The sequence below is a fragment of the Carcharodon carcharias genome, chromosome 15, assembly GCF_017639515.1.
Source record: "Carcharodon carcharias isolate sCarCar2 chromosome 15, sCarCar2.pri, whole genome shotgun sequence".
Classification (NCBI taxonomy): Eukaryota; Metazoa; Chordata; class Chondrichthyes; order Lamniformes; family Lamnidae; genus Carcharodon; species Carcharodon carcharias.
In genome coordinates this window covers 6,034,297-6,156,192 of record NC_054481.1, presented here as the reverse complement: position 1 = coordinate 6,156,192, position 121,896 = coordinate 6,034,297, and the positions used below count along the sequence as shown (strand labels likewise).

General features: G+C 41.6%; 1 protein-coding gene and 1 long non-coding RNA gene across 3 annotated transcripts; one reads left to right on the top strand and one right to left on the bottom strand.

Moving 5' to 3' along the window:
- Positions 1–991: 991 nt before the first annotated feature.
- Positions 992–68,468, top strand: nomo (nodal modulator). The gene is made up of 31 exons (XM_041206392.1): positions 992–1,190; positions 4,579–4,668; positions 6,497–6,542; positions 7,507–7,607; positions 7,943–8,046; positions 8,138–8,210; positions 8,839–8,991; positions 9,299–9,436; positions 17,194–17,283; positions 18,909–19,014; positions 22,083–22,233; positions 22,365–22,542; positions 23,521–23,662; positions 28,213–28,344; positions 28,442–28,578; positions 31,386–31,473; positions 35,944–36,007; positions 36,104–36,199; positions 40,565–40,774; positions 49,205–49,287; positions 51,394–51,550; positions 53,984–54,110; positions 55,211–55,324; positions 55,957–56,084; positions 57,819–57,960; positions 61,400–61,483; positions 63,420–63,530; positions 64,138–64,239; positions 64,381–64,500; positions 65,947–66,039; positions 67,942–68,468. Exons 1-31 carry the CDS (start codon positions 1,026–1,028, stop codon positions 68,071–68,073), a joined length of 3,657 nt encoding a protein of 1,218 aa, XP_041062326.1. The 5' UTR covers positions 992–1,025; the 3' UTR covers positions 68,074–68,468.
- Positions 29,046–37,227, bottom strand: LOC121288085. Of its 2 annotated transcripts, none has more exons than XR_005945302.1 (3): positions 37,147–37,227; positions 36,986–37,037; positions 29,046–29,191 (listed from the first exon to the last, which is right to left on the bottom strand). It is a non-coding gene; the product is annotated as an uncharacterized LOC121288085 (long non-coding RNA). The 2 variants fall into 2 exon arrangements; XR_005945303.1 differs by lacking the exon at positions 29,046–29,191 and adding an exon at positions 34,318–34,433 and having other exon boundaries at positions 37,147–37,193.
- Positions 68,469–121,896: the final 53,428 nt, after the last annotated feature.

Genomic DNA, 121,896 nt, shown 5'->3' with positions numbered 1-121,896 from the left:
CAGCCCTGAGGCTGCTGCTGCCAGCTGGGACCCCACCCCTGCCCAGAGACCCAGTGGATACCTCCAACCAAAAGCACCCACCTGCCGAAGTCGAACAGTGCTCCGAGGAGACTGCTGGCCAGTGCTCTCTCATGGCTGCGTGGGTTCAGGTCCGCGCATGCACAGCAGCGCAGTGCGCTTGGGCAGGTAAAAAAGATGCAGGCACAAGAGAAATCCAGGGCAAATGGCATCCTGGGACATGGGACAGAAAGCCAAATTTTCTTGGACAGTCCTGGAAAATCCTGGACGGTTGGTCACCCTGTCAAAACCGTGAGGGGGTCTGGATAGAGTCGATAGGGAAGAGCTGTTCCCGCTGGTGGAAGGATTGAGAACGAGAGGACACAGATTTGAGGTAAATGGCAAAAGAAACAATAGAGACAGGAGGAGAGACATTTCCACCAGCAAGTGGTTACATGATGGGGCTGAATTGCCTCCTGTTCTGTAACTATTCTGAGGTGAGAATTTCTTTTAATGTCATATGATTTTTCTGCTGGATTGCTTGCTGCCTTGTCTAGGTGATTAACCTTTAATTAGCTAGAATCATAGAATGGTTACAGCAACAGAAGGAGACCATTCATCCCATTGTATCTGTGCTGGCTCTCCAAAGGAGCAATTCCCCAGGTGCCACACTCCTGCCTTTTCCCCTGTAGCCCTGCAATTTTCTTTCTCTTCAGCTAATGATCCAATTTTCTAATGATCTGCGGTAACTCTTAGAGGCTCCAGGGGCAATCCTGGAGGGTTGTTGGCAGCCCTATGCCAGGGCGCAGTCTGTTGTGAATACACGCTGCCGGGCGCTAGGTGGCGAGTGGGTGCGGGCGGCGGGGCAGGGAGCAGTTGACGAGGGCCCCTCCCCCCACCCCCCCCCCCGACTCCCGTCATCCCATCTTGGGCCGGACGGAGACTCGTTGGCGGCGCGTGCGCGGTGGTGGTGGTGGCGGTGGCGGCGGGGGGCAGTGCCGGCGGCCGGCAGTCTGGGCGCCGCTGCGATGGAAGGCCGGAGGAGGCCGCGGGCTGTGCTCGCGCTGCTGGCGCTGCTGAGCTGCCGGGTGGCGGCGGCGGCGGCGGTGGCGGCGGCGGCGGCCGAGGATATCGTGGTGGGATGCGGGGGCTTCGTGAAGTCCGATGTGGAGATTAATTACTCGTTGATCGAGGTGAGAACAGGCCCGTCTGTGTTCAGTGAGGAGGGTGGAGGGGAGGGGAGGAGGAGGGGGGAGGGGAGGGGAGGAGGAGGGGGGGAGGGGAGGGGAGGGGGGGGAGGGGAGGGGGGGAGGGGAGGAGGAGGGGGGGAGGGGAGGAGGGGAGGAGGAGGGGGGGAGGGGAGGGGAGGAGGAGGGGGGAGGGGAGGAGGGGAGGGGAGGGGAGGGGAGGGGAGGGGGGAGGGGAGGAGGGGGAGGGGAGGGGAGGGGAGGAGGGGAGGGGAGGGGAGGAGGAGGGGGGAGGGGAGGAGGAGGAGGGGGGAGGGGAGGGGGGGAGGGGAGGAGGAGGGGAGGGGGGAGGGGAGGGGAGGGGGGGAGGGGAGGAGGAGGGAGGGGGGGAGGGGAGGAGGGGGGGAGGGGAGGGGGGGAGGGGGGAGGGGAGGAGGAGGGAGGGGGGAGGGGAGGAGGGGAGGGGGAGGAGGAGGGGGGAGGGGAGGGGAGGGAGGAGGGGGGAGGGGGAGGGGATTAGTGAGAGAGAGAGAGAGAGAGCGAGCTGCATTTACATAGCGCCCAGAGCTGTGAAAGTGATTCATTTTGGTCGGAAGGACGCAGGGGGACGATGTAAAATGATGGGGGCAATTCCAAAGCAGCAGAGGGGCCTGTGGCTCGAGGAGAAACTAAGTCAGGCTGCAAGGCCGAGCAAATATAGACCTGTTAAGGCACAAGGGAATAATGCAAGGCTTGGACTGCTGCATCTATTTTAACTCAAGGAGGGTCTTAGACCATAAGACATATGAGCAGAAATTTAGGCTATTCGGCCCATCGAGTCAGCTCCGCCGTTCAAAATTGGCCGAGAAGTTTCTCAACCCCATTCTCCCCGTAACCTTTGACCCCCCCCCCCCCCCCGCCGACCAATCAAGAGCCTATCTTATCTATCTCATTCTTAAATACACTCAATGACCTGGCCTCGGCGGCCTTCTGTGGCACTGAATTCCATCGATTCTTCCAAGGGAGGCAGGCGAATTGAGGCCGTTGATTAACGCGTGAGGATGCGATGTCGTTGCTATCACGGAGAGACCTGGTTGAGGGACGGGTGGGACTGGCAGCTCGGTATTCCGGGGTAAGGGGGAGGGGTGTAAAAGAGGAGGTGGCTTTGCACTCTTGCTCAAGGAGTCACTTACTGCAGTGAGGAGGGTTGGTACCTGAGAAGGTTCCTCAAATGAGGCCATATGGGTAGAACTTAAAAACAAAAAAGAGGGCAATCACTTTGTTGGGAGTATACTACGGTCCCAAACAGTCAGGGGAAGATAGAGGAGCAAATATGTAGGCCAGTCTCCGAGAAGTATAAAAATAGTAGAGTAATGATAGTAGGGGATTTCAGCTCCCTCAATTGAGTCCTAGAGGAGCATAGAAAGTGTAGGGGTTGGGTACTTAAAATAATTAGGAGGGTGAAGAGGGGGGCATGAAAAAACACTTGCGGACAAGATAAAGGAAAATCTCTAAGCATTTTATAAATATATTAAGGGCAAGGGGATAATCAGAGAAAGAGTAGGGCCCATTAGGGACCAAAGTGGCAATCTGTGTGTGGAGCCAGAGGACGTAGGTGAGGTTTTGAATGATTACTTTTCATCTGTGTTCACTATGGAGAAGGACAATGTAGGTGTAGAAACCAGGAAGGTTTCTGTGATATACTTGAACAAATTAGCATTGAAAGGGAGGAGGTATTAGCGGATTTAGTGGGCTTTGATTCCATAACCCTAATACACTTGCTTAGCAAAAAAATATAAATTTCAGTTTTGGAATTTTTAATTGACTTGGCCTCAGTTTTTTGGAGGAAGGGGGTTCCAGGTTTCTACTACCTTTTATGAAGAAGTACCTCCTGATGTCACCCTTGCACAGACTAACTCTAGTTATGTCCCCTTTTCTGGTTTCCTGCACCAGTGAAACTAGTTTCTCTATATCCTATCAACTGCTTCAATCATCTTAAACACCTCTGTTTAGATCATCTTTTAATCTTCTACGCTCAAGGGAATACAAGCCTAGCTAATGGAACCTGTCCTCATAATTCAACCCTTTTAGCCTCAGTATCATTGTGGTGAATCTGCACTGCAACCCGCCAATGCCATTCTATCCTCCCTAAAAGTTATTGTGCAGGTGCAGCAAGCATTTAGGAAGGCAAATGGTATGTTGGCCTTCATTGCAAGAGTACTTGAGGCCTTGCTGCAATTGTATAGGGCCATGGTGAGACCATACCTGGAGTATTGTCTCCTTACAGAAGAAAGGATATACTTGCCATTAGAGGAAGCACAGCGAAGGTTCACCAGACTGATTTCTGGTGGGGTGGGATTGCCCTATGAGGAGAGAGAGAGAGGAAATTAGGCCTGTATTCTTTAGAGTTTAGAGAATGAAATGTGATCTCACTCAAACATACAAAATCCTTATAGGGCTTGACAGGGTGGATGCAGGAAGGATGCTTCCCCTGGCTGTGGAGTTTAGGATCAGGGGACACAGTCTCAGAATAAGGAACAAGCCATTAAGGATGAGGAGGAATTTCTTCACTCAGAGGGTGGTCAATCTTTGGAATTCTCTACCCCAGAGGGCTGTGGAGGTTCAGTCATTGAGCATGTTCAAGACTGATATCGACAGATTTTTAGATATTAAAGGCATCAAAGGTTAAGGGGATATTGCGGGGGAAATGACATTGTGGTAGAGGATTGGCCATGATCTAGCTCAAGGGGCTGAATGGCTTACTCCTATTTATGTTTTTGAGGTGCTGTGCCTAGAACTGAACATGGTACTCAAAATGGGTTTGACCAGATCTTTACATAACTGTAACACCCGCTCTTTGTATTCCAGCCCTCTTGTGGTAAAGGCCAACAGACCATTAATCTTTTTAAAAAGTTTTTTTGTACCTGTTCACAAGCTTTTAGTGCTTCATGTATTTGGATCTCTAAATCTTTCTGCTTCTCCACTGTTCCTAGCTTGTCCCCATTTAGAAAATTTTACCTTGGATTCAAATTGGGTGCCCTCGCATTGGCCCACATTGAAATCCATCTTCCCCAGGTTTGTCCACTCACTCAATCTGTCAATGTTCCTTTGCAACCTTCTGCTCCCATCTGCTGTTTTGAGTTTTGCAGTGGTATCTTGAGGTATTAATTTTGGACTCTTCCAGCACATGCCCATGTACTGCTGCAAATACAGTAAAGAAGTTGGGTCTGGAGATAATTTCATTACATTGCAGTTTTATATTAGGGTTCAAAATGCCAGGGAGATTTACATTTTTGGCAAAAATGAGGAAGTAAAAGATCAAGCAAATACTGTCTTCTGAACTGAGATTTCTGATCAACAATTTAAATTTTCTGTTACACTGAAGGCAAAGCTTTGTTTGTGATTGCTTCCACAGGTTAAATTGTACACAAAGCAGGGCACACTGAAATACCAGACTGATTGTGCACCCAACAATGGTTATTTCATGATTCCTCTCTATGATAAGGTAACTAAAATACTGAAAACTGCTTCATAGATTTTTATGGTAGTAAAATTTGTGCTGAAGAGGTAACCTGTTAGTTTAGGGCAAAACCTTTCCTTAGATTAAAGGCTATTAACATAATGTTCCAAGCTTCTTTAATAATTATCTTACTTTAGAGAGAAGTGCTGATAGCAGTCATTTGGACAATGGCAGCATGATCTGTTTGTGAAACTGGGGTGGCTTAATGCATTAATAAAAAGAATAGTCGTTTGGCAGTACAGAACTTGAGTATTGCTTAATGACGTTTTGTCAAAGCTTTTTGTCTTGCACTCATCAGGACAATCACAAGAATACCAATGTCAGGTGAAGCAACAACTTTATACTGTATAAGAAGAAAGTGCTGATTGGTTGGCAAGTGAACTTTGATTGTTAGAAGCATTGCTATGGAGGATGAACCAGTTAATGGTGACTGGCAGTTAACTGCCAAGCATTGGTTGAAATTTAAACCAAGCAGCTTGACTCTGATTAGTTAAGGCACTGCCCTAAGGAATGAACCAGCAAATGGCTTTCACTTATTTTGTTCAGCTGAAACAGGCGCAATGTCTGTACATGTTCTTTCTGTCTACAAAGAACAGGGCCTGTGTATTAATATGTGTAGCTTCCAGTACACACAAATGTGCCACACTGTGAGCCCGACTGACAGTCTTAACTTGGTTGTCAGTGTAACCTTTAGCACACTGAGGATTATTTAGCAAATGTTGTCCAATTGCGGAATTATATCTAATGCTGGAAACTGTGTTTTGAGCTTTGCCAACGCGGGCTGCTTAGGTACGGTCTGCACCTTGGCTGTTGCGAACATTGGAAGGGACATGCTGTTTGATGTGAGCCGCCAGCCTTTGGGATGTTTGACCTACATACATAGCATCACACTGGCACTGAAATTCATATACCACATTACTCATTTGTGTGATAGGCAGAATGTCCTTTTGGCATGACGGCAGCATCCTGTTAATGGCGAATATCACTCATGTTGCTACTGCATAGTAGCAGCGTGAAACAGCTAACTTCACCTGTTGCTCAAATTTTTGAGATACCTTACCCTTCCAGGGTAATCTGAGGTAGACTGGGCACTTTTCAGCACTGAAAGTGACAGCCTTGGGCCCGTTCATGAGATTGCGTGATATGTAATGTGAAATAATTTGACCAGGGTAGCCATTATCCCGCAGGTTAATGTCCTTGATGCGTCCAGTTTCAGCATCAAGCTTGCATGGTGAGCAAATGGCTTGGACTGTATTTTGAAGGTTGCTGATAAAGCCAAGCTTATAGCGCGTGGAACCGTAAGAATCCCAGCACGTGTATTGACCAACGAAGGTAGGTTTCTGGTAGACCGTGGTAGAGAACCCCCTGGCAGATTTCTCAACTAGTACATCAAGGAAAGGGAGTTAATTTGACTGCTCCATTTCAACGGTGAATTTGAGTACAGGATAGAGACCATTAAGACATGCAAGGAAATTATTACATTTACTGGTGCATTCTCCATGGCAGTGCCACTGCCAATCAGAGTCCACTGGCCAACCAATTAGCACTGTCATACAGTATAAAGTTGTTGCTTCCCATGACATTGGTATCTTTACGATTGTCCTGTTGAGCGCAAGACAAAAAGCTTTGACAAAATGTCTCTTTTCAGCAATACTCATTGTGCTAGCAGTGTTAAAGAAATCTGTAGATTAATGATTCCGTTGGTGAGCAGTCCATGTTGTTTGTGGGCGTGTATGCATATAAACTAAATTCTGACATGTCTGTTGTGATTTATAATTTGATTGTATTCAGACATTGTTTCTTTCCTCTGTAGGGGGATTTCATTTTAAAGATTGAGCCTCCTCTAGGGTGGAGCTTTGGTGAGTACTCTTAATTTAGCTTGACAAAAATGAGCACACATTTTTGAAATACCTACACAGTTTACTGTGATTTTAAATGGATTAAGAACATAAGAAATAGGAACAGGAATAGACCATTCGGCCCCTCGAGCCTGCTCCGCCTTTCAATAAGATCATGGCTGATCTTGACCTTTGATTCCTTTGTCTAACAGGAATCTATCTACCTCTGCCTTAAAAATATTCAATGACCCCACCTCCACCGCCTTTTGAGGCAGAGATTTCCAAAGTCACACAACCCTCTGGAAGAAAAAAATTTTCCTCATCTCTGTCCTAAAAGGGTGACCCATAATTTTAAAACAGTGCCCCCTCGTTCTGGACTCACCCACAAGAGGAAACATCCTTTCTACGTCCACCTTGTCAAGGATCTTGTATACTTCAATCAAATCACCCCTCAGCCTTCTAAACTCTAATGGAAACAAGCCCAGTCTGGCCAACCTTTCCTCATAAGACAACCCGCCCATTCCAGGTATCAATCTAGTAAACCTCCTTTGAACCGTCTCCAATGCATTTACATCCTTCCCTAAATAAGGAGACCAAAACTGCACACAGGTATTCGAGGTGCGGACATCCAAGCGACATCAAGCACTGGACATCCAAACTTTGGAACAGGTGCAAAACAACTTTTTTTTTTAAAAAAAAGTTATTGAACATTTTGTGGATCTGGCCTGGAGAATAAAACTTTAGAAAACACAGTTCCCTCACTGGACGTTACACTCTGATCTGAAAGTGTATTTACTTAATAATAGTTCGCCTTTGTCACCATAAAGGGACACTGCTCCATTTAATCGGCAGAACATTTCATTGCATATACCATAGTGTAACAATCCTGTCCTTACAAAATAATCTATCACCTGACTTTGAGCAATGCCACAAGAGATCTGCTAGTCTTTTATAAATATTCGTAACAGTTTCTCTTCATAACCAGAGCCTACAAGTGTGGACCTTCATGTTGACGGTATTAATGACATTTGCACCAAAGGCGAGGACATCAATTTTGTGTTCACCGGGTTTTCTGTCTCTGGAAGGGTAAGAGTGAATCCTCAAAAATGACTTCAGAAATGTACAACCATTGAATCTTTTCCAGGCAGCATAGCCATTGCAGAATAATTTTGAGAGCATGTTGGAAATGATGTGACTTAATATGTTTGGTGGAGTAGGCCAATGACGTTTCAGATCTATTAGAGGAAAGCAAAGTGATTGTTTATGAAGCAACCTACTTGGCTAATTCTATCCTCAAGTTGCCATATTGCTATTGAAACTAAGCATCTCTTATTGATTATTTTTATTTCATATAGTTAAGTTGCCAGTGCAAGAAGTAAACTTTACATAATTTTGTAATATTGTGACTTTTGTTTTATCAGGTGCTAAGCAAAGGTCAGACTTCAGGACCGGCTGGCGTTCATGTTATCTTAAGAAGGATTGGAAAGGATGTTGATCAGACTTCGTTGACTCAAACTGGAGGAAAGTATGTACTTGTTTAACTGTGATTTCAATATGGTGGGGAAGAGGATCATGTTTTTTTCTGAAAAGAATTTCATTTTTCTTTCTTTTGACAGATATGTATTTACGAAAGTGCTGCCTGGTGACTATGAAATCTTTGCATCTCACCCCACCTGGACTTTACAAAAAGTAGGTTTGTTTTTACTCATTGGTTAATAGCTTGTAGCTGCTATAGTCGGAAATTTTCAACGTGAATACATTTTTGGGTTTTGGTGACTATCCATGTAGGAGGGCTCAGATGGTGTAGCTGTCATGTAAAGGCCTGGAGGTTTCTGAGGACCTTTGGTTTGTCTCAATTAAATATAACCATGCCATATAATTCACCAACAGATGCCATCGCACATCAGTGACACTGGACACACTGCCTATTAGTTTCAGCACTTATGCATACTTTCAGTACAAACACTTCATCAAGCCATTAAGGCTCGTGGTATGCATTTGGAAAAGAGTGGTTACCAAGGAGTGATAATAAGCCAGCAATCTAATCTTGTAGCTGAAATGATAGGTATAAGACACTTGAGTTTTACACATGTTGTTTATTTCCTATCTGAGCCCCTCAACTAGATTTTGGCTTCTATTAATTACCTTGTATTTGTCATTCTCTGTATTGTATCATGAAGAGTACCTTATCCTCTTTTAAGGGGGCTACCATATTAGTAAGTTGAATTTAATTTGTTGGAATTTTCAGGTGAAATCTGAAGATATTTAACTGCAGTGAAATTCTTACATTGTAGAACTTTTTTTTGTTTTTTTTTAGGCATCTACCTCAGTGCAGGTGATAAATTCTAATGCAAACACAATTGATTCTCTTGTGGTTGCTGGATATGAGGTTTTGGGCTCTGTGCGAAGTGATGGAGAACCAATGAAAGGTGTAGTGTTCCTGCTATTCTCCTCATCAGTCGCAAAACAGGTGAGAGTGAATTACCTGATCTTTGTAGGTTCAATTAGCAGCTATGCAGAGGATTTTGTAACGTATTAAGCTCCTGAATTATTTATGATTTGAATTTGGTCATTTAAAGGCACTCATAATTTACCTTTTTAAAAATTATGCATTTCATTCTTTTGCAACACCTTTGGGAAGGGTAAATGAGAAGCAGTGGCCTTGTGTGTAAGGTGGTAATTATGGCTGATCCCCTTGAAAGCCTCTAAATTGCTGTTACTTTTCATCCAATGGAGTAATTGCTCCTGACAATTGATGTGCCCTTTCTTACTGGTAGGATATCTCTGGCTGCAATTTATCTCCAGTTGAAGGATTTCAAGCAGCAGATGAAGCCTCATCTTTCCTGTGCAGTGTTTTGTCAGGAGAAGATGGATCATTCATTTTTCCATCCCTCCCCAGTGGAGAATATACAGTGGTGAGTAAGAGATGGATAATTCTGGTTGCATTAAAGAGGTTGGAGTTGTCATTTCTCGGTTGGTTATGTACGCAAGCGGCATTGTTGCAAGTACACAAATGCAATGGGAGATTGAAAAAGCAAAGCCAGCCCGAATACTTTTTTTTTGCACAGATGTGGGAAGGAGAGGAAAGTGCAGATGCTTGGGTAGCAGAAGTTGAAGCCTGACCTAAACATCCTGCAATAAGCAAGTTTGTGTTCCCAACCAGCCTGGGGAATGGCTTAAACCTTGAGCCCTTTCTACAACATTAAAATCACTCTGATGAGGCCGACACAGGTACAGTGGACCGAATGGCTTCCTGTGCTATGTGGTTCCATGATTTTAAAATTGTTTGAAGAATATGACATTAAGTATTGCTGGAACGAGAGACATGTTGCTGAAACTTTTTACCTTTCACTGATCGGGACAAATGCAGAAATGCCAAATTTCAAGCGATCACAACAGTTTACACTGTAGAAGAAAAGGGTGCTCGTTGGTTGGCAAGTCAGCTCTAGCGGAGGCATTGCCATGGAGAAAGCAACTGGGAACTATAGGCTGCTCCCAGGTAATTCAAAAGGGGACAACGCTTGAACATATTCCTTTTGCAGAGGATGGGTCCCTACATCTGAATGTATGTTGCTTCTAGCAAGCATAAATGAGCCATGTTATGAGCTCGACTGATCATCTTAAATTATTTGTTAATGTGACTATTAGCGCACTCGGGATTGTTCAGCATGTGCTACCCAATCTTGGAATCACGTGTAACAGATGTTTTATTTTGGGTTTTGCAAGCGTGATCTGTACTCTGCCTATTACGAACAACTGAAGGAACATACTGTTTGATTCGATCAGCCAGTTGCAGGGACATATCCTACGTTCCTGGCATCACACCAGCAGTGAAATTTATGCACAATGTTGCTCAGTTGTGTGGTAGGCAGAATGTATTTTTGGACTGATGGCAGCACCTTGTTAGTGGAAAATACCACTTGCATAACCACTGCATGGCAGCGTGAAATGGCTTGCTTAATCTGTTGTTGAATTTTGACAATTTTGTTTTAAATATGACATTGGTTGGAATGTACTGATATGGTTTGAAAGGGTTGTAGGAAATGGAAGGTTGGCTCTGTTTGAAGAGGTAGGTTGAGTAGAATGGAGTTCCACAGGGCTTGATGCAGGACCTGGTACTCATCAACATTTTCATAGCTGTGCTGTATGAGAGTGGCAGCATCTATGTCTTGAAATTTGCGGATGACACAAAAATAGCAGTATATTTAGTTTGGAGGATGGAGAAAAACTATAACAACACTGAGACTGTTTGGGGAAATGGGCAGTACTTAATGCAGGTAAAGTAATGCATTTAAGGATAAGAAGCAAGCACAGAAATTACACGATTAGTGCAAAGTATTGACAGATGGACCAGGGAATGGATCCATTTAAATGTCCAGACAACATCTGAGAACTGATTCCCGACAGACCTCGCAGTTTCTGCGCATGCGCAGACCGGGAGCGGGCCGTGTGTTTGTAATTCAGCATTTTAAGCTGTTTGGGCTGAGGAGGGGCCCAGCTTGCCTGTGCAGAAAGGGAAAATGGCATGAAAACCCATGTCATGTGACCGGGAGCAGAGCACCATTTGAAGACAAGGGTCCCAGGTAGTGACTCCGTGGACTCTGCCTTGGTCGCATGTGCCATTTTTTTGTGCAGTGTGGTGTGTTCAGCCATTGTTTGCCTGTTAATTCAATGAACCTCTTATTTACCCTGAATGTTAAAAGATAAGATAGATATAGTAAATGGTTTTATCTTTCTGACCTTGTATAACAAAGTTTATTTTTGTTCAAAATCCGTGGAACCCTGTGGCTTCATTCTCTTAGCAAGTGTCGGATCTTGAAACTTTATGTGCTTTAAACAAAATATTATTGATCCCTAACCAAATCTTACCAAAAACTTGGGGGGCTGGTCTAGGATCATAACCTAAATTGGGAGATTGGCCCAGGATTATCACAACTGTTGAAGGTTTGCCTGCTTAGAAGACTCAGAGTGAATGGTAGAGGTCCACAAGCTGGCTAAGAACACTGGAGAGTTGGGTTGGGGATGGTAGAGGCCACAGGCTTGGATTGGGAGGGGAGAGGAATGGATCCAGTGTGGGGGCATGTTTGTGAAATTAGCTGCATTGAGATTTTGAGATGCCAAAGAGTAATCTTGACGCTGATGGCAGCTTTAGCGGGAGTGGCAATTAAACAGGAGCCAGAAGCCATGGAAAACTGAGGCGGGGCGGGGGGGATGATGTCAAGGAGAGATCAAGGAGCTGAGGGCTGGAATGGGAGATCAGAGGGGTAAGATTTGGAGAGGTTGCAGCTCACAGGACCAGATGGGGGTAACTACTTGAGAGGAGAAGATTGCAGAAAAGAAAAGCAAAATATATCAATTTAATAATGAAGGAAATTAAATCAATAAAATGTTAACATCCCTTCAGATTGGATTAGAAAATAAAATGGTTGTTGGTCGACAGTTGAGGCTCACAGATGCAGCACTGCTCAGTGGTTGAAGTCACTGCCAAACAGTGACTCGCAAGTCTGAAAAGCAGAAAATGCTGGCTAAACTCAGCAAGTCTAACAGCATCTGTGGAGAGAGAGAGAGAACAGAGTTAACGTTTCGAGTCCTTATGAGTCTTCTTCAGAGCTAAAGAAAAGTAAAAATGTAATGAAATTTATACTGTTTAAGGTGGGTGGAGCAGGTGAAGCTGGATAGAAGGCCAGTGATAGGTAGAGGCAAAGGAGAGATTGCCAGACTTGACATGGACAAAAAGGACCAAGGGGTGTTAATGGTAGTGGTACTGGCTAAAGGAGGTGCTGATGGTGGCATTCAGGTCAGAAGCAGAATGTGATAACAGCAACTAGCTATTAACACCTTCTGCTTTCTCACCCCTGTTACGATCACCTTCTGCTTTCTCACCTGAATGCCACCACCAGCAAATTCCTTTATCCAGTACCACTATCATTAACACCCCTTTGTCCTTTTGTCCTTGACATCTCTGGCAATCTCTCCTTTGCCTGCACCTATCACTGGCCTTCTACCCAGCTTCAACTGCTCCACCCACCTTAAACAATATACATTTCATTACATTTTACTTCTTAGCTCTGAAGAGTCATACAGACTCAAATTTAACTCTGTTTTTTCTCCACAGATGCTGTTAGTCCTGCTGAGTTTTTCCAGCATTTTCTGTTTTTGTTTCAGATTTCCCAGCATCTGTAGTATTTTGCTTTTATCTTAGTGACTCACAGGTGTTTACTTAATAGATTGCCAATATAAATGTTTATGTGGATAGTTTCAATGTTAAATGCTGCCTTAAAATCATCACAAAAAATTGTGGCTATTACTACATTCTTTTATGGGATGTGGGTGTCACTGCCAAGGCCAGTATTTGTTGCCCATCCCTAATTGCCCTTGAACTGAGTCTTGCTGGGCCATGTCAGAGGGCAGTTCATCAACCATGGATCTGGAGTCACAAGAATGCCAGACCAGATAAGGATGGCAGATTTTCTTCCCTCAAGGGCATCGGTGAGCTGGATGAGCTTTTACAATTGCTGACAGTTTCACGGTCACAGAGACTAGCTTTATATTCCAGATTTTAATTAATTGAATTTGAATCCCACCAGCTGCCATGGTGGGATTTGAACCCATCTCCCCAGAGCAATAGCCTGGGCCTCTGGTGGTGATAATATCACCTACGTCAGCACCCCTTTGTCCTTTTGTCTGTGACATCTTTGGCAATCTCTTCTTGGCCTCCACCTCTCACTGGCCCCCTATCCAGCTCTACCTGTCCCACCCCCCTCTACCAGCTTATATTTCACCTCATTTCTATCTTTCTTAGTTCTGATGAAGGGTCATACGGACTCGAAACGTCAACTGTATCCCTCTCCGCAGATGCTGTCAGACCTGCTGAGTTTTTCCAGCTATTTTTGCTTTTGCTCTGGATTACTAGCCCAGTGACATTACCACTACTGTACTGCCTCCCCCCAGTGATCGGCCAGGGTGTTACACATGGAACATCAAGATTAAGTGCATTCTTCAGGTGAAATGTTATTAGATGGCCGAGGATAATAGAACCAGAAGCACGGTGCGCAGATATAATTTTGTCCCTTGAGGCTGCTTTGCCATTCGATAACAACATGACTGATATGATTGTGACCTCAACTTCACTTTTCTGTCTGCCTTCCGCAGCCCTTGACTCCCTTGTCAATCAAAAACGTATCCAACTCAGCCTTGAATACATTCAATGACGCAGCCTCCACTGCTCTCTGGGGGAAAGAATACCACAGACTCATGACCGTCTGAGAGAAAAATTTAATTCTCATCTCAATCTTAGGGAATTAGGGAAGGCCCCTAATTTTTAAATTATGTCCCTTAGTTCCAGATTCCCCCATAAGGGGAAGCATATCCCCATTGTCAAGTGCCCTCAGGATCTTAAATGTTTCAATTTTCACCTCATTCTTCTAAACTCTAATGGGTATAGGCCCAAACTGCTCATAAGATAACCCCTTCATCCCAGGAATCAGTCGAATGAATCTTCTTCTAACTGCTTTTAATGTAATTATATCCTTTCTTAAGCAAGGAAACCAAAACTATACATAGTGCTCCAGATGTGGTCTCATTAAGGCCCTGTACAGATGTAGCAACAGTTTCCTACTTTTCTACTCCATGCACCCTGCAATAAACGCCAACGTTCCCTTTGCTTTCCTAAACATATGCTGCACCCACATGTTAACTTTTTGTGATTCATGTACTGGGACACCCAGATCCCTCTGTACCATAGAGTTTTGCAGTGTCTCTCCATTTGAGTAAGGTACTGCTTTTTTTATTCTTCTTACCAAAGTGGACAAGTTCACATTTCCCACATTATGCTGTATCTGCTAATTTTTTGCCTAATCATTTAACCTAGCTAAATCCCTTTGTAGACTCTTTATGTTCTCTATCCTACTTACTTTTGTATCATCAAATTTAGCTACCCCACATTTGGTCCCTTCATCCAAGTTATTGATGTAGATTGTAAATAGTTGAGGCCCCAGCACCGACCCCTGTGGTACTCCACTAGTTACAGCTTACCAACCTGAAAAAGACCACTTTATCCCCATTCTCTGCTTCCTGTTAGCTAACCAATCCTCTATCCATGCTAGTATGTTACCCCTTATACCATGAGCTCTTATTTTGTGTAGTAACCTTTTATGTGGCACTTATCAAATGCCTTTTGGAAATCCAAGTACACCACATCTGCAGGTTCCCCTTTTTCCACCTTGCTTGTTCCTTTCTCAAAGAACTTTAATAAATTAGTCAAACATGATTTTCCTTTCACAAAACCATATTGACTCTGCCTGATTGTATAATGTTTTTCTGAATGTCATATTACTACATCCTTAATAATGGATTCCAGCATTTTCCCTATGAAAGATGTTGGGCTAGCTGGCCTATAGTTTGCTGCTTTCTGTCTCCTTCCTTTCTTGAATAAAGGTGCTCCATTTTTTCCAATCCACTGGGACCATTCCAGAATCTAGGGAATTTTGGGAGATCACAACCAATGTATCTACTATCTGAGCAGCCACTTATTTTAAGACTGTAGCATGCAGACCAACTGGTCCTGGGGAACTTGTCAACCTTTAGTTCTAATAGTTTCCCATTGCCTTTTCCCTAGTGATTATGATCACTTAAAATTCCTCCCTTCCTTTCACCTCTTGATCTTCAAGTATTCTTCGGATGCCTTTAGTGTCTTCTACCGTGAAGGCAGACACGCGATGGCTATTCAATACTTCTGTCATTTCCTTGTTTCCCATTATTAATTCCCCAGTCTCCCCCTCTAACACTCACTTTAGTTACTCGTTTCCTTTTTAAATACTTGTAGAAACTCTGACCATCTGTTTTTATATTCCGAGCTAGTTTTCCCTCGCACACTAATTTGTCTTTGTAAATTTTTTAGTCAACCTTTGCTGGTTTTAAAATTCTGTTCAATTTTCTGACCTGCCACTAATCTTTGCAGAATCGTATGACTTTTCTTTCAATTTGATACTAACTTGAGCTTTCTTAGGTATAGCCATGGATAGTGCATCCTTCTCATGGGGTCTTTCTTTCTCAATGGAACGTATAAAATATTAAGAAATGTTACATAAAATATAAAAAAACATTATATAGGTATCAATTTGGACCTGCAATACCTGTTATGCCTACAGCTGGCGCGTTGCTAAGGATTTGCAATGTCATTGTGTCTTGCTTTGAATTAAAGCTTTTATGATAGGCTGCCAACTCACAAATGCTATTTTACATTGAAAGTTTGTAGAAGAACTTTTAGCCCGCCTGCAGTCACAGGCCCTGGCCACCGGGTGTCTCTACAGACCTGCCTCTTCCTTTTGAAACCTCATTCAAAGGGCAATTTTGGTTTTTGTTAGTGCAGTTAAATTATTGAACATTTTTTTAATATCCTATACGAATACATTTACTTTCTAGGTGCTGTCCGTACCCCCCCCCCCCCAAAGCTTGCCACTACTCTTCCCCTGCTGAGTGGTCACACTGGTTTTGTGTTTCACTGCTTGAGTAATCTGTGCCTGACTATTGTTCCAAATCACTTGCCTTCTCTTGTCTGCTTTAGTTTTGTTTATTTGTAAATAGAGCTAGATCACCTATGTTGTTGCATAAGGAGAATAAGACCAAAGGCACTTTTCAGGCCAGGCAGGGTTAGATGGCAGGCAGATTAAACCAAGGTGGGGAAGGAGGTGGGAGAGGGATGAAAGGAGAGTGAAGTGAAGAAAGAAAGGGAGAGATGGGAGGATAGAACAGAATGAAGGAGGTGGGGGGGAGGAAGAGAAAGGAGATAAGATGAGGGAGGGTTGGAGTTGTCAGTGTGAATTTTGTCTCCATTTTTTGAGGTGAGGGAGGTTACATGGGCGGCAGGTGGTTAGGTAACTGAGTTTGCTTTGGCTGGGATGCCAGGACTTGAATGCTAGTTTGGGATGTTCAGCAAGGCATGCACGGGAGATTTCAGCCTCACTGGGCTGGTGAGGCTGTCTTTACATGACAAAAACAGAATTACCTGGAAAAACTCAGCAGGTCTGGCAGCATCGGCGGAGAAGAAAAGAGTTGACGTTTCGAGTCCTCATGACCCTTCGACAGAACTCTAGTTCTGTCGAAGGGTCATGAGGACTAGAAACGTCAACTCTTTTCTTCTCCGCCGATGCTGCCAGACCTGCTGAGTTTTTCCAGGTAATTCTGTTTTTGTTTTGGATTTCCAGCATCAGCAGTTTTTTTGTTTTTATCTCTGTCTTTACATGACTTCTGTTTAAGCAGGGAATGGGGTGGATGTCCCTTTCATCAATGAGTTGGCACTGGCAATTGTCTTTTACCTTATTGCTGGGGGGAGGAACTTGTGCTGCATGCTTGAGGCGTTCATTTTAGATCCCTGCTTACTTCAGGACATGAGCAGAATGATGTTCTGGTACTTTTTACCTTACCAGCAGCATTCTTTAGACCACTTGGGAATTTGATCAAGGGACATCAAAATGCCAATTTCGTGGCAGTTGCTGATGGATCCTGAATTATCCTGTCGCAGTCAGATTCTATTAAAGTTAGCCTGTAAAATTTGGTGAAAAGATTGCATTTTTCTAAAGTTTTTTGCAAATATTTGTTGTAATATGCCTTTAGTTTTTGCTTTGCCAAATTTGGAAGCCTAATGAGTCTCTTTGGACCCTTTAAATTATAGGTGCCATTCTACAGAGGAGAAAGAATTACATTTGATGTTGCTCCATCAAGACTAGATTTTTCTGTGGCACACAACAGTTTAAGGATTGAGGTACAGTGCTGTCAAATTTTCATGTATCCAGTTTGTTTGAATGACTAAGAAGTTTATAAATTAGCTGATCGTGCTGTGTTCCTCTACCTTAGTAACCTTTAATTAATATTTTGCATGATCATGTGCAGGTGTGTCATGCTGATTCTAATGTGTTACCATACAATATTGAAAGCTATTTTCCGATGAGCTCTAATGAGCAGTTAGCTAGAAAGTTAATTGAATTCTGCACTTCAGAATGTACAATTTTACAGCAAACGCTGGGTAAAGACCAGTACTTTACTGTTTAATGTCAACTGTGTGGTTAGTGTTGTAGTGTTAATGTATACATGTATCTATCAAAGTAGCTATCACATGAGAACCAGGAAAACCATGTCAATCCGCTAACAGTACCTCTGTAGTCTGGAAGAGGTAGCAACTGAAAATTAAGCACTTCCATGGAAGGGGACATGAAATCAGAGGGACATTTATAATGGGCTATGTTCCTAGCGGTCAGTTCTTGGCAGATTTCTGAGCAATTGGTTTGCATGCCTGTTATCTCTCTTGAGTGGTGTACTGGGGGGGAGGGGGGGCTATAATTGTAAAAATGAAGGAAGCAATTAGTCAAAACAACATGTTTTTAAAGCTCTGCTTAAGGAAAATAGGCAAATTTAATGTTGGGGGAGAGTATGTATTTGAAACCAGCCATTTTCATAGATTTTTAGCATCTTAACCTTGTGTATTTCTGTATAATTCCAAAACTTTACAGACAACTCACACAATCAGGAGGCTCTACTGGGAACAGGATTAACCTGTTCCACCGTTTAGTTAGATTCTGATTGACCTGTACCTCTCCTCCATTGGACCTGCCTTTGCTTTAGATCACCTGATATCCTTGCCTGACAATAATCCAGACAGTTTGGTCTTGAAAATATCGATTAATCCAGCATCCACAGTCCTTTGGGGTAGAGCATTCCAGATTTCCACTCCTCTTTGTGTGGGGAAATTACTTCCTGACTCCAGAGAGCTTTGGTAAATTACGATTAATGTAGCTACAATTTCTCCTTCCCTTCCTTCAGTTTTTCTCTGTCCTTTTTAAAGATTGTATAGGCTGGAGTATTCCAGTCAGGCCCAGGTTTTAGCCACATTTCCATAATGACTACTCCATTATATCTTTTAAGTTGAGTTTGTACCTCATTTGTTTTATTTCTCATATTACATGGATTTCTGTACAGAGCCCTTATTTGGGTAACTGCCTCCAATCTGCCTATATGTCCCGCTGGACTTTTTCTCCCATTTTTTGACATTATATGGATTTTCTCCTCCCATAACCTTCCTAGTTTTTCACTCCTCCACTACCATATTTGCCTTTGCCACAGTGTGCTTCCACCCACCATGTCATGTGGTTTAGTTTGCTCTTTGAAGTTTCCACAAGTCCATATGAAGTAATATTGCTGAAGTTCTGCCTTATTTATTTAACAATGGCAAGATTTTTGAAAATGACAGTATAAAAACTTTATTGGTCCAAATAAATATTTTTTATTGTTAAGTATTCCAAAGGCCAGTAGTTTGTGTATCATAATTTATATTTAGAACTTTACATCGTTATTTGTTTGTGCCCTTTTCCTTATCAAAGTTATGTGTTGCAGCCTGTCTTTCGAGTGATGGGTTTTTCTGTTACGGGCCGGGTTTTGGATGGTCCCAATGGACGAGGAGTTCGTCATGCCACTGTTATCCTAAGCACCCAGATCAAAGGTATGTAAAAGGTGGTGCCGCATTGTACTTTTGGTGCTTACGGTGCTGTTTTTTATAACAAGAGGACATGTTGTGATGTCCAAACAAACTGCTGTTGGAAGTATAACATGTACCAGAAAAGAGTATCTTCTGCCCCCTTTGAAATTTCTAATTTGTTGATCCTTAAAGTCTATGGAAAAATAAAGACCAGACACAGCGTGCATTACTGAAGCTCAATAATTATAGCAACATATGCCTTTTCTGTTTATCAGTTTCATTAAGATTTTGTGCAAATACAACTTCAACATGTTTTTTTCTGGTTCCGAATTTCACTTGTGTGAATATGCTATGGTTGTTTCTAATGAACAGGTATTAAAAGGGAAGTATAAAACAGCAGACATAGGCACATATCAGCACATGGAGATCTTTAGCAAGGGATTTTGTTTTACTTTGTACTGGCTGCATTAAACTGTAAATATGCAAAGTTTGCTTTCTAATTTTAAAAAAAATTCTTAACCCATTGTACGGCCATTTAATTTGTAAGGAAACAGCTGGATGATGAGTTAATGGACAATTGCTAAAATTCTCCCTGGACATGCAAGCTTTCAAGGTTGCGTGCAGTAGGTTCTGTTTTTCCTACTCCACAGTAATACAAACAATATAATTATGTTTCCCTGTTTGTATTGTGGTTAAAATACTATTGGCAATGCACTCATTGGTGCAGTATCGCTGTAGTATTCAACTGTTGGAGTACAGTCTTTTGTAAATTGCTGACTTCCTAGAAAATGTAAATTCTAATATTTGTACAGTTCAGCAGAAATGTGTCCAGTGGTTCCTGGTGAGGGCTAATGGTTTTCTGTGACGTTTTGTTTGCTGACATACACAATAATAAAGTTTGATGTTAAACAGCGGCGTATTGATGAAAGTAACTCACGTTTGCTACTTACCCATTGTGATGCTCTCACTTGTGAAACTGTTGAATATAGTCGGAGCTCACAGCAGGACATTTCTGATCCCTGATAATCATGTGTATATCATTCTTAATTTAACCTTGTGCAGAGATGATGGGGAGCATATTGCAATGGAACAGGATCAAAATTACACAAATCAGTTGTATGTCCGAACAAAGAAAACAGTTATCTCTGTCCAGCTCCAGATGCAACAAGGGCTGGAAAATTTAATTTGCGAGTGTGTTCTTGGAGGTTGTTTGCGCAATTTTTCTAGTTTTTCTTGTACGCAGCAGCAAACAATACCAGTACAACTAATATAACCAATATAATATAACCAGTATAACCAATCTAACCAGTATAACCAATGTACCCTCTTAAGATGTATGGGCACATGATGACTCAGAGCAGCAAATAGGTTGTGTGTGGCCTATGTTCCTTTTAAGATGTGCGTGTTCGTGGTTGCACAACAATATTAAATGGATGGCATAGTGGAGCAAACAGACTCTGCACAGTGAAGAATAATTAGAGGGAACATTGATGGTATCATGGGTTAGATGAAAATTCAGATGCTTCTGTTTTACATAAATAATGCCTAATGTGTGAACATTAGAAAAGCACTGCTAACTCCAACAGTGTGCCATTTCTATTTATCACGTTATTTGCCCTTTCAGTGAATAAGCATGCTGGCTTATACTGAAATCAAGCCTGTACCAACCAGGCACCATGTTAAAACTATTCGAATCCATTATTACACTTACAGCTGAGACTTTGGGCTTGATTTTAACACTGTGCAAGTGGCTGTGTTTTGAATGGATTAAATTCTCACCCTTTTCTTCTATAGGCTGGGTAGACTTCAATTTTCAGTTTCTAAAAAGACCAGAGTTTTATTCTATTGTGCTACCCAATACTACTTATAGCTTCAGTAAAATTATTTTTGCAATCTCCATTCACACACCTACACAATTGTATTCCTCCATGAGGATGTTGTGTCTGAAATTCAGCAATTTGGCTTTTATGTTTGAATGCCAGTGCCTTTGAAAATACAAGAGATTATTGGCCCCATTTGTGCCTTTTTTGGACAAGATTTATTCAAGGTTTTTGTATAAGATATGAAGAATATAAAATACTGCTGTTACTCTGGACTAGAGCAAATATGCGGAAGAATTTTCTATCTCTTAATCTTAAAATTGTGCTCCTTTTAGGATATGGAATGATGGCATAAAGCTACTGATTTTTCCCTCGAACTCATGAGGTTTTAATGGGATTAACCACCTGATCAAAAATTAAAATCATACATTCTGAAGCATTCATACATGGAATAATATCATTTTTAAAATTCATTTACGGGATGTGGGCCTCGCTGGCTGGGCCAGCATTTATTGCCCATCCCTAGTTGCCCTTGAGAAGGTGGTGGTGAGCTGCCTTCTTGATCTGCTTCAGTCCATGTGGCGTAGGTACACCCACAGTGCTGTTAGGGAAGGGAGTTTCAGGATTTTGATTCAGCGACAGTGAAGGAACGGCGATATATTTCCATGTCAGGATGGTGAGTGACTTGGAGGGGAACTTCCAGGTGGTGGTGTTCCCATCTATCAGCTACCCTGTCATATGAATTGTCTGAATGCTGCTTGTTGACTAGGTGGAGGATAGCACTGTATTAAGTTTCAGGAAGTTGTCACTCTTTTTCTAAATCTTTTTGTGGCTCTGTAAATAGTCAAAGGATAGTCAGAGATTGATGTCAAATATATAGTGTATATAGGGTTTTTGTAAACAGAGCTCTTCAGCTGCATTGAATAATCTGTGCCTGACTCGGAGAGTGAGCTGGACTCCAGGTTGCACTTAGAGTCTGAATAAAACTAGCCCAAGTGTTTTGTTAAAACTTCAGCGGTGAAGCCCTCTGTAATGCCAAGCCTGTTAGCCCTGTTGAAACTGGCAGGTGGGGATTTGGATTTCTGCTGCAGATTTCAGAATGAGTGTGACTGATTTTGTAGTGTGATGTGATAAGTAATGAAATAAAGCTAGCAGACTGACATCTCAGGAAGAAACTTTCATGCAGTATGCTAATCAATTTACAAAGACTGTTGGTTCCAGCCCCTGCATTACTTTCATGTTTTTCTGTTTCCTTCTGTCATTTTTGTGTAGTAACCACAAAGACTGATGGCTCATTCAGACTTGAAAACATGACAGCAGGCACGTATACTATTAATACACAGAAGGAGCACATTTTCTTTGAACCAGTTACTGTGAAGATTGCCCCGAACACACCTCAGCTGGCAGATATCGTGGCCGCAAGGTAGGAGGCTGCACCAGCATATGGAAGTCATATTATCGACATTAGTATTCAACTGGCTTTCCCTTCTCTGTAGCACATCTTTCAAAACTAGGTTTAACAGAACATTGTATTGTTTCTCCATTGCTCCACAGCTTTAGTGTCTGTGGGCAAGTAGCTGTCAAACGTTTCCCTGAAGGATTAAAACAGATCATCAAGTATAAGTTAGCCATGGTCGCCCAAAGTAAGGATAAGGCTTCACCGATTATAACAGAGACAGATTCTCGCGGACTATTCTGTTTCCAAGCCAAAGCAGGAACCTATATCATTCAGGTAAAGTTAATGTAGTATTTGGTATGTCCATGTTTAACTGAAGAGAGAGAGAAGAGTTAGCTCAGTTTTAGGGGCTTTATTTTTGCTTTCTAAACTTAGGAACTCTATTGTCATAAATTCAGCTCTTCATTTCATTTGTAATTCTAATCTTATTTAGACTCTTGAACAACCAACCCAGCCTCATTTGTAAAGAAAAGTGCGTCAACTTTAATATATGAAAATTCACTTTGGATGTTAAAAGCAGTTATGATTAGATCTAAAGCTGTCTGTGTCATTGTTAAATATAATAATATATGCGACCATCATAAGCCGATAGATTTGTCTCCTTTATAAGAGTGATTATCCATGCACATGTGGTAAATGTATAGTGGTGAAAAAATTTCTAGTATCACAATGTCGAAACCCTTCAAGTTTAAACATAGGCAGTGAATGCTGGCAAGCCATTCGATTGTGGGGGCATCATAATGGAGTTTTATCCTTTCCTCCCCTACTATCCACACACATGTACTTTCTAGCAGAGATGGATAGACAGAGGTTGGGAGTAGGCACAATCACTGATTTTACTCTCCCTAGTTCAGGGGCTCTGGGCAATTTTAACACCCTGACCACCAGTCAACTGCCATGAGCTAACTCAGCACATTGTGATTTGAAACTGGGACCTCTGAGCCTTAGATATTGGGCAATGTCTTTACACGGCAGACCATGAGACAAGCTGGGATTCCTGATAAAAATGACCAAAATTTAGTTATTGAATAGGAATTTTGTTTTTATTGATGACTCATTCTACTTTTTCCCTTGTTAGATTAGACATTATACTTTAATCTCTGCATGCTGCAAGTCACAGGTATCTGAGGAATTCAATAAACATCAAAGATTTAGAGGTTATAGTAATCGTGTTACTGGCGGTTGAAGAATTGCACATACACAGTGTTTAACATAGTGCATTTGCATTGGTCTAATTGATTATGAATTTCCTAGGTTATGGTCAGTGAAAATGAAGCAAAAGCAGGACTTGCACTGAAACCAAAGTTCCAAACTGTCACGGTTATAAATGCGCCCATTATGGATCTATCCTTCACCCAGTTTATGGCATCTGTGACTGGGAAAGTGCTCTGTTTGGGTAAGTGGGAGTTTGGTGAGTAAGCCTGTTTATTGAATAAGTCCCCCTATGATTAAATTATTTGTTTTTGATTAGCAAGATCTTCATCTGTATTTAAAAACACTTCTTCCCTTTATATTCCGATCTATTGTTGTTCCTTTCAATGCCATAACGATTCTAATCTTCCATGTCCCTTTCCTCCTCACAGACCTGTACTGGTGTAACTACTTAAAGTTTACTTCAAAGTAATAAAAAGTTTGAAATGATGATCAACTATACTGTTAGCATCCAGGAAAGGCTCCAGAAACAAAAAAAAAATCATTGTTGCTCTATGTATTCAAGTGCAAGTGGCAGTGAGTTTTCCCCGTAGTTGTTTTTTTCATTCCTATAAAACTCAAAAATTGTAGATTATTTGAGACTGCTGATTGCTGTTCTCTTAAATTCATCCTGATAAAATTACCTTTTACTTTAAACATAGATGCTGTCCTCACAGCAAACTGTTCAGTCACAGTTGTTTTTTGTGAGGAGAATCTGATTCATTTACCTTGGTGCAAATTGAGTGCTGGGTGTGTTTACTTTCTGAGATTGACTTGAGAAGAACTTTTGTCGTGGGTTCTCTTATGATTTTGGTTGACATTATCTTCATTACCTGAAAAACAGAAGCACAGTGGGAAGTCTGTTTAGATTTAGTAACTTTGGTCAAACAGTGCTACTAAGCTAAACTGCTACAACCTTATATTTATATTGTTACGAAGGTATAATAATTTTCATAATATTTTTTGGTTTGCTGTAAAGTAGGTTTATGGGTGAGCATAGATGGTTTGTCCGTGATTTTAATTACGTTTGGAGTCAAGTAGACTGCAAGTTTGAAATTTTCAAAAGAAGCTAGTTGTAGAAATGTACTTGAAATGGTAATCTGTAAACATGGATGTTGTCTTAGCATGTAAAGTGTGAAGGGAATTTGCACTTTTAGATAAGTGAAGGGATTGTTTGGATTTCAAAGGGATGTTGGTCTGTTTACAACTAGCCAGATAAGCAAGGCTAAGGAGTGTGTTTATTTTTCCCAAATGTTACTGACAATATTGGTGTTATGATGTGGCAGACGATGTGTGCCTGGCAGACGATGTGTGCCAGGCAGACCAAATCTGCAATGGAAACTTGGTTACGCTATCACAACGGTTGTGCAATTTGTATTTATTGCAAGAAGATGTGTGCACTGAATTCAGAAGTAATGAGTCCACCAAGACCTTTAGATATTTAAAAAAAATTAAAATATTTATTAACAAAATAAAAGATTTAAAACACTTACATATGACTACAATTACTACTATAACAAACCCTAACATTCCTAATTGACCTGACTCTCAGTTACGCTCCCACTTTAAGGCAACAGACCAAAATAGATTTTAGATTTAAAACAAAACCAGCATGTTAACACAATACCTGTTGACAGTGGAATTCCAAATGGTTTCCCCACCTTCAGTTACTTTACATAGCAGACTTAAGCTGTTTCTCACACACCTGTTAGATCTTACATGGCATCTTCTCTCACAAAGCCTTTAATTCTCCTTTATATATGTCTCTCTCTCTCTTTAATATGTAAATTCTATTGTTCCATATGTTTTTGAAACTCTATCTTCCTCATAATATAAAAACTTCATATTGCCAATATTGTCAGTAACCTTGGGGGAAAAATAAACACCCTCCTTGGCCTTGCTTATCTGGCTAGTTGTAAACAGACTAACATCCCTTTGAAACCCAACAATCCCTTTGTTTATCTAAAAATGCAAATTCCCTTCACACCTTACATGCTAAGCCAGCATCCACGTCAAGCAAATTGCTACAACTAGCTTCTTTTGATGATTTCAAGCTTGCAGTCTACTTGACTCCAAATGTAATTAAATCTCACAGGCAGACCCAAATATAATTACATCCATAAACCAACTTCACAATAAACCAGAAAAATATCATGAAAATTATTATACAATTGGCAACATGAAATTGTGAATTGAACCATTTATATGGGAAAGGTACAGCTTCAAAGATGTATGGAACAATATATTTGCATAATAAAAAGAGAGAAACATGTATAAAGGAGAATGAAAGGCTATAGGGAGGCCATGTAAGATCTAACAGAACCATGTGAAACAGCCTTCAAGAAGGCCTCCAACCAATTATGGCGTAAGTCTGTTGTGTCCAGTAACTGAAGTTGGAGAAAACCCTTTGGAATTCCACTGCCAAGTGAGAACTGTGTTAACTTGCTGGCTTAATATTTTTAAAATCTAAAATCTATTTTGGGCTGTTGCCTTAAAAATTGGGAGTAAGGTTAATTAGGAATTTTAGGATTTCTTAGCGTATTAAGTAATTGTAGTCTCATGTATGTGCTTGAAATCTTTTCTTTTGTAAATAAATATTTTAATTTAATTTTTGAAGGTCTTGGTGGACTCATACGTCGAAATTCCGTGGACGCCTCTTGTAATGAATACAAATTGCAAAACCGTTGTGGTAGCGTGGCCAATTTTCCCTTGTGGATTTGGTCTGCCTGGCACACATCATCTGCCATGTCATAATAATATAGCATGTTTAACATAATAAATTATGCACAGGAGCAATCCAAAGCAAAATTTGACATCGATCCTTACAGGAAGATATTAGGACAGGCGACCAAAAGCTTAGTCAAAGAGCTTTCCGATTTAAGGAACGTGTTAATTGAGGCAAAATAGGGAAGTGAAGAGGTTTCATTCCAAAGCTTAGGGCCTTGGCAGATGGCCACCAGTGTGGTCTAGCAATTAAATTTGGGGATATTCAAGAGGGTCAGATTTAAAGGAGCGCAGATATCTTGGAGGGTTGTGGGGCTGTATGAAATTACAGAGATGGGGAGGAATGTTAAAGCAGGATGAGAATTTTAAAATTGTGACCCTGCTTTACTGGGAGCCAACGTAAGCCAGAGAGCACAGAACTGATGGATGAATAGGACTCAGTGTGAGTAAGGACATGGGCAGCATGCGTCTTTATGACATCTAGTCACTGTTGTAGTTTTTGGCCATTTTGGGTGTTTTGATCTTTTGCTTTTCTTACCATTAAAACTGAATTCCCAAATTTTGAATTTGAAAGTACACAGGAAAAAAACTCTTAACCAAACAGTTTTTTCTCTGAAATAAAAGCAAAATATTGTGGATTCTGGAAATACTTAGCATGCCTGGCAGCTTCCGTAGACAAAGAAACAGAGTCAACGTTTCGAGTCGAATGTGACTCTTCGGAACTGAGAACAGTTCTGAATGAATCATGTTAGTCTCGAAATGTTAACTCTGTTTCTCTCTCGACAAATGCTGCCAGACTTGCTGACTATTTCCAGCACTTTGAAAAGTGAAGGCAAAATGGAAACAATCGCCTTCTCTTTTATTTACGAGGCTCTGGTGGAGAGCTGATGGAAAGAGTGACCACGATATGTGACTTGTTGCTCTGTGGTGGGGAAAATACAATCATTTGCATTCGTGTGATGCCGTCACTAGCTGTCCTTTGATTTGAGGATGACATGTACTCAGGATCACTGTTTTCTGCCATGGGTCTTCATGTGCCTGAACAGGCTGGTTCTTGACCCACAGATCTTTAAGCACATGGGGCAGGATGAACCACAAGGTAGTGGGACCCGGAGTGCAGGATTTGCTTCCTTTTCTTTCCTTAATGAGGAGGAAGGGTGGTGCCAGTAAGACGTTCTGACTTAAAGCAAGACACTACTTGATGGATAAGTTGTTGCCATTTTGAATGATTGGTAACAAGCTCCTCCCAGTCATTAATGTTGATGCTAAGTAGTGAATTCCTAGTCATGCTGTAAAGTAGTGCTGCTGGCTACATGAAAATGATTCAATAACATTAAAAAATTGCCAAAAGATAGCCCAAATCACAATTGTTCCTCTCTAATACACCTTACTACCCCTTGATACCATAGGGTATGTCATAGAGATCAATTAATTCTTTGAGGACCAGGAAACGTTTACAAGTTCTCTAATTTTACCATGTAGCCCCATGGCAGTAAGATTTTAAACAAGAGCAGACTGGCGATATGTATAGTAGCCAGACAAGAAGTGGGAGTTCCTACGTTTGCAAATTTCAATTTTAAATTTGCAGTTTTATTTCACTTGATTTTCCTCAAAGGATTTCTGTGCGTAAACAAATAATTCATGATTTAATACATGTTTAAAAAATTACAATTGTTCTCCGTTACAGCATGCAGTCGTACATTTATATAGTACTGTATTGGTGTAGTGTGCAGAAAATATGGTTCAGTATACATGATGGAGAGTAATGGATAATGAGCTTACAGAGATGCTTACAGATGTCATGGGGATCCAGGTCTGATGAATGATAATTCAGTTATACTCCAGGGCTTATTGTAGAGATTTTGATATTGTAGGATCTTTGTGTTTAATCTATGCTTCTCTTAAAGAACAGATAAAATGTTTTGTGCTTTTGTAATGGATTAGCCGAATGTTCATTGTTAGGTGTGAAGGATTTATTTTATACTTTTTGTAATTTTTTAATGAGCTACTCTCTTGCTACTTTTTATTAAGATTCTTGTGGTGATCTTACTGTGACTCTTCAACCTTTGAGTCGTCATAGTGACAAACAAAGTGTGCAGCTTTCGGGAGGTGTTGAATCTGTGTTATTCACTTTTAATGATATTTTGCCTGGCAAATACAAAGGTAAGACTTCTGAACTTGGATGCACAATTATTGGATGTCAGTGAGCTTCGAATTTAATCAAGCGAGTATGACTGCTGGCGTTGTCGGTTTTTTGTAGTAAACATTGTCCATGAAGAATGGTGCTGGAAAAACCGATCATTTGAGCTGGAGGTTGTGGATCAAGATTTGACTGGGATAGAATTCAAACAGACAGGTTACATGCTCCGATGCTCACTCTCTCATGCAATAACCTTGGTAAGAGAAACTTAATGGATTGGATGGTCTTTTTGGTAAATACTGCTACTGTATCTGCTTCACAGTGGAAATGCTGCTGTTAAATTAATGTTTGCACGGTAATCAGGTCAATTCTTTCTGATTATCGTGATTGTAGAACATGTCCTACTCACCCTCAGCACCATTCTTGGCTATTCTCTTTTGTTAGTGGTTGCAGGAGCAATTAGGAATGGGCAATAAATGCTGGTCTTACCAGCAATCCTCAAAACTCATGAATGAAAAGAAAAAAACAACTACTGCTTTCTATTTTCAACTGACCTTAGAACCATAGAAAGGTTACAGCGCAAAAGGAGGCCATTCAGACTATCATGCCCGTGCTGACTCTCTGCAAGAGCAACTCACCTAGTACCACTGCCCCTCCTTTTCCCATAGCCTTGGAAATTTTTTCTCTTCAGATAAGTGTCCAATTGTATTTTGAAAGCCTCAATTGAATCCGCCTCCACCACACAAGAGTGCATTCCAAATCCTAACCACTCGCTGCATAAAAGAGGTTCTTCCTCATGTCGCCATTGCTTCTTTTGTGAATCACTTTAAATCGTTGTCCTCTGGTTCCCGATCTTTCGAACATACATGCCTGCATACAAACATATGAATTAGGAGCAGGAGTAGGCCATTCAGCCCCAATGATAACAGTTTCTCCCAATCTACTCTGTCTAGACTCCTCATGATTTTGAGCACTTCTATCAAATATCCTCTTAATCTTCTCTTTTCCAAGGAGATCAGCCCCAGCATCTCTAATCTATCCACATAGCTAAAATTCCTCATCCCAGGAACCATTCCTGTGAATCATTTCTGTACCCTCTGTAATGCCTTCACATCCTATCTAAAGTGTGGTACCCAGAACAGGAGGCAGTCCTCCAGTTGAGGCGGACCAGTGTTTTATATAGGCTTAACATAACCTCCTTGTTTTTGCACTCTAGTCCCCTCATTATAAAGTCCATAAGAACATAAGAAATAGGAGCAGGAATAGATCATTCGGCCCCTCAAGCGTGCCTCACCATTCAATAAGATAATGGCTGATCTGCCGCAGGCTTCAACTCCCCTTTTGTGCCAGCTCCTCATAGCACTCAACTCCCAGATATTTCAGAAATCTATTTACCTCCTCTTTAAATACTTTGTGATCTAGCCTCCACAAATCTCTGGGGTAGAGAATTGCAGGCATTCACTACCCTCTGAAAGAAGAAATTCTTCGCATCTAAGTTTTAAATGAGTGTCTCCTTATTCTGTAACTATGTCCCCTAGTTCAAGATTCTCCCACTAATGGAAACGTCATCTCAACATCTACCCTGTCAAGCCACCTCAGAGTCTTGTACGTTTCAATAAGATCACCCCTCATTCTTCTAAACTCTAACAAATAAAGGCCTAACCTGTTTAGCCGTTCTTAATAAGTCAGCCCCTTCATTCCAGTAATCAGCCTGTGATTCCCTTTTGAACTGCCTCCAATGCCAGTATATCCTTTCTTAAATATAGGGACCAAAACTGTATACTGTACACAGTGCAGCCTCACCAACACCCTTAATAAAGTCCAGGATCCATATGCTTTATTATCCACTTTCTTGACTTTCCTTGACACTTTCAATGATTTCGACATATCTTATCTGTCTTATCCTGCACCCTCTTTAAAATTGTTCCATTTATTTAAAATATTTCTCCTTGTTCTTCCTACCAAAATTAATCACTTCACACTTCTCTGCATTAAATTTCACCTGCCACTTGTCCGTTGGCTGTGTCCTCTTGAAGTTTATCATTATCATTCTCACAATTCACAATATTTCCAAGTTTTATGTCATCTGCAAGTTTTGAAATTGTGCCTTGTGGACCTAAGTCTAGGTTATTTAATATATATCAAAAAAGCAAGCGTCTGAACACTGATCCCCGGGGAGCCTCACCATATACCTTCCTCCAGTCTGAAAAACAATTGTCCACTGCTACCTATTTCCTATCACTCGGCCAATTTGAATCCAATCTGTTGCTGTCCCTTTTTACTTCATGAGCTCTAACTTCCCAGACAAGCTTGTTATGTGGCACTTTGTCAAATGGCTTTTGGAAGTCCATATACACTATATCAACCTCATTATCCTCATCAACTCTCTCTGCTACCTCATCAAAAAATTCAAGCAAGTTAGTTAAACACAAGTTGTCCTTAAATCCATGCTGGCTTTCCTTAATTAATCCACATTTGTCAAAATGACTGTTAACTTTGTCTCGGATTATTGTTTTGAATTTGATATATCGTTTGAGGGAAAGAGATGGGAAACACTCGTGCATGCACATACGCACTTTATTTTTCAAGTTAAGCACCTTGCAAGTTGTTCTATTTTTTTTTTAAATGCATTATCCTCCAAGGAGAGTTTTAATGTGCTTCTGCAGTACCTTCACAAAGAGACTATTTTGGTTTACATCCAAATTTCTTGAATAAAACAAATGTTTTTATTTTAGACACACAGATTAAGACGAGGCTTGGTTTTTGTTTTAGTACCCCAATGCTAATTTATTAGTAATGTAATGCTCGTTTTCCTCTGTACTTTATTAAAATAGGTTAATTTGAAAAAAACAAAGCAGTGAGAAATGTTTCATAAAGCGCTTGTGCATACAGTTAATGATATTCATTGAATGTATATGTGGTTTAAATATATAAGAATGCCATCTCAGTGGTACTGTGTTAGATGAATTTTGCCTTAGCTGTAACATGTGTGGATTTGAGACAACATATCACATTGTCTTTACTCATGTGCTTAAGGTTGCTCTTCCTTCTGTCTGCCTTTCAGGAATTTTACCAAGATGGAAGTGGCCCAGAAAATGTTGGTGTATATAACCTCACGAAAGGAGTGAACAGATTTTGTCTCTCTAAACCAGGTACGAATTCCTGGTAAAGTTTACTTTTAAGATTGTATGGTCAGTTCCTGGCTTGGAACTGATTAAATGCCTTTCGAGTCTTTCTCTCCATTCCTTGCTGCTACGATATTATGCAAAATTTATACTGAAGCTGTTGCAGCAGCAATGCTGAGAAACATGGGAACTTAGGAGCAGGAGAAAGTCATTCAGCCGCTCGAGCCTGCTCCACCATTCAACTAGATCATGGTTGATGGTCTACCTCAATGCCATTTTCCCACACTATGCCCATATCCCTTGATGTCATTGGTATGTAAAAATTTATCAATCTCTGCCTTGAAGACACTCAATGACTGAGCTTCCACACTCCTCTGCGATAGAGAATTCCAACGATTCATAACCTTCTCAGTGAAGAAATTCTTCCTCATCTCAGTGCTAAATGTCTTCTTGTTATTTTGAGACTTTGTCCCCTGATTCCAGATCCCTCAGCCTGAGGAAACATTATTTCTGCATCTACCTTGTCTAGGCCCTTAAGAATTTTGTAAGTTTCAATGAGATCACCACCTCTCATTCTTATAAACCCTAGAGAATACAGGCCCAGTCTCCTCAATTTCCCTTCAAAGGACAACACCACCATCCCAGAGATTAGTCTGGTGAACCTCTGCTGTATTCCCTCTATGGCAAGTATATCCTTCCTTGGGTATGGAGACTAAAATTGTACACAACACTCCAGGTGCAGTCTAACCAATGTTCTGTACAATTAAAGCAAGACATCTTTACTCCTGTACTCTTGTGATAAAGGCCAACTTGTCATTTGCCTTCGGAATTGCTTTCTGAACTTGCAGGTTAGCTTTCAATGACTTGTGAACAAGGACACCCAGGTCCCTTTGGATATCAACACTTCCCAATCTCTCACCATTTAAGAACTACTGTGCACCTCCGTCCCCCCCGGCCAAAGTGGATAAGCTCGCACTTATCTACATTATATTCCATCTACCGTGCTCTTGCCCACTCACTCCTTGAAGCCACTTTGCATCCTCCTCGCAACTCACATTCCCACCTACTTTTGTGTCATCTGCAAACTTGGAAATATTACATTTGGTCCCCACATCCAACTCATTGATCTATATTATGAATAGCTGTGGATCAAGCACTGATTCTCCTGGTACCCCACTAGTCACAGCCTGCTAACCTGAGAATGACCCGTTTATTCCTATTCTGTTTTCTGGCCATTAGCCAATTCTCAAACTATGCTAGCATATTACCCCCAATCTCATGTGCTCTAATTGTGTTTACTAACCTCCTGTGTGGGACTTCACCAAAAGCCTTCTGAAAATCCAAATACACCACATTCACTGGTTGCCCCTGATTTATTCTGGTAGTAACATCCTCAAAAAAAAACTCCAATAGATTTGTCAAACATGATTTCCCTTTCATAAATCCAAGTTAACTCTCCCCAATCAGATCATTATTTTCTACATACCCAGTTATCACACCCTTAGTAATAAATCCTAGTATTTTCCCTACCACTGACGTCAGGCTAATAGGCCTGCAGTTCCCCATTTTTCTCTCCCTCCTTTCTTATGTATTGTACCATTTACATAGAAAATCAGTCCAAGGTACTTCACAGAGGAAGAAGTCTTTGAAGGATCAGTAGAAGAGGTTAAAGAGATGTGTGGGAAGCACTGTAGAATGGCAGAGGGTTCTGAGGCGAGAGTAGAGCCAAAGTGATTAGAAGCGGTGCCACCAAAAATGGGGTAGAGCCAGTGGAGTTACAGGCAGTCTGTCTGCACTGATGTGGCTGAGGGCAGGAAGCATATGTATGGAAGCTGATGCATGTGGATTAGCTTACTGAAGAGCAGCATATGGTGGAGGGGACTAAGGATGAATTCTTTGGAAATTCCAGAATTGGCCATGTAGGATGAAGGAGAGAATTGTCGGAGATTCACTCTGTTAGAACAGGTGAGAGAGGAACCATACACGAGCAGTGTCATAGAGCTGAACCATGGAGAAGATTGTGTGGCATTGTAGACCTTACCAAATGCTGCTACTTATGAACATCATTGTTGGAAGCAGGTTTAAAATATGAGTACAGTAATATAATCATTAACTCATGATATAGGAATTATGGCATTATTTTGAATTCAGTAGTCCTAATCTAGTGCTAATTTATGAAAATAAAATACAACAGATTGCTTTGTCTTATTAAAATCTCTTATTTTTATTTTTGAACTTTGTACTTTGAATATTTTTTCCTTCCCGTTCTGCTTTTATTTTATTCTGGGCAAGTTATTTTTCTATTTGTAACCTATTGATTGCTATGCAGATTTGTTCCAGTTCAGTGCATATTCCTTACAGCTGATTGCCATAGATGCACATTTCCTAGAAAGGAGAAGGCAAACAAATCAAATCACTGTGTGCTTCGTATAAATCAAAATTTATCTGCCTTTTTTCCCCTGAATTTCAATTCTCCAAGGCTCAAAATAATGTTTCTAACACAACATAAAAGATTACCTATTTCAGCTAACATGATTCAATTTAGATGTACAATTTAATTGTGCATTTTATTAATGTTTATATTTGGAGACCACAGTCTGTTAAAAGTACAGGCTTGGAGTTGATTATTTTCTCAGTTGTCACTCAGTCAGCTGAAAGAAGTTACAATTTCACTTGCTGCGTATTTCCCAGGAAACCATAGTTCAATTTGCACATTGGAAAATTACATTTTTAACTATGTCAGTTGAGGAATAAATGTTCGCCAGGGCACTAGGAGAAGTCTCTTGTTCCTCCTTGAATAGCGTATTTGAATCTTCTGTGGCCGCCTGATAGGGTTAACTGGGACTTGATTTAGCACCTTGTCTGAAAGGTGCCATGTCCAACACTGCAGCACGTTCTCTGTACTGCACTGAGCTTTAGAAACATTGAGATGGAAATTTTGGAAGAGAAAGTGTACGAAATACTTCGTTCAACTTCCAAGTGAGACACTGAAAGAGAGGTAGAGGAGAGTGATTAAGCTCATGTGCTTTATTTTGTTTGAATAAATTCTCCTCTCATCCACCTTTATGGAAACAACATAAAACATGGGCTTTTGAATCTTTTTTAACAATCACCTCCCTAAGAAATGTATGCATTATGAATTATGTATTCCTTTTTTTCAAAGCTGCCAATAGATACCAATTTATTTACCAAGGACCAATTTTAAGGAAGATCTCTTGCAAACTTCTTCACTGAGTTCCTAATTTCTTCCAAATGCCAGGATCCCATCCCATCCCTTCCTGTGTAAGAAACTTTCAGCTCCTTTAACCTAGTTCCGGCAAGCTATTTCAAACACTCTGCCCCGTGCAAAACATTTATCTCTGATCTGGTACTCATTTGGTCATGATAAATCATCAGCCCTGATAACACATTGGCTATTACATGGACTAACATGCTGAAAGAAGAGATATGCCGAAGCTTTTTGTCTTGTACTCATCAGGACACTTCGCAAGAATACCAAAATAAGGGGAAAACATCAATGTACTGTATGTGAAGAGAGTACTGATTGGTTGGCAAGTGGACTCTGATGGTGACTGACAGTTAACTGTCAAGCATTGTTTGAAATTTAAACCTGGCAGCTTGACCCTGATTGGTCAAGACATTGCCCTGAGGAATGAGTCAGTGAATGGCTGTCACTTATTTTGTTTAACTGAAACAGGTGCAATGTGTATACATATTCTTCCTGTCTGCAAAGAATAGTGTCCTGTGTATTAATATATGTAGCTTCCAGTACAGGCAAATGCCCACACTGCAAGCCTGATTGACAATCTTAAATTGGTTGTCAGCGTAATTCTTAGCACACTGAGGATCAGTTAGCAAAAATTGTTCATTCACAGAATCACATCTAATGTTGGACACTGTTTTGAATTTTGCAAGCACAGGCTGTTTGGGTATGGTCTGTACTTTGCCCGTTGCGCACAGTGGCTGGGACATGCTATTTGACGTGATCCGACAGTCTTTGGGACGTACAGCCTACATACCTAGCATGACACTGACGCTGAAATTCATACACCATATTACTCATTTGTGTGATAGGCAGAACGTCTTTATGGCTTGATGGCAGCATCCTGTTAGTGGCAAAGAATGCTCGCGTTGCTACTGCAGAAACAGCTAGCTTCACCTGTTGCTCAAATTTTTGAGAGATTTTTGCTCTTCCAGGGTAATCTGAGGTAGACTGGACACTTTTCAGGGCCATTTGCTCACCTTTCAAGCTTGATGCTGAAATAGGATGCATCAAAGGCATCCTGATCAGACAAACTCACGCTTGGGCCTAAGTATTGGTAATTTTGTGAAGTGTCCTGATGAGTGCAAGACGAAAAGCTTAGGCATGTCTGTTCTTTCTGCAATGCTCGCATTCTGTACTACCAGACAACTATTTGTTATAAAGCAATGTGTTCTGTAACCAACTGTGAGAAATGGGAGAATTTTTGTTTTAAAAATAATTGTTTCTGTTGTCAGGTGTCTATAAAGTGACTCCTCGTTCTTGCCATCAATTTGAACATGAATACTACATTTATGACACGTAAGCTTTTATGCCCTTTTCTTTCTTATGCAAAATCAATGTATTAATGAACTGTCGCATTAGATCTGAAGAATGTCATTGTTATTTGCCTTTTAGAGCGGCTCCCACCATTCTAACCTTGACAGCTATCCGACATCGTGCACTTGGTGCTATTGTAACTGATAAATTGATGGATGTCACAGTTACCATCAGGTAAGAGTGACCAAATTCAAGCCTTGTCAAGCTATATGATGTCTTAACCCTTGCATTAAAAAATGTTCTTTCACATTGGAAAAATAATAATAGATATTTTATTGACAGCTATATGGCTTTTTCTTGCACTACTGTTAATTGGAGCCAAATGTACAATGGTTCCTGTTTCATCAATCTATTTCCATAATCTGTGTGCACCTGTGATCAATGAGCTTACTGAAACTACATAAATGTTGAGTAATTAAAATAAATTAAATTTTAAAAGAAAAATGTTTAGAGTATAGACAGTAGTTCAACAGAAAAGAGTAGTTTTGGCATTTTAGTATGGGCTTGGCATTTTGACATTTTTGCTGTGTTACTTGAGCTGAAAATTTGCATTGCCACTGGGCCAAAACTCTGGAACTCCTGAGCATGGTGTGAGTACCTTCACCACAAGGATTACATTGGCTCCAGAAGGCGACTCAGAACCATTATCACAAGGGGAACCAAGGATGGGCAAAAAATCTACAGCAGCTGATAGAGCCAGTTCTGAATTGTAAGTGTCTTATCCAGAGGTTTATCATGGAAATGTCAGAAAGGAAATTCTCTTCTCTGCGATACACATTTTTCACCTCAATACCATAATTTTTATTGGTATTTCAACCAGTGCAATGAATGCCTGGAGCTTCTTCTTAAGAATGTAAAGATTTAGAAATACAACCAGACGATGCTGGAAAAGCATAGCCAGTTAATTAGGATCTGTATTGAGAAAAGACAGGATATGATGTTTTAGGCGTGTAACCTTACCGGACTAATGGTTAAGAGATGTTTAGAATTCTGTCCTTCCATGTCGGTGTGACTACAAAATAAATTAATAAGCAGGAGTTAATAGTTGAATGTAATATCAGAAAGAGCTTTCAAGACTGAAGACGGCTTGGCATAATTGTAGGTAGCAAACCTGGTCATACTTTGAAGATTTTGCTGTAGACTCCAGCGCTTTGAACCCTGGAAATCCATGGAGTACGTGGGTTTACGTGGGCCCAGTACAAGCCACCAAGCCAAATTTGCATCCTGTTGGAAACAATAAGCCTTTGTCCAATTTCCACGATGGATAGAATTGCTGATGAAAAATCTTACTCAATGTGTACAATTTCCACTGATCATATTTGTTCTGTGTTATCCTATTAAACAAGCTGCAGGCCTGCCAGGACTTGTACCCTGTACAAAGCTTTTTGGCAGGGCTTCCTGAATAATCGCATTTAATTTCGTTTGGGATTTTTTGTGATTCTCAGGCTGTTTTGCATTATAAGAATTTGAAATTAGCCTTTCAAAGATGCATGCACAGATCAGTAATATATTTGAATTCATGGCTACTCCTGATACACATTGCATGATTCAATTTTTGTTAAATAGTGGTACAACCAGACCATGCCTTGCTGAAGAGGTCTAGGTTAAGCCCTATCCACTAGGCCAGAAATGTCTGTTTCAGCGGTGCAGCAAGTATAAGTGAAGAGAACCAACTGTATTTTGAACAGTAATGCTCCAAAAGGCTCAGCCTGTCCGATTCTCCAAACACTGAGACGTTACTTTTAATCAGGAGCATGCCTGAGACATGGAGATAGTTATGGCACAGAGTCAACCATTAAGCCTATCAGGTCCTTGCTCACTGGAAAAGGGTTATCCAGTTTAATCTCACCTTCCAGCCCTTGGCCTATAGCCCTGTGGCAATGGCACCTTGAGTGCATACCCACGTATCCTTTAAATGCGATGAGAGTTTATCCCTTTACTACTGTTTCAGGCAGAGAGTTTGAAACCGGCATGGATAAAAAAAAATTACTCCTCAACTGCCCTCCGATCCTTCTATCAATTACTTAAATCTAATGCCCCGGTTGTTGACCTCCCTGCTAACAGAAACAAGTGCTTCCTATCCATTTTATCCAGACCCTTCATTATTTTATTACCTCAATTAAAACTCCCCTCAAATTTCTCTGTTCCAAAGAAAACAATCCCAACCAACCCAGTCTTGTCTTTTAGCTAAAATTCTTCATTCCTGGCAATATTCACATAAATCTCAGCACCCTGACTAGTATGATCACATCCTTTCTGTAATGTGCAGTACCCTAGCTGTGGTCTAACGACTGTTTTATACGTTATAACATAATCTCCCTGCTCTTATATTGTATGCCTCAGTCTATAAAGTAAATTATCCTGTATGCCTCCTTATCTACCTGATTTCCTATCTTCAGGGATCTGTGGACATGTTCTCCAAAGCCCTTTTGCCCCTCTGTTTTTCAGAATCTTGCCATTTATTGTGTATTCCCTTGTCTTGTGTGCCCTCCCCAAAGCACTACCTCACTCTTTGCTAGATTAAACTCCATTTGATACTTTTCTGCCCACCTGATCAGTCCATTGATACCTTCCCACAGTCTGCAGCTTTCTTCCTCACGATTAAGCACGTGGCCAATTTTCGTATTACTTGCAAACTGCATTAAATCACTGACATATACCACAAGCAGCAAGGGACCCAGTATTGAGGCCTGTGGAACCCCACTGGAAAAAGCCTTTCAAAAATAGTTGTTGCCATTGCCCTTTGCATCTTGCCACTGAGTCAATTTTAGATCCAACTTGCCGCTTGCCCTGGGATCCCCTGAGCTTTTACCTTTCTGGACAGTGTGCCACGTGGAACCATGTCAAAAGCTTTGCTAAAATCCATGTAGACAATAAGATTAGCGCATTTCATATTGATGCTCAATGCTACCTCCTCGACAAATAAATCAGGCTAGTCAGACACTCTTAATAAACCTGTGCTGCACGTTCTTGTTTAATTTGTGCCTTTCTAAATGATATATGCAGTCCCTAAGAATATTTTTCCAATAATTTTCCCACCATTGAAGTGAGAGTTGACTGTCTTGCAATTATTTGGGCTGTCTCTTCCTCACTTTTTAAACATTGGTACGATGTTAGCAGCCCTCCAGCACCACGCCTGTAGCCAGAGAGGATTTGAAAATGATGGCCAGAACCTCTGCTATTTTTTCCTTTGCTTACCTTAGAAACTCGGGATACGTTTCGTCCGGACCTGTTGATTTATCCACTTTCAGGATGCTAAACCTCTTAATATTTCCACCCTCACTATGTTTATCCCATCTGATATTTCACATTCATCCTCCTTAACTACAATGTCTGCTTCACCCCCCTCTTTTCTGAATTCATTAAGTCCTATGCTCACTTCTTGCACCTGCACATACCTTTGAGGTCTCTTTCTTTAGTTATCATTTGGCTCTTTATCCATGAAATATCTTTGAGCCTCCCTTAATTTTATGTGCCAGTATTTTCTCATGCCCTCTCTTTGCTTTCACAATTTATTTTTTAATTTCACCCTTGAACTCTCTACGTTTCATTAGGTTTTCAGCAGTATTGAGCTCTTGGCATCTGACCAAGCTTTTTTTTTGAACCTTATCCTACTTTCCGTATGCTGTTTGTCATTGGGGTGTGGGGAATGGGGCCTAGCTTTGTGAGTCCCCACCCTTTTTCTATGTGAAGGCATATTTGTTCTGAACTCTCTTTATCTCCTTGAATGCCTCGCTTTGCATTTACTGACAAGTAGCTGTTTCTAGTCCACTTTTGCCAAATCAGATCTCAGCTTAGTAAAATTGGCCTTTCCTCAACTTAAAACTTTTACTCTTGGTCTATCTTTATCCTTTTCTATAACTACACTAAATCTAACTGAATTATGATCGCTACCACTAAAATGATCTCTCAGGAACTTCCACCTGTCCAGCTTAATTCCCTAAAACCAAGTCCTGAATTGCCCCTTCTCTTGGTTGTCTTGTTACTATTGGATATAAAAGTTCCCCCAAATACATTTTAAGAATTCTGTGCTTTCTCTGCCCTTTGCACTGAATTTATCCACGTTACTATTAGGTTAGTTGAAATCTCTGACTTACTGCTCTGAGCACTGATGCTGTGCTGAAGGGGAAAGAAGCTGTTATGTGATCTTAGGTTCACCCTGATAACAGGTCTTTTTTACTCAGGCTAATTGTAATTTGTTCATATGAGCACTGCAGAGTACATCTTGATGATAAGACCAGCTTCTTACTGTATCAGTTTGTAGCATCCTTCAGTCAAGTGAACGGAAAGGGATGGAACTCTCTATCCACTTGACTGGAGAAACTCCTCACACTTGCTCCTGATTAAATTTTAAAGAGCAGTTGAGTAGGGAAGCCTTTGGGTAATGAAGTTCCTCTGGCTACACAGCCATTGGAGATACTAAGGATCTTCAGTAAATGCCGAGTTATTGCGTGTTGGAACTCAGTGAATACTGTGCTGCTTTGAAATAATTTAATTGCTTGTATTTCCAGTTGACTTCATTGTACTTCCTTTCCCTAGGTCTTCTATTGATAGTGAACCTGCTTTAGTCTTGGGACCTCTGAAATCACTTCAGGAGCTGCGTCAGGAGCAGCAGCTGGCAGAAATAGAGGCACGTAGACTAGAGCGTGAAAAGAAAGGCCAAAAGGAAGTGGAAAGAGAGCCTCCAGCCCAGGAAATTGTGGAGGAACTTGAGGGACCTTTTGTTTATGAATTTTCATACTGGGCAAGGTAAGCATACATGTTATTAATGCATGATTTCTGAAGAGAAACAGTGTTGATGTATAAGCAAATTATTTAGTATTTTTGTACATTTGTGTTATGATATTCATAGAGACCATTAGCTTTCAAAAATAAATTTGAATTCCTAGTGAATCACATGACAAGATTTCATGGTTTAAGACTTTTACTGTAACAAACAATCTAAAATCAACATCGACTAAATATTACTTAGTAAACAACTAATACATTAAACTACAGAACAAGTATATATAATAAAAGCAAGGACAGAATTTTTAGCCTGGTGGGTGGGTGTGCACCTGACCCGATCGGACGTGAAATTGCATGAGATATTTCGGTTGGGGGGCACGGGAAAGTCAGAAGTGTGCCCGCCGACAATTAAAAGGCCAGTTAAGGTAATTAAATTTGCAAATTGCCTCCAATTTTTTTGTGGTCCGTCCAACCTTACAGTTGGTGGACGAGTGAATCGGCCAGGGGGACTTTGTATTTTTCAAGAAACCTCAACCAAGGGTGGGATGAGGTTTCTGTTATTAAATGAAAGAAAAATGAAAATACATAGACAGCATTTTTATCACGTGTATGTTAAGGTGAGTGATTGTAATGCTTATACGTTTTTTTCCAGATTTTAAAAACTTTATTCAGTGCTTCTCAGGTTTTCAGCTCCCTGAGGCAGCTCTCTGCCTTCAGGGAGTTTTCTGTCAGCACTCGCCTGCGCCTGCGCTGATGTCAGCGCCCGCCCTCTTCCTGCCCCCACCCTGGCAGTGCTGAGCTGATCAGCGCGCGTTAAGGTTGGGAGCCAATCAAGGTTGGTGGTCTGTACCCCGGCCGACCCCGGACCAGCTCGCTGACCTAAAAATTCTGCCCCAAAATACTGCGGATGCTGGAAATCTGAAATTAAAGCAGAAAATGCTGGAAAATCTCAGCAGGTCTGGCAGTACCTGTGGCAAGAGAAACAGAGTCAATATGACTCTTCTACAGAGCTAAACAGAGCAATGTGATGGATTTTATACTGTTTAAAGGGGTGAAGCAGGTGGAGCAAAATAGAAGATCAAGGATAGGTGGGAGCTAAGCAGAAGTTTGACTAAGATGTCATGAACACAAGACGAAGGGAGTATTAATGGAAGTGTTAAAGACTAAAGAAGGTGCTAATAGTGGCATAAAGGTAAGATAGCAGAATGTGTTAATAGAACAAGGATCAGCAGTCTGCAAAAGCAAAACATAAGAACAAGTGATAGATGGCCCTTTGGGGGTGGGGGTGGTGATGCTGGGGGAAAAAATTGGGTTAAAATGGAGGAGAGAGTTCATGATTTGTAGTTGTTGAACTCAATGTTAAGTCCAGAAAGCTGTAAAGTGCCTAATCAGAAGACGAAGTGCGATTCCTTCAGTTTGCATTGGGCTTCACTGGAACATTGCAGCAGGGAAGGATGGACACGTGGGCATGAGAGCAGGGTGCTGAGTTGAAGTGGCAAGCGACAGGAAGGCCTGGGTCATGCTTACGGACTGAGCGAAGGTGTTCCGCAAAACGGTCACCCACTCTACGTTAAGTCTCCCCATTGTAGAGGAGACTGAATTGGGAGCAGCGAATACAGTAGACCAAATTGAAGGAGGTGCAAGTGAAGCTTCATCTGAAAGGAATGTTTGGGGTCTTGGATGGTGAGGAGGGTGGAGGTAAAGGGGCAGGTGTAGCACCTTCTGTGATTGAAACATAGAAACATAGAAAATAGGAGCAGGAGTAGGTCATTCAAGCCTGCTCCGCCATCCAATATGATCATGCCTGAACTCCTATCTCAGCGCCAAACTCCCGCACTCTCTCCATACCCCTTGACACCTTTAGAGTCCAGAAATCTTATCTATTTCCTCCTTAGATATATTCAGTGACTTGGCCCCCACAGTCTTCTGTGGTGTGGTAGAGAATTCCACAGGTTCACCACGCTCTGAGTGAAGAAATTTCTCCTGATCTCAGTCCTAAATGGCCTACCCCATATGCTGAGATTATGACCCCTTGTTCTAGATCCCCCAGCCAGAGGAAACATCGTCCCTGCATCCAGTCTGTCCAGCCCTGTCAGAATTTTTATATGTTTCAATGAGATCCCCTCTTATTGTTCTAAACTCCAGTGAATATGGACATAGTCGACCCAATCTATCCTCATATAACAATCCTGCCATACCGGGAATCAGTCTGGTGAACGTTCGCTGCACTTGCTCTATGCCAAGTATATGCTTTCTTAGGTAAGGAGACCAAGACTACACATAATACTTACCAAGGTGCTGTACAGTTGCGGTAAGACATCCTTGCTCCTGGACTCAAGTCCTCTCGCAATGAAGACCAACATACCATGTGCCTTCTTAACTGCTTGCTGTACCTGCATGCTTGCTTCCAATGATTGGTATACAAGGACACCCAGGTCCACTTGTACATCAACATTTCACATTCTATCACCATTTAAATAATACTCTGCCGTTCTGTTTTACCTACCAAAGTGGATAACTTCACACTTATCCACGTCATACTGCATCTGCCATGTATTTTCCCACTCACTCAACCTCTAAATAGCCATGAAGCCTCTTAACATCCTCCTCACCACTCACATTCCCACCAAGTTTTGCGTCGTCAGTGAACTTGGAAGTATTAGATTTGGTTCCCTCATTATTGATGGATATTGTGAATAGCAGGGGCCCAAGCACTGATCCCTGCAGTACCCCACAAGTCACTGCCTGCCACTCTGAAAAAGACCCATTTATTCCTACTCTCTCTTCCCTGTCTGCTAACCACTTCTCAATCCACCAAAGTGGAGAATGTGGGTATGGGAAGATGCCATGGGAAGGGGATGAGGAGTTGGGGGTGATGGGGGAGTGGACCAGGGTGTCGTGGAGGGAATGGTCCCTACAGAAAGTTGACAGCTTGGAGGTGAAGGGAAGATGTGTTTGGTGGTGGCATCATGCTGGAGCTGACGGAAGTGGCGGAGGATGATCCTTTGAATGCAGAGGCTGGTGGGGTGAAAAGTGAGGACAAGGTGGACCCTATTATGGTCCTGGGAGGAAGAGGAAGGTGTGAGGCAAAAGTGCGGGAGATGGGTTGGACACGGTTGAGGGCCCTGTCAACCACAGTGGGGGTGAATCCTCGGTTCAGGAAAAAGGAAGACGTGTCAGAAGCGCCATTTTGGAAGGTAGCATCATCAGAACAGATGTGACAGAGGTGGAGGAACTGAGAGAATGGGATGGAGTCCTTACAAGAAGCGGGGTGTGAGGAGCTGTAGTCGAGGTAGCTGTGAGAGTCAGTGGCTTGAAATGAATATAGGTGGACAGTCTATCACCAGAAATGGAGACAGAGAGGTCAAGGGAGGGAAGCAAAGTGTCGGAGATGGACCATGTGAAGATGAGTGAGGGGTGGAAATTGGAAGCGAAATCAATAAATTTTTCCAGGCCCAGGCGAGAGCATGAAGCAGCACCGAAACAGTCATTGATGTACTGGAAGAAGAAATGTGGGTGGGGGCCTGAGTAGGACTGGAACAAGGAATGTTCCACATACCCAACAAAAAGACAGACATAACTGGGGCCCATGCGGGTACCCATAGCCACAGCTTTTAATTTGAGGAAGTGAAACAAGTTAAAGGAGAAATTGTTCAGCGAGAGAACAAGTTCAGCCAGATGGAGGAGAGTAGTGGTGGATGGGGATTGTTCGGGCCTCTGTTCGAGGAAGCAGCGGAGAGCCCTCAGGCTATCCTGGTGGGGAATGGAGATGTAGAGGGATTGGATGTCCACAGTGAAGAGAAGGCAGATAGGGCCAGGAAATTGACAGGGCTTCGGAGGAATCGTGAATGTAGTTGGGAAGAGACAGGACAAGGGGAGAGAGAACGGAGTCAAGATAGGAAGAAATGAGTTCCATGGAGCAGGAACAGGCTGACACGATGGTCTAACAGGACAGGCTTTTACAAAACAAAAATCCTCTCCTTTAATCTCTTAACACAATGGAAAACCCCATGCCCTGCTTATATGCTATACCACACTCTCCATAGTCATGTAGGGTAACCTCCGTGGAGGGGCGATCAGGAGTCGGATTAGTACTCCGCTCCTAGTTAGTTACCCTAAAATGAAGCCACACCTTTCTCGCTCGGGCCAGGTGAAAAAGGTGCAGTGCAGCAGGTTCCCAAGACCCTTTTTTACGGCACTAGTTGCCATAAAACAGATAAGTTTAAAGGTCCAGCTGCTTTGAAAAGCCAGGGAGAAGATAAGTTTGTAAGATAAGTCGGCAAGGTTGTGGGGTGGGACAGGTGGTCAGTGGGGGTGATTATTGGGCGGGGGTGAGGAGGTCAGTGGGGGCAGTTGAGTGGTCAGCGGAGGGGGTGGGGGTAAGTCGGGCTGTGAGGAGGGAAGTCGGGTGGGTTTAATCGTTACAGTTGAGCTGGTGTGTAGTCTGGGACATATGGAGGGCAGTTGGGGCATGGGATGGCAGTCTGGGGTGAAGGGAGCACAGTCGGGGGGTCCAGCGGAGGGTTGAAGAGTAGGGGGAGGATACTGTAGTTACCCAGAAGTTAGAAGTGGTATTAATTCACTATCAACATCCTGGGGGGGAGTTACCATCGACCAGAAACTGAACTAGACTAGCCACATAAATACAGCGGACACGAGCAGGTCAGAGGCTAGGAATCCTGCAGCGAGTAACTCACCTCCTGACTCCCCAAAGCCTGTCCATCATCTACAAGGCACAAGTCAGGAGTGTGATGGAATACTTTCCTCTTGCCTGGGTGAGTGCAGTTCCCACAACACTCAAGAAGCTCAACACCATCCAGGACAAAGCAGCCTGCTTGATTGGCACCCCGTCCAGAAATATTCACTCCCTCCACCACCAGCGCAGCAGTGTGTACCATCTGCAAGAATGCAGGAATTCAGCAAGCCTCTTTAGACAGCACCTTCCAAACCCACAACCACTACCATCTAGAAGCACAACGGCAGCAGATAGATGGGAACACCACCACCTGGAAGTTGCCCCTCAAACCACTCACCATCCTGACTTGGAAATATATCACAGTTCTTTCACTGTTGCAGGATTAATCGGAAGTAAGGAAGACATGACCCCTTTTTTACGGCACTAGTTGCCATAAAACAGATAAGTTTAAAGGTCCAAAGCAAAAATAAAAATACCTGGAAAAACTCAGCGGGTCTGGCAGCATCTGCGGAGAGGAACACAGTTAACGTTTTGAGTCCGAATGACTCTTCAACAGAACTAAGTAAAAATAGAAAAGAGGTGAAATATAAGCTGGTTTAAAGGACCAGCTGCTTTGAAAAGCCAGGGAGAAGATAAGTTTGTAAGTTAAGTTGGCAAGGTTGTGGGGTGGGACAGGTGGTCAGTGCGGGGAGGGTAAGGTGGTCAATGTATTGTTGGGGGTTGGGGGCGCAAAATCCTGGAACTCCCTAACTGCACTGTGGGTGTACCTACACCACATGGACTGCAGCAGTTTAAGAAAGCAGCGCACCACCACCACCTCGAGGGCAATAAATGCTGGCCCAGCCAGCGAAGCTCATATCCTATGAACGATTTTAAAATAAAATCACCTTTTTCTGGGTAACTATTACTGTAAGACAGTCGGGACCATTCGAAGTTTGCGTTTTAAATTGTACTTTTGGATGGTTCCCATTGTAGAGCAATTGCCCCATGGAAGTTTGAACTTTCCGGGCAATTGCTGTGCAGTCTTTATGTGGGGACTTTTGGGTTGAGTTCCCCAGCACATCTTTGGGGATGACAGGGGAAAGGAAGTTATGAGCCATAGTCTTAAGTTTAAAGTCCAACTCCTCCCAGTGTTTCAAACGGCTCCTTCCAGTGTCTTATAATTAAAGCCCTCTTCACTTAACCCTTTGAGCTTATTCAAAAGGACTCCCCATTGTAAGGTTCCCTCTGATGATTATATGGTCTCTAACTTTTAACAATCCTTGTTTCGTTAAACTAGGATTCTGCCTCCACCAGCCCTTTGCTGGGTGGTTAGCCCAAAAGCGATATTTTCCTTCTGCTTGGCATAGGAGCACCTGTTGTGTGTTTTCATTTCTGCTCCTTCGACCTGACTCGTTCTGAGAGTCTGCAGCAAGGCCAGCTGCTTCTCCCTTTGTGTCCAGAAGTAAAAGCTCTTGAGTGTCAATGGGGCCCCTGTCCCTATGGCAACCTAGTCAGATAGGCCAGTCGCCAAACAACACTGTTAGGAGGTCACATGCCCCTCTCCACTCCTCCAGTTTACCTTGAATTAAAGGAGACAGTTTAACACACAACTGTCTTATAATGTCTAACAGTCATAACATTAGATAAAACTATTTAAAACACTAGAAAAGTGAAAAGAGATTGTATTTGATATTTTACAATTAAAAATGTAAATTGAGGAAAAAAGTCATCTGATAACTTTCATTTTTAAAAAAGCGATTTGCAGTGACCTAAGAATTCTTTTTACATTACACATTGTAACCATTATTAATTCTTTCATCTCCACTGGAAGTGGGATGATTTGGGTTATCCAAAACAAAAACAATTACCTGGTAAAACTCAGCAGGTCTGGCAGCATCGGCGGAGAAGAACAAAGTTGATGTTTCGAGTCCTCATGACCCTTCAGCAGAACTAAGTAAAAATAGGAGAGGGGTGAAATATAAGCTGGTTTAAGGTGAGGGGGTGGTTGTAGGGACAAGCAAGCAGTGATAGGAGCAGATAATCAAAAGATGTCACAGACAAAAGAACCAAAGAGGTGTTGAAGGTGATGATATTATCTAAGAGAATGTGCTAATTAAGAATGGATGGCAGGACACACAAGGTACAGCTCTAGTGGGGGTGGGGTGAAATAAGACTAAAAGAGCATAAAAGCTTTAGATTTAAAAATAATGGAAATAATTGTGAAAAGAAAAATCTATATAAATTATTGGAAAAAACAAAAGGGAGGGGGAAGAAACAGAAAGGGGGTGGGGATGGAGTTCAAGATCTGAAGTTGTTGAACTCAGTATTCAGTCCGGAAGGCTGTAAAGCGCCTAGTCGGAAGATGAGGTGCTGTTCCTCCAGTTTGCGTTGGGCTTCACTGGAACATTGCAGCTGGCCAAGAACAGACATGTGGGCAAGAGAGCAGGGTGGAGTATTAAAATGGCAAGCAACAGGGAGGTCTGGGTAATGCTTGCGGACAGACTGCAGGTGTTCTGCAAAGCGGTCGCCTAGTCTGCATTTGGTCTCTCCAATGTAGAGGAGACCACATTGGGAGCAGCGAATGCAGTAGACTAAATTGGGAGAAATGCAAGTGAAATGCTGCTTCACTTGAAAGGAGTGTTTGAGCAGATTGGGTGACCGCTTTGCAGAACTCCTTCGGTCTGTCCGCAAGAATGAGGACTTGAAACGTCAACTTTGTTCTTCTCCACCGATGCTGCCAGACCTGCTGAGTTTTTCCAGGTAATTCTGTTTTTGTTTTGCATTTTCAGCATCCGCAGTTTTTTGTTTTTATCTCTATGATTTGGGTTATGCTGTGATTCATGAGCACCATTTTGTCACTTTACTAAGTTAAACATCCTATCAGATTGTAACCAAATTCCTTGGATGTCTTCCATTCGTTAGCATCAATTCTATTAAGGTGCCTGTAAGAAACAGTCTTGGCTCTTTGAAGGAAAATGAGTTTTTGAATATTCTCCAGAATTGGAAAAATGATCTATTTTTTTTACCTTTCGTGTGACTTTCAAAACAAGAAAGCTAATAACGTCAGCATATCTATAAACATTCTCCATGTGACCAAAGGCTAGTTTGCTGCAGTAACTTCAAAATATTTAGTTGTACATTCACCAAATTTAATGAGAGATTTTCTCATTATCTTCTTCGGCTCTTAATCCTGCTACATGCCGTATTTTAATAGTATTGTAAAACAAATAGAAATATTCTCAATAGTTATCTGTTTGATATAGTCTGTGCTTAAAAAGGAAGCTATTGTTTTGATTAGTCTCTCAACATTGAGGAACATAAATAAAAATCTGATTTTACAGACCATTTTATCATAAAGTTACAACAAAGGCAGTATTAATGGGAGTTAGGTTTGTGAATATGTCTCCATATATGCTCTCCACTCATTTCAATGGCGTGTAGAGGACATTTGTCTTTGGACTGTTCCTTTCTATCATTGAACATTAATCCCCCTGAGTACCTAGTTCGAAATGCAAAAAACGCATTTTGTGGTTGGAATTTGATCATGTTTAGCTTTTATATTTAAAAATCTGATATGCATTTCACTTTCTCTGCAGTGTTTTTATTTTCTAAAACAACTTTACAGTGTTTCACTTGTTTGACAGTTTAGATTTACAGTACAAAATATCACCAAGTTTTCATGTTTAACCCACATTATTTTAGATGTAGATACTAGATGGGTGATTGTAGCAATGCTGCTTCTGATTGTCTAATTGTCTTGCTTTCCCTGGTAGAGCTGGAGAAAAGATTGCAGTCACACCCTCTTCAAAGGAACTTCTCTTCTATCCTCCATCAGTGGAGGCTATCATTACAGGAGGTAACCTTTTCTGAGCTTGAAGACTTAAACACTACAGATGAAAAGATTGTGCAGTTTTGAATGTTTTGCACTCGTTTAATTCACTTCTCAATAATTTTGAATATTCATGTTAATTGCTAAAGGCATGCTTGTTAGGTTCCTGCAGCACATGAATATGGTAGCCATTTTCCAGTCTCTTGGCATTACCCAACATTTTTGTCCACACCAAGAATGGATTTAAAAATTCTATTGGCAGCCTGGCATATTTAGCAGCAAAATGCATTTGTGTGTCTACCCTCAACTAAAATTTGGAGTAGTAAGACTTCATTGCTGAGACTTGCCATTTCTGAGATAGGCTGTTAGCTGAATATGATGCTTCAGGAGTGTTTTGTCACTTAAGAGAAATTGAGGGGATGGAGTAAGAGAAACAGCTTGAAAAGCACCATAACCTACCTTGAGAAAACTTTGAGGAGCAGATCACTTGCCCCCATCTCAAGCTAACAGGGGAAGGCAACATAGAAATCCTTTAAGAGTAGTGAGCAAGCAATTTATAATTTCTAAAGCAGGAGATAAAAATGAATAAAATGAATTATCAACATTACAAACAAAGATAGGTATCTGACTACTGGAGAAATTCTCTTTATAATTACAATGAATTAGTCAGGATACACATCTATGAGCCCAGGCAGCAGTGTAATATAATTGGGGTTCGCTGTCTAAGCTTTTTATCTTCACAGTTTTAAATCAGTGTGCCTGTTAATTTGCATACAGCTAAAAACCAATTTGCTATTCTGATTTAGCATATATCTAACATTTGGGCAGCGGTGCTGAGAGATCAGCTCACTTAAATTTTCAGGTTTGCGTTTTTTTAAAAAATGTAACAAAGCAGCAAGAAAAAATACAAATAGAAATGAACTGGAGATGTCTTGACTTTGAAGGCTGAATTGCCAAGGTTTATGGACTGGAAATGACTTGTGCAGTAGTTCGGACACACTGCTCTAGTTGATTTCATGCACCTTTTAGAATAAGTTTAATCATTTATGCTGGTATTTTGAACGGTGACTTGTGTAATATTTTAGACACAATTCAAGGTACATGAGGTTCTAGTAAGGAGAAAGGCTCGGTGCTGATGAAGCAAAAAGAAACCTTACCCAAGGCAATAGATTTATTTTAGTTCAGAGAAAGGATTAGAAGTAATTGATTGGAAAGTTAAGATTTGTATTAATCTGAAGCACAGCCTCTTTGTCTTGCGCTTAACATTTTTAAGCAAAGACCTTTTTTTCGTATATATGTTGGAACGCTTCCCCTGGAGCACGATTAGTAAAATCAGAGGATGATTCAAGATTAGTCATATAATTTCTGTGGGATGCAACATCACTTAGATTTGGAAAGAGAAACTAAACTTTTCATTCAAGTCTATGCAATAATTTTGCATATCAGATAAATAACATTTGAAATTGGTAATGTATGTGGAAATATTTTGGATGGGGAGCCTTGTTTTTGAAGTTACTCCTGTGACAATTTTTTTCCTACAATTTATGCATTTAAAAATTCCCAGCCCTTTCAGTTTTATTACTGACATAGAACTACTCTATGTATTAATAATCAACCGTTGTAATCATCTTCTGCATTTGACTGAAATTTGCACACTGCATGTATATTGGAACAATTAAATAGAAACGTTTCAGGATGAAGAGTTCATGCTGTTAATGTAATCATTTTGACCCTACTAATTATGTTTACTGTTTTATATAATTTCAATCTGCATGCAGTACTTGACTCTGACATGATTAATTCTCAGAATTTTAAATGGAGCTGCTGTAATATATAGTGACCTGAATGATTTCAGCTTTTCTAAAAATATCTTGTAATTTTGATTCGATGTGCAGAGTATTTAATTATCTAGATGTGGAAACTAATTGGATTCTTGGCTGCCTCAAAAAAATTACAAACTGCTTCCAACCATCAGTGTGGAAACAAATTGTTTTTTGTACAGACTCGGTAAATATTTTCATTTGCTGTTTGCTAAGGTGTTTTTGAATAGTCTTCGTACAATAAAGTGCTTCTACAATTTATATTAGACATTTACAGTGCGATGCCACATTAAAGAATAGCATTTTATTGCAGATAGCTGTCCTGGAAGACTAATAGAGATTCAGGGGAAAGCTGGGCTATTTCTAGAGGGACAGATATACCCAGCGTTGGAGGGCGTGGAGATTATTATCACTGAGAAAACCTCTAAACCACTTATCACTGTATTCACTAATGAAGAGGGGTCATACAGGTAAGCTGAAGAAATTTGATGGAGGTTTCAGCATGATAAATTTAATAAAGGTGAAGATATTTAGCGCTGCAGTACCAAAGATGATTTTTTTTGTTGCTCCATCTCATTTAGTAATATTCCAGCCTTTAGGTAAGAATTTGAGTTTGTGGAAAAAATTTGAGTCGTGTGTACTTCTGGGATCAGTCCCTTGCAATCAAGAAATTGAAAGTGACATACATGGTACACATTGCAGGAACAAGCTGAAAACTGTTTCCTTTGCATCACACCTTGAAGCATTTGGACACATGCACACTGGCAGGAAAATATTTTTTATGATCAAGATTACAGACTTTGAATAGATGGCAAGGGATTAAAAGCTAATTAAAGGTAGAAGTTGAGTGACCATTTCAACAGGAAATAGCTACAGGGCACTTTGATTCGATTCTTAGCTTCTCCTAAAGAAAAGGCCCAGGCAAATAATGGTTTAGAGTCACTAGGGGGCAATGTGGATCTATGGTCAGAGCAAAGTTTTATATTTTTATTTCAGTTCGTATCTTACCTCCATATAGAGAAAAATGCTTACCATTTAAAATAAAATACAAAATTGCATGTGGTAAGATGAAGTAAAATTGTACTTAACTTGTGAAAGTGCCTATTTAATTACTGTGATTTCTATAAATAAGATCTTTCGTTTGGAGTATCAGCAAACTTTCAGATATTTGCTGCTGTTGAGTGTCGGGATCCAGAAGCAGTCCCGATATGCACACATGCGCAGTACTTAAGTGGGAACTTAAACTTCCGGGGGTGACACACGCAGCCTGGACCTGTCCACGGAAGCTTCCGACAGTAACTTTTTGACACTGCTCGGGGCTGAACCTGCACTGAAATTTGTTCCAGGATTCCTGCAGCGGTTAACCACAGGTGTAGGACCTGCTTTGGAAATGATACAGAGGAAGCTGTATTGGGAAGACTTTTAAAAGCAAACTTGCTGAGCCGTCCAACACGACACCCTATTCCCCGCCATCCCTTTCAAACCTAATGTCATCACCCCTCCTCAAAAAACTTACTCATGCCCAGTCTCTCCTTGCAAACTTCCTCCCCTTTTACAACCTTTCTTTCTCCTCCCAGGCCCAAGGACATGGCGGTGGTGTGTTACAGTTCATTCAGGGAGTCTGAGTTTCTCTGGCACCATAAACTTTTACATGCATGTCATAATCTGGAGCTATGGTAGAGGCTGCTTCTTCCTTTCCATCATGTGGCTGACCAGGACTCTCTCCTGCTCTTACGGCCTGATATTGACGTGCGTTGGAAGGATTTACAAGTTGATAATCAACATGTTTGGCCATATTATGAATGCACCTTCTTTGACCATTAAGCCCTAGCGTGGGACTCGAACCTGGAGATTCTGGCTCAGAGACAGGGACGCTACCCACTGCGCCAAAAGACCTCCCTAAGAACATAGTGCTTCTTCTCAAATCCATGCTCGTCATTCCTGTAGCTCCATGTTTCACCCTCACTGATCATGTTTCCACCCCTGTCACTGCACTGAAATTGTTTTTATCAAAGTCACAACTGACATCCTATGTAACCATGATCATGGTGCACTATCAATTCTCATCCTTCTTGACCTGACTGCAGCCTTTGATGCTGTTGACTACACCATTCTCCTCCAACACCTCGTCTCTGTGGCCCACCTAAATGGGCCTGCTTTTTCTTGGTTCCACAATTACCTAATCTAGTTATAGGCAGAGAACCTCCTGCAGTGACTTCTCTTTCCCTAGCTACCGATTTCTCTTGTTTCACAAAGGAATTTGCTTTCATGTACATGAGGGAACATACTGAAAGGACTATATCAACATAAATTAAAAATAAAAACTGCGGATGCTGGAAATCCAAAACAAAAACAGAATTACCTGGAAAAACTCAGCAGGTCTGGCAACATCGGCAGAGAAGAAAAGAGTTGACGTTTCGAGTCCTCATGACCCTTCAGCAGAACAGTTCTGTTGAAGGGTCATGAGGACTCGAAACGTCAACTCTTTTCTTCTCTGCCGATGCTGCCAGACCTGCTGAGTTTTTCCAGGTAATTCAGTTTTTGCCTTACAAAGCAATGTCTTATTAAGCACCATATCACTAGGAGTTTTATTAAATAATGCTATTATGTAAAGTCAGTTTGTATATTAGTAAAGAAATTCTCACTCTAAAAGACAACCATTATTTTCAATGTTGGTATTTGCTACAAAATGTGAAACAAAAGCACTGCACTATTTGGTTAGAGTTGAACATGTTAAGTTACACCTTGTTTACAAAAGGATTATTTGGAGCTGTGAAAGTAATTGGTTGACGTGGTGTTCAAACAGCATTGTTTCTTTTCCTGTTTCTTCCACCTTCTTATACTATTAAGCAATTTGAAATAGCAGAGATGGTATAACTATCTTTTTTTGTTGAATTTATAAGAGTTGGACCATTGCACAGAGATCAGGAGTATTCTGTAACTGCCCAAAAGGAAGGTTTTGTTTTGACTGCATTAGAGGGAACACTTGGCGATTTTAAAGCTTTTGCATTAGCAGGAGTTACTTTTGAGGTAAGTTTAATATGAAGTACTGTGCAAATTGTACTTTCTATTTAAGCACAGAATTAATTTTGACCCATTTTGTTTTATTTTAGGCAACATTTCTATAATGGCATTTTGGTATTTTATTAAAGAAATATGTCTGCAGCCCAAAGTGTAGCTTCCATCAAAAAGTTCATATGAACTAAGTAATCTGATTAAAAACATGCAAACATGTAACAATCACATAGTAACAAAAATAGACAAACAAATTCAGTAGGGTGTTAAAGGAAGGAATGTTGAATTAAAATTACATACAATACACCATTTCCTACATTGCAGGCATTGAAGTACATATAAATTTCATAATTTAAGTACTTCATGAGGACGCAAACCCATGAAAGGAACATGGTTACATTGGTACCTACTTATTGTAGTTTACCAGTCAGGATACAGATATGGTCACATGGCACAGAGCTTCGTACAGAGGCGCATGTAAATAACTGTTCGCTAGCACTACTTATTGTTTGTCATTAATAATATTACAAAAACGTAACTACTTTTTCTAGAATTATTCAAAAATATAGTTGACTATTTCCAGGATTTATGTTAAAATCACTTGCTTTAGGTTTAACAGAGAAGTGCAATTAGTGCAAACTTTTAAAGGTTGGAAATCTAAAGTACGAAATGTAGTTAAGTATGTATGTATTTTCTTATAACCTCTGGATTAGTGTTAAAGCCATAGAGTGCTCTGGCTTTAGCTTTTATCAAATAGATGGATCTGCTTGGTTCATTGGCGACTTCAATTCCAAAGGTAATTCAGTGGTTGTGAAGCAGTTTGGGGTATCCTGATATAAATAGAAAATAAGTTATTTAAATTGTTTCCATATTTAATTCTGAGGTCTTGCGTTTTAAAATCATGTGGGGATTGGAGCCAACTGACTTTACTCTCCTATATAATAAATACACCTTCTACGGGTAATAGGTTTCATTAGTTGAATAGAATCGTAAGTTAATGCCTAATTATAATATGGCTATAACTCTTACTGCAAAGTAAGTAGTATTCATGGAATTGTGAATTTTCTTTTTAAAGCCTTTCTGAACTTATACCAATGTAACTTTTGTATAAACAGATAAAAACTGAAGATGATCAACCCCTTGCTGGAGTCCTTTTGTCTCTTAGTGGAGGACAGTTCCGTTCTAATCTGTTGACACAAGAGAATGGCATGCTTACTTTTGCAAATCTGGTAAAGTTTATTTTTCTTTGTCAAAAGTGAAGTTATTTAAGCCAATTCTAAATATGGTTGGAGATTTTTCTGTTAATTTTGTGTTCTTTTAAACGAGGCATGCTATTGCTGGGGAATGGAATGCTTTTTCTCTTTTGTTGTCAAGAGTCAGCATCAGGAGGTTCAAAGTCATGTGCAGCAAAGATCAGGTGCATAGTAAAACTCCCATTACACTGCCTTTACACTGTGCCCGCTGCAGCCTCAGAGGAGCACCCATTAGTACACTGGAGTGACATTTTTGCCACTTCTCATACTGCTGATATGCCTTGCTAATTATGGCTGGCCTTGTCCTGTGAGCTCATTAAAAACCTGAATCGAGTCTGTACAGACTAATTTCGCTTAGGACTCCTGCAACTATCAGAGCGAGAGAATCATTATCTCACAAACCAATTTTTAAAAAAAAATGGTCTAACACACTACCACTCCCTTTTAAGTGTACATGTATAAATGAATTTGTAACAACTTTCAGCTGCCACAGGATGAAATCTGTCTTTCAGTGCTAGAAATAAAATGCAAATAACCACTGACCTTCATTTTTTCATCTAAACATTAAATAATCGCAAACTGTACTTGTATTTTATATTGGTGTGCAGAGTCCTGGCCAGTACTACTTCAAACCCATGATGAAAGAGTTTCGCTTCGAACCCACGTCGCAAATGATCGAAATACAAGAAGGACAAACTCTTAAAATCAAAATTACAGGTTATCGGACAGCCTACAGGTTTGTTGGGGGAGAAAAACAATCTGTTTCTGAATAAATGTTTTTGGACATTTTCCTGTAATATGCATTATTATACATTTTTCCTATATTATTCAGAAACAATTGTTGTGTATGTTTGGTTATGATGAACTTGTGTGGATGTGTTTTATAATAGGAATCAGTAACAACTGGAACAGTTCATAAACACAACCTGTTACTATTGCAATTTTTCCTGCAAGTTAAAATTAAAAAACTGAAATGCGGTGGTTAGAATGAAATTTTATTGTGAAGCAGCCTCTAATAAAGGGAATTTAATTTACTGATTATAGTGAAAGTAAGCTACAAGTATTAAACTAATAATGCATTTATTGAAGAATTCATTTAAGGCCTCATGCTTGAACTTAGCTGCAACCTCTGCTTCAAATGTCTTAAAACCTTTAAATATGCTTCATAAAAATGATTGTTAACCTGTGTTTCCTATAGCTGAACTGGAGTGGAACATTTTTTACATAAGTGAAACTCTGATTTTAAGTGCATATCCGTGAGCTGCATTCTCTTCTATATGAGTAGAGATGAACCCTTAGTGCTCAGATTTTTCCAATAATTTCAGAAGTTGTTTCACTTAGAGGAAACAGTCACATACTCTGAAGCACCACAGACCAATAGGTTCATAGCCTGCTGCTTCATACAGTGTACAGCGATCTCCGCTGTGTTGACTAGAAGTCAAGTATTGACCAGTGGGAATGCGAGGGACAATCACTCTAAGCTGTTGTCATTAAATTCTGAGTAGTTTATCTCCAAAGGAAGCGCTGGGGAAAAGTCTTTCAGGTGGGAATGTTTTGTAGCATAGTAAGGCAGGAGGGGAAAATAATAAAAAAAAAAGGACATTTTCTTAAAAAGCTGAACCTATTTAGCTACAGGATAAATAAATTGTCATCTTGCACATCCTCAGTTTTAATCACTCTGCTATTGACAGCTATCCTTCAGCTGCCTGGGTGTTAAGCTCTGGAATTTTCTTCCTGAACCTCTCCACCTCTGCTCCATTAAGATGTTTAATCAAACTTATCTCTTGCTTAAGAATTTGCTCATTTGCCCTCATATCTCTTTATGTGGCTAGGTGTAAAATCATGTTTGCTAATGCTCCAGTGAAGTGCTTTGGGACGTTTTATAATACTAAAGGCTCTATATCAAAAGAGTCAGGAGCCTGGAACTCCATTCCTAACAGCACTGTGGGTGTACCTACGCTACATGGACTGCAGCGATTCAAGAAGGTGGCTCACCACCACCACCTCAAAGGCAGTTGGGATAAGTAACAAATGATGGTCTTACCAGTGACCGTTACATCCCCAGAATAAAAAACAAGTGTTTTAGATTGAGCTACAGTGTCACCCCCCTCTCCACTTTATCATGTTTGTGATGATTATTTACTATTCTCTTTTTGCCATTTGAAAGTCTGTTCTGCAATAAAACGTCCAGTCATAGCGTGTCACCAACTATGTGAAGTACACCCAATAATGAATCTTGAAAGTGAATATTTTACCAAAATAACAGCTTTACCCGAGTTCTGCAGTGAGATGTTCAAATGCCTTGTTGATTTGCATGCTGTGCGCTTTTGTTCTAGATTACATGTAAAAGCTCTGTAATTGATTATGAAATGTTCTGTAAAGGGTTTAAAGCAAATTGCAGGCAAAATGATTTGGGAAGGTTGTTTAAAGTATTACCATAAAAGTCTAAAACACCCATTTTTTTTTAAAGCTGTTATGGAACAGTGTCCTCACTAAACGGGGAACCAGAACAAGGAGTTGCTGTGGAAGCTGTTGGCCAGAAAGATTGTAGCATTTATGGAGAGGATACAGTGACTGATGAAGATGGAAAGTTCCGTCTCCGTGGCTTGCTGGTTAGGGTTACTAATTTAATTCTCATGGATCTATTATGAAATGTTTATTGCAGAGCGTTTCTCATGTACTATTAATATGTATTTCCTAATTTGATGATGTATGAAAACAATAACAAAATGGTATATGGCCAAAATTGACATACAATAATGGAAACCACTGGTTTTCTAACTTTATTATGGGGAACCCTGCAGAAATCGACATTATCACATGGACACCTTGAAAATATTGACATATTGTGAGGGACTCAGTTGTTAGGGTTTGGGTCCTCTCCCAATTTCCTTTATTGACTTCACAGCAAATTGCAGTTTCAATAAGAAATAAAAACAGAGAAAATGCTGGAAAGACAAAGCAGGCCAGGCAACATCCATGGAGAAAGATAAAAAAGTTAATGCTTTATTTCATATGACCCTTTGTAAAAACTGAAACATGGTAAAGGTGAGGGATGTAGAATGGAAAAGGGATTGGGGGTAAAATGACCACATATACCAGAAAAGAAAAATAATTATTTTTGCACCCACTCTTCCTTTGCTTTGTTTTTTAATAAGCTGCTCATTGGTAATCAAGTCCAGTTCTGACAAATCATCTTGAGATTTGAGCCTTTAAAAGTTTCTCCTCTCTATATTGTATGCTGGAAGACTAATAATTACCTTTTTACCAAGTTATTTTGTACCACTATTGTACACATGGTCAGTCAAAAAGATGATATATTATCAAACTTGCAGCAAAGCCAAAACTAATAATGAAGTTTACAATGGCATGAGCACATACAAACAAAAGGGACCCAGCAGAGTAATAAGCAAATCAAATGCTCAACTTATACATTACTTTAAACTATCTTCAAAATAAGAAAATGTTCAGTTGAGTCTTTTTCAGGATCATTTAACTCAGCCTCATGGAGCTGTGTCTCCCTGCTGAGACATGAAAAACAAATGGTTGGCATGAAAGAACTGGAATAAAAGTTGGATAGAAACACAGGACCTTTATGCCAAAATAAAACTTTTAAACATGTTACTTTGCAGAGATCATTTTGTAAATAGCGTCTGTGCCTGCTTCCCTAGTCTCCAAATTAACATTGACTAACCCTTGTCAGTAAACAAAATGATTTGTAATGTTAAACAAAAATAAAAATACCTGGAAAAACTCAGCAGGTTTGGCAGCATCTCCGGAGAGGAACACAGTTAACGTTTCGAGTCCATATGACTCTTCAACAGAACAAAGGAAAAATAGAAGAGAGGTGAAATATAAGCTGGTTTAAGGGGGGGTTGGGACATGTAGAGCTGGATAGAGAGCCAGTGATAGGTGGAGATAACCAAAAGATGTCACAGACAAAAGGACAAAGAGGTGTTAAAGGTTGTGATATTATCTAAGGATTGTGCTAATTAAGGGTAGAAAGCAGGACAAGCAAGGTACAGATAGCCCTAGTGGGGGTGGGGTGAAGGGATCGAAATAGGCTAAAAGGTAGAGATGAAACAATGGTTGGAAAGACATTTAAAATAATGGAAATAGGTGACAAAAGAAAAATCTATTTAAATTATTGGAAAAAAAGGGGGGGATCGGAAAGGGGGTGGGGATGGAGGAGAGAGTTCATGATCTGAAGTTGTTGAACTCAATATTCAGTCCGGAAATCTGTAAAGTGCCGAGTCGGAAGATGAGGTGCTATACCTCCAGTTTGCGTTGGGCTTCACTAGAACAATGCAGCAGGCCGAGGACAGACATGTGGGCAAGAGAGCAGTGTGGTGTGTTGAAATGGCAAGTGACAACTAAGCACTTTACAACATTCTGGACTGAATATTGAGTTCAACAATTTTAGATCATGAACTCTTTCCTCCATCCCCACCCCCTTTCCGATCCCCCCGCCTTTTTTTCCAATAATTTATATAGATTTTTCTTCTCCCACCTATTTCCATTATTTTTAAATGTATTTCCATCCATTGTTTTATCTCTACCTTTTATCCTATTTTGATCACTTCCCTTCACCCCACCCCCACTGGGGCTATCTGTACCTTGCTCCTCCTTTCTACCCATAATTAGCACATTCCTTAGATAATATCACCACTTTCAACACCTCTTTGTCCTTTTGTCTATGACATCTTTTGGTTATCTCTATCTATCACTGGCCCTCTATCCAGCTCTACCTGCCCCCTCCCCACCCCCACCCCTCTTAAACCAGCTTATATTTCACCTCTTTTCTATTTTTACTTAGTTCTGTTGAAGAGTCATACGGACTCTAAACGTTAACTGTGTTCCTCTCCGCAGATGCTGCCAGATCTGCTGAGTTTTTCCAGGTATTTTTATTTTTTTTTTGGATTTCCAGCATCCACATTTTTTTGCTTTGATTTGTAATGTTGGTTGACAGTAGTTGAAGCTGACAGAGCACAAACCCATTTAGTTCAGGAAATAGCTATCTTAATTAGCTTGACTTCAAAGACTTCTGGTCTTCAGTCAGGCAACCCGATTATGGTGTGCCACAGACACCATGGTCATTTCCTGGAGATTTGGCTGCTTTCAATGTATATTGACCCATCTAAAATTTTGTTTTGGAGATATATAAGGCTGAGATTTTACAGTTTGTAGCTCTGCTTTTACCTTAACCTCTCCTGGCTTCTGAAAAAGTGTCCACTACTAAAAGATAAACAGTGCAGCTATTGCGGAAGATACATTTTCATTAATAGTTAGCAGTCTAAATAACATACCGATAAGCCATTAAGTACAAACAAATGCTGAAATCTGGTAACGGAGAAACCAGATGACCCCCAGCGATCTCCACATTCCGTGGGTCTGGAACCCCAGTTCGAAATCAGTGGCATAAATAAAGATTTAGTGGGAAGTTGGTAATAAAAATAATGAAAAATAAAGTATATACGTTTGAACATTTCTTCAGAAATATTTGCTAAGTTTTTACATTATTCTGACCAAATATTAGTTATGAAATAATCAACAATTATCAGTGGCACATTATATTGCTATATATTTATAAGTGCGTGCACCAAAATTATACTTAAGCCACATAATTCGAGCTAAAACCCCTTACTGTTGTTGTTTTGCAGAGGGTTAAACTGACCTTTTGGTGGTATTGTAATAGATTACATTTTGAAAATAAAACCCCTCCCGTTTTTGAATGCTATTTTGTTTTGCCTTCCCTACTTGTGATGAACATGCCGAGCCTCTGCTCAGCAAGGGCTTGGGTTCAGAAACTCATCATGTGGAGCCTTTTGGGAAAGCAGCTATGAAGCAAAGTGTGTTGGGAGTTGAAATGTGCTGTGGCACACTTGTAATGTTCCTGCATGTTTAGCATTTTAAAATTTTATATGCAAACTAGCTGGTCAATTAGTAAGTGACCTTAAAATTAGAATTTCTCAGTACATGTATTTCTAACACTTGGTTTTCAAAATAGGTTTAACAGACAGCTGATTATTTTTTCCTGTCTTTTCTCTATAGCCTCGTTGTGTGTACCACATTCAACTGAAAGCTGAAGGCAATGACCACATAGAAAGGGCTCTGCCGCAGTATCGTGCTGTGGAGGTTGGTTGTGTATGGAATTTCTTGTATTTATATTTAAGATTTCGGCCACATTTTTGAAGTTCCTCCAATAAGACTGGTTTTCTGATGGCCATAGCTGCAGTGAAAAGGATAATTGGAACCCGGAGAATTGGGCAGAGATCTGTATCGCCACATCTATGCCACTTTTTGTTCATGATCTCCCAGCTGGATGCAATTGCTGCCAGCCAAAATGGGCTAGAGTTTTATGATCTATTTAAAATAAACATAACATGATTTCTCATCTTTTTAGGGTGGGATTGAGCTGTACATTCTTTTTCTCCAAATGGACTGGGCCTAAGTGGAGCTCTTAAAGTTACAAAACCTTTTTAGCCATTTTTTCCTTTAAGTTTCCAGTTTTTTTTGGGGAGGTCAGTTAATCTTTTAAAAAAAAAGGTTAAAACAGTTATGTTCATAGCTATATGTAACATTTGTATGGAAACTAAAATTATTGTAAATGTTCATTTCCCCAAAAAGCTGACCAATTGAACACAAGAGAGAGAACATTAAAAGGGAATTCTAAGAATACAGACTTTAACTGGAGCTTAGGGGGGTATCTGTATACAAGCTGCAGCATCCTGTGCTGATCAGCGAGGCACGTTTAAATTATGAGGCGGCTTGATTTTGAAGCATAATATTTCATGTTTGTTGTAATTCAAGATTGAAAAGCATGTCACAGGAATTTTTAGGCCCCTGAGTGGGACGCAGCAGCTGCAGTAACACTAAACATTATCCACAGGCCCTGGTGACCAGGGGAGTTGCCTTTACTATCATACTAGGGAGCCAGTTAAGGAATTGTGCCATCTGCTACAAAGAAACCTGCAGCCAACCTCCAGTACAGTCACAGTGCTGCCAGCGTTCCCACTTTCAGTTTCCCTGAGAGGATAAGCTGCTTTTATCAGCCTATATGCTGCCCATATATGTATCACAGATGACTGATGAATAGCCAGCACTGTTATTTCCTTTCCCACTCAATAGCAACATTAATTGCCAAAGACTGGTACATTTGCAAAAGAAGAGGCTGCTGATGACAACCATTTGGCAACAGGTTCCTGTTTCTTTAGCAGTGTCACTTGCTCTCCAAGTGTGCTGTGACTCACTTGTTAATTCACTAGCTCATTGACTGTGTGTAGCCGTGCTGTTGCTTGCAAACAGTGTTGAGGGGGATTCAGAAAGCTGTGAGGTACTTCTTGTTCTGGGCTGCTCTAATATTGCTCATCTAGACTTATACTGACTGAAAGGAAAACGTTAGAATTCAACTTCAAACTTGGTAGAGGTGGCATTTGAACCCATGCCTCCTGCGAGACTGGAGCCTAAACCCAAGGTGCATTCAGCTAAAGCTTGCATTAAGTGGCGCTGGTGCCGTGTTGAAATGTGCGCAGGTACTCCAGCAGTCCTAACCTGTGGTTCTATCAGGGTCATTGAAGGCTCCTGAAGAAACAGTCACATAAGGTTCTCCTTGAAACTTACCTTAATGTGGAGCCAGGAGTATTTCTCTTACCTCCAAATTAATACCATTGGTCAGTCCACACTGGCCCCCTTTCCTCACTGCTGCCTCCTGTCCCTCCCTGGACCTACTGTGGGCTGGCTCAGCTTCTAAGCTGACCAAAATGTGAAGGGTCCGGACTGGTGGATGTAAAATCTAGATTTATAAATCTGTTCAACTGCAGAATTTACGTTTATAAAATCCTTTCTAAAACTTTAGGGAAATCTAATCTTCACCTGTCAAAAATATACCATTATGCCAGTTTAATTACCACCATTAATAAAATAAATATTCGACAAGAAATTGGTCTCAGAATAGACATTGCCTTTACATACTTTTGTGTATAAAGCTTTTTAGTTATTCCTTTCGCAGTAGAGAAAAATGGTCACAGCATGTACCTAGTTCAGTTAATTCCTTTGAATCTTGTTTGTACAGGTCGACAGCAGCGATATTGATGGTGTGAATATTCTAGCATTCCGACAAATTAATCAATTTGATTTAAGTGGAAATGTTATCACTTCGCCTGAGCACCTTTCTACTTTGCGGGTGAGCCTGATTAGTCTATTTACAAAAGTGCTTTTTCTGCCATCCCCAGCTCACAAAATCACAGAATGGTTACAACACAAGGAGGCCATTCAGCCCATCATGCCTGTGCTGGCTCTCTGAAGAAGCAGTTCAACTCGAGCCACTCCTCCACTTGCTCGCCGTAGGCCTTCACATTCTTCCTTTTCAGATAATAATCAACTCAAACAGTTGGTTAAGCAACCTGATCTCAGCCTTTTGCCAAAGATGTTCTTTCATTTATGTCCGAAGGGACAGGAGAAAGAGAACTAGTCATCATTGTTTTCCTGTTTTCTCTCCTGCCTTCCCTGTGATGTAGTGTATGTCTTATGATCTGTGATTCGTTACATTGGATGACTGAGAGGATGGAGCCTGAGTCTGGAATCAGACTCCTGGTGGCATTCTGTGTTACACATTTTTATCCCCCATTATAAAGAACTATTGTAAAATTGCAACCATTTTATAAGTTACGGTTTGGTGAACTTAATAGCTTCTTAAAATATATTGTAGGATATTGTAAATATATGCAAATACTTGAAATCTAAATGTAGTTCTTTAAAAAAGCTAAATTGCATATGTTTAATTTATTCAGGTGGTGCTGTATAAAAGTGAAAACCTGGATAACCCCATTCAAACAGTATCGTTAGGGCAGTCCCTTTTTTTCCATTTCCCACCACTGCTAAGGGATGGAGAGGTATGTTTGCATTGTGTAGAACTGGACAGTATTAAACTCAATTGTGTAAATGAATGCAAACACTGAAATAGCTTTTGTTGGTCTCAAATGTTTTGTTTCCCTTATTTTATATCAATTAACATATTATCTGCCTTATTGCAGAATTATGTGGTTGTGTTGGAGTCTACATTGCCCAAGTCACTGTATGAGTACATCTTGCCCCAAATATCCTTCGGTGCGGTTGGCTACCATAAGCACATTACCCTTATGTTCACCCCTTCGGTAAGTGAATTATTAGGAATAATTTTAAGGTTATTCTTCAGAACATTTGAATGAAATTGTTTTCCCACAGTAACATCCTTTACAATTGATTGTTGAGCAATTTTGAAATGTTTTTGACTTAACATTGGCAGATTCAGTGAGACATGATTATACTCGTTTATCTCTTACATGGAAGCATTGCACTTTGGTAAGGATAAAATTAATTGGACACAAGACTTTGAAATGGTTATTGAAGAGTGATTTCTTTTGAAGGTGTTTCTTCACCCTTTTAGATTAAAAACTGAAGCCTGTTCTGGATACCATAAAGCCTAAATTGTCTTATTTTATTTTAATTGAATCCATTGTTACCTAATTAATTTTAAAATACTGCTTTGGATTTAACTAAACTTAACAAAAGGCGATTTTTAAGCAGAATATGTTTTTTTCCCTTGATAGGGTGTGCGGCAGATGATTCAGATGTCCTGTTTGACTATAAACATCAGTCTCACTACACTAGTTTTAAGAGCTTTAAGATGGCTTTATACTGCTACTTTCTCCTTGATTTACAGCAGTTTTGGCTAGGGAAAGGGATTTGGGGTTGGTGGGTATTGTAAAGGTAATGGCTTTCCAGGGCACCTAGGAATGGGCAACAATTAGCTTTGCCAGCAACACCCATATCCTGAGAATGAATTTTAAAACAACATCAACAAGCTGGATTTTTCTTATATTGGAGCCCATAAACTGACACCTATAATTTGTTTTTATAACCATCAGCCAGTGTCAAAATGTATAGACTATTGCCAGTGTATCATCCATATGTTACATTTTGGGGAGAAATTGGTGAGGTTTGCAGTAATGATTTTGTTGTTAAACTCTGTATTTTTTCATTTTGAAAGACTGATTAGTCTGATCTGGTTTGGAAGCAATAAGAATATTTCTGGAGACATTTTCCATCTTTGCAATAGTGACCTGACTAAATAATTGTGTAATTGAGAGGAAAGTGCTAAATTTCTGAGTCAAGTGCTGAAATTCTATGAAGGCATTGTTCTTTAATGTGAGTTTATGACAGTCAAAGTAAATGGGTTTCAGTACATATTACACAAATGGATTTTTGATTTATAATGACTTCTGTATATCTGTGCTTTCATTATCCCACTTGCAAAGGTCTCAGAGCAATTTTTAAGGCTGCTACTTTCAACATGCCTGTAGAGGGAGATTATGCAAGTCACTTTTTTTTGAGTTGGTGGCAACTATTTTGTGGTGGGCACCTAAACCTTACACAAGCACACTAATAAAAATGTCTTTTAGAATCAAAAACTTCAAACTACCTTTCTTTAGTTTTAATTGAAACCAATTATGTTGTCATCCCTTCACATAGAATTTATGTTACCAATACAGTGAATGATGGTTTGGGGAAAATGGTACTGAAAGAATACAGTCTCACCGTGCCATGTCGTCTCTTTCCAGAGAAAGCTACCCGAACAGGATGTTGCCCAGGGATCGTACATTGCTCTGCCTCTTACCCTGCTCCTGCTTCTGGCAGGTTACAATCATGATAAGGTATGCTTCAGTTTCAAGCACTCAAAATTATACATGGGTTCCATGCAGCTGGGAACAGCATACGAACATTTTATTACATATTTTCTGGCAGAAAGTAACATTGTTTACTTTAAAAATACAACTACAAAAAATGAAATACAGTTGTACTTGAGATTATTGTATGAACCATTCATGGCAAAGGTGCAAAAAGGAATTCAAGTTACCAATGCACAAAATAATCAAATTGAATACGATTTGTCTGAATTAGCGCAGAGCATTAAGACGCAAATGCTTTTCACTGTAGGTTGGAAAATATAAAATCCTGATTCTGTAAGCTGCTGCTGGAGCATATTAGACTAACATGGGTTGCAGAATAAGATATTTAGTGTTATGTAGCCCAATGTCAAATCCCTTCTGCTTTTTCCGACATGGCTTCACTCCAAGAGAGGGAACATTTCAAGGTTGCCCCAAATTGTTATGTTTGTTAATTCACTAATTTACTTGCACTATTTTAAAGAGACTCTGTGGGGATTTATTCTAGAAAGAAGGTAAAAATGTGAAATACTAGTACAAGGAGTGGTGGGATACCGACGTACAGGCTTAGATGTTACTTTTCACAGTGATATTACATGGAGGTTAGACTTACATCCACTACTCACTGTCTCAAATTAAAATTGGCACATTTGAATTGATTTTTACCTAGATTTTGTTGATCTTATGAATGTCTGCTGCTTTGGACTATTTCAGATTTATGCTTTTTAAGAAACTGAAGAATCCAATAGCTTCAATATAATAACATTAAATAGAAGTTCTGAAGATATAATGGAACACCCATTTACTATACCTGTGAGGAACATTTGTGTCTCCAATAAAATAAACTTTTGAAATGTTCCCTTTGTGAATTCCATTGATAAAGTAGTGCTGAGGCTATATTTATAAAATATTTTGTTTTTAGTAGGAAGCATTAAAAGTGCAGTGGCAGCATTAATAATCGTCATTGGAGCTGTTGATATCTCTAAATATGCAACCACAGATACAGGATGAAAACTCTGTAAACAAAATTCAGTGTTGAATTCATTCAGCTGCACTATCCTCAGATAATGTTGTTTGCAGGAAGATCTGGGAACTGTTAACTCTTATTAAATCCAGTTGCTTAGTTTGCTGAGGTAATAGTAAACTCTTAAAATTAGTTCTTCAAATCTTGTGTACTAGGAATGAGAAAGCATTTTCGATGCTTCATCATTGTACAGGGATAGTGCCATGAAGTGTTTGAATATGGCAACTTTGTAGAGGAAAAAAGATTTTGTTGTAATCTTCTCTTGCACACAGTGGATGCATTTCATTTGTACCACATTTGATCTTAAAAGCCATTTAAGCAGTCCAATTTCATGTGGCATTAATTTTTCTGGCAAACCATGGAGTTCTTATCTACTGTGTCATGTGCAGTAATAAATTTATACAATTCATTATGCTGTTTTGTTTGAGATAATGTTTTTCCCCCTCTTCATAGCTTGATAGTGAATAGTTGGGTCACAGAAAATGAATTGATTTTATTCTCATTGCTCACTATTTTTGAATGACAGAGACCTCTTTCTACCTGCTTATTCTTTTAGTCAGCGTTGCTTTGGTCACTGTAATGAGTTCTTGTAAAGATTTTTTGAATACATCATAATTTTGTTACACATTCGTGACCGATGCAGATCTTCTATCTACATTACTCAAACCTGGCTTACCATTAAATTTTCCTGTTAAGAATTAACGTGTAAGTTAACTCATAAATCCATTTAAAGGCCTTCCCCTTTATTTGGTTCTCATTAAAGTATGATATAAGTTAAAATTTCCCCATTAAGGTTTCATTCCCATTGAAGTGCTCAGTTCAGAGTATTGAGTATAATGGGTGTGACTTATCATCTTCTCCTGCAGCTCATCCCATTGCTGATGCAGTTGATAAATCGCTTACAGGGTGTGCGGGCACTCAGCCAAGGTGGTTTAGATGGTGTTAGTCAGGAGGAGGCGAAGAGACAAGCCAAAAGACAGAAGACACGGCGCACATAGATACCAACGAATGAACTGGCTGAGCTTTTGAGCCAGTTCTGTGCAGTTGCGGAGTCCTTGTTCAGTGTCTGGTTTGTTCAGTTGAAGTACTTCAATTATTGTTAAACTCCGTCATCGTTACATATTCTGAGTCTGACTTCTTACTGCTAACCTCCACGGACTTGAAATAAAATTTGGGGTTACATTTGTTAATTTTTAATCAATGATCTGAATTGGTATGAAGATTTAAAAAACATGCTAGTGGGACAGAATTTGGATTATAAAAGATAAGTTAATTTATTTTCACTGTTGTTCGAACTCACAAAGCCATGAAATCAATGGTACTTGTTTTATAATGTACTGTATATTTGAACTGAGCCATTTTGATGTGTGGTAAAATGAGAGTGTTCAACAAACAGTTGTGGTGCATTATTGAACTTGCTGGGAACCTGAAAGATGCCAAGTCCTACATTAAAAAATATCTTCACAGTTTTATTTCCATGGCTGAATAATGACATTCTGGGTCAATTTTTATCTTACCATGGATTGTCACTTCACATCATTTCAACTGTAAAAGTTATCTCGCATCAAAGAACAGGTCTTTTAAAAACTTTGGTTTCTCTCTTTGGGAAATGATAGATTAATGTCCAATGGTCTTCTGCATTATTGTAAATCTGTTTTATTCTAATTACACAGCCAGCCAGAAAGGAGTGTGTGTAGATATTTTGTAATGGCAAATAAGTCCATGACTGAACACCATTTGGTGCACTTTGTCTCAAAATTCTCTGTGTTGAATCTCTGGCAAAATACTTGAGAAACATGGAGATCAGGAGTAGGTCATTTGACCCTTCGAGCCTGCTCCGCCATTCAATATGATCATGGCTGATCCTCTATCTCAACGTCACACTCTCTCTCTCTCTCTCTTCCCATACCCCTTGACGCCTTTAGAGTCTAGGCATCTATTTCTTTCTTAAATATACACAGCCCCCTTTGGTAGAGAATTCCACAGGTCCACCACCCTCAGTGAAGAAGTTTCTCTCATCAAATGACTTACCCTGTATCCTGAGATTGTGACCCCTTCTAGAAAGACCGAATACCCCTTCTAGAACTCCCTGTCAGAATTTTAAACGCTTCAATGAGACCCCCTTTCACTTCTGTGAATACAAGCCTACCAGATTCGATCTCCCCTCATGACAATCCTGCCATCCCAGGAATCAGTCTGGTAAAATGGATGGCAGTACCCAACACAGATTTTAACATTTGATGGGCTATCAAAAGACTAGCAGAAAGTGGTGGAGTTGAACGTTCAGCCTCAATAGCGCACCTTAGCCACTCCACTTACCTGGATGAGCACAACCCCAACCACACTCAAGAAGCTCGACACCATCCAGGACAAGGCATCCTCCTTGAATAGCACCCCATCCACCACCTTAAATGTTAACTCCCATCAGCGGCGCACAGTGGCAGCAGTACAGAATGCACTGTAGCAACTTCCAAACCCACGACCTCTACCGTCGAGGTGGTCAAGGGCAGCAACTACATGGGAACATCCCATCTGGAAGTTCCCCTCCAAGCTACACACCATCCTGACTTGGAGCTATATCACTGTTCTTTCACTGATGCTGGGTCAAAGTCCTCTTTAACAGCACTGTTGGTGTGTACATGCACCACAAGAAGGCAGCTCAATGCCACCTTTTCAAGAGCAATTAGGGATGGGCACTAAATGCTGGCCTAGCCTGCGCCGTCCACATCCCATGAAAGGATAAAAAAAAAATACAGTGATAAGGACCAGCTTTACTCTTGGAAGGTTGGAGCGCTCGGTAAAACACAATGTGAGTGGTGAAGAATAAATACAGGTGGGATTAGAAAAGCCATAGTCTACTGGTCAAATGGCAGACTTGAAGTCAGCTTCAGCTAATGATCCCAGGAATTTGCTCTCACAAGACTTGCCTATAGATCTTGATCGTTCAGCAACAGCAGTTCATGTAACTATTTAAGAATGTGACAAGCCCACTGCGTAGTCTGTGCATGAAAGCCTGATTGAGCTGCAGATCATTGTAATGTGTGGGGTCACTCTACAGCAGAGACCCAACCCCCCGCCCTTGCTCAAGGCCCTAGGCTCAGCCATAGCTTCAGAATGAATAGTCTGACTGAGGCTCCAATTTAGTGATTCACAGTTTTCGTGAATCAGATTGAGACCGCTTGAATGCAGGGCCCCAAGAAACTTGATGCTACCGATCGATCTGCTCCGACTCAGCTCAGATCTCTGACCAAGCTGAGGATAGGCCCAGAGGAATGGAAGGAGCAAATGTAGATTATGAAGATATTTCTTGTGAAGAAAGCCATGTCTGTATAATCAAGCTGTCCTGCTAAAATGATTGCAGGTGTGTTTGATGGTACTTGAGATGTTTGTATTTACTGACCCAGCACAAGGCAGTACACAGCTTTGTCCCTGAAGGCAGTCACTGATGTCCAGCAAGTCATCCACCAAGCTTCCTCTTCCCATTGTGGAAAAAAAACTGAATGCTTGGTTAAGAGACAGAAGGCGCAATATACTGACATAAAACACAAATACACCAAGTACTGGAAGGGTTGATTAAAATTTGATTTCACCTGTTTTCTAATCTGCCAATCTTGGATACTGTGGTCTAGGCTGTTAAAGCAAAGGTTGTGGTGCTTTGACAAGTCTAGGGAATTTTGCAGTAGGCTAGGTAGCACTAAAGGTGGAGCCTGTGTGGTCAAATGTACTATCAATAATGCCCTGCTCTTTGGAAAATCTAGCCAACTGGCAAGTGTGCAGGGCTCTTTTGTTCCGCTGGCCATTTACCATTGGGAAATTTGTAGAAGCACATGCTTGGGCAAACAAAGCGCCTGTCGCTATGTAACTGAGGTTGACAGAAATAGGACCAAACGTCGTTAAACGAGTCTACCGTGCAGTGCCCATTTTATATTGGCATCGAGTATCTGCATTGTCAAAACATTATTGGGCCATCAAGTCATTTACGTATTTTGGTGCCTTAGTGATTTTGTGTGTGTCTGGGGCACAGGCTGTCAGTCGCACAGGCACTTTCTTAGTAGATTGACATGCACCTGATGAGCTGACATGCACACAGCAACCCTCAGCTTTATGTGCCTGTTAACTTTGATTACTTGTGCCTGTTAATTTTGGTTACGTGCACCCCAATATTTTTTATTATTGCAGGTACACTGCATCACAATGTAGGCTCCATAATTTACAAATTATACTCTCTACTGGAAAGATAAGTTTTAGTGAAAAATTTAACTAACAGGGCAAATTTGAGTGATAAATAAAAGCCAGATTGTGTAGAATTTATTAGTACCTGGTTAGTTCCACTTTGTTAGTATTCCTGTTTGCTACTACAGAATATTAACAAAGTGGAACTAACCAGGTATCTAATAAATTCTACACAATCTGGCTTTCATTTATCACTCAAATTTGCCCTGTTAAATTACTATACTTTAAAAGAGTGATTGAGATCCTAGCTTATCACTGGCAGACTACGCATATACATTTGGTTTAGTGGCAGCTGAACACTGTGTTGACATCCATTTTTTTATTCATTCATGGGATGTGGGCGTCGCTGGCTAGGCCAGCATTTATTGCCCATCGCTAATAGCCCTTGAGAAGGTGGTGGTGATATTCAGCATGATATCAGCATTCACTCTCCCTGAAATTTTAGATTATTAGAGACAGGCTAGAGTCCAAAGGATTGACGTGACCTTTAGTGTAGCGTTCCTTAGTATTCTCGTGCCTGCATTTACCTGCGTTGGTTTTAGATGACTGCATCTAATCTCTTGAGATACTCAACTGGCCAACAGTTTTAAAGGCTGTGTGAAATGTTTCTACATCACAGAAGAAAATGTTTGCCCATGTTGTAAGTAACTTGGTACCTTCCGCAATCAAACTAGTCACAAACCTGACCATTCTCGACTATATTTTCAATTTCTCTCTTCAAACCAGGCTTGACACTCATTTTCGAACTTCCACTCTACTTATTCACGTTTTTCCTAGATGCCACACTTAAGTCAACGAGGAAACGTCCTTTCACTGGTTACTCTATTCCAAGGTTGAGGATTGATTCCTGGGATGGCAGGACTGACATATGAGAGATTGAGTCGATTAGGATTATATTCGCTGGAGTTCAGAAGAATGAGGGGGGATCTCAAACTTATAAAATTCTAACAGGACTAGACAGGGTAGATGCAGGAAGGATGTTCCCGATGGTGGGGGAGTCCAGAACCAGGGGTTACAGTCTGAGGACATGGGGTAGACAATTTAGGACTGAGATAAGGAGAAATTTCTTCACCCAGAGAGTGGTGAGCCTGTAGAATTCGTTACCACAAAAAGTAGTTGAGATCAAAACATTGTCTGTTTTCAAGAAGGAGTTAGATATAGCTGTTGAGGCAAAATAGCAGGCTATTGAGTTGGATGATCAGCCAAGATCATTATGAATGGTGGAGCTGGCTCGAAGGGCAGAATGGCCTCCTCCTGCTCCTAGTTTCTATGTTTCTATAAGACCAAGTCTTCATCTTCAGTATGTTGTGCATGCAACTAGACAAAATCACATGACAGCAAACATTAATGTTTTCCATTAACTTCCTTTGACACAACTGGAAGATAATTAATGTATTTGAAGCTGTGAACGATATTAGTTCATGTTATGATCCAGAATTTTAATTTTTTGCAACTTTGAATAACCAAATATTGCAAAGCATCTTTACAGCTCAAGACTGCCTGAGCTCATGAAAACTCTTGGCTTTCTGAACTCGAGGGTCATCTACCATCAAAAATAAGCAGCAGGAAAAGTCAGAACTTTGGATTTTGGATGAGAGTGGAATCAGAAACCGGGGAAAAAAATCACTGCCTTCAGGTGAAGGACAGAGGGGAAAAAAAATATTCAACTTGAAAATGAGCATTAGGATTTCTTTTTCCACCTACTCTTCATACTGTTGGTCGATGCATGGGAAGTCCAAGTGATCATTTACCCACGACTGTCTTTGATGCCATAAGATACAATCACAAGCCGGCCAAACTGGAAGGGTCATGTAATACAACAAAACTGGATTGGATATCAATTTTTCTTTTGTGGTCCAAAAGGGCCATTAAAATCACTCTCCGCTTCACTTGGCAGTCTTTCAATAGGCTCAAGTGGATGTGACTGTGTAATCAGTAAAAAAAAAATTACATATTCCCATCATCGACCTCAGCTGGGAGGCATATCTGGAGTTGGCACTTCCCCAATGGTTTTGAACTTTTCTGACGTCCAGTTGAATATCTAGTGTAACAAAAAAAAGTTTAAATATTCAAAGACTTTAATTACCCCAATATAGATTGGGAAAACGTAGTAACAAAAACAGAAAAAGCTGGAAATTCTCAGCAGGTCTGGCAGCACCAGTGTGGAGAGAAAGAGAGTCACTATTTTAATCTGGAATGAAACCAGAAAGCATCGAACATAAAAATGCTCAACTGGGGACGGTAATTTAAGAAGGGATCTAGCAGGTAGATTGGAAAAGGTAATTGCTTGGTACAACAGTAATGGAGCAATGGCAGGCATTCAGAGAAGAGAGAGTTTAGGTACAAACTTGTCATGTTCCTTTTAAGGGAAAAGACAGAGCATCCAAAACTAATGTGTCCTGGATGACAAAGGAAATAAGCAAAAAAAAAGAAAATGAGACTTAAGATGAATGTTAGGAGTGAGCTTCAGTTACTAAACTGGAAGATTTTGGAAAATTACAGAAGGGGAATGAAGAAATTAATGTAAGGGCAAAGACAGATTAGGAGAAAATATTGGCTGGCAATGTTAAATGAACCCCAAAATATTTTATAAATATATAAAGTGCAAATGGTTAGCTTGGGAAAAGTTGGGCCTATTAGGGACCCAAAGAGAAATCTTCAAGTAGAGGTAAAGGTCATGGCTAAAGTAGTAAATGAGTACTTTACCCCTGTTTTCACAAAGGAAGCCAATGATATTAAGGTTACACTAAAAGAGGGAGAGGGAAGTTATGGACAGGGTAATAATAGATAGAGAAGACATACGAAAAATATTAGCAACATCGAAATTTGGTAAGTCACCTGGTCTGTATGGAATGCATCCTAGATTGTTGAAAGAAGCAAAGGTAGAAATAGCAGAGGCATTGGTCGCAATCTTTCGATCTTCATTAGATACAGGAGGAATGCTGGAGAGTTGCTTTTATTACAGCATCATTCAAGAAAGGGGAGAGGGATATGCCAGGAAACTACAAACCAAGTCAACTTAACATTGGTGGTGAAGTTATTGGAAAGCGTTACCAAGAGCAAAATAAACTCTCATTTGGAAAGGCACCGGTTAATCAAGGAGAGTTGGCAAGAATTTATTAAAGGCAAACTATGTCTAACTTGATGCAGGTATTTGATGAGGTAACAGCGAAGATTGGTCAAAGTAGTCCAGTAGATGTGGATTTTTGGAAGGAATTCATCAAAGTGTGACACGGGGCTGGTTTAGAAGACCGACTGTGGAATTAATGGGCAAGTGGTGGTACTGATATGGAAATTGCTCCCTTAAAGATAGTCAGTCTGAAGTTCACAATTATCCTCTGCACTACAAACTTTATAGTGCTGATCCCTACACACCATTCTAGGTCATTTGTAAAGTTTAAAAGTGATGGACCGAAAACTGACTCTTGGGGAATGTCACTGCAAACACACCTCATGGTCTGATAAACATCCATTTCTCAAGACTCTCTGTATCTGTAACTGAACAAATTCCATATCAATACTACCACTCTTCCCTTACTTCCATGGGCTACCTTTTAAACAGTGCTCCTGTGTCACATTTTGTCAAATGCCTTCAGAAAATCCATATCTACCGTACAATCTTGATTAATCTTCTCTGTTACCTCAAAGATGATGACGGGTTTTCATAGAAGTAAAGGCTGTTCCCTTTGGCAAATCAGTCAATAACCAGAGGTCTCAGATTTAAAATCATCAGGAAAAGATCTAGAAGGGAGATGAGGAATTCCCCCCCGCCCCCCCCCCACTCAGTGAGGTCTTGGGATCTGCAACATGGGCCTCAAATGATGCCAGAAGCTGACTCCATATATAATTTTAAAAGGAAGTTGGACAGGTACTTGAGGAACTTACAGGATTATGGAGAAAAGCAAAGATGAGGGACTAAGCATAACTGCTCTTTCAAAGGGCCAGGAATGAGAGGCCAAATGGCCTTCCTCTGTGCTGTAAGTTTCTATGATCTGCAGTGTTTCTATGCCTATGATTTATCAATTTGCCTTTCCCTGCATTCAATCACAGCACTTGATTCTAGCAAAGAAATGGGAGAAGCAGAGTCTATGTTTCAAAGCCATTTATCTCACACCATCACTTGAGAAGCTTGCTGGTTGATGGTGGTTGTAACAGTATTTCAGGGCTGCAAAAGGGCCCAAAAACAATTTTACATTTTGGGCTTCATATTAGAAACTTACCGATTCTAGAAAATACAGCCATCTTCAAGTTAACATCTCAAACTGATAATTAATGATGAAAACCCTTTTTCTCTTTTATCATGGAATGCAGGTACTTTAAATAATTAAGTTTTCTAAACACTTGTCCTCCATGTAGCGATTAATGTTTGAGAACTAATTCATATTTCCATATGGGGATCACAGCAGTTGCTGCACTTCCCCATCGTACTCAGTTTAAAATGTCCACCGCATCTGTAGTTTCAATAGCAGAGTATAAAATTACAATTGCCCTAAAGCAGCTTTTCTGATGATCCAATATGGCATCATTAAACGATAATTTGCATGTTACATTACTAATAGTTAAATGATAGCCGATGTTCGAAAGTATTTAAAGGAATGCTCCAGGATTAAGTTACAAAATTGTACAATCTTAGACACACAATGTTTTGTCACTTCATATCAAATTCTGATCACTTTTATAACCTTTAAAAAAAAACAAAGACAACAGTTATGCATAGCGATAAGTTGTTGCTGCCTTTGAAATGTGGCCTCCTTGTGTCTCCACTGAGGACTGTGAGATGAATAAGCTTTGACAGCATGTCTCTTTTTTCCAAAAACACTCGAGTTCTGCATTAACAAGCGGCTTTTTTCCTATCTGTTATGCTAATTGTAGGAGGCACTAAACAGAGACCAGACAAGGGAAAATCTATTAGAGAAGGGTTGCGTATTCCTGTGCCACACCTCAATCTTATCTGTTTAAGCAGTTTAAAAGAAGTACATGGGAGCATACTGGTCAGCTGTCCTCTTTAACCAGAGTGCAGGGTGTCTGGTGAATTTGGGAGAAAAAAACAAGATGGAAAATTAGAGACTTGTAGCATACGTTCCATCAAACTTATATTTATCTTAATTTATATTCCATTTCAATGCGTCAGTAAATTATTTATATCTCCAGTCTGTATGTGAAGGAAGTATACAGCCAATATATTTTTAAAAAGTAAGATAATGTGAGCATCATTGGAGAAACAGTATTAACATTTACAGTTGGTGATTCTTCCTCAGGACCAATTTGAAATGCTTCTCTCTCTTCAGATCCTGCCAAACCTACTCAGTATTGCCAGCATTTTGAGTTTTTATTTTCAGATTTGCTTTTTTTTTAAAAATAGTGGCTTGATTCTATGGAGCAATTTTAACCTAAATCTGCACTTGTTTTACACCTTGCCTGATTTAACCATCTCTATTAACTTAGGTGAAGGGTAAAATCGGGCGGATGCCAAACAAAATGTCCCATCCAAACTCACTGCATTTCTACAAGGCTGATTAGGTTAAAATTACACTCTCCAACTGTCCAACGATGGTAACTCTGATTGGTAGATTGGAGTGCAAGCCAATTTGAGTCAAATTTTATCAACCATTTAAATGAATTTAGTACAGTTGACAAAATGCATTGAAAAGGTAGAACTTACTACAAATCTGGTAAAACATAGAGGCAAGCCTAGATTAAAATGAATTAATTTCCATAATAGGTGTAAAGGAAAACTTTTTAAAAAATTCCAGTGATGTTTTCCATTCTGCACCTTATTTGTTGGTACATACATGCAGAACAGTGGCACTGTTGAGAATATTAGCAATGTTCAGCAATTGAAATGTTTGTGATATTAAGCAATTTGAGTATTGCTGAAAAAAAGAGATGTTGGAACTTTTTGTCTCGCACTCATAAGGACACTACAAGAATACCAATATAAGGGGAAAACAACAATTTATACTGTATGAGAAGAGAGTGCTGATTGGTTGGCAAGTGGACTCTAATTGGTAGAGGCGTTGCCACGGAGAATGCACTAATTGATGGAGGCTGATAGTTATTTGTCAGTCACCATCAAATGGTGCTTTCTCCATGGCAACGCTTCTACCAATCAGAGTCGACTTGCCAACCGAACAGCACTCTCTTCTCATACAATATGAATTGTTGTTTTCCCGTTATCAGGACACTTGGCGAGAATACCAATGTGAGTGCAAGACGAAAAGCTTTGACATGTCTCTCTCTCTCTCAGCAATACTCAAGTTCTGCACTGCCAAACAACTATTAAGCAATCCTTTGCATAAAATATCTACAAAATATTTTTCAATAAACCGTCCATGTAATTAGAGTTACAATAATTCAAGGGCCATTAGGCATGTTATAATTTTATTTCTTAAAGAAGCTTAAACTGAAATGTGAATCCTGTCCTGTGCAAGACAGAAATCACAGCCATAAAGATCTAAAGAACACTGGAAAGATTGCAAACAGAGTGAAAGCTGAAACACAGTCAGGCAAAAGGTGATGTAGAGGGGAAATTTAAAGAACAACAGAAAGGAATCAAAACTTTGAGATTAAGGGTGGAATTTTCCATGCCTGAAGGTGGTGGGTGTGATAAGTGGCCTGTGCGGACAATGTGGCACGATCGGTTTCACGAGGGTGGGAAGGCAGGTCGCGATTGTCCGCTCAGCCCACCAATGGCGAGCCGCGTTTCCAGCCAACGGTCAGTGGGGAGCTCATTGTAATACAGCAGCATCTCAGTAAAAGGCCATCCTGCCTGGCTCTTGGACCCCCCCCCCCCCGATTGTCCATCCACGTCGGCGGGAAAGCACGTTGACGTGTTTCACAACAGCACGAGGGCAGCGGGCACTTGGCGGCCTTCACTTTGGGGGAACTGGGTGTGAGTGAACAGCAACGTCCTGCAGAGATCGCCAGGGTCGCCTGTTGCTTTGCAGACTTCAGGGGCGCTGGGGGGGGTGGGGGGTGAAGTGCCACCCTGTCTCGGAGGCAACTGTTGTTGGGGGGCAACTGCTGCCCTGGCGTTGGATCCTGCGCACAAGAACTTGAGGGGAGGGGCAGGGTAAGCGAGGGAAGTGGCCATGCAGTAGGGACACCTGTGTAAGCTGACCATTCCTCTGCAACAGAGACAGTTCAGGCGTGGCCACAGTGATACGATTCGGCTACTAGACTGCCAGTCCACGCAAGCAACACAGAGGCACCAAAGTGCTGCCAAGCATTCCGGACCTCTGAGAATGTCTGACTCCTGTGTGGCCGAGGGCAGCTTGCTTGCGCTCCGTGATCCGGAGACGCAGCCAAGAAACTTTAGAAGCATCTGATGCTTTGTCTGCCTGCAGCACCCAAGCCCTTGAGGAGCTGGAGCACAGCATCAGTGGTCACAGATGTTGAAGAGATGGGGGATAGCTCCTCCTTAAAGGTGCTGAGAGCACACAGAGAGAATGAGAGAACTCTGTGTCGCCTGCCCATTACATTCTGGCAGCAATGACCAGCACCACGGAGGTGTAGGCATCAGTAATGTGTCCAGGGAATGTGAGGCTGGACCATCACTTTGGTCTGAAGGCTGAAGAGAGCATAGGGAAGAGACCCTGGTCTGAGACAACCTGCCCTTTATCTTGTGCAGAAAGGCTTCACATCTGAGTGGCAAGAACACTGCTCATCAGAACAAGGAGCCACAGGCTCCCCGGACATCCACAGTGGAGGTGGAGGCAGCCTGCTGACTGTGACGCCCTGTCTGTGATGACTTTGGTGGGAGTCCTCTGGAAGGCCGAGACTTGGAGGGCCCCAGACTGCTTTCGGGGTCCTGCTGTGTGACAGTGGCACCCTCATCGGCCTGTGGAGCTGGAGCTGTTGAGGTCACAGGAAGAGGGGGTTTGTCACCTGGGTGGATGGCCCTGGAACATGCACCTCCTGATCCTCCTCCCTATGGGCGTCCGAGGGTGTGGCATCTTAAATAGGCTGAAAGCAGTTTCAGAGTTAGGGTGAGGTGAACTTTACAATGATTATTGTAAATTCAAAGAGTGGTTGAACAGGGAGCCGTCAGTGACATTGACAAACGTGGGATGTAAGTACCAGTAATCGAGTTGTTGGAAGTTGGGTAAAGAGAGGATGGAGGGGGAGGGACAGAGGGTGGTTCCCATGGAAGAGGTGAGGGTGGGGCAGGTTGGAGAGAGAGCACAGAGTGATTGAATCACGTTTGGATGAATGAGGGATGGGTGGGAGTGTAGGGTGGGAGGACTGAGGGATAGTTACTGTGGTTGCTGAACAGATGGTCTCAGTCTTGGAACAAAGAGTTCCACGAGTTCTTCACACTTAGCGATGGGGGTGAGGAAGTATACAAAATGAATCTGAGAAGCTGCTTTGTGTGCAGAAAAGCAGCCTTGCTCTGAAGGGTAACTTGGGAGTAACAGAAAGATTAGATGAGGAGAGTGGTAGAGTTTAAGATGGGCAAGCCATTTCAGGCTATGAATAATGCCAGTTGTGTACCAGATGCACGTGTGCTTATAGTCCGGCAATTTAAGGGAATGGAGGCGGAAGCAGAATTATGGAAATGGTTGGATTGTGAAATGGTTAATGATTTGCTTGGAACAGGAGTGTCAGATACTGAGGTGAGAGGGCAGTTGAGCAGATTAGCAGCAACAGAGTTGTAGTGATGAGTGGGGGCTGAGCGAGTTCAGACTCTCCCTGTTCATGTACCAAAAGTATGGGATAAACATAATAACCTGAAACTTCCGAGGAGCGGCAATCACTGTCTGATTGCCATGCCAGAGCTCCACATTTCTGGCCAGGACTTCCGATCCCGGTGGATCTGAAATGGAACTGTTTTTTCATAACACTGGAGCATCGGGGAAGATGAGCCACTCTCCCTTTTTACGGGACTTGCCACCGTTTTCTGGTAAGTAAAGAGTTTAAATATCCCAAAGATTCTTTGAAAAGTTGCGGAGAGAATGTAATTGAGTGAGGGGTAGAGTGAGTAAAGTAAGTGGGTAAGAGAGCCGGGGGGGTGGGGGTAAGGGTGTCAGATGGGTAGGAGTGTAGGGTGGCAGTTGGGTAGGGTGTTGAGGTAAATGGGTAAGGGGTAGGGCGGGTGAGGGTAGAGGTCAGGGGGAGTTGGGACGTCGGGTGGGGCAGGCAGGTGGTTGGGGCTAGTCAGGTCAGGTCAAGGGTGAGTTGGGGTGTCAGGTGGAGAGTCGGGGAGCAAGGGGAGAGTCAGATGGTGAGGTCGTATCGGGGGGCTAGTTAGGGTATCAGGAGGGTTGGTGATATTCAGAAGCCGGGGCTTAGTTGGGGAGGTTGGAGGGGGGGCAGTCGGGGGTGTCAGTTAGTTAGTTAGCAGTTAGACTATGATTTTTCTGTCTAACATTTCCTGGGTAATTATTCAGGTAAGTAAGTCGGAACTGTACAAAGTCTCCAACTCTAATTCAGAGTTGGAGACTTTATCGGAGGGCCTCAGGAGCAGGGGAATTGCCCACCAGAAGTTCAAACATCCCAGGCAATTCCCATGGGAGTCAGTGTGCTGGGACTTCGGAGCGGTTCTGTAGTGCATCTTGGGAGGTACATCCAGTATCCAACTACCTAAACACCGGAAGACCTGGGCCAGTAGTTTTTAACTTCTCATTTGGACAACATATTCAGATACAAAAACTCCCAACTGCTTTACTGTTGCACTGTGAGCTCCAGCCTAGTCGAGTAATATATTATCCTTTAATATAGAAATAGTTTTCACTTCTAGTTCCATGATTTCACACACCTGTGAACATTACAAGCAAGATTGAAGGTAATTTATCATAATAGATGCGCTCACAGCTTCAATGCACACGCGGCGCTTGGTAATAACCCTACAAATGTTAATGTTAATAGTTCTGTTGAAGAGTCATACGGACTCAAAATATTAACTGTGTTCCTCTCTGCAGATGCTGCCAGACCTGCTGAGTTTTTCCAGGTATTTTTACTGTTGTTTTGGATTTCCAGCATCCGCAGTTTTTTTTGCTTTTATCTACAATGTTAATGTCCATCCTGTGTGGGCTCTGGAGTTGGATTTATCAATGAGCAGCACAATTACCTGTGGGGCTGTTCTTTAGATCAGGAGTTCTGGTATGAATTGGGAACTAAAGATTAAATTACTCAACTGTACAATTCATCAAACCCATCCATTCTGTTGACGTGTAGAAGCCTCTTTGTGAACTTGTAAAATAATCGCATCTTCACACATGCATTTAAATTGTTTAAGATCAAAGGGAATGAACTTTTTAATTAACTACTTCAGTGGGTAAGCACTGAATTTCAAACAGATAAGGAACTTGCATTTATACGATGCCTTTGACAACTTCAGAATATCCTAAGATAAAAGCCATAACAAAAACAAAAGTACCTGGAAAAACTCAGCAGGTCTGGCAGCATCGGCGCAGAAGAACAAAGATGACATTTCGAGGCCTCATGACCCTTCCACAGAACTGAGTAAAAATAGGACAGTGGTGAAATATAAGCTGGTTTAAGGTGGGGGGAGAGAAGTGGCGGGGGGGGTGGTGGAGCCGTGGTTGTAGGGACAAGCAAGCAGTGATAGGAGCAGATAATCAAAAGATGTCACAGACAAAAGAACAAAGAGGTGTTGAAGGTGGTGATATTATCTAAACGAATGTGCCAATTAAGAATGGATGGCAGGACACACAAGGTACAGCTTTAGTGGGGGTGGGGTGGAAAGACTAACAGCGCATAAAAGGTATAGATTTAAAAATAATGGAAATAGGTGGGAAAAGAAAAATCTATATAAGTTATTGGAAAAACAAAAGGGAGGGGGATGAAACAGAAAGGGGGTGGGGATGGAGGAGGGAGTTCAAGATCTAAAGTTGTTGAATTCAATATTCAGTCCGGAAGGCGGTAAAGTGCCCAGTCGGAAGATGAGGTGCTGTTCCTCCAGTTTGCGTTGGGCTTCACTGGAACAATGCAGCAGGCCAAGGACAGACATGTGGGCAAGAGAGCAGGGTGGAGTTTTGTTTTTGTTTTGGATTTCCAGCATCCGCGGTTTTTTGTTTTTATCAATTAGCCTGTTTCACTGGTTTGGATGAGGGATAAATGTTGGCCAGGACACAGGCACTGTCGCTCTTCTTCAAATAGTGCAGGTCATATCTTGCATCTACCTGAACTGACAGGCAGGGCCTCAGCATCTCATCTGAAAGATGGCAACCCCTGGCAACGTAGCACCCTGACCCTGCAGCTTGGGATCACATGAGTAAGTAATAGAGAGCAGTCACCATCCAGGAAACTGTCCGCCATGATGATTCATTCCTTTCAGGAGATGAGGGAAGAAAATTGTGGTGAAATTAAAGGATAAAAATGCTTCTTTTAACACTTGAGTTACAGAAAGCAATTCCTTTTTAAAAATTATTTCATGGGATGTGGGCGTTGCTGGCAAGGCCAGCAATTGTTGCCCATCCTTCATTGCCCTTGACTTGCCATGCCATAGCAGAGGGCATTTAAGAGCCACCCACATTGCTGTGGGTCTGGAGTCACAAATAGGCCAGGCCAGGTAAGGATGGTAAGATTTCCTTTCCTAAAGGGCTTTAGTGAACCAGATGGGTTTGTACATCAATCGACAGTGGTTCCACGGATCATCATCGCTGAGACTGGCTTTCAGTTTGACAAGTGTTTAGTTAAACTTATTTTTAAAATTACAACAGAATGTTTACACAACTCCTGGATGTCACAAGCTCAGTGGTTCAAAAAATGGCTTGAAAGCATCTGGTTGTAGTTAAATTGTAATTTCAGCTGCCACATATCAGATTGTTTCTTATTTTTGCTGCTTACAGGAATTGCATTTTTCACAAGTGTAATAAACTTTGCTCCCTGCTATACAATTACTGTAAGTAATCCCTGTGAGTCTCCTGACTTGAAAATGTTAGACACTAAAACCACATCTTGAATTTTCTCTCAAGCTGTTCAGTTTGCTCTCATATCTGCTCCATTGATTAAAGATAATGCTTGATTTATTAAAAAAGGTGAAATTTTGCATAAAATTTTGTGGAAATTACAAATTTCTCCCTGTAATGGTCCATATGTTTGTGGTAGGCCAGCAGTAATATTCCTTCAATCTTGTTTTCAATTGCTTCTGTAGACCTTGCAGAGAGGACTGCAAAACTGTCGGTCATGAATAAATAAGATTCACATCAGCAATGGAATTGAAATGTTGGTGTTTCCAAGAAAATAAAAGTTGTTCTGACTGTAGCTAGTTGGTTATTTCCTTTATTGAGTTCAACAATTTCAGATAATGAACTCTCTCCTCCATCCCCACCCCCTTTCTGATCCCCCCTTTTCCAATAATTTATAATTTTTTTACAACTATATTTTTTTCTTTTCCCTCCTATTTTTAAATTTATTTCGATCTATTGTTTCATCTCCAACTTTTAGCCCATTTCGATCCCTTCCCCCCACCCCACCCACACTAGGGCCATCTGCCACTATCTTGCTTCCCTTAATGTCCCCATTAGCACATCCTTTAGCTAATATCACCACCGTCAACACCCCTTTGTCCTTTTGTCTATGACATCTTTGGCAATCTCTTCTTGGCCTCCACCTATCACTGGCCTCCTATCGCGCTCTCGTGTCCCATCCCCCTCTACCAGCTTATATTTCATCTCATTTCTATATGTCTTAGTTCCAATGAAGGGTCATACGGACACGAAACATCAACTGTATCCCCCTCCGCGGATGCTGTCAGACCTGCTGAGTTTTTCCAAGTATTTTTGTTTTTGTTCTAGTTATTTCCTTTGGTTCCCTTACAATATTCTATAATTTTAATCATTAGGATTTGATTTTCCAGCTACTATTTGATGCTAATCAGATTCTGACATGCTGCAATCCTTCATTATGGATGGAGCTAGTTGAGTACTCTGAAGGACATTGAAACCAAATATTGCATTTGAAATGAAAATCTAAAATATAATTTGATGTTCCTTCTAAGATCTTCAAATTAATTTTGGTTAACAAAATGTCAAGTTCATCCTTTGTAAGTGTGCCAGGAATCTTTCATGATTCATCACAATTACAGTATTTAACAGCTTGCAGTTGTAATTATAATTCTGTAGACTAAGGTCTGCTTAATCTTCAGAAACACACTATAGAAGACACAAGGATGTCAAATGTTATAGTGGATGTCACACTAGCTACCATTTAAAATGTGCCCAAAGAAAGATCGTGCTGAATTAAACTGACTTTAAATATAGATTTTTAAAAAGTGACGCACCAATGCTAGAAACTTGGATTAGAATCCACAGATTCCAATGATATAAGTGGAATGGATTGGCCAGGAATAGAATGGACAGAAAATATAGGTTATAATTTTAGAAGCAGGAAGAGATAATTATGCCAAACACAGTGGATATTTTCTAATATACCACTGTTAAATATCAGCCTTTTCACCACATACCTCAATCCTTCCTTTACCCAGATTAGCATCTAATTGCCTCTTGACCTCTTTTATTAAGGTTAATGTTGCAAAGCTTGTGTTCCCAGAGTGGAGTCTCAATAGATGATGGATCAATAACACTATAAGTAAATAATTAACCGCTTGGAAAATAATGGCCCACAAAAGACCATAGCCATCTCTTTCCATTACAGAGAGATGGCTGATTCTATGGCCTATATGTTTGTCTAGCAAGGTTCCATTTCAATGATTGCTGTTATTTGCACTTCTGTTGTCTTTAGTGTGCAAAGCTTACCTCGATTTTCATTCTCACTCCCCCATATTTAATTTGTCTCCTGGTATTTAAATACTTCACAATCGTTTGTTCGAACCAACTTGATCCATCCCCTCCATAATGCTTAAGATATGAACTAAGCGATCTTAAAGTCACCTCTTTTCCAAAGAAAACAAAATCATTTGCATTTGGTCTTCCTAAGAGGATAGATTTCTCCAGTCTTAGCGGACTGAGTGGCAAATTGACCGAGGAGGAACATTGAGTGTGTGTGAAAATGTGTTTGTTCTTGAATGATGAGGATCACCAGAGGGGAAGAGAGAACAGGTTAATCTTTTTTTATTAGCCGCGAAAGATAAATTTTCTTAGGGCTCTATACTCGTGTTGGGAAACACAGCGCAGGAAAGTAATAACTGCTATTAATTCCAGCCTTGCATACCTTCTAGCACATGCTCTGTTTTCGACAATAATAGAACTAAATTAAGAGAAAATAGCTGCACTTTAGATCCATCAGAACTCTGAATGTCACAGCTGTTTGAATCTGGTATAATTATATATATTTTCTTTTCTTACCAATGTGTAGTCTTCTGTTAATGTACATTTCCCAAGCTTTGTCCTGAAAACATTTGAGCTGCTCACCATTCTACAACAACTTATATTTCTATAGCGCCTTTAACATAATGAAACATTCCAAGGCGCTTCACAGAGGCATTAGAAAACGAAGTATGACATTGATCCACTTATGGAGATTAAGCCAGATGACACCCATGGCAGCTACCACCTAGAAGGACAAGGGCAGCAGATAGATGGGAACACCACCACCTGGAAATTCCCCTCCAAGTCACTCACCATCCTGACTTGGAAATATATCACCGTTCCTTCACTGTCGCTGGATCAAAATCCTGGAACTCCCTCCCCAACAGCACTGTGGGTGTACCTACACCAGGTGGACTGCAGCAGTTCAAGCAGTAGCTCACCACCACCTTCTCAAGGGCAATTCAGGGTGGGCAATAAATGCTGGCCCAGCCAGCGAAGCCCACATCCCTTGAATGAATAAAAAAAATAATTGAATAAAAGCCAGAATTAGAGGAGCGCAGATATCTCAGGGGGTTGTGGGGTTGGAGGGGATTACAGAGATAGGGAGGGGGAGGGGGAGGGGCAAGGCCACAGAGGGATTTGAAAATAAGGATGAGAATTTTCAAATCAAGGTATTGCTTGACCGGAAGCCAATGTAGGTCGGAAAGCATAGGAGGGAGACACGCCTAGGACCTGCTGCCAAGTTGAGGCAGAGATTTGGCTGACCGCAAATTGATGCAGGATAGAATGTGGGAGACCAGTCAGTCAGGAGTGCATTGGAATGGTAGAATCTAGAGGTAGTGAAGGCATGAATGAGGGTTTCAGCAGCAGATGAGCTGAGACAGGGACTAAGTTGATGATACGGAGGTGGAAATAGACGGTCTCAGTGATGGTATAAATATGAGGTCGGAAGCTCATCTCCGGATCAAATGGGACACCAAGGTCGTAAACATCTGTGCTCCTCTGGTTTAATCTCAGACTGTTGTCGGGGAGAGGGATGGAGCGTCGGGAGCTCAGTCAGTGGTTAGGGAAGAGAGTTTGGAGAAGGGCCGCAAACAATTTCTAGACAGAAAAATGTTTTTAACCAGTTATATCCAGACATCCAGTTTAGTGTATTAATAGTTTTTGTAGGACACATTGAATAAATGATTACTTATACCACATCGGCCTTGTGTTTGGTTTAACTTGACCAAACACTCCAATCATGTACATCGTTTTTAATTATCTGAGAGAAATAATAAAGTTACAGCTATGGATATTTTACACTCTTGTCAAAGTTAGGGGAAAATGCTAAACTCCTGAAAAGCCATGATTATAGTGATAGCATTTTAGCGCATTTAACATGTACATGACTTGCTCAATAGAACAACTTCTACAGCGGTTTGATGAGCATCTTGGACTGCTTCAAGTAGCAACAGGCTGCCGTGTAACTCAAGTTTTGTGGAAAGCAATGTCACAAAAACACTCAAGCTGTCCACCGCAGTTCTCTGAACTTTGAAACTTTTGCATGGAATACTCCACTCAGGTGGAGTAGAAGCTCCCAACCGGTCCCATTGCTGTTAAAATTAACTGGGTGTGGAGCAGACCTTTGTAAGCATTGAACAGACATGCACAGCACTTCACTGCCATTGTGCCCATTTCTCTCAGTCAGATTGAAGCCATTCTGCAATACAGCAAGTCTAAACTGCCCGTCACAGCCCATAGGTGTAGTATCAGACCTGCAGTGCAGTATTGCAAGCTGAGAGTGCCAAACGTACTTTAAAAAATTAATAAATGGATTAATTATTTTAATTAATTCTATTTGTGGAAACAATCAATTTACTAACCTATTGGACTGAAACCCTTGACATTTACAAAGCTGGAACATTTCAGATAGTAATATTTGTAAGAGAAAATATACTTTGAATAGCAAATCATTCTGATGTGTAAGAGCTAAATTCCATAACTCAAGCAAGGGATGATATTGGATGTACTAGGAAGCTTATGTATTGTTCTATGCTCTGGAATGAAGAGAAAATGACAAGATAATTACAGATGAGAAAGGTTATTTGGCCGCTCTTAATTCATCCATCCTGATTAGTGTATACACCTCCACATTGCTGCAGCTAAGGGTGGAACCTTGTTGAGGCATCGAGCGTCTTGTCTGCCAGCCGGAGAGCCAGCGAGAGGGTTACCTTCCCTCTTTTTGGTGAAGACCCACATGAACCACAAGCCAATCAGACAGTGGTGAGGTCAGTGGTGGGCCCTCCCCTGGAATAAAAGCCCCAAGGATAGAAGTCCCGCATAGCGAGAGCTGCCGGCCAATCAGAGGCTTGCATCCTTTGCTCTCAGCAGCGCCACTGGGAAGACCTGGGCTGCTGCTGGAAGGCCAGGCACTGGAGTCCCAGGATCGCGGAGTGACCCAGGCTTTAGGTAAGGAATGTGGCCGGTGGAGGGGTTGGTTTGCGAGGTGAGGGTCACGAGGCGAGGGGTTTGGGGCGGGGGGGGGGGGCTCTGAGTGGACTCAACCTTCCTGACGTCTAGTCCCTCGATCAGGCACTGAGAGCCTTTGATCGAGTGACACCCCCTCCCCCGCCTCCCCAGGAGCTGGTAAACTGCCTGTACGGTTGCTACAACAGCCACTGTCGTTAATGCTGAATGGTGACAGCCCCCACGTGCCCACTGGGTTAATCCCCGTGGCAACGGGATGAGGCCCTTAAGTGGTCATTAATTGGCCTCTTAAGAGCCTCAATTGGCAACAGGGCAGGAAGTTCGACATGGGCCTTCCCGCCCAGATCTTAATTTGGGCCAATGTGGGAAGGAGGCGGGGTGGAGTACGTCACCATCCCACCAAGTTAAGTGCCCTTCCCACCTCCAAGCTTGGGATAGCAGGAGGTTACGCCCTAGTTCTTTCTTAATATGTTTGAATGGAGCTAAACATGTCATACTTTTAATTTAATGTAACGTGTTCAGCGTTTCCAGGCTTTTCAGAATGGGAGGCCACATTTGGGCATCTGATCAACTTATTGATGACATTAGCTGGCAAGTTCTTGATGAGCTCACACCTACAGGAGCACCAAGTGCAGATGACCATCCATCCACTTTCCAGATGATTGGAATCCTGGGATACATGCAGCATCAAAGAACCAAAACCTCACCACTGAGCCTACAGCAGAATTCCATGGTTTCAGCCTCTCTCGAAGACAGTGCACAACGCTCAACTGAATCCGCACAGGACATGAAGAATGTGCCTAGCGGCTCCACGAGAGGATGATGAGGGACAACCCAGAGTGTAATGGTGGCCATGAGTCCCAGGATATTGAACACACCACATCAACCTGCCACTAAGATCTGTTGCAAGATGCACCTCCTTTCCCCACTCAGTAACTCAGAAGGCATGTCAAATGGATAAACAAGCTGGACATCCCATAATATGCTTTTCCCACTATACGAATGTAGTTGATTAACATTACTAGGATCAGCAGACAGAAGTTTCCTTACCACAAATGTGAATTCTGTTTTCAGTTGTAATCAGTAGAGTTGATAACAAATATAATTAACAATTCCATTTTCACAAAATAGTTATCTGTTTTGAATGAAGATGACAATATCAACATCCTGGGGGTTACCATTGACCAGAAACTGAACTGGACTAGCCATATAAATACTGTGGCTACAAGAACAGGTCAGAGGCTGGTAATCCTGTGACGAGTAACTCACCTCCTGACTCCCCAAAGCCTGTCCACCATCTACAAGGCACAAGTCAGGAATGTGATGGAATACTCCCCACTTGCCCGGATGAGTGCAGCTCCAACAACACTCAAGAAGCTTGACACCGTCCAGGACAAAGCAGCCCACTTGATTGGCACCCCATCCACAAACATTCACTCCCTCCACCACCGACGCACAGTAGCAGCAGTGTGTGTATCATCTACAAGATGCACTGCAGGAACTCACCAAGGCTCCTTAAATGGCACCTTCCAAACCCATGACCACTACCATCTAGAAGGACAAGGGTAGCATATACATGGGAACACCACCACCTGAAGTTCCTCTCCAAGCCACACACCATCCTGACTTGGAAATATATCGCCGTTCCTTCACTGTCGCTGGGTCAAAGTCCTGGAACTCCCTCCCTAACAGCACTGTGGGTGTACCTACACCACATGGGCTGCAGCGGTTCAAGAAGGCAGCTCACCACCACCTTCTCCAGGGCAATTAGGGATGGGCAATAAATGCTGGCCCAGCCAGTGAAGCCCACATCCCATGAATGAATAAAAAAAATTGGCAAATATCACTTTAAAAAAAGCACTATTCATCCACCAGGTAAAAAGATAGGATATATATGGGTATTTAAGTACCTCTTTCACACTGGCTACAAGTTGGTCATACACAGCTTGCTATGAAATAATCCTTCACCTGTTATCATTCAGCTCAACTTGGTGATGAATAACCTAATCTATTAAGAGAGAAAAAAATATGGCACTGACACTTGAAGTAATGTTTACATTATTAAACATGTAATTTGACCTTTAGGTCTTAGTTCATTTCATCCTGTGTTGTGGTTCTTAAAGAAACAACACTCTTGTATTTTTGCTTCATTGGTGATATCAAAAATATCTAGGATCAAAGAACGAGAATACCCCATTGCAGCTCTCATTTTTTTCCCCAATAACTTTCACATACGCTAATGCCTTGAAAATAGCCTTTTTAACACCTGATCATAAAGTATTATTTGTGTGCAGTGCAGAGAGAAAAATCATAGGGAAGATCATGATGGAAGCCAACCACATTTCATTTATTAATCAGGCAGGTTCTGGTACCTACGTACAATCCTTTCTGCCTGAATGTCCTTGCCGTTTGTCCTCAGATGATGCTCTTGGACTATACACTAAAGAGGAAATCACACCCTCAAGTCTGTTACTGAAAAGTGTTTCTTCCTTCTCTGTCATGTTTGGATTAGTGTAGAGGTAAATTGCTTACTGAAAGAAAGTTCATCATGTTCTTCTGTTATTTTGACAGCAAAATATATAATGTTACTGGCCACTTTGTGCAGGTTAAGATGTTGCTTCGAATTTATTTACAGTAAAGATAAAACAGAAGAAGAATGTTTTGGCAAAATAATAAACAGCACCTTTCTTCTACAAATGAATTGAATTTTTAAAATTCTTTCATGGGATGTGGGCATCTCTGGCTAGGCCAGCATTTATTGCCCATCCCTAATTTCTCTTGAGTAGGTGGTGATCAGCTGCCTTCTTGAATTGCTGCAGTTCATGTGGTATAGGTACACCCACAGTGCTGTTAGGGAGGGAGTTCCAGGATTTTGACCCAGCGGCAGTGAAGGAACAGTGATATATTTCCAAGTCAGGATGGTGAGTGGCTTGGAGGGGAACTTGTAGTGGTGTTCCCATGTGTCTGCTGCCCTTGACTCCTAGTTCTTTAAAGTGAGATAAATGAGCTTTCTTTTTCCGTAACTATTGCTCTACGTGTCGAGCGATAGACACATGATACATTACACTGTGATATATTACACATAGGTGAGCCATATATATTCATGCCAGGTGATTTTCCAAGAAAGTTAGTGGTGGGTCTGGGGGTGAGTGGGGTGGGAAAGTCCCAGAAAATGACATTAGATCTCAATGTGATCCCACCCTCTGCTGGCTTTCCGAGGGTCAGGATTGAGGAGAAACAGGGAACCTCCTTGGTCTGTCAGGTAAGTAACTAAGAAGTGATTGAAGTTGTTAAGAACCCAATATTGGGCTGCTTTAAGCCCACGTTTCCTGACTTACCAGCAACTCGCCCGAATCACCAAGGGGAGTGCATGGAGGGAAGAGCTTTTTCAGTGAAACTGACAAGCTGTGAAGGCTTTGATCAATTACATTCCAGCCATGGACATTGCAGCACTAGCTTCCTTCTCCTGAGCCCCAGGTCTCTCCACAGCTCCAGCTGGAAGGAGATGAGACCCCCCCCCCCACCCAACACATGGTTCACAGGTAGAGGATAAGCCCTCTCGACATGTCTCAGTGCCAGCACCTCAGGAAGCCCCAGCTCTCACGGCAGGTCATTGCTGATGTCTGCAGCGTCCTGCAACAGGACCTCCTTCCCAGTGGACTAGATGGGCACACATTACATGCGAACATGCGAGCAAGGAGCAGGAGGAGGCCATTCAGCCCCTCGAGCCTGCTGCGCCATTTAATAAGATCATGGATGATCTGATAGTAACCTCAAATCTGCATCCCGCCTACCCTTGATAACCTATCGCGCCCCCCCACCCCACCCCCATCCCCCCTTGCTTACCAAGAATCTATCCACCTTTGAAATATTCAAAGACTCCTCTGCTTCTACCGCCCTTTCAGGAAGAGAGGTCCAAAGACTCATGACCCCCTGAGATAAAAAATACCACCTCACCTCCATTTTAAATGGGCGACCCCTCACTTTTAAACAGTGACAATGCTAGGCGCCCGCCAACGTAGGGGCACCCCTATCACCACCCACGCCAACCCCCATCCATGGGCTCTGCCTCTTGCCAAATTGTGTGCTCTCCTCTCCTTGTGTGTAGAGCAGGGAAGGAAACCAATTGTGGAGGTGACTGTGAAGCGTGGGTACAATACGCTGAGTGCGAGTGTTGATTGCTCAGATGGGTCGGGGGTGGTGCCTGCAGAGAGAGGAATGAGGTGTAACATAAAAGCAAAATACTGCGCATGCTGCAACTCTGAAATAAAAACAGAAAATGCTGGAAAAACTCAGCGGGTCAGGCAGCACCTGTGGAGAGAGAAACAGAGTTAACGTTTCGAGTCCGTGTGACTCTTCTTCAGAGCTGCAAGGCGTGGTCACTTGAGGGGTGCTTTGCTGGAGAACACTGGACAGGTCAGAGTGTGGGACCTGACACCTGAAATTGTTATGGAACCGACTGGTCCACGTTAGCTCTGTTTCTCTCTCCACACATGTAGGCAGGTCTGCTGCGAATTTGTAGCATTTTCTTCTCTTGTTGCACTCTTACCCTCCACCTTGACGTGCTAAAACATCCAATAATATTCAGCGAGCTATTATCATACACTTTCTACACTTCATCTTTTTCTCTCCTCACATTCATTAACTTGCAAACTGTACTCACAGCCACTTCACAGGAATCCTGACTTTATTTAATGCACTTTTGATGAGAAATTAGAACTATATTAAACAATATGTTTCATTACCTTAAACCATTTTGCACTGAGGAAATATTTCAACACAACGTAATTTGGACTGTGTTTCTTTGTGAAGGTTTTTTGCTAATCCAGTGTAAAAAAAACTCTAATAAATCTACAATATATTGGTCCTGAAAGCTCTATACCCACAATGCAAGGGTTGAAAATCTAATTTAATTTCACACTTAAAAAGTAGACAACAGCTCCCATTAGAAAAACAGAGCAAATATGGTCAAAATATCATGTATGATTATATGGGTGAATATAGTGATTTTATGCTAATCGTGCCATTTTAATGTATTGTAGCATTTCAACTGTGGGAACTTTATTTGCATGTTTGAGTGTACACAGGAGGTTTACTTTAACAATGACATTTTGCAAATTTCAACACTATTACAGAAGTTAAGGGTTTAATTTATTGAAATGCTACTTATTTTGTGTCTTTAATTTATCTCAATTACAAACATGATTTAATTACACATCATTTTCTACCCAGTGAAAATTTAATTGCTTAAAGAAAATCAAATCGAAATGAGTCAAAATAGTTTTATGGATCTTTGGAATGGAAATTCATTCTTACCATATTTGATTTGGTTGTTTTTATCTGAAAACACTTTGGAGTTTTTGATAATGTGGCTAAGAATGAACCTAAATAGTTTAATGTTATTCTTGAATTTAAGCATCACATGGCTTGAAGAATAGATTGATTTAACACGGGTCTTTCGAATTGTTTTCACTGATTTTGCCAATTGCATTTACCAAAAATCTTTCTAATCCTGTCAATCAATAATGCTGCTTTTGGCGAGGAAGTGTTTATTCTTGATTTTGAAGATCATCCTGTTCAATGCTGAATACATTTTCAACATGCAAAATAATACCAGAACACAATGTTAACCAGTTTATTTTCCAGTCTGTGAGTTTATTAAACCTTTTGCCATCTTGGAGCCCTGACATTTGGGAAATTAGGAAAAAGACAAGTAGATCAAATAAAGTGAATTATTTTGTGTCCTGGAGCATTAGAGTCTGATTCTTTAGAGACTTATTATTTGCATGCTCAGACAACCTAACTACTCGAGCATTTCTTTCCTGGAGATGGCTTTGACAGACCCTTTGTGCTTTAGGTTGTGGTCTGCAGAACGGTGCTACTGAAAAAGAACAAGACTATGTTGTTCATGACATTATTTTTGGATTACCTGTTAGTGCATAAGTATCGAAAAAATAATATTGGTAATGATGGTTGAAAAATTCCTCCATGGTGTGCCAGATCTAGTTTATTATTTGAACCTTATTGTTTCTTTGTACCAAAGATAAATATCGGGAGGAATCTTGTGGAGGCAACAGGGTATCCATTGCTGGCTGGACAGCTGGTGAGATCCTCCTTGCCTTGCCTCTCCTATGGAAGGCCCACCTCATCTTGTGCCAATTAGGTATATTATAAGGGTGTTTGGTTACTAAGGGATAATGTGGGAGTGGGGAAACAGTCCCTCCCACAATGTGTTGTAGAGAGTCACATGATCGCAGACTGTGTAGAGAGAGTCTGAGAGAAGTCGGCATGAAGATAGCACTTAGTTAGGGCTAAATCTTGGAGGTATGTATATAGTTGTGTGTTAATAATCAACGGTTAATGTTCAACCACACAAGTCTCCAGACCTCTTAGTGAGACACCAGATAACCCTACAACATGGTGGCAGCTAGTGGAGGACCCCAAAATCCCAAAGCAAATGAAGGACTCTGAAATCCCAAGACATGAAACAGTAAAGAAACTACAGCCTGACCTGAGCAAAGTGAGCCTAAAGTAAAGACACAGCTGGAGATCGCCTAACAAAAGCCCCGTTACAGGTGTGGAGATGGAAGGGCGGAAGAAGGATCCATTATTTAGCTGAAAAGGACTCTGCCAAAGCACATGGAGGTCCGTTGCCAGACCTGATCGAATGCAGGGTCAAAGGACTTAGCCAGATTGCAAAAAGAGTGAGCAAAATTCATTGAAAGGCCAAATTAACCTTTTAAAAATAGTTAGGGTACTAACAGGGCAGAGCATCCTGATTGTTTAACCAGTGCAGCTGGGTCTGTACAACCATGTGGAGGCTGATCTCGAATGAAAAGAAAAAGAAATTAAAATTGGAGGGCAGAGCAAAGATAAGAATCACCTGCAAATCAATTTCCTAAACTTGGAGAAGCAAATCGCTGGCTATAACGATTAGCTTAAAGTGTTCCTGCAGAATTGTACAGTTTTAAAGAAGACCCCGAGATCACAATGGGAGATTGCTGAAACAGGACAAGAGCAAGAAGAGGAGACAAAATGGTTACTGTGGCACTATCTTGGAAAATAAATTGTAAAACTGTATTCCCTGTTATGAAAAACAGCAATGGAGAGTAAATCAAAACTACCAGACAAATTTAAGCTCATGCTTAAGGGTCAAACCAGAGGTAAAATTGGGCATCATGCAGAAAAAAGTTTTTAGATTACAGGAATACTTCAGGATTAAGTAGGAAATCAGAGAAAGTGCAAGTTAATACATTCTTGTACTTATTTGGTGAAATTGCTAACATGGTAATCATAGGAGAAGGTATAGATGAATCCTCAACTACATTTGATGAGGCATTAAAAGCTTCTGACAAGTATTTTAACCTCCAAGGTTATACTGACCTTATAAAGAGACATAAAACACACCCATAAAGGGCCAAAAGGGGAGGAGACCTGTGGGCAAGGGAGACAATACCCAAGCAAGACACAGGTGTTCCCAAACCATGTCAGCGCAATGAACTACACAAGCCAAAGAGTTTAGCGAAAAGGAAAGAAGAGGCCAAGAAGCAGCCTAAAGGCTTAAAGATAAAACTTTTTGAAATACTGACACAGTACCCAAACTGCAACAGCAGGTGGCAGTGCAGAGTAAGCAGATGATTGTGAATGAAGGAAAGTCATCTGATGGAACCGAAAAGTAATAAAACTTGCAAAAAGGAAATGAAGCTATTTGTTGGGTTCTTATGACATGAAAAAGAAATCCAACACTGTATGTTCAAAACTTTACTCTTATTGCTATTTTATTTAAATGGATTTTCTGCTGAATCAAAAAGATGGCTGCTACATGTCGCATGACCACAGGGTTGGCCCTTTGTTCTGAGAGCCACCACCAGGAGTTACAATAACAAACAAATTCTTCACTCAGCCTGTAGAATCTCACACCTCATTGTACACATCCCTTGTAACCAACGGAAGCAGAGGAAGTTCAGACAAACTGGCTCCCCAACCAGAACAATCACAAAAGAGAGAGATCAAAACTTGTTATACTGGAAGAGATGCTAAAAACCCACCTTGCCTCTCTCCCAAGGAGGAACAATGGAATTCTGGCCAGAAGCACAGAAATTGTTTGTTGAGCTGTAATTAACCATTAATGTGACATGCCACATGACCCAAGTCTCTGGCCTTTTTGGACAGTTTAACATTACATCTTTAGCCTCACAAGTAGTCTCCTGTTTAACATCCAACTAGTGAACCACCACGAAGTAGACCTCCAGGCAAAACAACAGCTTCCTCAAAGACTGCCTCTGCTAGAAGATTTCCTACTATCATCTTCATAACCAACCCAGTCTCTGTGTATCTACTTCATCTTCTGGTATCAGCACCAACTATAAAATGAACTCTACAACTCTGGTCTTCAGCCAGCTGAACTCAAACTCCTACATGAAAGAATTCCTCATTGGACTCTGACTCTGAACTCTGGAAATCATGTGAACTAATATTAATTTCTGTGGTTCTTGTACTGTCACTATCCATAGTTGTAAAACTACTTTTTCTATCCCCCCTTCCTGTCTGTGTGTGTGTGTGTGTGTGTGTGTGTGTGTGTCGTGGGAAGTAGTGAACACTCCTCCCCTAGGTTTTTAATTTGAAATAAACTAACCTCCTGAGGTAATCATAATGTGAGCTTGCTGTGGATTATTAACCATAGGAGGTAAAAGAGGAAGGGGTATCGCAATATGGATCAAGGAATCAAATACAGCAGTAAGGAGGGATGACATCTTAGAAGGCTCCTCAAATGAAGCCATATGGATAGAACTGAAAAACAAAAAAGGAACAATCACATTGTAGGGGGTGTACTATAGGCTCCCAAACAGTCAGAGAGAAATAGAAAAGCAGATATGTAGGCAAATTTCAGAGAAGTATAAAAATGATTGGGTAGTAATAATGGGGGATTTCAACTTCCCCAACATTAACTGGGTTATTCATAGTGTGATAGGTTTAGAGGGAGCGTAATTCTTAAAATGCATCCAGGAAAGCTTTTTAAGCCAGTCTATAGAAGGTCCTACAAGAGAGGGGGCAGTCCTGGGCTTAATTTTAGTGAATGAAGCTGGGCAAGTGGTAGAGGTATCAGCAGGGGGAGCCTTTTGCAGATAGTGATCATAGCTCCGTTAGATTCAAGGTTGTTATGGAAAAGGACAAAGATGGGCGAGAAATCAGAGTTCTAAATTGGTGGAAGTCCGGTTTTACTAAGATCAGATATGATTTGGCCAGAGTGGACTGAGAGCAGCTACTTTTAGGTAAATCTGCATCAGAGCAGTGGGACTCATTCAAGAAGGAAATAGGCAGAGTACACTGCCAACATATTCCAGTAAAGGCAAAGGGTGGGACCAACAAATCCAGGGAACTCTGGATGTCGAGGGATATACAGGATTGGATAAAGAGAAAAGGGGAGGCTTATGGCAGATACCGAGGGCTCAAAATAGTGGAAGCTCTAGAGGAGCATAGAATGCATATGGCAGAACTTAAAAAGGAAATTGGGAGAGCAAAAAGGGGCATGAAGAACCATTGGCAGGTAAGATAAAGGAAAATCCAAAGTTATTTTACAAGTACATTAAGAGTAAGAGGATAACTAGGGAAAGAATAGAGCCCATTAAGGACCATAGTGGTAATTTGTGTGTGGAGCCAGAAGACATAGGTAGGGTTCTAAATGAATACTTTGTGTCGGTGTTCACGAGTGAGAGGGACAACGTGGGTATGGAAATCAGGCAGAAGGACTGTGATATCATTAAAGAAATTAGCGTAGAAGGTTCTGAGTGGTCTGGCAGGCTTAAAAGTAGATAAATCTCCAGGCCCGGATGAAATGTATCCCAAGCTGTTGAGTGAGGCAAGGAAGGAGATAGCGGGGCACTGGCAATAATTTTTAATAATTCTCTGGCCACAGGAGAAGTGCCAGAGGACTTGGGGGACAGCCAATGTGGTACCATTATTCAAGGAGGGAAGTAGGGATAAACCAGGGAACTACAGGCCAGTTAGTCTAACCTCAGTGGTGGGGAAACTATTGGAAGCAATTCTGAGGGACAGAATGAATCTACACTTGGAGTGGCAGGGATTAATCAAGGACAGTCAGTGTGGTTATTAAGGGGAGGTCATGTCTGACCAATTTGGTTGGATTTTTCGAAGGTGTGTAGATGAGGGTGATGCATTTGACGTAGTCTACTTGGACTTCAGCAAGGCTTTTGATAAGGTCCCGCATGGGAGACTGATAACAAAGATAAGAGCCCATGGGATTCAAGGAAATTTGGCAAATTGGATCCAGAATTGGCTGAGTGGCAAGAAGCAGAGGGTGATGGTCGAGGGGTGTTTTTCTGACTGGATGCCTGTGTCCAGTGGGATTCCACAGGGATCGGTGTTGGGCCCCTTGCTGTTTGTGGTATATATAAACGAGTTAGACTTGCATGTAGGAGGGTTGATCAGTAAGTTCGTGAATGATCTGAAAATTGGTGGGGTGGTAAATAGTGAGGAGGATAGCCTTAGACTACAGGAGGATATATATCGGGCTGGTCAGATGGGCTGATCAGTGGCAAATGGAGTTTAATCCGGATAAGTGTGAGGTGATGCACTTTGGCAGGACAAACAAGGCACGGGAATACACGATGAATGGCAGGACTCTGGGAAGTACCGAGGATCAGGGATACCTTGGTGTACATGTCCACCGGTCCCTAAAGACAGCGGGACAGGTAGATAAGGTGGTTAAGAAGGCATATGGGATACTTGCCTTTATTAATTGAGGCATACAAGAGCAGAAGAATATACGAGCAGGGAGGTTATGCTGGAACCGTATAAAATGCTGGTTAGGCCAGAGCTATAGTATTGTGTGCAGTTCTGGAATCCACATTATAGGAAGGATGTGATTGCACTAGAGAGAGAGTGCAGAGGAGATTTAGCAGGATGTTGCCTGAGCTGGAGAGTTTTAGTTATGAGGAGAGATTGGATAGACTGGGGTTATTTTCCCTGGAGCAGAGGAGATTGAGGGGGGACATGATTGAGGTGTATAAAATTATGAGGGGCATAGATTGGGTAGACAGGAAGGAGCTTTTCCCCTTGGTGGAGGGATCAATAACCAGGGGACATAGATTTAAGGTACGGGGCAGGAGGTTTAGAGGGGATGTGAGGAAGAATGTTTTCACCCAGAGGGTGGTGGGAATCTGGAACTCACTGCCTGAAAGGGTGGTAGAGGCAGAAACCCTCATAACATTTAAGAAGTATTTGGATGTGCACTTGTGATGCCATGGTATACAAGGCTATGGGCCTAGTGCTGGAAAATGGGATTAGAATAGTTCAGCACCTGTTTGACTGGCGCAGACTCAATGGGCCGAAGGGTCTTTTTCTGTGCTGTGGACCTCTATGACTCTTTTTGACTCTATTAGTAAATTGGATCACAAAAAACCCAGGGTTTGGGAAAATACACCACCACATGCTTTAGGAATAATTCAAATCACCTTCTGCTTATGGACAGGTGATGTGAGGAAATAAGTACCGTTTGCCTGTCTCTCTCCTGTCCATAACACTATTCCACCGGAAAATGTTTGTATCAAAGCTGAGTTGGAAGAACACAACCCAAAGTAGGGTCAGGCACAGCAGGTAGGAAAGGTACTCAAAGAAATCGCAGCCCTGAAAGACTCTTTGAAAAATCAATACATGGCCCTGGAAACACATGAGGAGTTAAAAAGATGTTGAAACCTACTTCAGAAAAAGGTGCATTGGAACTCTCAGTAGCAACAAAGTAATGCACTGAAGCAAAGCGTAAATTGGCAAGAAGTCAACAAGAAAATAAACAGTTGAAAGAACAGCTAATTGTTCTTCAAGATCAAATGCAAAAGGGGTACATAACCTTTCAGCAGCATGAAGAATGAAGACTGCCATAAGCAACAGAATGGAGGAACAGCAGAAAAAAGTTAAGACTCTGTTAAATTACAAGAAAACTCATGATAAAGCAATTGAACTTCACAAAGCAAAGGAAACCCTGTTGAAGGACCTTCTCATGTTACAAGGATTCCTCAGGTCAAAGCTTGCTCTTCTGGAAAATTATGAAGAGAAGCAAAATGAACTTAACGTAACTCTGAATGATCTGAAGAACCAGTTGGTAGAGAAGCAACGTTCAATATTTCAGGAGGAAGCCAAGAAGCACAAGAAAGAGCCTCCAGGGTGGAAGAAAATGGCTGGACACTTGGAAAGAAACTTGGAAAAACATTACATTTCCAAAGAGATATATGAAGCAATGGAAAGCAAGGGAAAATGATGAGTGTGTGGAAAAAATTCTGAGGATTAATGCAGAGCTCAAACTGCAAAGTGAAAGACTGTAGGAGGACAAGGGAGTGATGAAGAATTCTTGTGTACAGGAGCAGCAAGTAGAAAACTTGTAGCTCTGATTTGACAGTTGAAAAGAGTTCTCCACCACTTTTACAGCATACCCCATTGAAAGAGGAATGAACGTAGATTATTAATCTGAAGAACCAGCTGAATGGAAAAGAGGAGGCATTGCAAGTAAAAGCCGTAGAGCTTTCCAAACTCTGAGTGGATACTGAAGCCATGACTATCATGATTATAGAACTGAAATAAGTTAAGACTTTGCCGGGGGAAGACCTGGCCAAAAGTGAAACCAAAATGAAGGACAAGGACAAAGCTCTGCTGCAGACAGAGAAAGAAAAGACAGAAGTAAGATCAGAAAATGTAAATCTGTTGCTGAAGAACAAGGAACTAGAAGGAACAGCACTGGGTGCTTCAAACTTCTGAGAACCATTGAGATGTTGAAAATTGACATGGCTGAAATGAAATCAAGGACCTAGAATGCCAGGAAAAAGTTGAACAGTCGCAAGAGAAAGTACAAGTGCTCACAAAGGAGCGTGAAGAGTCTCAGAAACAACTAGCAGAGATAGAATTACAGCTGGCATGCTTGAAGGATAGTGCAGAGGAATAGGCTCTGCTAAAGAAAATCTGTTCAGGGTAGAGAACCAACTTTCATATTTCACGGAAGATGAGTTCCCTAATGAAAAGTTAGAACTTGATGAACTTCGAATATAAGTAGTATCTATTAAGTATCATGATAAATGCCTGGAAGAGGCAAAGGAATTGCTGATGAATCAGAACAGTTGGTTGAATGTAGAATTAACAACCAAAGCTGCTGAAATGTTGGAACTTCATCGTGAAAAGAGCAATGAAATTTTTGAACTTTGACCCAGTCTGAAGAACATGAAAGATGAGATGCGCAGTATGGAAGAGCCATTCCAGAATTTAAAAGCAGATAAGGAAAATGCTAAGAAACAAATCAAGTATCTAATGAGTGAAATGAAAGAGTCTAAGGAGCAGTCAGTGACCAGGGAAGAAAGATTTGGAAAGCAACTGAATGCTCAGGTGAAGTTGTTAAACTTGTATAAGGGTTTTGTAGATAACTCTGAAACAAAGACAACTAAACTCACCAGAGTAGATGCTGAGCTGAATGAAAAGATGAATAGGCTTGAAAAGGAAAGGGAAATAAGAGAGCAAATAAATGTTTGGATAAAATTGTTAAACAGGGTGCCATTTTTGGAATGTTAACTTCCAGGAAGAGAATGGTGGACCACAGGATAAAGGAATCCCAGTTCACTTGACGAATGAACGGAATGCACATGCCCTCTGGATGGAATGGGATAAGCCAATGGTCTCCAAACAATGAAGATGGATGGTTGACAAAGAAAAACACTTCACTGAAGTGCGCAAGAAGCCAAGCAGATGCTGAAACCTGAGAATTTGAAACACCAAGTACTACAATTTCAACTCCGAGCCAACAAAGGCAGCCTGAAGCAACTGAGACGACCACTCCTCCGAATGGGAATGGGATCTGGAAGATTCGTAAAGCCTCCAGACTGTCTGAATTTGTAAAGTGAGAGACCTTGTTGGGGGGGGGGGGGGGGGGGGGGGGGGAGGAGCAGTTCCCTGGAAATATATTGTAAATATAAGGACTTGGGGAGGTGCAGTGTAAGGGAGTTTGGGTCAGTAAGGGTTAATGTGGTACTGGAGAAACAGTACTGCTCACATTATGATGTAGAGTCACATGATAATAGACTGTGAGTAGAGAGAGCCTGATAGAAGTCAGCATGAAGATAGCACCTAGTTAGGGCTAAATCTTGGAGATATGTACATGGTTGTGTGTTAACAATAAACAGTTTATGTTCAACCACACAAGCCTCCAGAGCTATTAGTGAGATGCCAAACAACTTTACAATACCAGGCACCTAACAGGCCAGTGACGTGCCTTCACTCAGGGATCAAGAACCCCGGGGCTGGAAGTCCTGCCCATTGAGAGCTGCCAGCTAATCAGAGGCTAGCAGCTCTTCTGTACTCAGCAGCGCCACTGGGAGGCAGTGGCTGCTCCCAGTACAGCACCCACCTGAGGCCTCAGATTGTGGAGGGACCCAGGGACAGGTGAGTGATGGTGGGAAGGGGGGTTCGCAGGTTTGGGGGGGTGGGTGGGTCGTGGGGGAGGGGCTGGGGGGAGGGGAGTCTGCAGCAAGGGCAGGGGGCGGTTCTTAATAATCCCCTCCTCCTCAAGGCCAGGTCCCTTGATCAGGCACTGAGACTTTTGAATGAGGGACTCCCCCTGGGAACTTTCAAGCAAACACACCAGGGGTTTGCTTGTCGTACTCCCCATATGTTGGGTTACTGCTGGGTGAATACCAGTAGTAGAGGGAGGAGACCCTTAGTGAGCATTATTTGCCCACTTAACAGACCCTATTGGCAGCAGGTCAGAAAGTCCGTCCATGAGCTTTCCCACCACGGACTTAATCGGAATGGAGATGGGAAGGTGGTGGAGCCCCACCCACCATCCTCTTGCCTGATTAAATGCCCCATCACCATCAAACTCACCATGGGAGAGGGCACAAGATTCTGCCCATTGTTCCTCAGTATAACAAGTGAATAAAGCAGTGATATTAGGCTGGAGTGGAATGTTGTCAGTAATAACGTACACATGTTGGTGATCTGATTTGTGTTTTTCATTTGCCACTGTGCCAGTCCTGCTTTTAGCTTTCCTTTATCAGTCATCTTAAGTTTAATATTTCAGGATTATTTACATGCGGTGAATTCTTCACTTAACTGTGTCAAATCTTTTTCTTTGTTTTCAAAATTATTTTAAAAAGGCTTTAGATAAGATATGTCTGACAAGCTAATATAGATTTCCACTATGGAATTGGCATATAGTTTTTTACTTCTAGAATCTAGGGAGAATTTAGAACTAGGGGTCACCGTTTAAAAATAAAGGGTCGCTCATTTAAGACAGAGATCAGGAGAAATGTTTCTCTCAGAGGGTCGTGAGTCGATGGAACTCTCTTCCTCAAAAGGTAGTGCAAGCAGTGTCTTTGAATATTTTTAAGGCGGAGTTAGATAGATTCTAGATTAACAAGGGGGGTGAAAGGTTACCTGGAGTAGGCGGGAATGTGGGGTTGAGGTTACATTCAGATCAGCCATGATCCTATTGAATGATGGAGCAGGCTCGAGGGGCTGAGTAGCCTACTCCTGTTCCTAATTCATATGTTTGTATTTTCACCACCCTTTGCACAAGGAATTGCTTCCTGACATCACCCCCGAATGGCACGGTTCTGATTTTAGGGTTATAACCCCCTTTTTTATTCATTCACGGGATGTGGGCTTCGCTGGCCCATTTATTGCCCATCCCTAATTGCCCTTGAGAAGGTGGTGGTGAGCTGCCTTCTTGAACCGCTGCAGTCCATGTGGTGTAGGTACACCCACAGTGCTGTTACGGAGGAAGTTCAAGAATCTTGACCCAGTGATAGTGAAGGAACGGCGATATATTTCCAAGTCAGAGTTGTGAGCGACTTGGAGGGGAAATTCCAGGTGGTGGTGTTCCCATTTATCTGCTGCCCTTGTCCTTCTAGGTGGTAGTGGTCGTGGGTTTGGAAGCTGCTGCCTAAGGAGCCTTGGTGAGTTCCTGCAGTGCATCTTGTAGATGGTACACACTGCTGCTACTGTGCGTTGGTGGTGGAGGGAGTGAATGTGTGTGGATGTGGTGCAAACCAAGCCGGCTGCTTTGTCCTGGATGGTATCAAGCTTTTTCAGTGTTGTAGGAACTGCCCTCATCCAGGCAAGTGGTGAGTATTCCATCACACTCCTGACTTGTGCCTTGTAGAAGGTGGACAGACTTTGAGGAGTCAGGAGATGAGTTATTTGTCACACGACCCCTAGCCTCTGACCTGCTTTTGTAGTCACAGTATTTATATGGCTAGTCCAGTTCAGTTTCTGGTCAGTGTTTTGGATTCCAGCACTATTGGGAATAGTTTCTCTATGTCTCCTCTATGCACGCATTTCGTCACCTTAATCACCCCTTACTCTTCTATACTCAGGGGAACTATGCAACCTGCCCTGGTATTCTAACCCTTTTCGATCTGCACTGCACTCCCTCCAAGATTAATATATCCTTTCTCAGGATAGTGACCAGAACTGGAAATATGCAATGCTCTGAATGGGATCTGACCACAGCTTTACATAACTCTAGCATAACTTCCATCCCTTTTCATTCCTGCACCTTTAAAACAAAGGGAAAATTTCCATTAAAAACATTCATTTATAAGATATGGACATCACTGGCTGGGCCAGCATTTATTGCCCATCCCTAGTTGCCTTTGAGAAGGTGGTGGTGAGCTGCCTTCTTGAACCGCTGCAGTCCATGTGGTGTAGGTACACCCACAGTGCTGTTAGGGAGGGAGTTCAAGGAATTTGACCCAGCGACAGTGAAGGAACGGCGATATATTTCCAAGTCAGGATAGTATGTGGCTTGGAGGGGACCTTGCAGGTGGCGGTGTTTCCATGTATCTGAACAGCAGCTTTGAGTGATTTCTGTCCTTGTACCCTTTTGTCTGGATTTTCATGGAGTCCAGGGGCCTTCAAATATTGTGTGTGACGCTGAAGTCCCGCCCCCATTTGACAGATCCAATTTTTGCCTGTAGGGGGAATGGGATGGGGCATGATTCACACCAGAGGGAAGTGTAAACTCAATAGGGCCATTCAAACTCAGCGCTGGTTTCAAACAGATACCATTTTGGCTTTTGTAAGTTCTTTAACCTGTACTGTGGGAGTCATAAATTTATGGAGTAAACACTCTTGAAGAGCAGATAATGACTGTTTAAAGTGTCATGATCTGAAGTTCTTTAAATTCCCTGCTCTTTAAACTTTAAAAAATACAGGTGGCATCTGTCGCTGAGACTTAAAAAAAAGCCTCCCTGCTGGACTGCTTTGACTGGCATGCTATCTGGTGCAGGTTAGAAAAAAAGTAACATCTGGTCACTTAGTTTCAATAGAGTTCCTTGTTGACATTTCCCCAAGGGCTATTATTATGTCATTATAAATCTTTGGCTGAGTTTCAAAAGCTAAAGTTATCTCAGCAGTTATCTCAGTTCAGAGTTCGTAGTTTGATTGATAGCTTAAATAGTCTATTAAAGGCTTATCTGTCTGTGATGTGGGGTCTGAATAGAAATATATTTGATTTTATAAGAGAGTAAACACATGAGGAGATTTCAGAGCTTTCAATGGGTTTTATGAATGGGAGCTTTTTCACTATCAAGTTTATAGGAACGAGAACTGTGTTAGGTTGTGAGAAGTTTATTTTTTTCATCTCCACATGGCTTCTGAGGTCTGCTTATGGAGAATAATGAGCGATTGGCTATGGAGTTGGCATGGGTGTATGTGAGGCCATGAAGGGTGGTTGGAGGCTTGAATTGGCATGGAGTTGGCATGGGGAGTATGAGGGGCCATGGGTGTCAGTAGAGGTGGTGAGGGAGTGTGAGTGGGGGGACGCTAGAGGGCCTGACAGCCTTTAAAACAACTGGGATCAAGTCCCAGAGAACTAAGACAGGCCTTCTAACCCATCTTGGCACTCACCCACCCCTGTGATGCCTACGCTCTGCTTCCAGGGTCTGCAAGTCCAACTCTTATGCCTCCCTCACCCCGGGGTGGATTCGCATGTTTCGAGGCACTTTTTAACCAAGGTGGGTCTGGCAAGTTGGGAGAGTTCCCCACTCCAGCTACCCAGCTCAGTAGCCAAAATCCGGCCCTAAATTAATCTCTCTGGTATTTCAATTCCAAGTTTCTCACCATTTTGAAAATGTTTTGATCCATCTGTCTTGGGTCCAAAGTGGATAATCTCACACTTCCCCATGTTCAATTCCATCGGCCACTGTTTTACTCACTCACTTAATCTATCAATGTGTCTTTGCAGTTTCCTACATCCATCTACACAAATCACTGTGCCACCTAACTAGTGTCATCAACAAACATGGACATTTGACTCTCTTGTCCTCCATCTAAGCCATGTATAAATACAGTGAAAAAGCTGTGGCCCCTGTACCTATCCCTATAGGACACCTCTAGTCACATCCTGTCAAGTTGAGTACATAACTATTATTATTACTCTATCTCCTACCTCCTAGCCAATTCCTTATCCATGTCATCAGGTTGTCTCCAAATCCCTGCACTCTTATTTTTGTTTCTAGTCTCTTACTGAATGCCCTCTGGAAGCCCATGCAAATAATATCAATAGATACTCTCATGTCTACCATGATAGTTACCTCCTCAAAATATTCAACTATGTTTGTTAGACTTGACTTACCCTTTACAAATCCACATTGGTTTTCTCTGATCAGGTCATATTTGTCCAAGTGCCCAGCCAACATGGCCCTAAAATAGATTAACTTGGCCACAACAAATACAAAGCTAATAGGATTATAATTCCCTCGTTTACTTCTGCTCAAATCCAATGAACAATTCCTGACTCAAGAGATTTTGGGAAGAGTATCTTTCCACACCTAATTATTTTAATACCTTAGGGTAGAAAGCATCAAGCCCTGGGGATTTGTTTATTGTAACTCTCATCCATTGTGCATCCATTACCATTTTAACTTATATTGAATCTAGCAAGCTTCCCAACCTTGATTTCATATTTTTTTCTTGTATCTCTGGTACATTGTCCTCATCCTTTCTCATAAAGACCAACACCAAGTAAGTATTTAGTAAGTGTTATTTCCTGATTTTCAATTAGAGTATCACTTGCATCTGTCTTTAAGAGATACTCTTAGCCATACCTTTTCTCCCAATTTCCTTGTATGGTTGCTGGAAGTGTGGGCTGATAACAGCAGAGCAAGGGTAAAAAGATAGCTTGGTGAAAAACAAGACAACGTATCTCCTTAACCAATGAGATTAAGGGATTGAGAAATAAACGGAGGTAGGATTGGAAAAGGAGATGGGTTAGAGTGGGTGAATTCAATGTTCAACCACTTTAGAAAGAGCAATAAAGAGAGAGTGAGAGAAAGGTTGAATTAAGAGAGAAAGAAATGGAAGAAAGACAAAGGAAAAGTAAGAAAACATTTCAAAATGTAAAATATGACATTTTTAAAATCTCCTAAAATAATTCATAACCTGAAGGAATGAGAACTCCACATTGATAATTGTTTATTTCCTGGACAAGAGAAGTTGAGTGGCAGTCACTAACAATTATTACATTGTTAGAAAAGGATTCATGCTGTTAATTACTGGACTTAAAATCCTGTGCTGAGTTTTATGAGCAATTTTTGTGCAAATGCTGTAAGTTCATGAAAATCATGGAGATGTTAAATGCAAGATGTCATTTTTGTGAAGCTAATGGTAGAGCAGAGCAAATCAACCAGCAACTTGTGACAATTCACAATTCACAGGGTGTAGCTCTTTCTCCTCACAAGTAACCAGCTGATTTATGCATTAATAACAGGTGTGTCTTTTAGACGCCATTATGTTTCAGAAGAATGTGTTCCATTATCTCCACAGATGGCAGGATCGCCACTGTTCTTTAAATTCATATAAGCCCTTTTTTTAGTTTTAAGCTATCTCTCATTGCTCCTCAGTATAATAGTTCATCAGTAAAACCATTCTTACACTCCTCTGTATGTCCTACTAAAGGGCACAATCTTTGGCTCGTATGATGCCTCATAAATTTGGTTGCTAGGTTACAAGAATATATGCTGCTATTCCTGACAGTAACATTACAGCAAGTGATTCAGATCAACAAAACCCTTATATAAAGAAGAGCATGTATTGAATTACAAGATAAAAGTTTGATCCAACATTTAGGTATTTGCAAGTCTCATTGACATGAGTGACCATTGTCACATTAAATTAATATTGCATGTTATATGCATGAGGCTTTATTTATTGTGCATATCAATTCATGCATTTATGTTGCATAATTCCACATAAATTTGATTACTCAGTGATAGAACTTTAAGTGTTTAGCATTACATGTCTTGTTATTTGCAATATAATTTGATATTGAGCCTGATGACATAACCAATGAGATTAAATTGTCAGGTTGTTAAATACGACTAAGATAAAATTATCATTTTGTATTATGGATAAGTTATGCTGGCAATCTCATATTTCAGTTTTAAGCAAGTTGTGCATGACTAAGTGCCATCTCATGATACCACTCTGTGTTTTAGTTTAAAGCATGCCATTCTTGAGTGCAAAATCAATATTTTATAAAATAACAAAGAATTTGTTTTAACCCTATTAAATTAGTTTAAAAAATTAATCAGTCTAATTCTTTGGTTCATCTTCTTCCATTTAGCAAAGAATAGTTCAAGTTACCAAAAAATAAGAGGAGAAATACAGAGTCCTTTTAAAATATTTTGATGATAGTGTCCAGCATCATGTGACTCCTTCTTTCCCCAGTTGTAGTGGGGTTGAGTTTCAGTCTGGGTTTTTCTGTTTGGCTGTTCAGAACACACTGAGAATTCAGGCAAGAGAAAACAGATAAGGTTCTCTCTGAATGGAAAAATGACCCGTTGGGCAGTTTTGGAACAGATCCTGGTGTTGAAGCAGGGCTCTGTGAACAGGGCAAAGACTGTGTTACAGTGTTTGTTATACAGTTGGAAAGGACAGAAGACTGAAGACAGTAATGGCGAGAGATTGTGAATTGGACAAGATCCATTGCTGCTGTTCTAATGTTGCCAGAGCCCACCAGATCGTTTAAAGGAGACGAAGAAGGGAGACTCTAGGGATTCTGTACCATTGGATTGTCGTGACCTGAATGACAGTGGGTTCATAGATGTGTGCCTTGTCGATGTTAACCATGCCCACGGACTTTGGATCAAATATGGCTGCTGGTGAATATGACTCAAGGGTTGGAATGACTCAATGGGAAGTGGGAGATACTGCATAGCAGACACTGTGTTGGAAAGACTGGCATATCTCCATTGTACAAACTATTTAAAGTGAAAATTACCTTTTTATTTGAAATATCCTTTGCCTGTTAATTGATGTTTGCGTTATGTTTATTTTAGATGGTTTGGAGTAAAAGTTGTAAAAAGTGAAATCTTGGCTGGAATTTTCTGCTCCCACTATGGGTGGGCGTGTTTGGCAGTGTGAGCGGACAATATGGTGAGAAGGCCAAAAATCGGTTTTATGCCGTCGTGAAACCAGTTTGCGATTGTCCACTCTGCCCGTCAATGGCGGGTCGTGTTTCCCACCGCTGCACGCACAGAACCTGCTTTAGCATCTCATTATAAACCTTGCTCACCGGAATCATCCCCTCATGCTGGATCATCCAGGCATGCCGATGTGTTTCACAACTGAACATATCTGACCTTCCTTCCATCATAAGGTCAGAAGTGGGGATGTTCGCTGATGATTGCACAATGTTCAGCACCATTCGCGACTCCTTAGATATTGAAGCAGTCCATGTCCAAATGCAGCAAGACCTGGACAATATCCAGGCTTGGGCTGACAAGTGGCAAGTAACATTCACGCCACACAAGTGTCAGGCAATGACCATCTCCAACAACAGAGAATCCAACCATCGCCCCTTAATGTTCAACAGCATTACTATCACTGAATCCCCCACTATCAACATCTTGGGGGTTACCATTGACCAGAAACTGAACGGGACTAGCCATATAAATACTGTGGCTACAAGACCAGGTCAGAGGCTGGGAATCCTGCGACGAGTAACTCATCTCCCAACTCCCCAAAGCCTGTCCACCATCTACAAGGCACAAGTCAGGAGTGTGATGGAATACTCCCCACTTGCCTGGATGAGTGCAGCTCCCACAACATTCAAGAAGCTGGACACCATCCCGGACAAAGCAGCCCACTTGATTGGCACCACATCCACATACATTCACTCCCTACACCACTGATGCATAGTAGCAGCAGTGTGTACCATCTACAAGATGCACTGCAGGAATTCACCTAGGCTCCTTCAACAGAACCTCCCAAACCCACATCCACTACCATCTAGAAGGTCAAGGGCAGCAGATATTTGGGAACACCACCACCTGGCGGTTGCCCTCCAAGTCAGTCACCATCCTGACTTGGAAATATATCGCCATTCCTTCACTGTCGCTGGGTCAAAATCTTGGAACTCCCTCCCTAACAGCATTGTGGGTGTACCTACACCACATGGACTGCAGCGGTTCTAGAAGGCAGCTCACCACCACCTTCTCAAGGGCAACTAGGGATGGGCAATAAATGCTGGCCCAGCCAGCGAAGCCCACATCCCATGAATGAATTAAAAAAAATAAATGAGATGCACCTGACAAGCTGCACTTCACTCGGGACTTGAGGTTTGTTTACCTACCTTGCTTCAGGCAGCACTCACTGTCATCAGCACCAGGCTTCACAGGCAGCACCACATCGCTGTTTACAGGCAGGTCTCTACCAACCAGACCAGTCAGAAGGTGTCAGGGGGCTTTTCAATGGCTTCAGGGTTAGGGCTTGCTTGGCGAAGGGGGAAAAGTGGCCTTAGACAAGGGAAGAGTCTGCAGGGCGAGGGTTGTACTGGGAAAGGGGGTATCCCAGGGTGTGTATGGGGCATAGGCTGATCTATACAAGTGGCTCCAAGATGGTGAGGGCTGAGGAGGCAGCCTCCAGAGGAGGCGAGGCCAGATGGAGATGTGAGGGTGTGTGTGAGAGTGTGAGTGGTGATGTCCCTTGAGTTGGCAGTGAGTGAGATTCCAGTGAGTGTGTGAGTTTAGAGTGATGAGATGATTGCCTTACCCTGGCAGTATGGATGAGATCATTCATCCTCTTTCAGCAATGGATGGCGAATCTCTTCTGTGCATTGATGGCACTGACCACCTCTGTCACCGCCTCCCAAGCTGGAGTGGTGAGATTGCTGGACCTCCTGTGGCCAGAGCGGGGCTGGTGGACATCATGGTGGGGCCTCCAAAAGGCATTCCAGTGATGGCTCACTGAACTCTTCTTGGCTTTCAGGGTCATGTCTTCACTGGAGCAGTCCTGGGCTGCACGCATTGAGAACTGTGTGCGGCTGCAGTTTAAATATAACATCCGGAGTGAGGAAGTGGCGGGGTAACCTTCGCCCCCAAGGAGGAGGAAGAGGTTCAGGAGGCTGCAGTTGATAAAGAAGATGAGGGTGATGCCAGGGCAATTAATCAGGAAGAGATTGAACTGAACTGCTGACCTCCTCAATGCATCAACACTGCCTGTTTCCAGCTCATCAAAACTCCTAGGCTCACCTCGTTAAGACCTCGGAAGCACAAAGCCTTTGACTCATCTCTGTTTGAAAGTTAAAGCTGCGGGACCATTCACGGAAGATCGATGATACAATGCGCAATGAAAGCCAGCGATCCGGCATGTTTCCTGTGGCTGCGTAATTAATGAGATGAGAAGTGGACGATAGAATGTGAAAACCCGCCATTGCGGCCGGCAGGTAAAACACCATTTTTCACACCCACTACCGCACAGTACAATTCTGGGACGGCTCCACCCCTTGTCCATTGGTGTTGTGGGGATTTCTTTCTTTTGAAAAGGTTATTGGTCTCTATGGGGCTTGGAACACACGACGCTAGGGCTTCCTTGTTGGCTGTGAAGATGTGATATGGTTAAGCTTGGCAGCTGAGATTTTGCGATGCGTCTCATTAAATTAGCAACTGTAATCAGCCCAGAAGAGTTTCAAGCTTTGTAACACCTGCCACAGAACCACTTGGCATCTGATGGTCATTACCAGATCTTCCAGTGCCAACCTGGCACAGATAACTCCTGTTACTGTCAGGTCTCAAACTTCTCATTTGAGATTTTCACAAGAGAAAGAATCTTAATGAGCAGGACTCCGATCTATTTTCATTTTCAGGGAACAGAATGTCACACGTCATGTTTGTTGAGGACTATTGGCAGCGAGTTTAATATTGTACACAAACCTCATCCATCCAAACCTCTGGCCCACTCCTCCACCTCACACACACCCACTGACAATACATTGCTTAAAAACTTTAGGGACACATTCCCAAGCAAATATTGGTTAATCGTTCACCTGGTTAAGCTTTAATCTGTGAGGCAGTTTACCCATCTAACTACGCTCCCTCCAATTCACAGAGATACACTCTCCCCGAAAACCTTTCCCTCAGTTTACAGAGCTATTCTCCTCTCAAAATCTTCTTAGTCAAACTGTTACTCTCTCTCCCTGCAACTCCTTCCCCTAATTCATGGAGCTGTCCTCCAATAATTCTCATCCCAGTTGACGGCGCTCCCCTCACTTTCCAACCCATCCTTCTACTTCATCGATGAGCTTTCTCCCTGGACCTGCTGTCCCCAGTTCATGGAGCTGTTTTTACCTCCAAACACATTCAAAGAGGCATCACATTCACCCCCTCCCCTGCCAGCAACACCCCCTTCTCACCCCAGCACCTCTCTGGTTCACAGAGACATCTTCCTCATCAGAGACGTTCGCTTGCTGTAACCAACTCTTCCAATTCACAGAGCTGCTCTGTCCATTAACCTCCACCAAATCATAAAGAACTCTATGCTTTCTCTGTCAGAGTTCCACAATTCATGAAGGAACACTTCCCCCAACCCCCCGCCTCTCCAACCCCGTTCATTAAGACAAACTGGCCTAGAGATTGGTTTGAAGTGACCTACTGGCACAGAACAGCCACAGGGATTATTCCCTGCATTGGAAATGAGAATCAGAGGCTTAAAGGTTTAACAAGATTGCCGGCTTCCAACGTGTGCAAGAAATACTTAACTGGTTGCAACCACATTGCCTTGCTTTAATACTTGGGCGTGCATGTCAACAAGAAAGGATCCCATACCTTCATCCTACGCCACTCCTCTATATTCCCGCTATTCCACCCAGATCATTGTCTGGCAGCTGACTGCTAGAGATAAGATATATGTCCTGAGCATGTAGGTCATGACTGCACGGGCACAGAGGTGGAGAAGCACTGGAATTGAAGCCAGCAGGGCTCTGCCTGAACAGGACCATCAGCTCCAACAGAACTTCCACTGCATCAACCCTTTGGTAGAAGATCTCTGGTACAGAACAAAAAAACAGTAAAAACTGGGAAATAAGAATACTGGTCCAAACTATACCTTAAAATGGACAGCCCTAAACAGGTCTCCGAGATGGTGGTTTCACGCTGCAGGCTCCATTGGATCCAACCTTCGCCCCCCAAGGAGGAGGAAGAGGTTCAGGAGGCTGCAATTGATAAAGAAGATGAGGGTGATGCCAGGGCAATTAATCAGGAAGAGACTGAACTGAACTGCTTACCTCCTCAATGCATCAACACTGCCTGTTTCCAGCTCACCAAAACCCCTAGGCTCACCTCATTAAGACCTCGGAAGCACAAAGCCTTTGACTCATCTCTGTTTGAAAGTTAAAGCTGCGGGACCATTCACGGAAGATTGATGACACAATGCACAATGAAAGCTCACCCTTAATTCCATTCCACAGAATTAACAATAGACAATTACAATCACCCTTTCCAAAGTGCTGGGCCTGAATTCGGTATTCCTTTCCCTAATCTACACTGACAAGGTTACTCCTTGTGTCTGGAGCTTGCAATGTGAAGGCTGCTGAACTTACCTTTGGGTTGCCATGGTGGACAATTGTGAGGAGCTCTGAGCACCAAAGGCTTGGCTGAGCACTGCTGTCTTTTGGCATTGGCTGGGGTGGGCTTGGCCTGTTGGCTGCTTCTCACCAAGAAGGGCACTTTCTTCAGAAACTATCTGGGGTGTTGAGCAAACGGCCATCCTGAGAGAGGACAGCACCCCTCCCACGGAGAGCTTTCGTTTATACGCGCGTTGATGCTTTGTTAGCGTTTACATGGCAGAACTAAAACAAATGAATATTAAAATCAGCAGTAGGTGATGCCTGCCAGATCAGTCATGCTTTCTCTTGCTGTGCTGTCCTTTGGGAATTGCTTGGTAAAACCCATGCCACTTCTGCGGGGCTGACCCTGAGCACTTCCCACTGCGCTAGTGTAAGAGTGAAGTGAGGCTCTTGAAGCCCTATCTCATTGTGCCCCATGTGAGAAAGCTAGAGGACCTGACAGCAGTCAGTGAAGCCTCAGTAGTGATCAGGGAGATGACTATTTGCTCTGTGGTTGGCAGTATTGTGATGGCCCCACATGAGGACCCCGCAAGGTTTGCAGTTGGACCCCCCTCACAGTCTGTTCCAGTGTGTGGATGGTTGCTGGGAGACAGCTCAGTTCAGCAAGAAGTTTCTGTTGTGTAGTCATCAGCCTTCCCCTATACTCTGCACTGTCAAAGTTATCATTTGTGATCTTATTAAAACAATGCAGGGAAGTTTTAAAACTGAAAAATAATCTTTGATCTGTACTTCTAGTAAGTTGATTTTAAAATAAGTCATGCATAGTTCTCATAGGGCTTGATTAAGTTGGCCTGTAAATGATATTTTATTTACCCTATTAAAGCTTGGGGACACTGTGTGTTTCTGTTAGTCTTGAATTGAAAGAGGAATATTCATGGCATTTGTCACGTATAAACACTTTTTCAATTGCCTGAATCAGGTTTGACTGAAAATATGTAATCTTAAATTGTTTGCATTATTAATGTTTAAAGGTACATATTCTCACCACAAAGTGGGAAGCTGGTTGGAGCATTACATACAAGGTTAACCTAATCCTTCCTTGTGTGCCCACCACTCACACGCTCACACACACACACCCCTCCACACACCCACAAACACACGCTCACACACACACACCCCTCCACACACCCACAAACACACGCTCACACACACACACCCCTCCACACACCCACAAACACACGCTCACACACACACACCCCTCCACACACCCACAAACACACGCTCACACACACACACCCCTCCACACACCCACAAACACACGCTCACACACACACACCCCTCCACACACCCACAAACACACGCTCACACATACACACCCCTCCACACACCCACAAACACACGCTCACACACACACACCCCTCCACACACCCACAAACACACGCTCACACACACACACCCCTCCACACACCCACAAACACACGCTCACACACACACGCCCCTCCACACACCCACAAACACACGCTCACACACACACGCCCCTGCACACACCCACAAACACACGTTCACACACACACGCCCCTCCACACACCCACAAACACATGCTCACACACACACGCCCCCAGCCCCACACACAAGGCCACACACACACCCACTTAAACACAAGGCCACACACACACATATACTTGCAAAATGCGCTTCATTTATACGCGCGTTAATGCTTTGCTAGTGTTTACATGGCAAAACTAAAACAAATGAATATTAAAATCAGCAGTAGGTGATGCCTGCCAGATTAGTCATGGCTTTCTCTTGCTGTGCTGTCCTTTGGGAATTGCTTGCTAAAGCACGGTTTAAGATAATTACATGTTAAGGAAAGGGTTTGGGGGCATGAGAGCGAGATAATAATAATCTCAAGAGTTATTAATGCTTGTTTGGATGCAACTGTAAAAATAAAACATCATTTACATATAAATGAGTTCACTGGATTATTATATGAATGCAAAATTAGAGAAAATAAATCATAAACACACATGTCCTCACATTAACTCTACTTCTTTTAGTTAATGTTGTTGGTATACTGATCACAATTTTACACATATTGCTTACATCAGCAGGTGAACACCAATCTCTAAAAGTTATTTTCTGTACTTTCAATCTTTGATATGGAAAGATATCTTATGCACCTGTTTTTAGTTATCTAGTACAGTGTTCATTGAAGAAAATTAAATATCAATTTAATATCTTTTAGACTGTGATCTGGGTGTGAAATTCAGGTGATTTTCGGATACTCTTCAAACACAGAAGGAGTGACATGGATCATGATCATGAAATTAATCAGCGGGGGCACAAAATAGGTGGAATCGAAATTGGCGACTGTTATAGGACACAGATGAGATTCAGTGTTATTGACATCAAAGGAGCTGAATATTGGGCTGGGGTTATAACAGGCTACAGATACGATACTGTTTATTCCCCCCACCCCACCATACCAGTTTCACCGCCTTGAAATTTAATTACAGCAACACAGATAGTGAAAACCATCTCAAAGCCAATAAAACCACACATTGAACATTAAGAGAATGTTCAATCAAAGGGAGGAAGTTTTTAAAATATAATTTCATTGCCAGTTGATGTGATAGTGCTGTTCTCACCTCTCAAAGGTGAGCTTGTTTTGCTGGGGGGGTAACTAATTTGGAGAAATCACACTGCATCACACTGGAACTGTTGAAGATATGGTGTATAAAACATCCAAGGTCCAACGGAGAATTGAAACAGATATAACTAAAGAGATAGGAATGCAGAGGAGCTGAGAGCAAAGGGAATGGAAAGAAGAGCTGTGGTGGAATGGGAGGTACACAGTAACATTATCTGAAACACATTCAGGTGGAGTTACTGTGTTGAAACGAAAATTGCATTTACTCAAATGCGGCTAAGCTCTGAAATGGATTTGTGTTCGGTTTCAATTTTCTGGTCATTGATTAGTACGGAAAGACTGGGAACTGAGTTTGAATCCATTTGAGAGTTTGGCTCCATGTGGGTAATTCTGAGCTTTGTTCCATATGCATCACGAAAACCTTTCAATACTTTGTATCTTCCAGAGCATTTACGAATTTCCAGTGTGGAATTGCATTCTCTGTTTGTACTTAAGTATTGGAAACATTGACTTGGATGTTGCAGTTAGTGGTGAAGGAACAGTCCTCATTGTTCACCGGGTGGACAGCTGCCCACAGTGTTTTCACAATGAAATCAACTTGGCACTCTCTCCAGGGCACCTGTGTGAGCAGCACAAGAAACAACGAGGCTCTTCAACTAAAGAGACTGGGAATGCCACCGCTGCCAAGTCCCCCACAGAGTCACATACCATCTTCATATGCAAGTGTGGGCAGGATGCTTTGGATGGGGGGGGGGTTTCCTGCCCCATCATCCAAAGAGTCGGCGGGCAATGCATCTTTGTATCTCCACTCTTCACGGCAGCCCCACAGCCATTTAATACTCCGAGGGGTGTTAAGAAGCTGGAGATGGAATTTGCACCCCTCACTTAGCTATCATCCCTACCTCAGAGAGTTGCCGGTAATCTGACTGGCCACCAACTCTGTAGCCCCAGAGCATCAGTGTCAGTAGTTACCAGGACTGGGACTGCAAACGTTCTAAGTCCTGAAGTCCAGGACTGGGTAAGCACAGGGGACTTCACAGCATGGACAGGAGATGAGGACTTTGAAGGGGGTGTGGAGTGGTGAATAGGGGTCTTGTTAGAGAAGCCGGGGATGGGCGGGGGTGATGAGGGACCACACGTGGGAAACAAAGTTTGGGAGGGAGGTACCTGATGTGAAAAGGAGGACCTTGAGGGAGGTGTGCCCCCTCTTCTAATCCCACCCAAGGACTGAGCAGGGTAACCTGCCAGACCAACCCCTGCCCCTGAAGTCCTACTGTCAGCCTCAAAATTGAGATGGAGCAGAAAGTGGCCCTCAAGTGGCCAATAAGGGCTTTAACTGGGGTGAGGCAAGTTGGCTTCCCTATGCCTTGTCTGCCCCCATAAAATTGTGGATAGATTGGGGGCAGGTGGGAGGGTGGTGGGGAGGCCTCCTGGGGTGTTTGATCAGCCTCCTGCCTGCAATCCCACTGTTGGGGGAACCGTAAAATTCTTCGTGTGTGTCTCCCCCATTCATCGTCCTGGAACTCCTTCCGTCACAGTGTTTGTGGGAGTACCTTTACCACATGGACTGGGGTGTTCAAGAAGCTGCCTCACCACCATCTCCTCAAGGGCGATTAGGGATGTGCCATACATTCTGGACTTGCCAGTGACACCCACATCCTGTGAATGAATGAAAAAAGTCTTCAGAAATCTCACAAAGACATGCAGAGTCCAAATAAGGAAGTATAAAGTAGATTTAAAGCGTTTACAAAATGCAAAATAATGAGAGGGAAAGTAAGATGGGCTTAAGAGAGATAAAAGGGGTGATAGAAGCAGTAAAAAATAGCCATATTCTTAAATATCTCCAATACTAATTACATTCTGAAGGAATGGGGCTCCACACTTGTAAACTCAAATTTTCAGGGCAAGAGGGGTTGGTTCGCACTAATTGTGACTTATAATGCTGCTGAACATTCACTCATACCTGAATACCCCAGCCCTAATATTTTCTGGTGCATTAAGTGAGTGAGTATCACAACTTCACGCTCTTACAATGATTTCAATGTTGTGTTTATTGACAAGGTACCGTTATAGCAGAATCTGTGGAGGAGCAAGGTAACTAGAATGCAACTTTTAGATTTCCTTGTGCGTGTGCAGTTGCTGTCTGATCTACTCCATTGTAAAAGTGGGTGCCGTTAGCCTCACTATGATTCTCAATGCAAAACTCGGTTCGGAATCTGCAGAGCAGTTTAGAGTCTGTTTTTTCTGACAACAACAACTTGTATTTATATTGCGCCTTTAATGTAGGAAAATTCCTCAAGGTACTTCATAATAGCATTAACAAACACAATGTGCCACCGAGATGTGTCAGGTAACAAACAGCTTGGTCAAAGAGTTAGGTTTTAAGGGGTGTCTTAAGGGAGGGAAGAGAGGTGGAGAGGGAGTGAGGTTCAGGAAGGGAATTCCAGAGTTTAGGGACTTGGCGGGTGAATCCACAGCCATCAATGGTGGAGTGATTAAAATTGGGGATGCTCAAGGGGCCAGACTTAGATGATAACAGATATCTCGGAAGGTTGGAGGAGAGACAGGGACAGGGACAAGGCCATAGAGGGATTTGAAAATAAAGATGAGAATTTTAAAATCAAGATGTTACTTAATCAGGATCCAATGTCTATCCACGAGCACAGTATTGATGAGTGACTAGGACTTGTTGTGAGTTAGGACACGGGCGGCTGAGTATTGGGTGACCTGAAGTTTACCGAGGGTGGAAAGTGGGAGTCTGGCCAGGGTAGTCACATTTAGAGGAAAGAAAAACAGGAATGAGGGTTTCAGCAGCAGAACTGAGGCAGGGGGTGGAGCCAGGTGACGTTAGGGAGGTGAGAATAGACAGTCTTAGCTGCAAACAACACATCTTGGCTGGTATCCCTGCCCTGGATAGGGCCCATCCGTTATACACCTGAACATCATACACCTGAACATCATACACCTGAACATCATACACCTGAACATTATACACCTGAACATCATACACCTGAACATCATACACCTGTACATTATACACCTGAACATTATACACCTGTACATTATACACCTGTACATTATACACTTGTACATTATACACCTGAACATCATACACCTGAACATTATACACTTGTACATCATACACCTGAACATCATACACCTGTACATTATACACCTGTACATTATACACCTGTACATTATACACCTGTACATTATACACCTGAACATCATACACCTGTACATTATACACCTGAACATTATACACCTGAACATCATACACCTGAACATCATACACCTGTACATTATACACCTGAACATTATACACCTGAACATCAGACACCTGAACATTATACACCTGTACATTATACACCTGAACATTATACACCTGAACATTATACACCTGTACATTATACACCTGTACATTATACACTAGTACATTATAGACGTTTACATGATACACCTGCCTATTTTACACATCCGCCCATTACACACCTTTTATACAGTTGACCATTACACACCTTCCCAAGGAAATATTTAATGAACGGCATGACATTAGGAAGTTCTGAGGAACAAAGGGACCTTGGCGCGTGTGTCCATAGATCTCTGAAGGTGGAGGGGCATGTCAGTGGGGTGGTGAAAAAGGCATATGGGACACTTGCCTTTATCAATCGAGGCATAGATTACAAAAGTAGGGAGATCGTGTTGGAGTTGTATAGAACCTTGGTGAGGCCACAGCTGGAGTACTGTGTGCAGATCTGGTCGCCACATTATAGGAAGGATGTGATTGCACTGGAGGGGGTGCAGAGGAGATTCACCAGGATGTTGCCTGGGATGAAACATTTAAGTTATGAAGAGAGGTTGGATAGACTTGGGTTGTTTTCGTTGGAGCAGAGAAGACTGAGGAGGGGGGCAACCTGATCGAGGTGTACAAGATTATGAGGGGCATGGACAGGGTGGATGGGAGCCGCTGTTCCCCTTAGTTGAAGGGTCAGTCACAAGGGGGCATAAGTTCAAGGTAAGGGGCAGGAGGTTTAGGGGGGATGTGAGGAAAAACCTTTTTACCCAGAGGGTGGTGAGGGTCTGGAATGCGCTGCCTGGGAGGGTGGTGGAGGCGGGTTGCCTCACATCCTTTAAAAAGTACCTGGATGAGCACTTGGTGCATCATAACATTCAAGGCTATGGGCCAAGTGTTGGTAAATGGGATTAGGTAGGTAGGTCAGGTGTTTCTCACGTGTCGGTGCAGACTCGATGAGCTGAAGGGCCTCTTCTACACTGTGTGATTCTGTGGTTCTGTGATTCCCGTTACACAGCTGTCTGTTACACACCCTCCCGTTACATTCCTGTCTGTTACACACCTGACTGTTACACACTCTCCCATTACACACCTGTCTGTTACACACCTGGCTGTTAGACACCTACTTTTTCATTCACTTGTTACAAATCTGTCATTACACACCTGCTTGCTACATACCTACCCTAATGCAGTTGCCTGTTGCATACCCTCCAGTTACATGGCTGCCTGTTACACTCCCATCTGTTATGTACCAATCCGTTACGCACCCAGCTTATTGATTACAGTGAATCGGAATATCAGGCAGAATACAACCTCTGGGCTCTTCCTGATTTATTTCCTGTCTCACTTTTCTTCTCTCAAAAGAATATATATACTTCAGCAGGTTTAATGAGCAAGACGGGTATTTAGGGACTGTACAGCCACCATTACAAAGACAGAGATTACACAAGGCACTGCTTCGAGGATCTTCAGGTAATAGGGATGTTGTTAATTGCTGAGAATATTGTATTTAAAATCAAGATAGTAATACAATTCAAAACTGGTGGTAATCACACCAAAGCATTCCCCATTTATGTCATTACTTCTGCCTGGCATGGAAGGTTCACAAAGACCTTCTCAATCTTCTTGCAGTTGTAAATGGAGATCTTTATCTGCCTGTGGTGTCTAATGAGCGCCTTCGCTTTTTTTAGTTTGAACTGAAATATCAAGTTCTGAACTCACAAGAAATGAAAATTGTCAGCTCTTGTTAGTTCAAGACCTAATAATAATGGAAATTCTGACTCTGTGGATCTTCTCATAAAAAGGCCCAAGGCATTTTCTATAAAATAAACTGCAATTCATATACAGGAGAATAACTAGTCACCATAGAAATCAAGACAATTTTTCTTTAATGCTGCCAGAGTGTGGGTGATCCTGGCAAAGCCACATTTATTGTCCATCTGGAGCTGCATTGAAAAGGTGCAGACGGGTCATCTCTTTGAAATCGCTGAAATTTTTATGGCGATTGTTCTCCAGTTTTGATGTTTTGTAAGGAATTTTGGGATTTTGACTCAATGATGAATAAATATACGCTTATGTCCAAATCAGCATAGGGTGTGACTT

Coding starts and splice junctions, on each gene's coding strand:
- nomo (XM_041206392.1), top strand. CDS start 1,026: ATGGAAGGCCGGAGGAGGCCGCGGGCTGTGCTCGCGCTGCTGGCGCTG. Junction 40,775..49,204: donor GAATTTTCATACTGGGCAAG/GTAAGCATACAT, acceptor TTTCCCTGGTAG/AGCTGGAGAAAAGATTGCAG. Junction 54,111..55,210: donor TAGCAGGAGTTACTTTTGAG/GTAAGTTTAATA, acceptor TTGTATAAACAG/ATAAAAACTGAAGATGATCA.